The 142,815-nt window shown below is 43.0% G+C and overlaps 6 protein-coding genes across 8 annotated transcripts in view; all 6 read right to left on the reverse strand.

Annotated features, from left to right (window-relative positions):
• Positions 1-9,874: 9,874 nt before the first annotated feature.
• LOC102923399 (glutathione S-transferase A2-like) lies at positions 9,875-22,342 on the reverse strand. Of its 2 annotated transcripts, none has more exons than XM_076576798.1 (7): positions 22,198-22,342; positions 19,174-19,283; positions 16,035-16,176; positions 15,072-15,204; positions 13,022-13,163; positions 10,866-10,997; positions 9,875-10,073 (listed from the first exon to the last, which is right to left on the reverse strand). In XM_076576798.1, the coding sequence occupies exons 2-7, from the start codon at positions 19,258-19,260 to the stop codon at positions 9,951-9,953; spliced, it is 759 nt and encodes a 252-aa protein (XP_076432913.1). In that variant the 5' UTR covers positions 19,261-19,283; positions 22,198-22,342; the 3' UTR covers positions 9,875-9,950. The 2 variants fall into 2 exon arrangements, with proteins under 2 accessions (XP_076432913.1, XP_076432914.1); XM_076576799.1 differs by having other exon boundaries at positions 16,035-16,086; positions 22,198-22,341.
• Positions 22,343-31,207: 8,865 nt separating this feature from the next.
• On the reverse strand, positions 31,208-44,194 carry LOC121831173 (glutathione S-transferase A2-like). The gene is made up of 8 exons (XM_076576802.1): positions 44,112-44,194; positions 41,046-41,155; positions 37,553-37,604; positions 36,591-36,723; positions 34,564-34,685; positions 34,391-34,428; positions 32,233-32,364; positions 31,208-31,439 (listed from the first exon to the last, which is right to left on the reverse strand). The coding sequence occupies exons 2-8, from the start codon at positions 41,130-41,132 to the stop codon at positions 31,314-31,316; spliced, it is 690 nt and encodes a 229-aa protein (XP_076432917.1). The 5' UTR covers positions 41,133-41,155; positions 44,112-44,194; the 3' UTR covers positions 31,208-31,313.
• Positions 44,195-54,857: 10,663 nt separating this feature from the next.
• On the reverse strand, positions 54,858-82,729 carry LOC107400450 (glutathione S-transferase A2-like). Its single transcript, XM_076576803.1, has 7 exons — positions 82,705-82,729; positions 65,708-65,817; positions 62,805-62,856; positions 60,029-60,161; positions 58,084-58,225; positions 55,885-56,016; positions 54,858-55,093 (listed from the first exon to the last, which is right to left on the reverse strand). Exons 2-7 carry the CDS (start codon positions 65,792-65,794, stop codon positions 54,971-54,973), a joined length of 669 nt encoding a protein of 222 aa, XP_076432918.1. The 5' UTR covers positions 65,795-65,817; positions 82,705-82,729; the 3' UTR covers positions 54,858-54,970.
• Positions 69,155-80,041, reverse strand: LOC102908144 (glutathione S-transferase alpha-1-like). Its single transcript, XM_076576804.1, has 8 exons — positions 79,899-80,041; positions 79,628-79,737; positions 76,324-76,375; positions 75,362-75,494; positions 73,369-73,490; positions 73,201-73,238; positions 71,044-71,175; positions 69,155-70,255 (listed from the first exon to the last, which is right to left on the reverse strand). The coding sequence occupies exons 2-8, from the start codon at positions 79,712-79,714 to the stop codon at positions 70,133-70,135; spliced, it is 687 nt and encodes a 228-aa protein (XP_076432919.1). The 5' UTR covers positions 79,715-79,737; positions 79,899-80,041; the 3' UTR covers positions 69,155-70,132.
• A 10,713-nt stretch (positions 82,730-93,442) lies between the features above and the next one.
• Positions 93,443-106,397, reverse strand: LOC102925247 (glutathione S-transferase A2-like). Of its 2 annotated transcripts, none has more exons than XM_076576805.1 (7): positions 106,249-106,397; positions 103,362-103,471; positions 100,111-100,162; positions 99,142-99,274; positions 97,196-97,337; positions 94,468-94,599; positions 93,443-93,676 (listed from the first exon to the last, which is right to left on the reverse strand). In XM_076576805.1, the coding sequence occupies exons 2-7, from the start codon at positions 103,446-103,448 to the stop codon at positions 93,554-93,556; spliced, it is 669 nt and encodes a 222-aa protein (XP_076432920.1). In that variant the 5' UTR covers positions 103,449-103,471; positions 106,249-106,397; the 3' UTR covers positions 93,443-93,553. The 2 variants fall into 2 exon arrangements, with proteins under 2 accessions (XP_076432920.1, XP_076432921.1); XM_076576806.1 differs by lacking the exon at positions 106,249-106,397 and adding an exon at positions 103,632-103,654.
• A 22,080-nt stretch (positions 106,398-128,477) lies between these two features.
• LOC102924936 (glutathione S-transferase A2) overlaps positions 128,478-142,815 on the reverse strand; it is a 15,730-nt gene continuing 1,392 nt past the window's right edge. Inside the window, exons 2-7 of the mRNA XM_006996889.4 lie at positions 141,490-141,599; positions 138,243-138,294; positions 137,067-137,199; positions 133,061-133,202; positions 130,379-130,510; positions 128,478-129,591 (exon numbers count right to left, since the gene is read on the reverse strand). Coding sequence (XP_006996951.1) covers positions 129,469-129,591; positions 130,379-130,510; positions 133,061-133,202; positions 137,067-137,199; positions 138,243-138,294; positions 141,490-141,576 — 669 coding nt within the window. The 5' untranslated portion in view covers positions 141,577-141,599 and the 3' untranslated portion in view covers positions 128,478-129,468. The remainder of the gene's footprint in view (positions 129,592-130,378; positions 130,511-133,060; positions 133,203-137,066; positions 137,200-138,242; positions 138,295-141,489; positions 141,600-142,815) is intronic.

Raw genomic sequence — 142,815 nt, forward strand, 5'->3', positions numbered from 1 at the left:
ATCAAATTGGCTTTGAATTGACTCCTCCTGATTCTGATTGCAAAGGGCTGAGATTACATGCATGTGCCACTGTTCTGCATCAGTTTTCTTCATCTGGAGACAGCTCAGTAGTTAAGGGCACTTGTTCTAGAAGAGGACTCAAGTTCATCTTCTATTATTCACATGATGTAATTCAATTTCAGGCATGGTGACACACACCCTTAATCCCAGAAAGCGAGCCTTTAATCCCAGGGAGTGGTGGGAGAAAGCAGAAAGGTATATAAGGTGTGAGGACCAGAAACTAGAAGCATTTGGTTTGGTTAAGCATTTGGCTGGTTAAGCTTTCATGCTTTGGAGCAACACAGTTCAGCTGAGATTCATTTTGGATGAGGACTCACAGGCTTCCAGCCTGAGGAAAGAGGACCAGCTGAGGAATTGGCAATGTGAGACAGGTGTGGCTTGTTCTGCATCTGAGCTACCAGCAATCACCCTGATAACTGGCCTCAGGTTTGATTTTATTAATAAGAACTTTTAAGATTCATGCTACATCTGGTGCCCAACGTTCGTGGTACGAATTCATGAAAAAGCTGTTTGTCTGTGGCCTTGTGGGCCCCTGCTCAGACTCGAGCTACCCTCAGCCAGTTGTGGTGAAGCACATTGGTTGCATTTGCTGAAGGAGACAGAGGCAGGAGGATCCCAAATTTGAGGATGGCCTAGGAGGCTTGCTAAGGAGAAGCTTCAGCTAGGGCCCAAGCACAAACAGCAGTGGGACCATGGAGGCAGTGGCTGCTGCTCCAAGTTGCGGGCTACTTCTTATCGTGTATCTTCTTTCGCCTTATATACCTTTCTGCTTTCTACCACCACTCCCTGGGATTAAAGGCTCGCTTTCTGGGATTAAAGGCGTGTGTCACAGTGCCTGAAATTGAATTACACCATATGAATGATAGAAGATGAACATGAGTCCTCTTCTAGTAACAGACTGCAATGATGCTGCTACCTTGGACAAAGGGTTTACTGCTGCTGGTTCAGAGAAGGATTGCCAGGACCATCGTGTTACAAGAAAGCATCAGCAAAGGGCAGTTTGGAAAAGTTTTGCAAGACAAATGATGGGGAGAAATTGCTGTGAAGATTTTCTCTTCTAGGGAAGAATGTTCATGGTTTCTAGAGACAGACATTTATCAGACTGTGATCGCTACAAACCAAGGCGCGCGCACACACACACACACACACACACACACACGTCTGCAGGGAACCATGACCACGCCTGATAGCAACTTTGAAATCTTCAAAAGGATGACAGGACCCTACAAAGATGATTCTATATGGACTATGGTAAAGCCATTAAGCTGGTTAACACCAAGGAAAGATCGACTTTGGATAACAAACTTGTCAGGACAATTTTGAGATGACTAGCTGAGGTGATCCAGCCTGAAAGACTACTCGACCAAGGACTTGTGACAAGCCCTTGAAGTTACTTTTTATGCAGAGACTGGACCAATGATACAAGACTTGATAATTAACCCAAAATTTTTCTTTTCAAGATTCCCTAAAGATATCTTCAATCCTAGAAAGCAAAAAGAAAAAGAGAATAAGATATGAGATAGATCATTGAATCTACTCCGAGAAAAACATAAATAATAGGATAAATAGGTAGATCACTGAATCTACACTGAAGAAAAATGGGAAGATATAAAAATGACAAAAGGTAGACTACTGAATGTATTATGAAAAGAAAAAAGAGATAATATGGATATGATAAGATAAAAAGGGAGATTATGGAATCTACTTTTAAAACGGAACTACTTGTTTAAATAAGATAAGTAATGAAAATTTTTTGGTCTGAGTTTATCAGATGTTACTGGACTGGACATTGTTAATATATATAATGGAGATTTTTTTGTCTGAATCTGTCAAATCTTAATGGACTAGATATTGTTAATGTAATTTTTGACTGTATATATTGTATATACTTATTAGTTTTTCTTGTATTAGTTATAAGCTTTTTTTTTTTTTTTAGACAAAAAGGGAGGAAATGTGGTGGTATTGTGTTCTCCAAAATATTGTGTACCCTAATAAACTTATCTGGGGTCAGGAACAGACAGCCACTAGATACAGAGGCTAGAAAAATGTGACACTCATGCCTTTAATCCTAGCATTCCAGAGACAGAACTCCCTCTGGATCTCTGTGAGTTCAAGGCCATGTTGGAAACGGCCAGGCATTGGTGACACATGACTTGAATCCCAGAAAGCAAGCCTTTAATCCCAGGGAGTGGTGGGAGAAAGCAGAAAGGTATATAAGGTGTGAGGACCAGAAACTAGAAGCAGTTGGCCTGGTTAAGTTTTCAGGATTAGGAGCAACACAGTTCAGCTGAGATTCATTTTGGATGAGGACTCAGAGCCTTCCAGCCTGAGGAAACAGGACCAGCTGAGGAATTGGCAAGGTAAGATAGCTGTGGCTTGTTCTGCATCTGATCTACCAGCATTCACCCTGATAACTGGCTTCAGGTTTGATTTTATTAATAAGAACTTTTAAGATTCATGCTACATTCAACTGCTCACTAACCCATGCTCACTGACTTGTATTTGAGTCCATTATCTCAGAGGGAAAGCTGAGCTCCTAACACTGATAGTGTGAGATGTAAATGTGCATCATGGAGCACAATTCCCCAGGGCAGCTAGGGTTAGGACACACTGTGTAGAATTTGCATAGACAGAGAGAAGTTGCACATGCCCACAGATCCTAAGAATCCCAGCTCCTGGACCCATAAGGTGAGAGTGAGCAGGTCATGGAGTCAAGGGAGTGCTTAATGTTCTGGAGGAGACTGGCCAGGTAGCATTTCACCAAAGAGGTAGCTGAGTCAAGATAGATTAGTCAAAAGGCATTCCAAATATAACAGTGTGTTAAATTTTAAAAGACATTGAAACTCAAAGTCCTAGGTCATCAGCATCTGGGCTCCTTGAAGTTCAATGAATGAGCCCAGTGGAAAGTGGCCAATGCTATGAGGTGAGAGGTCAAAGTAGCAGTGTTAATGTGGGGCCTTAAAAGGACAGGCTGAGCCAGGCTTGGGAAACTCAGGATGTGTGGTGTAAAGTACTCCTAGAAGTTATCTTGTTTTATAGCACATTTAACAGGTTAGAGAATCTTTGCACATTTCTGATTTTTTTTTTTTGAGACAGGGTTTTACTACATAGTCCTGGCTGTGTGACGTTTATTCCTTATCAAAGGCTGTCATACAATGTCACCAAAAGACAGATGCAGCAGCTAAAGAGAAAATGTGGACACCCAGGTTCTGTTTGGGTGTTTGAGATGGCTAAGCAGGTAAAGGCCAAATTCACAAATCTTGGCACTAGAAAAAGAAGAATACATTAAAGGCATAAATGATATATTCAATAGAATCATAGGAGAAAAATTCCCCAAACTCAAAGAAAGACATGATAATCTGGACTCAAGAGACACAAAGAAAACCAAATGGACAAAACTAGGAAAGAATTTCCATGTCGATTTAGTTAAAACACTCAACATAGAAAACAAGGAAAAAATTCACTGTTGCATGAATGAAGTATTAAGTCACAATACAAAGGCAAATACGTGAGAATCACAACAGATTTTCAACCTTACAAGAAAGAATATCATGAAATTTAGAAAACCTTAAGAACATACTTTAAAAACCTCTGTGCCAGTAAATGGGAAAATTTAAAATAAATGGATGAATTTCTAAATGCATATGATGTGGCACAATTAAGCTGAGAAGGAAAGTACTTAAACTGATTCATAACCAGCAACAAGATTGAAGCAGTATTAAAATAAAGTCTCCTACCTAAAATATGCCCAGAAGCAGATGGATTCACAGCAGAAGTCTACCAGAACTTATAGGAGAACTGACACTTGCATTACCCAAACTGTTCCATGAAATAGCAGGAAGAAAGGTTTCCAAGCTCATATTATGATGCAGTATTACCCTGACACCAAAACCCAGATGAAGACACCAGCAGTCAACAAGGGCTCCTCTCTCCTCACACTGTCACCAGACATTTTCTCACATTTATTTATGGACATCTAAGTATTGAGAGCCGAGAGGAACTAAGTAAGAGAGCAGAAAAGAAACAGTGCAGATAGAATCGCCATAGAAGAATAAAGTGAATGGACTAAAGAATGCAGTGTGCTTAGATTCATTGAATATCCCTCAGATAAGAATCCTCACCTGGTTGGTAGAAGCTTCCGCGTACCCTGGGAGCAAACAATATAGCCTGGACCTAATATTGTTTGCTTTATCTAAGTGTGCACTCGTGTGTGTGTTTGTGTGTGTGTGTGTGTGTGTGTGTGTGTCACAGTGTATCAATAAAGATCAGAGGACAGCTTAGTGGAGTTGATTCTCTCCTTCCACTGTGTGGAATGAAGGAATTAAATTCAGGTGGTAGGTTTGGCAGATGGTGCCTTTCCCCAGTGAGTCATCTTGTGACACCCTCACCAGTCCTTGTTGTGATTTTTTTAAATTTAATAAAAATATAATTACATCATTCTCCACTCTTTCCCCCTTACTGTTCCTCCAGTGTCCACCCCTCCCAACCTCTCTCCCAAATTCACAGCCTCCTTTTCTTTAATCACTGTTACATACACATAAAAACAAACAAACAGGAATACAGCCTGCTGAATCTGTTTAGTGTTGCCCACATGTATGTGTCTAGGGTTGACCACTTGGTATTGGATCCAATCAAGGGATTCATCCCCGAGAAAGATTAGTCTCTCTCTCCCAACAGTTGCTAATTGCTTGTGGCTCTTTATTTATGGGTGTGGCCCATAACATTTCCTCCATCTCTATCTGGATGACAACTTGTGTTAGATTGCTCATGTCCCAGGATGTGGTCTATTTTAGAGAAATTTCCATGACCTAGAATTTATATTGTATGGTGTGTGTCTGGAATATTTTGTAGACTTCTGTGAAGTCCGTTTGATGCATGTCATTCATTTCTCGTTTTCAGTTTATTTTTGTCAAGAAGACTTGTCTATTGGAGCAAATAGAGTCTGGAAAGCCCCTTCTATTGGTGGATTGTCATTGCGCTGTGTCTTTAATTAAGTAGTACCATTTTGTGTGAAAATTTGTCCATCAGAGTTTGGGGTCCCCACAACATGAGGAACTGTGTTAAATGATCACAGCACTGGGAAGTTTGAGGATCACTCTTTTATGATCTTGTTGAAGATCTTATCTATGCCATTGACTGGGATTCTTCTCTGTCACTTGTGCCTATAATTAAGAGTTAGAATTTTCATGGTGTCCCACATTTCCTGGATGTTTCTTTATATATTTTTAATTTCATATTCTTTGTGTGATCTCTCCCCTCTACTTTATCTTTGAGGACTAATACAGTTTCTTATTCTTGACCCATTCTATATGTAAGACATTCCCCTGAGTTTTCTAATTGGATCATTAAGTTTTTCAATTCTGCCTTCATTTCAGCTTGAGTTCTCTAAATATTTCTCTCTACTGAATCTGTTTTTCAAATCCTGGTTTGTCTTCATTATTTCCATCATGTCTGTGTTTTCTTGGACATCACCCAAGCATTTATTTTCTTCTTTGATTTCATTGAGCTGTTTCTTTGTTTCTTCTCTAACCACTCAGAATCCTTTAAAGAAATTTGTGATTTCTCTTTCAGATCTGTATTCTGGGGTTCATTCTCACTGGAGAGCATGTTGTAGTTTTGCTGGATTTGGCTTGGGAAAGATACTGCCTTTATCATTCTTATTGCTTGTATTGTTCTCCATGAGAACTGGGTATGTAGACTTTTGTTGGTTCTGTGTCTGATGTGGACACAGCAGTCTGGCATAAAGCACAGGATTTTAGGAATGGCTGGGATTGGGAGTTGGGTACAGTCAGAAGTGATGGATTCAGGTTGTAGTGGGATTTTGGGTATGGGAGTCTCTGTAAACACCACAGCCAGAAGAACAACAATCCATGGAAGGGAAGAAGGTAGTCTGACTCTGAGTAGTTTATGTAAGCACAGAAAATTTGTTGAAAAATTCCTGTCCATAAACTATATCCTATATGCGCAATAAAACTTAAGACATGACTACACCAGAATTCTTTTTTTTCTTTTTAGAACTTTATTTCAATGTAACTATATGCATAAGAAATACACTCCTATTGGTTAATAGAATGCAATTATGTTTAACTTATCCTACACAATCTTGACCAGAAACTTTGTACATGGTTTAAATTTTCAAAAAAAAGAAAAACAAAAACTGCAATCTGGTTTATTTCTATCTATTACAAATGTATAAAAAATCCTTCATCAACACTGCTGATAGCAGCGGAACCTTGAGAAATATACCTTTGGTTTGCCTTAGAAAAGGAACACATATTGCACTGTAAAGTTTATAAAATTGGCGCAGAACATTGTGGTAATGTTACAATACCAGTTTTTTTTCTTTTTCTTTTCCCATCACAGGCAATTTATTTTGTTCTATTCATTCACAGTTAATACAGAAAATACTTGGAAACATTTCCATATAATGTTTGACACAGAAATCATCAAATAGAAGTATACAATGTTGACAGGAGGCAGTACATTTATAATTTACAACCCCAAATGTATTTATAAATTAGAAATGGAAAGATCTACAAATGAAATTATGAAGGTTCACCAAAGTCATTTAATCTGTCAGTTTCTCATTCATTTTTATGTCTTATAATATTCTATTGTATGAATAAGCCACATTTTATTTTTCTCCAGTATTTGATAGCTATTTGAGTTGTTTTAACTTTTTTACTATTAGCAACACACTGCTGTAAACCTTCATGTACATGTTTCATAGGTGCACATTTTCAGTAGTTTGAAGATATATTCCTAAGGGTAGAAGTGTTGAGTAACAGAGTAACAATGTTTTGCATTTTGATCAACCACCAAACTGTTTTGCCAAAGTGGCGTACCATTTTACAATCTCACCAAATCCTTGTTTTTAAGACTCTGATTTTTGTACAAAAGCATTCAATCATTTTGTCAGACCAAACCAGGAAAAGTAAGCTATAGTTCAGAGCTGTTCTATTCCATTTACTATGCAAAACCATTCTTGGCATTTGCAACTCTCAGCCCTTTTGAGTATTCTTGCTGTGTTCACCTTTTCCTCCACCACTTTTTTTCTTCTTCTTTTTTTCTGGTTTATTTCTATCTATTACAAATGAAAAAAAAATCCTCCATCAACGCTGCTGATAGCAGCAGAACCTTGAGAAATATACCTTTGGTTTGCCTCAGAAAAGGAACACATATTGCACTGTAAAGTTTATAAAATTGGCGCAGAACATTGTGATAATGTTACAATACCAGTTTTAAGAGTTCAGTGACTAATGGGGAGCCGATGGGATACATGCAGAACTGTGAAAGCGACCTCACTTAGCCAGCTGTACACGTAGACTGTGAATCTACATTCAGATCATTTCTGAACTAAGACTATCATCTTAGTTTATCTGTTGAGGTCAACCAGGAAACCCTAGAATATACCTTGATTTTTGCAAAAAACAAAAAAGGGGGAGGGGTTTCTTCAGCATTTCAGTCCACGAGTAACAGTATCCTAACAGGCAAAGTGTTCTCTCACTGTCAACATAGAATGAACACAATACCAGTTTTAAGAGTTCAGTAACTAATGGGGAGCCGATGGGATACATGCAGAACTGTGAAAGCAATCTCACTTAGCCAGCTATACACGTAGACTGTAAATCTACATTCAGATCATTTCTGAACTAAAACTATCATCTCAGTTTATCTGTTGAGGTCAACCAGGAAACCCTAGAATACACCTTGATTTTTGCAAAAAACAAAATAGGGGGAGGGGTTTCTTCAGCATTTCAGTCCACGAGTAGCAGTATCCTAACAGGCAAAGTGTTCTCTCAAGGTCAACATAGAATGAACTGCTGCTGGAGGTCAACTTGGGCTTTAATTTGCATTAGCACTTACATGCATAGTAGTCCAAGTTGTTGACTTCATGACTTTAAAAAGTAACTCTAAAAAAGTAAAATGGCCCTTCTTGGAAGACTAAAGAAAGACATCCAGCCACAGTTGTAAAAAGTCTCATCAAAACAATGTACCCTTTTATGAATTACGCCTCAATTAGAAAAAAAAAAAAAAAAAGAAAGTAGCCCCAAATAAGAAGCAGCTCTGAAAAAGAAAATATAACTTAAGATATTTGAAAAAACAAGGTGAATACAGGTTCAAAAATAATTAAGATACATTTTCCTAAGGCTACCTAGAATTAGGCTTTAAAGAATTCTACCATATCCTATATGCGCAATAAAACTTAAGACATGACTACACCAGAATTCTTTATAAGGTACACATGACATCTTCCATAAAGATGGATTCTATAGATTGACAGCTCATGATGAAGATCTGGTAGAGGATCCAGTGTAGTCTTTGATACTAAGATAGCTCAAAGGTCACCAGGCTCTTAGCCATATTCATTCCCAGACCCCTGGAAGGGAAAGAGTTAATACATCACTCTCTTTGATAGGACAATCCTATGTGTTTAGCTTTCCTAGTCCCCCTAGTGCTTGTCTGTGACCACAAGAATCTCTGTGTCTCCCACAGTTGAGGGGAGAACCTGGACCTGTGTGTAAGATGTGCATCCTGGCCTGAGCTAGAGGTTGACGACAGTGTAAGTGGAGCTCAGCAGGGCAATGGGTGTGGAGCCCAGGCTGGATCAGAGGGAGGGGGAGGGTATGCAGAGAGTAGGATTAGGCAGACCCACCAGGCTAGACCTCAACACAAGATATTCAGGACAGGACTGGCTCTAGAGATTTGAGGTTGCAAGGAAAAGATGAAATCATCAGATTCCAGTGGGGCAAGGACTGAATTTATTTATCCTTTATTTTTTTCATTTGAGACAGGCATCACTATTCTGTAGCTCTAGCTGTCCTGGAACTCACTATGTAGATCAGGATGGCCTTGAACTCACAGAGATCCATGTAGCTCTGCTTCCCAAGTGCTGCGATTAAAGGCATGTGCCACCACATCCAGATAAAAACAAACATTTCAAAGATATTTTCTGTTATTGTTATTTTGCTTGAATGTGTATTTTGCTCTCTATTTTTACTATTAAAATATTTTTAAATATTTGTTTTACATGTTGAGATATTTTGACTATATATATGTATGTATCTCATGGGTGAACAATGACCACAAAGGTCTGAAGATGACATCAGGTGCTACGGAGCTGGAGTTACAGTTGGTTGTGAGATGTCATGGAGATGCTGGGCACCTAACCTGGTCCTTTCCAAGAAAAACCAGTGCGTGTAACTTGTGAGCCTGCGCTCCAGATTCACCCTCACTATTTTAAATATTTAATTTTGTTGTCTCTGGTATTTTGTCTTTCTTTAAAATATCTTTACACTAGTTATCCAATTCCTTCTCCTGTAATTGCACTCTTTTTTAGACCTCAAATTTTTTCTTTATTTTTTATTCTATTTTTTTCATTTTTATTTCTCTGTCTTGTAATTAATGTTACCTTTAAATGTGGCTCATTCTACAACGATGTTAGTCACTACAATGGGTGTTAGTCAGAGCTGAGAAAAGTGACTCCAGTTTTCAACCTGGAGATAAGGATGGGGTCACTGGGGGATGGAGGACAGCATGGTGGGGGTTGTGGAAAGGGAAGCACAGTGCTGAGAAGTCAGAGCTGAGAAAAGGGATCAGCATGACAGAGACCTGCTGAGACACTGAGTGTACAAAGTTAGTCTTTTCTCTTGTCAGTGTTCTTTTTACTTAGGTTTTCCTCATTTGTACAACGTTTGCTCTTATTTGTAATGATTATTAGTTGCCTTCTTGGAATGTGATCCTGCAATCCCAGGTCAACAACTTGAACACATGCCATGCATATATCCCTTGTTCATGTTCATTTTCTCAAATACCAGGATGAACAATTGCTGTTTATTATTTAAAAACCCCAGAGACTGGTGTCTGTGGGCTCTCTCAATGCAGCTATCCTAGAATTTGAAAATCTTCCTAGCCTCTTCGAGTTGCTTTGCATCAATGGGAAGCTTTCTCTGACTGCCAGGCTGTAGGAACTTCTTCACATTGGGCAGGCTGCTGAGTCTGCTCTTCAGGGCCTGTAATCCAGAAAACACAGCCTGAGAGTCAGAATGGCTTATGTGGACAATCCAAAAAACTCTGAGCCCCTCCCAGAACATGACCAACTGCATCCTTACAACAGCTCCAGTGTAGACATGAGAAAAATGATAAAACCATTAGCTGAATCCACAGTTCACAATAACCTGATGAAAGACCTCCTTTGACATCCACTTACCTTTTCCTCAGGTCCCTGACACACCCTGTAGTCTGGTTTTGTGGTGCAGAGCACAGAGCACTGTGTCTCTCAGGTGTGAAAGCAGAGACTACCAAAGAAAACTGAAGACATGAAAAATTGAGTTGGAAATGGAGGCAGAAAAGTTCAAAGTCTAACCAGGAGCAACTCACAGCCAGTTTTCAACCTGGAGATAAGGATGGGGTCCCTGGGGGTGAGGACAGCATGGTGGGGGCTGTGGAGAGGGAAGCACAGTGTTGAGAAGTCAGAGCTGAAAAAAGGGATCAGCATGACAGAGACCTACTCAGACACTGAATGTGCAAGGAGAGGACACTTGAGATGAAGATGAAGGCCAGAAGCATCCTGCAAAAAACAGGGGTCCAGGGAAACTCCTGCATCTTTCTCATGACAAAAGGCAAAATATTCTTCTTGGAGTACCAGCCTCCAATCTCCATACACAAAAAGATAATTTTCATGCCTGAAACCAGGGTCCAGTAGCTCAGTTTGGAGGCTTGAGGATGGGCCCTAGGAAGACTACAGGCCACCATTATATTCTCAGAGGCATGTGTGTGCGGCTGCCTCTCTGAGGTGATCTCACCTTCAGCAGGGGGAAAGGGGCCAGAAGACTGGAATCAAGTTCTTCAATATAGAGGAGAAGTTCCAGCAGGTGAATGTCCACCCTGGTCAGCCTGTTGCCAACAAGGTAGTCTTGTCCATGGCTCTTCAACACCTGCAGAATTAAAGGAGACAGATTATGAACATAGAGTTGGGCAGGGACCACTGACTTTTCCCAAGTCTCCCAAGGGGTGGCTCTGCCTTTGCCTGGCAGGGATAGAGGTGCAGACACTTCTCTAGGCCTAAGATACAAGAGGGAGAGGGAGAAGTCAGGCAGGCAACCTCCTCTTTAAAGTTCAGGTGACCTTTCTCTGCCATTGCCAGTTCCTATGGCCTTCACACCACCCACCCTTCTGTACATTTTCCACCTGTGATAAGGATTAGCCCTGACACATCTTGTTTCTTCCCCTTGTTTTAAGCTGATGGGACACTGGAATGTCAGGACTTTCCTCTCCCTGTCCCCTGTTCAATCTCTCTTGGGCAGAGGCTCCGCATGCAGGGAGCATCAGTCACAGAGAACATCCCGTGTCTGCATTCTCCTGACTGCTCTCCTTAGGTCTCTGGGATCTGAAGTACCCCCAACTGAACTACAGCACATCCTCCCCTTTACAGCATTGGCTCTGACTCCCATCCTTCACTGTGTCATGATTGACATGCTGAATTGCGCAAGGTGACCTGAGTTGGAGTCTGTAACATTGTACTGATAACATGTGAATGTTGACAGATGAGCAAACCGACATCATATGGTTTTAATCTTGTTATCTGATTGGTAGCTACATATTTATTTAACATTGATTTCAACATTTCTGGTTGTGTGAATATTGGACATTAATACTGTCTTAGTTACATTCATATGGCATTTACTTAAATATCCCAGCAATATGAAAATCACAGATAACCACAAGGAAAAGCCATTCTTACGTCATGAGCTACAAGTGAAGAACTATAAAGGCATTGTGATCACCTTCTCACACTGTACATGTCTACAGAGAAAAATATAATTAGCACATCCAAAAACAAAAGGAAACCAGGCACAGTGGCACACACACATAATCCCAGCACTCAAGAGGCTGAGGCAGGTGGATCTCTGTGAGCTCAAGGCCAGTCCACATAGACAGTTCCCGAAAAGCCAGAGCTACATAATAGAGAAACCCTGTTTAAAATTAAAAAAAAAAAAGGAAAAATGAAGAAAAACTTAAAATACAAAAGACAGCATCAAATGTTCTCAGTACATAGTTCATCGTGAACATGGAGGTTATGAATCTCATACGCCATGTGCAGTAAGCTGAGATGGCTGGACATTATGTTCTACGAGACAGGGCCTTGATTTTAGAGGGCTGTGTGAGGACTTGAAGGCTCTAAAACTCTCCCACAGAGCAGAGATAGCCATGAATGAACTTTCAGTGAAAGGATGAAAAAAAGGTGATGCTTTGTAACATGGGGGTCAAAGTCAGGTCTTTCAGGAATGTCCAGGATGCACTTATCCTCTAGGATCATAGCTCTGTTCTTATCTTTTACTTGACAGAAGATAAATAGTTCTGAAGTGTTCTTGATCTTCCTCCAAAGAGAAGCCCTGACTAAGAGAGGCACTCCATGTCACTGACACACCTTCATTTGCTGAGTGTGCATGGCTCTTCCTCCAAGCCTGGTATCTGTGACCCCAATTCAGCCAGATCAGTTTTTGTTAACATCACTTCATCAGCCTCCTTCTCTCCACCCTCCATCCCTGTCCTTGTTAGGCACTTCCCCTCTGTCTTTGAAGCACTATCATATTCTCCTGACAGCCAGTCACTCTCTGCCTCCCTGTGTGATGTGACAGAATATTTTCCCATCTGTGTTTTTCTGAGTTTGCTCTGGCATTGAAGCCTGTTGTGTTCTGCAGGATCTGGGTCCATCCTGGTGTGGCTCAGCTTTCCCAGATCAAGTTCTGGTTGAGGCCATGAACCCTGTTGCATACTGACCCCTAGACTGACCATGCAGGGCTCCTTCACAGGCTGTTTTCCACAGTGCCATGTGGAGTAGGGTGCTGCACAGAGAGGCTCATGGAAGGTCAGCACTGCAGCAACCTTTCTCTCCCAGACTCTACCTTTCTCCTGTCCTTGGAACTCAGTGTCCCCTGACTTCAAAGAGCCCACTTACCTTTTCAAAGGCAGGCAAGTACCGGTTTTTAGTCCTGTCTTTTATCATGGAAATCTTGGCTTCTTTTTGGTCCGGGGGACATTTAATCTGTTGCCAAATCATGTAAATCAGATCTATAATGCCCTCTGTATACATGTCAATCCTGAAAGACAAAATTGTCCAAATGGTCAGGGTTTTCTGGGATTCACTATTTTACATTTTAATCTAAAAACCTGAGAAATTTACACTGAAATGTGTTTGCAAGCTTATTCACCTCTAGTGGGTTATTATCTTTATATTTAACAGATTTAACTTTCCTTCTAGGATATCATGACAGTTCAGATACACTTTTAGAATTTTTTTTACACTCATGGCCCATCCCAAGGACAAAGAGCATCACTGGCATTCCAGAAGAAAACCATCAAATTCTATAGCTATCTCTCTGTCTCTCTGTCTCTCTCTGTCTCTCTGTCTCTGTCTCTGTCTCTGTCTCTGTCTCTCTCTCTCTCTCTCTCTCTCTCTCTCTGTCCTTCTCTCTCTCTTCCCTTGTTTTAAACTCTCTCTGACAAAATATGTTCTTAACAACCCTGTTGAGATTCTTAGAGCTAACACTCTGACTCCCATGTAAGCTCAACACAGAGCCCTGGTTGAAGCATCAGATGCATCTCTGTGCATCTCTCCTTCTGCTGCATGGTCCAGAGTCATTCTTGGTCAGTCTTAGAGGTTCTCCAGTCTTTTCTGATGAAGAACATCTGTATGTCTTCCACACACTGCTCCTAGACTCTGGCCTTGTTAACTTATGTCAAGACTGGTCTATTTCTTTATTCAGTTGACCCACAGCACAGCAAAGGACACATGTGTTCCCTTCTTTAAACTGTATTTCACACAGCTCTTTTGGAAAAGAGTTTTATTGTCACATTTTCACATGCTACCATTGCTGGCCCCCAGAAAGGTGGTATTCTGTGTTTCCATGAATCTGTAGCGGTCTAAGCATGTTAACATCCTCCAGTGTTAGAGGAGGTTGATCCTCACTCCCTTCAAACCTCTAATCCCGCCCCTGTGGCAGCTGCTCCAGAAGGTGCTGACCCACTTCCTTCTTTTCCATGGGGAGGACAGGAACGTTTCCTATGGAATGAACCATGGAGCATGTGCCCTGGTGTCTCCTTCTTTATATAATACAGTGTCCACACTTGACCTTTGTTCTGCGTCCCTCAGCACTTCAGATATTTTCATGGCTAAAATTATAAGTTTTGCTCCTCTTTCTTCTATTACTGAATATCTGGGCTGAGTCTACCATGAGAAAATTATAAATAATGTTGTTAGGTGTATTTCTATACAAGCACTATTAAAGTGCTTCTCTTTACTATTAAAGCCGAGTCTCTCTTTTCATGGACATATGTTTCCAACACTAGTGTTTCTGGCTAGCACCACATTTAGCTCTCTGAGCAACTCAAATCTCATAAACAGTGGGTTATGAATGAAGGATTTTGTCATATTACAATGAGTCCCAGCATGGGTGGTACATTCAGCCTGGTTGCTTTAGTTCTGAATTAAATGCTTCAGGTAATCTAGGTCCTTGAGAACCGGTCTGTCTAAGGCTCATTGAGTTGACCAGTCCATAGAACTGGCTGGCAATTCAGGTCTTGCTCTGCACTTTTACTACTCCTGGGATGTGGAAAGCAGCCTCTTCCTCCTTCCCTTCCTAGGACTCCTCCTCTAGCCTCAAGCCCTGTGTCCTTTGTCCTAAGCTGTTGGCTGAGGTCCAGTCTCTGAAACCTTGAGCACCTGGAGTCCTGATTCCACCATGCTCAGGGTCCATGGACCATCAACTTTGCAACTCTGTCCCCATGCTCTGATGGCAACATCATCCTCTGCTACAGTCACACTCACCTGAACCCACCCCAGCTGCTCCTCCCTCTCCTCCATGGACTCTTCCATACTTGGACTAAGTGTTTATATCAAGAGCCAGCCTGCTCCTAGAATCAAAGCCTGCCACCCTCTTGCTCATTGGTGGAGACACCAATTCCTTCCTTTGTTTCCCCTTGGAGTAATAACAGGAAATGTACCGTACAGGGCTCTCTCCTTCATGTCCTTGCCATAGAGGTCGTATTTGGTGGCAATGTAGTTGAGAATGGCTCTGGTCTGCACCAGTATCATTCCGTCAATCTCCACCATGGGCACCTGGTCAAACATCAGTTTCCCATCTTTGAAAGAAGAATGGAAAGAGGTCTATGAAGTGTTCAAGTCTCACTTCTCAGGAACAGAAAAGTTGTATTGAAATGTCCAATCATGCAAAGGAAAGATAAATGATTGATAGCCAGTCTTTAATTAAAATCCCATTTATTTTTATCTCCTACTTTCTCTTTGTTTCATAATCTTCTGTTGGCTTTTGAGCTTTGCTCATTCACTGTTATTTCCTATCCAGATTCATATTATATCTCTCATGCATGTTTTTATGTTCAGTTCTTGTCTCCGGATACATTTGAGAGTTAGGAGGGACAGCAGAGGGCCATCATGCAAATAGAGCTATGTAGGGAGTTTGGAAATCTAGTTATCTTCAAGACATAAGGTGTATGACAGTTTCCTGTGTAGTGAGCCACTGATTCCTCCAGGCTGTATTTATGGGGTGATAGTAACTCATCAGTAGGTATAATGAAAATGCTCAAGAAAATTATCCCTGCTCTTTGTCCACCCACGATTTAATCAATGGCCATGTACCTCTGTGGTTATTGGGCATTGTGGGTGAAGAAAACGAAGGTAGAATTGAATGAAAGTGAGCCTGAATGAAATAGCTCAGTCTGATGCAGAAATAGTAAGAAAACATTTATTTACCGGTCACCAGACAAATGTTTGCTGAAACTAATTTCCTCTCTCTTATCATTGTTTCCATTTTCAGAGCACTCAAGGAAACCCACCACCTACATCATATCACTCTGTCATTCTTGACTATTCCAACCCACCACCCACCACCATCACCATCTGTTAAACCTTTTACTAGGCACCACATTGAAAACATATGGATACTTAGTGTTACCTTTTCTTAACTTTTCCAAATCTTCTGGACTTTCTATAAACTTCTCTTCAAACTGAAGACAGAAAAATAAATGCATTTTCATTAGCTCATTCTGTGTTGTTGTAGACTTTTGAACTTGAGTGGTCTGTGTCTGGTAGTACATCTGCAGAAGTTAAAACTTGCTGTAGACACAAAAACATCTGAACCTGGCCACTTGCAAATTCAGATTAGATCCATCAACAACAGGGTGATGAACATAACGAAGCTGCTCATTCTTTTTTTTTTTTTTTTTTTTTTTGGTTTTTTTTTTTGTTTTGTTTTTGTTTTTTCTGAGACAGGGTTTTTCTGTGTAGCTTTGTGCCTTTCCTGGAGCTCACTTGGTAACCCAGGCTGGCCTTGAACTCACAGAGATCCTCCTGCCTCTGCCTCCCGAGAGTTGGGATTAAAGGCGTGCGCCACCAATGCCCAGCCAGCTGTTCATTCTTGTAGTGTTCCTCCTCCCTGACCCCACTATGTTCCTGCTTATGTCCTAAGAATAGAGTGATCTCACTGAAGGACCAGCACTGAGAAATGGACTGTTGAGTGTTTGAACTCTCAGCAAAGCCTGTTAACTTCAGTGATAACAGAATAGAACTTTCTGGGTCTTCATTATGGCACATGGTATGACCCACAATACCTGGTTGTTTTTTTTTTAATTCAGGATTTAGTTTTACAAATTTTAAAAGTGTGTTTGTGTGTGGGGGTATGCATGTGAAAACACCCATCTCAGAGTTTAGAGATGCTGGAAGCCAGAGGTTATGATTCAGTTTGATATGGGGTGGTAAACAGTTTTAACTGTCATATGTGGGTGCTGGGAATCATAGTACATTGTATGTGCAACAAGAATTCAAAACAACCAAACCATTACTCTAGGCCCACATCAAACTTGCTTATATTTTGGGGCTGTTATTATATTTTTTAGATAGTTATTTGTTTTATGTATACATATTAATTTATTTTTGTGTGAGGATACACATACCCAATGAAAACCCACTCTGGATCTGAACCCATGAGGCTTAGTTTTTAGTCACCTTGCCCTCTCTCCTGCCCTCTAGAGTAATAAGCCACTCTCTTCTTTTCTCAGTTTAAAGAAACTTTTCAATCATGAAAAGCTGAAAATCAGCTTTTTCCTTGCTTGGTGAAGCAGTTTGTGGATGATTCCATAACCGCCCGGACTGAACTGACAGGAATGAAATGTGAGTGTGGACAACTTCCACAGCTTTCAAGTGCTGCACAGAATGCTGACGTCATCAGGGAGGGCATCTGAACTTATATGGTGTTGATGGGTGTGAGGGTGATGAGGTCAATGGGCGGCCTGTGGGCACATTGAGTCTGGAAGGTGTGAGCCAGGGTCTCTAATAGCCCCTGCCCACTGCCTTCTCAGTCACTCTGGGACATGGAACAGGAAGGCTTCTATGCAAATGCCCCACCCCCTCCTCCTGTGCTGAATCAGCAGTCCAGTGGCTTAGAACATAACCCTGAACCGCAAAGCTGGCATAAGACACTGGCACCCAATTATTGAATTATTTAAAGCAATCCTCTTGGACTGGCACTAGTGTGTCTCGGTTCTTATGCACCGTTTCATTCAGAAAGGATCCAGCTGAAGCCCTCCCTATTCTTTTAGGAATGGATGTGTGATTCCATGGCTGAGGTAAACATGTTGCCTTGACACTGAGGGAAGACACCAAAGCAGCCTTCACTGGACACCACTTCATCCTTCAAGCCTCCTGAGGACAAGATCTCAGGAAGTGTCCCTGACTTCCTCTTAGGAAATGCCAACTACTGAGCTGCCCTATGTGAACTGGGAAGTGTTTTTCCCAGTGACACCTCTAGAGGACAGCACTAAAGCCTACCAGAACTTTCTGCTCTACAACTGGAAAGGAAAACATTGAACCTTAGAATGTTGCTTCCACACCTCACTGGGGCCACTCACACACTTAGCTGAAAGCTCATAGACATGGGGGCCACCTGAAGATGGGGCCTCTGTTTTATTCACCACCTCTACCCTCCCGACCAGGCCTCTTCCTGGCATTTGATGGTCTCTACAAACTGATTACTGAGTATTGATCAGTTTTGACAGGCAGGCTGTTACTGCCTTCTGTGTCAGGTTTCCCATTTGTGGTGCATATTTTTAATTTAATTCCATCAAGCTTCTCTTGTATAGTTTACCACTGTTAACATTTTTCTATTATTAGGAGTGTAGAGGGAGACAGTGTAAGTGCCCATGGAGACCAGAGGCACGGGAACCCTCTGAGGCTAGGGTAACAGGCGGTTGTGAGCATCCGGTGTTGGTCCTCTGCAAGAACAGTATTGGATTTTGACACTGAGCCATCACTTCAGTCTCCTGTCCCCTCTAAACAATTTTTATCATGGAAATTCCTGGGTCTGTGCTGTAAAACTGCGCACAAGGTGCAAAGAGCCTCCATCCATCATCACCATCTCCAACAACCACCAGCTAAAGTCACCCTGTTCACCTCTGTGCCCATCTTCTCTGTGACTCTGACCTTAATGTCAGAGCTGAGGTGTCACACGTCCCTGTCACAAATACCTCACCACGAATCTCCAAATGTAAGGACTCTTTTTCCCCCTCTGGTTTTTGGAGAAAGATTTCTCCTTGAAACAGCCCTGACTGTCCTGGAACTCATTCTGTAAAGCAGGCTGGCACAAACTCACAGAGGTCTGCCTGCCTCTGCCTCCTGAGTATTGAGATTAAGCAGGTGCCACCACAACCCTGCATAAGAACACTTTTTAAAAGTATTTAGGTGTCACACCTAAAATCACAATATCTTAACGTAATCTGTAATAATCAAGGAGTATGGCCTAATAGCCAATATTCACGTTTCTATTCCAATATCTCCTTTTCTACCTTGATTTAACTCAAATCAGCAAGTAACCAAATAATTATTTGTTTTTTTTCTATTGAAAACATCTTTTAATATGAATGTGTTCTTTGATAGAGAGCATAATAAGATTTTCATTTGTTCAAATCAATCCATCTCTTCTCATTATCATTTTTTGTGGGGTTGGTGTCCACATTCTATGATGAGAACCAGGGAAGGGAAGCTCTTTTATCAGTAAGAGTACAGCCGGTCTGGTTCCAGAAGCACAATGCACAACCTACCTCCACCCCTGCTGCAGCCAGCAGCCACCTGATATATTCCATTCGGCCCCGGGAATTGAAGTAGTGAAGTACAGGCTTCCCAGCCATGGCAGCAACTGTGGTTTCACTGACTGTGAAGGAAAAGCAAAGAGGTCAATGCCAGGGAGACTGTGCTTTGAGATGTGAGTAATAACACAACACTGGAGGAGGGAGGTCTGCCTTCTTCATGGGCAGCTTCCAGGGGGCGAAGAAGGGCCTTGTTGACTAATTTTTCATCCATCAGTGACCACAAACCTGCAATTGCACCAAACAGGTCTCAGCTGGCCATGTGCCTTTGTTGTGTCGATGTTGTGAGACCCCTGAGGAAGACCACCACAGAGCCAATATCCAATGCAAAACACAAAGGTGTTTATTGATAATAAACAAGCCAAGGCTTGGTCCATGTCCAACACTCAACACAGTGGGTGGAGGAGGATGGCCCTGAGCTCTCAGGATGAGGGGTTTTTAAAGGGAAAAATTGCAAACAGGATGGTACAAGCCTTGCCCTCATATGGTTGGTTGAGGGTTTGTAACCATTGAATTTACTGCACTTATTATTTTGAGGGAAGGCCTGGAGAAGTCCCCGGCATTGTCCTTGAGCTGCCATGGAATCTGGCTGGCTGAGCACATTCGCATTGACCCATGCAAGTAGCTCTAGGTTGTTGAGGGGTCCCAGACAGTAAACAAATGGCTGAACCTTGAACAGGTCAGAGTATGTACAGAAAGGGAGCTACTGCAAGGACTATGTATTTTGTTTATGGCCCTCCCAGAAACTGCTTGATTAAGTCTCGGGAAACTGAAATTGAGCCCGATCTCTGAGAGAACACTGAACAGCCTGTCAAGGGGTTGACTTGGTTCTTTCACCTTCTCTTTGAGGACATAAACGGAGCAGCCCTGATCCTCTAGTAATAAAGGACTGGGATTCTGTTGACCTTGGGTAGCAGAGCCATCACAGAGGGATGAGACAAAGTTCCTCCCCAGTCCTTTGGTCCCTGGGCTGCTCAGTTCAGAAGATGTCGATGGCTTTGTGTCACCCTGGCTGTGTCAAACCCTAGTTCTCCCAGAAGAATGGCTCGTCTCTAGGTTGCAGTTCTGTTTCCCACTGAACACTGGACCCTGCTCAGTGTTCACAAGAGAGCGGTTGATGCAGTAACACCATGTAATGAGCAGTTGTTCATTGGAACTTTACTTCATCTCCACAAAGTTATTGGTGAGGAGCTGTCCCTGTCACACATTTGCAGGAGAGAGGATGTCCATTCAGTTCCATGCTGAGGAGACCCTGAGAGTGCAGCTCAGTTCCTGCACAGTGAGCAGTGAGTAGATCATGGGTAGTGCTTTAACTTGTGATGTGATAGGAAATTTCAGAGTCTGCCTTTTAAAAAGTACTCTGTGTGTATGAGTGTGTGTGTGTGTGTGTGTGTGTGTGTGTGTGTGTGTGTCTGTCTGTCTGTCTGTCTGTCTCTCTGTCTGTCTGTTGGTGCACATGGGTGCAGTGGCTGCAAAGGCCAGAAGAAGACACCAGATCCTCTAGAGCTGGTGGGCTCCGTCTACTGGGTCAGTATCACCAGGCCTCAGCAACATTCTTACCCCTCAGATGTCGGCCACCCTGCCCTCAATTTACACTTGCTTCTCATGGGCACCTCACAGTGTTCTCAGGTACTTGATAGCAATCTGTTCTTTTCTGTGTGTGCTTTTCTTTGTTTATTCCATGAGCTGTAGTTTGCTCTGCACAGCTTCTGTCCTGGGGACCTCACAGGGACTTTGAGATTCTGAGGCTTTCAAAGACTTTCATCCTATCTTCCCTGGGTTGCAGCCTTTCCTCAGTATCACTTGCCTTGCAGCCATATGGTGACTTACACCTTAAAAACGACATCTCTGCTGAGCTGTGTGGCTCTCTCTCATTAACCTCCCTGTTTTAGAACTGCTAGCCTTCTCCATATTCATGAGGAATGCTCTGAACCTTAGCATAGGGTTGGCCACATAACTGCTTAGTGTCAGAGTTTGTATTTAACCTCCCTCTTCTACAGACTCATTTCTTCCTGCCATGTCTTCTTACAGGATTTTAAACTGTTTTCTGGTCTCCCATTCATTCCCTCCTATACACATCTGTGATCACAGAGAAAATAAGTAGACAACTTCTCCCTGGTATATGATGGAGTCCTCAGATCTCCCAGGGATCAATAGTCACACTTTTCTTTTCCATTTTCTTTCTTGGGCTTACCATTTAATAACAGAGGTTGTGTTGGGCAATTAAATATTCAGATAAAGTAACAAATCCTAAATGTGAAATAGCCATTCTGCTATTTAAAGAGAATCATCAAAGCAATTAGATTCCACAAGACAGAAACAAATGTGGTAGAAAACCCAACTGGGGAAGTGCTTTGGGAGCGTGACCTGGGTGAGTCTGGGTAAATATAAGTTCTCACCTGGGAGGAATCTGCAAGTTCTCTGTGAGATTAGCACATGCAATTCAAGAGAAGAATGCTATTGATCTTAGGTTTCCCTGAGAGGACAGTCCAGGTCTACTCCTCATTATCCTAATCCCATCATTTAGAGTCCCTTGCAAATACATTAAACCCCACCCTTTGGTTCAGTGATTCTGAAAGAGGAGGGGGAGGAAAGAGGGAACAGAGAGAGAAGCAGAAGGAGAAAAAGAAGGAGTAGGAGATGAGGGAAGTAGCAGAAGAAGAGAAGAATGAAGACCAGGATAAGGAAGGACGGGGAGGGGGAGGAGGGATGGAGGACAGGAGTGGTGGAATGGGGGATGACCAAAAGAGAGGAGGAAAAGAGAAGGAGAAAAGCTCCTTCATAAAATAATTCATATGAACTAGAAATCAAACACAGGTAAAAATTGAAGGTAGTGAGAAGTGAATATGATCAAAGTATATAACATACATGAGTGGAAATTACAAAATAAAACCAGCTGTTCTGTTTAATTAATACATAATAAATAAAGCACTGAAAAGCTATTTTCCACTGATGCAGACATGAGAACATAGAACTCACCTAGTGAGAGTCCAGGTTTCCTTTCCACTCAGCTCCCGAGCTGCAACTCCAGATGAGTGTGGACGCTGCTTTAATAAGGTGACCATTCTAACAAGGGGGTGGGGACCAATAGGGAACAGCCACTCCCATAGTCTCCCACAGAGTTCAAGATTCCAGAGTTTCATAACAGACTAGAAATGAGATAAATCAGGGGGAGGCTCACAAGCCACCAGCCTTACTGAAGAGCTAGAGTCCTTTAATGGATTCATGGTTTAATGCTTATGAGTCTCTAAATAACATGTCATCCATGCTCCTGTGAACAACCCTAATGAAACACATTGGTCAAGAAAAGAAGAAACAAAGGGATCAGACCATACTAGAAGCATAAATGGAATCACAGAGTCAACCCACAGAACCCTCAACTCTAACACTAAAATGTGACTTTACACTAGTGACTTTGGAGGATAGTGTGTTAAGTAGCCTTAAATTTCAGAATTAAGACATTGTCCCAAATTCAAGGCTAACTGAAGTACAGGTTACACTGGCCCCTGCTTATTGAATCTAATGATCAATCTAATATCATGTAAGAGCATATTTGTCTTAACCTTTGTCCTGTTTTAATCAGGAGCTGAAGGATAGAAAGGAATTTCACAATCCACACTTAACTTCACCTAGAGGACTATCAACAGTCTGGCCCAGCATGCTCTGGGTCTCAATGCAGACTGTATCCCTGCAGTTACTACTGTGGAAAAATTGCCTTGTCACCATTGGTAAAGCCATTTCCAAGTTAGTGAGAATTATTGATACTTCGTGCCAAGTTCAGACTCACAGCTCTTATCCACAAACAAGGACATCTACCACTGACTTTATGGACAGACTGACGTGCTCACTTGTGGTGTTAGTGATAATCTTTGGATCATACATCTTTATTAATCATTACCTGATGACCTGGTTGGCTTCAGAGATGCATGCCACTTGCCTGAGTCTGATACTCTACCAGGGCTGGCCTCTTTTATCTTGGTATACACTGCTAATTTCTTTTCAACTTTAGGATTTCAATCCTCTAGAGGCACTGCACTTCTCTAAAAACGGATGACAAATTGGCAGTGCTGCCCTTCAGGGTGATGCTCATGTGCACCAGCACAGGATCTCAGGTCCAGGCATCAGTCTCAGTTACAGGGATGAGTTTGAACACGGCCCATGATGAGTCCCTGTTCAGGCTGTGAACTTATGGCAGAGGAAGAAACAAACCTTGTGGGAAGGCGAGTGTCCCAGGAAAGCAATGGGAAGACTTGCTCAAGAAAATGGGGAGATCTCAAGTGCACAGCAAGGGCTGAATCAGGAGTGCCGCTGAGGACTGCTGTTGCCTTAAAACTGAGTCTAATGTCCCAGCCCTGAAAGGAAGGAAGCCCTCAGCTGCCTGCCTGTCCCAGGCCATTTCCCTGGGCTCATGTTGAGTCCCTGTTCTTCTAGCTCCTGTACTTTAGTCTTCCTCTGCAGCCCAGGCCCTGCACAAACCATTTCTTCAGCTGGGCCTACTCCTCTCCATCCTCTGGACATGTTGTGCTTCCTCCATCAGGGCCCTGTCCAGACAGTGTGGAGCCCTGAGCAAGGAGCTCTCCAGGGCTTGGTTCCAAGTTCCCATGCCTGGTCTAGAGTGCAGCTCAGGAGGCAGCCTTGAAGAGCATGTGACCAACTTTTCCTTCAGTGTTTGGGATGTGTCACCATGTACAGGTGTAAGAAGGACGTTCTGGTGGCTCATCATGTGTCCACCACCAAACTAACAGATGTAAAAGTTCTTTGATGGAGATCCTGAACTTTATCTTTAGTGAAAACAAATTATGTCCTGCAAATATGCTCTTTAAAAACTTGGTCTCAAGAAGAGTTTACAGGGCTGGGAGCAGAGCTGGGTGGTACAGTTTGTTTTCTCATGCTCCCAAGGCCTGGGGTAAAGCCCAACATGGAGAAGAGAAGTGCAAAGATAAGAACCCCCAAATCTCTTCCCCAGCATGACAGTGAATGTGGGCATCAACACCCCTTGGTGCCCTCACTCTAGGCTGTCTCTCTTTGCCTCTTAAGAGTTTGTGCCTTTGAAGAGTGCTAGCCATGTCTTTTGGAGCCTGTCTTTGATCTTTTTGAGAGTTGATCAAGCTAAAGTTTTCTTTGTCCTTGCTCAGGAGTTAACTTGGCAGGACCAGTCTGGGGTTGAGGCCTGGGCCTTGAAGAAGTTAAGGTTTTGGTTCCTGGGAACTTGGCTTTCCCTGATGAAGAGACTGGAGTTATCAGTGCCAAGGCCACTGTGCTCACCCTCTGAAATGCTCTGAGATACGCTGTGTTACCTTTGGGCAACATTGCTTGATTAGCCTCCTGCTGACTCTGTCCATATGTGACAGTCTCTGTGACTCTGTCCATATGTGACAGTGTCTACTGACTCTGTCTATATGTGACAGTCTCTGTGACTCTGTCCATATGTGACAGTCTCTGTGACTCTGTCCATATGTGACAGTCTGTGCTGACTCTGTTTCATATGTGACAGTCTCTGTGACTCTGTCCCATTGCTCCCCTAACAACAGTATATAGGATGCTGCACTTTTTAACAAGTTTCCTTGGCGTAGGACACAGCTTGTGTAAGACCTCCTCATTCCAACCTTACCTGTCTCTTTACCTTCTGATCCCCTCATCCTCTCTCTCAAGGACCCTGTCACTGAAGAATGACCTACTGGCCTAGGTCAGAATCTCCTTGTTATTTTCTGATAACTTGATTGAAGTTAAATATTGTTTGCATATTAATGCTGTTTCTCTCTCTACATATGATTTCCCTCAGTGTCATATGCAAGAAAATGTAGCTTGAGTCTTCCTAGAGACTTCTATAGTAAAACTCTTCTAGACTTGTATTTCTTTCTTCTCAAGCCAGGACCTCTGCTGTTCCTCCAGAGATTTTTGTTTTTGTTCTCTTTCTTTCTTTCTTTCTTTCTTTCTTTCTTTCTTTCTTTCTTTCTTTCTTTCTTTCTTTCTTTCTTTGTTTTAGTTCACATATGCTAGTGGTTTGCCTGCATGTATGCATGTGCATCTTGTGTGTGTATTATCCAAGGATGAGGGCTTCAGACACCCTGAAACTGGAGTAACACCATGTGAATGCTAGAAGATGAACATGAGTTCTCTTCTAGAACAAGTGCTCTTAACTACTGAGCTGTCTCTCCAGATGAAGAAAACTGATGCCCAACAGTGACACATGCCTGTAATCTCAGCCCATTGCAAACAGAATCAGGAGGGGTCGATTCAAGGCCATTCTGATATGTATAAGGAGTTCCAGGCCACCTAAGAGTGCAGAGTAAAACCCTGTCCCCAAAGTATAAATACAAAAGGAAGGAACGTTAAAATGGGGCCAGAGAGATTGCTGCTCTAGAAGAATGAGAGTTGGATCCCAGCAACCAGGAGGCTCACAGCTACCTATATCACCATCTCCAGGAGATCCAGTGCCCTCTTCTGCTTCCATGAGAACCTACATCCACAGTCATCACACATACACAGAGACACACACACACACAAGAAAATAATAATAATAATAATAATAATAATAATAATAATAATAATAATAATAAGCCAAGGGTGAAAAAGAGGACTTGAGATAGAGGATAGTGGTAGAGCATGTGTGAGGGTGGAGCTTCAACCTCCTGTTCTACAGAATGAAACATAAAGAATGACCAGTCTGGCACAGGATTAACACTGTTGTGCATCAGTTCAGTGGCTCTGGGTGTTATGCTGCATAAACTGTACTTGATGATCTTGAAACTCTGAGTTCAAGGCTCAACTGCTCACTAACTCATGCTCACTGACTTGTATTTGAGTCCATTATCTCAGAGGGAAAGCTGAGCTCCTAACACTGATAGTGTGAGATGTAAATGTGCATCATGGAGCACAATTCCCCAGGGCAGCTAGAGTTAGGACGCACTGTGTAGAATTTGCATGGACAGAGAGAAATTGCACATGCCCACAGATCCTAAGAATCCCAGCTCCTGGGCCCATAAGGTGGGAGTGAGCAGGTCATGGAGTCAAGGGAGTGCTTAATGTTCTGGAGGAGTCTGGCCAGGCAGCATTTCACCAAAGAGGTAGCTGAGTCAAGATAGATTTTATTAGTCAAAAGGCAATCCAAAACCAACAGTGTGTCAAATTTTAAAAGACATTGAAACTCAAAGTCCCAGGTCATCAGCATCTGGGCTCCTTGAAGTTCAATGAATGAGCCCAGTGGAGGGTGGCCAATGCTATGAGGCAAGAGGTCAAAGTAGCAGGGTTAATGTGGATTCTTAAAGGGACAGGCTGAGCCAGGCTTGGCTTGGGAAACTCAGGATGTGTGGTGGAAGGTAGTCCTAGAAGCTTTCTTGTTCTATAGCACATTTAACAAGTTTGTAGCAGGAATCCTAAAAGGCCTTATTAATAAAATCAAACCTGAAACCATTACTGTGTTTCACTGGAAGATCGTTGAGACGGAACAAGCCACAGCTACTAACCTCATCTGGCCAACTTCTCAGCTGATCATGTCTCCTCAGACTGGAAGCCTCTGAGTCCTCATATCCGAATGGCTCTCAGTTGAACTGTGCTGCTCAAAACCAAAAAGCTTAACCAGCCAAATGCTTAACCAGCCAAATGCTTCTAGTTTCTGGTCCTCACGTCTTATATACCTTTCTGCTTTCTACCATCACTCCCTGGGTTTAAAGGCTCGCTTTCTGGGATTATAGGCTTGAATCACCATGCTTGGCTGTATCCTTGAACAGATGGATTTCTGCCTGTGATATGTGAGGATCAAATGCATGTGCTAAAACTGCCTAACCTAAATATCTAGTGGCTTTTCTGCTCTCTGATATCCCCAGATAAATTTATTAGGGTGCTCATATTTTGGGGAACACAATATTACCATACAAGTTAGAGAAACTGCACAATTCTGACTTTTATTTTTATGTATTTTTTTGAGACAGAGCCTTACTACATAGACCTGGCTGTGTGACGTTTATTCCTTATCAGAGGCTAAGAGTCATAGAATGTCACCAAAAGACAGATGCAGCAGTTAAAGAGAAAACATGGACACCCAGGTTCTGTTTGGATCTTTGAGAGGGCTAAGCAGGTAAAGGCCAAATTCACAGATCTTGGCACGAGAAAAAGAAGAATACATTAAAGGCAAAATGATATATTCAATAGAATCATAGGAGAAAAGTTTGCCAAACTCAGAGAAAGACAGGATAATCTGGACTCAAGAGACACAAAGATCACCAAATGGACAAAACTAAGAAAGAATTTCCATGTCAATTAGTTAAAGAACTAAACATAGAGAACAAGGAAAACATTCACTGTTGCATGAATGAAGTATTAAGTCACAATACAAAGGCAAACACGAGAGAATCACAACAGATTTTCAACCATACAAGAAAGAATATCATGAAATTCAGAAAACCTTAAGCACATACTTTAAAACCTCTGTGCTAATAAAAGGGAAAATTTAAAATAAATGGAAGAATTTCTAAATGCATATGATGTGGCACAATTAAGCTGAGAAGAAAAGTACTTAAACTGATTCATAACCAGCAAGAAGATTGAAGCAGTATTAAAAAAAAAAGTCTCCTACCTAAAATATGCCCAGAAGCAGATGGATTCACAGCAGAAGTCTACCAGAACTTAGACAAGAATTGACACTTACATTACCCAAACTGTTCCACGAAATAGCAGGAAGAAAGGTTTCCAAGTTCATTGTATGATGCAGTATTACCCTGACACCAAAACCCAGATGAAGACACCAGCAGTCAACAAGGGCTCCTCTCTCCTCACAGTCACCAGACATTTTCTCACATTTATTAATGGTCATCTAAATGTGCACACATGTGTGTGTCACAGTGCATCTATAAAGATCAGAGGACAGCTTAGTGGAGTTGATTCTCTCCTTCCACTGTGTGGAACGAAGGAATTAAATTCAGGTGGTAGGTTTGGCAGACGGTGCCTTTCCCCAGTGAGTCATCTTGTGACACCCTCACCAGTCCTTGTTGTGGTTTTTTAAAATTTAATAAAAATATAATTACATCATTCTCCACTCTTTCCCCCTTAATGTCCCTCCAGTGTCCACCCCTCCCAACCTCTCTCCCAAATTCTCAGCCTCCTTTTCTTTAATCACTGTTACATACACATATAAACAAATAAACAGGAATACAGCCTGCTGAATCTGTTTAGTGTTGTCCTCATGGATGTGGATCCAATGAAGGGACTCATCCCGGAGAAAGCCGAATTCTCTCTCAATCTCTCTCTCTCTCTCTCTCTCTCTCTCTCTCTCTCTCTCTCTCTCTCTCTCTCTCTCTCAACAGTTCCTATTTATTATGGCTCTTTATTTATGGGTGTGGCCCATATGATTTCCTCCATCTATATTGGGATGACAGCTGGTGTTAGATTGCTATGTCCCAGGATGTGGTCTATTTTAGAGAAATTTCCATGACCTAGAATGTATAGTCTATGGTGTGTTGTGTGGAATATTTTGTAGATTTCTCTGAAGCCCGTTTGATGCATGTCATTCATTTCTCATTTTTAGTTTATTTTTGTCAAGAAGACTAGTCTATTGGAGCAAATAGAGTATGGAAAGCCCCGTCTATTGATGGTTTGTCATTGCTCTGTGTCTTTAATTAAGTAGTACCATTTTTGTGAAAATTTGTCCATCAGAGTTTGGGGTCCCCACAACATGAGGAACTGTGTTAAATGATCACAGCACTGGGAAGTTTGAGGACCACTCTTCTATGATCTTGTTGAAAATCTTGTCTATGCCATTGACCTGGGATTCTTCTCTGTCACCTGGGCCTATAATTAAGAATTAGAATGTTCATGGTGTCCCACATTTCCTGGATGTTTCTTTATATATTTTTAATTTCATATTTTTGTGTGATCTCTCCCCTCTACTTTATCTTTGAGGACTGATACAGTTTCTTCTTCTTGACCCATTCTATATGTAAGACATTCCCCTGAGTTTTCTAATTGGATCATTAAGTTTTTCAATTCTGCCTTCATCTCAGCTTGAGTTTACTAAATATTTCTATCTTTCTACTGAATCTGTTTTTCAAATCCTGGGTTGTCTTCATTATTTCCATCATGTCTGTGTTTTCTTGGACATCACCCAAGCATTTATTTTCTTCTTTGATTTCATTGAGCTGTTTCTTTGTTTCTTCTCTAACCACTCAGAATCCTTTAAAGAAATTTGTGATTTCTCTTTCAGATCTGTGTTCTGGGGTTCATTCTCACTGGAGAGCATGTTGTAGTTCTGCTGGATTTGGCTTGGGAAGGATACTGCCTTTATCATTCATATTGCTTGTATTGTTCTCCATGAGAACTGGGTATGTAGACTTTTGTTGGTTCTGTGTCTTATGTGGCCACAGCAGTCTGGCATAGAGCACAGGATTTTAGGAATGGCTGGGATGGGGAGTTGGGTACAGTCAGAAGTGATGGATTCAGGTTGTAGTGGGATTTTGGGTATGGGAGTCTCTGCAACCACCACAGCCAGAAGAACACAATCCATGGGAGGGAAGAAGGTAGTCTGACTCTGAGTAGTTTATGTAAGCACAGAAAATTTGTTGAAAAATTCCTGTTGATAAACTATACCCTGTAGGCACAATAAAGCTTAAGACATGACTACACCAGAATTTTTTATAAGGTACATGTTACATCTTCCATAAAGATGGATTCTATAGATTGACAGCTCATGATGAAGATCTGGTAGAGGATCCAGTGTAGTCTTTGATACTAAGATTGCTCAAAGGTCACCAGGCTCTTAGCCCTATTCATTCCCAGACCCCTGGAAGGGAAAGAGTTAATACATCATTCTCTTTGATAGGACAATCCTATGTGTTTAGCATTCCTAGTCCCCTAGTGCTTGTCTGTGACCACAAGGATCTCTGTGACTCCCACATAGAGGGGAGAACCTGGACCTGTGTGTAAGATGTGCATCCTGGCCTGGGCTGGAGGTTGACGACTGTGTAAGTGGAGCTCAGCAGGGTAATGGGTGTGGAGCCCAGGCTGGATCAGAGGAAGGGGGAGGGTGTGCAGAGAGTAGGCTTAGCCAGACGCACCAGGCTAGACCTCAACACAAGATATTCAGGACAGGACTGGCTCTAGAGATTTGAGGTTTACAAGGAAAAGATGAAATCATCAGATTCCAGTGGGGCAAGGACAGAATTTATTTATCCTTTATTTATTCATTTGACACAGGCATCACTATTCTGTAGCTCTAGCTGTCCTGGAACTCACTATGTAGATCAGGATGGCCTTGAGACTTCACAAAGATCCATGTAGCTCTGCTTCCCAAGTGCTGGGATTAAAGGCATGTGCCAACACACCCAGCTAAAGACAGAAACTTTTCAAAGATATTTTATGTTATTGTTATTTTGCTTGAATGTGTATTTTGCTCTCTATTTTTACTATTAAAGTATTTTTAATTTTTATTTTACATGTGGAGGTGTTTTGAGTAAATATATGTATGTATATCACAGGTGAACAGTGACCACAGAGGTCTGAAGATGACATCAGGTTCTATGGAGCTGAAGTTACACATGGTTGTGAGATGTCATGGAGATGCTGGGCACCTAACCTGGTCCTCTCCAAGAAAAACCAGTGCATGTCACTTGTGAGCCTGCTCTCCAGATTTGCCCTCACTATTTTAAATATTTAATTTTGTTGTCTCTGGTGTTTTTTCTTTCTTTAAAATATCTTTACACTAGTTATCCAATTCCTTCTCCCCTAATTGCACTCTTTTTTTTAGACCTCAATTTTTTTCTTTATTTTTTATTCTATTTTTTTCATTTTTATTTCTTTCTCTTGTAATTAATGTTACCTTTATTTTTTTGGCTAATTCTACAAATATTTTAGTCACTTCTTTTCTCTTGTTAGTGTCCTTTTTACTTAGTTTTTCCTTATTTTTACAAGCTTTGCTCTTATTTGTAATGACTATTATTTGCCTTCTTGGAATGTGATCCTGCAATCCCAGGTCAACAAGTTGAACACATTCCATACATATATCCCTTGTTCATGTTCATTTTCTCAAATACCAGGATGAACAATTGCTGTTTATTATTTAAAAACCCCAGAGACTGGTGTCTGTGGGCTCTCTCAATGCAGCTTTACTTAGTATTGAAAATCTTCTTCGCCTCTTCGAGTTGTTTTGCATCAATGGGAGGCTTTCTCTGGCTGCCAGGCTGTAGGAACTTCTTCACATTGGGCAGGCTGCTGAGTCTGCTCTTCAGGGCCTGTAATCCAGAAAACATAGCCTGAGAGTCAGAATGGCTTATGTGGACAATCCAAAAAACTCTGGGGCCCTCCCAGAACATGACCAACTGCATCCTTACAAAGCTCCAGTGTAGACATGAGTAGAATGATAAAACCATGAGCTGAAACCATAGCTCAGCATAATGTTCCTAAAGACCTCCTTTGACATCCACTTACCTTCTCCTCAGGTCCCTGACACACCCTATGGTCTGGTTTTGTGGTGCAGAGCACAGAGCACTGTGTCTCTCAGGTGTGAAAGCAGAGACTACCAAAGAAACCTGAAGGCTTGAAAAAACGGAGTTGGAAATGGACACAGAAAATCTCAAAGTCTAACCAGGAGCAACTCACAGCCAGTTTTCACACCTGGAGATAAGGATGGGGTCCCTAGGGGTGGAGGACAGCATGGTGGGGGCTGTGGAGAGGGAAGCACAGTGTTGAGAAGTCAGAGCTGAGGAAGGGGATCAGCATGACAGAGACCTGCTCAGACAAAAAGTATGCAAAGACAGGACACATGAATTGAAGATGAATGCCCGAAGCATCCTCCAAAAAACAGGGGTCCAGGGAAACTCTTGCATCTTTCTCATGACAAAAGGCAAAATATTCTTTCTGGGGTACCAGCCTCCAGTCTTCATACTCAAAAGACAATTTTCATGCCTGAACCCAGGGTCTAGAAGCTCAGTTTGGAGGCCCGAGGATGGGCCCTACGAAGACCACAGGCCACCATTATACTCTCAGCGGCATGTGTGTGCGGCTGCCTCTCTGAGGTGATCTCACCTTCAGCAGGGGGAAAGGGGCCAGAAGACTGGAGTCAAGTTCTTCAATATAGAGGAGAAGTTCCAGCAGGTGAATGTCCACCCTGGTCAGCCTGTTGCCAACAAGGTATTCTTGTCCATGGCTCTTCAACACCTGCAGAATTAAAGGAGACAGATTATGAACATAGAGTTGGGCAGGGACCACTGACTTTTCCCAAGTCCCCCAAGGGGTGGCTCTGCCTTTGCCTGGCAGGGATAGAGGTGCAGACACTTCTCTAGGCCTATCATGTAAGAGGGAGAGGGAGAAGTCAGGCAGGCAACCTCCTCTTTAAAGTTCATGTGAACTTTCTCTCTCATTGCCAGTTCCTATGGCCTTCACACCACGCACCCTTTTGTACATTTTCCACCTGAGGTCAGGATTAGCCCTGACACATCTTGTTTCTTCCTCTTATTTTAAGCTGATGGGACACTGGAATGTCAGGACTTTCCTCTCCCTGTCCTCTGTTCAATCTCTCTTGGGCAGAGGCTCTGCCTGCAGGGAGCTTCAGTCACAGAGAACATCCCCTGTCTGCATTCTCCTGTCTGCTCTCCTTAGGTCTCTGGAATCTGAAGTACACCCAACTGAACTACAGCACATCCTCTCCTTTACAGCATTGGCTCTGACTCCCATCCTTCACTGTGCCATGATTGACATGCTGAATTGCGCAAGGTGACCTGAGTTGGAGTCTGTAACATTGTACTGATAACACGTGAATGTTGACAGATGAGCAAACCGACATCATATGGTTTTAATCTTGTTATCTGATTGGTAGCTACATATTTATTTAACATTGATGTCAACATTTCTGGTTGTGTGAATATTGGACATTAATACTGTCTTAGTTACATTCATATGGCATTTACTTAAATATCCCAGCAATATGAAAATCACAGATAACCACAAGGAAAAGCCATTCTTACGTCATGAGCTACAAGTGAAGAACTATAAAGGCATTGTGATCACCTTCTCACACTGTACATGTCTACAGAGAAAAATATAATTAGCACATCCAAAAACAAAAGGAAGCCAGGCACAGTGGCACACACACATAATCCCAGCACTCAAGAGGCTGAGGCAGGTGGATCTCTGTGAGCTCAAGGCCAGTCCACATAGACAGTTCCCGAAAGCCAGAGCTACATAATAGAGAAACCCTGTTTAAAATTTAAAAAAAAAAAAAGGAAAAATGAAGAAAAACTTAAAATACAAAAGACAGCATCAAATGTTCTCAGTACATAGTTCATCGTGAACATGGAGGTTATGAATCTCATACGCCATGTGCAGTAAGCTGAGATGGCTGGACATTATGTTCTACGAGACAGGGCCTTGATTTTAGAGGGCTGTGTGAGGACTTGAAGGCTCTAAAACTCTCCCACAGAGCAGAGACAGCCATGAATGAACTTTCAGTTAAAGGATGAAAAAAAGGTAATGCTTTGTAACATGGGGGTCAAAGTCAGGTCTTTCAGGAATGTCCAGGATGCACTTATCCTCTAGGATCATAGCTCTGTTCTTATCTTTTACTTGACAGAAGATAAATAGTTCTGAAGTGTTCCTGATCTTTCTCCAAAGAGAAGCCTTGACTAAGAGAGGCACTCCATGTCACTGACACACCTTCATTTGCTGAGTGTGCATGGCTCTTCCTCCAAGCCTGGTATCTGTGACCCCAATTCAGCCAGATCAGTTTTTGTTAACATCACTTCATCAGCCTCCTCCTCTCCACCCTCCATCCCTGTCCTTGTTAGGCACTTCCCCTCTGTCTTTGAAGCACTATCATATTCTCCTGACAGCCAGTCACTCTCTGCCTCCCTGTGTGATGTGACAGAATATTTTCCCATCTGTGTTTTTCTTGAGTTTGCTCTGGCATTGAAGCCTGTTGTGTTCTGCAGGATCTGGGTCCATCCTGGTGTGGCTCAGCTTTCCCAGATCAAGTTCTGGTTGTGGCCATGAACCCTGTTGAATGCTGTCCCCTAGACTGGCCATGCAGGGCTCCTTCACAGGCTATTTTCCACAGTGCCCTGTGGGGCAGGGGGCTGCACAGAGAGGCTCATGGAAGGTCAGCACTGCAGCAACCATTCTCTCCCAGACTCTACCTTTCTCCTGTCCTTGGAACTCAGTGTCCCCTGACTTCAAAGAGCCCACTTACGTTTTCAAAGGCAGGCAAGTACCGGGTTTTGGTCCTGTCTTTTTTTTTTTTTTTTTTTTTTTTTGTTTGTTTGTTTCCTGGAACTCACTTGGTAGCCCAGGCTGGCCTCGAACTCACAGAGATGCGCCTGCCTCTGCCTCCCGAGTGCTGGGATTAAAGGCGTGCGCCACCACCGCCCAGCTTGGTCCTGTCTTTTATCATGGAAATCTTGGCTTCTTTTTGGTCCGGGGGACATGTAACCCATTGCCAAATCAGGTCAATCAGATCTACAATGCCCTCTGTATACATGTCAATCCTGAAAGACAAAATTGTCCAAATGGTCAGGGTTTTCTGGGATTCACTATTTTACATTTTAATCTAAAAACCTGAGAAATTTACACTGAAATGTGTTTGCAAGCTTATTCACCTCTAGTGGGTTATTATCTTTATATTTAACAGATTTAACTTTCCTTCTAGGATATCATGACAGTTCAGATACACTTTTAGAATTTTTTTTACACTCATGGCCCATCCCAAGGACAAAGAGCATCACTGGCATTCCAGAAGAAAACCATCAAATTCTATAGCTATCTCTCTGTCTCTCTGTCTCTCTCTGTCTCTCTGTCTCTGTCTCTGTCTCTGTCTCTCTCTCTCTCTGTCTCTCTCTCTCTTTCTGTCCTTCTCTCTCTCTTCCCTTGTTTTAAACTCTCTCTGACAAAATATGTTCTTAACAACCCTGTTGAGATTCTTAGAGCTAACACTCTGACTCCCATGTAAGCTCAACATAGAGCCCTGGTTGAAGCATCAGATGCATCTCTGTGCATCTCTCCTTCTGCTGCATGGTCCAGAGTCATTCTTGGTCAGTCTTAGAGGTTCTCCAGTCTTTTCTGATGAAGAACATCTGCATGTCCTACACACACTGCTCCTAGACTCTGGCCTTGTTAACTTTTGTCAAGACTGGTCTATTTCTTTATTCAGTTGACCCACAGCACAGCAAAGGACACATGTGTTCCCTTCTTTAAACTGTATTTCACACAGCTCTTTTGGAAAAGAGTTTTATTGTCACATTTTCACATGCTACCATTGCTGGCCCCCAGAAAGGTGGTATTCTGTGTTTCCATGAATCTGTAGCAGTCTAAGCATGTTAACATCCTCCAGTGTTAGAGGAGGTTGATCCTCACTCCCTTCAAACCTCTAATCCCGCCCCTGTGGCAGCTGCTCCAGAAGGTGCTGACCCACTTCCTTCTTTTCCATGGGGAGGACAGGAACGTTTCCTATGGAATGAACCATGGAGCATGTGCCCTGGTGTCTCCTTCTTTATATAATTCAGTGTCCATACTTGACCTTTGTTCTGCGCCCCTCAGCACTTCAGATATTTTCATCACTAAAATTATAAGTTTTGCTCCTCTTTCTTCTATTACTGAATATCTGGGCTGAGTCTACCATGAGAAAATTATAAATGATGTTGTTAGGTGTATTTCTATACAAGCACTATTAAAGTGCTTCTCTTTACTATTAAAGCCGAGTCTCTCTTTTCATGGACATATGTTTCCAACACTAGTGTTTCTGGCTAGCACCACATTTAGCTCTCTGAGCAACTCAAATACTCATAAACAGTGGGTTATGAATGAAGGATTTTGTCATATTACAATGAGTCCCAGCATGGGTGGTACATTCAGCCTGGTTGCTTTAGTTCTGAATTAAATGCTTCAGGTAATCTAGGTCCTTGAGAACCGGTCTGTCTAAGGCTCATTGAGTTGACCAGTCCATAGAACTGGCTGGCAATTCAGGTCTTGCTCTGCACTATTCCTACTCCTGGGATGTGGAAAGCAGCCTCTTCCTCCTTCCCTTCTTAGGACTCCTCCTCTATCCTCAAGTCCTGTGTCCTTTGTCCTAAGCTGTTGGCTGAGGTCCAGTCTCTGAAGACTTGAGCACCTGGAGTCCTGATTCCACCATGCTCAGGGTCCATGGACCATCAACTTTGCAACTCTGTCCCCATGCTCTGATGGCAACATCATCCTCTGCTGCAGTCACACTCACCTGAACCCACCCCAGCTGCTCCTCCCTCTCCTCCATGGACTCCTCCATACTTGGACTAAGTGTTTATATCAAGAGCCAGCCTGCTCCTAGAATCAAAGCCTGCCACCCTCTTGCTCATTGGTGGAGACACCAATTCCTTCCTTTGTTTCCCCTTGGAGTAATAACAGGAAATGTACCGTACAGGGCTCTCTCCTTCACGTCCTTGCCATAGAGGTCGTATTTGGTGGCAATGTAGTTGAGAATGGCTCTGGTGTGCACCAGTATCATTCCGTCAATCTCCACCATGGGCACCTGGTCAAACATCAGGTTCCCATCTTTGAAAGAAGAAAGGAAAGAGGTCTGTGAAGTGTTCAAGTCTCACTTCTCAGGAACAGAAAAGTTGTATTGAAATGTCCAATCATGCAAAGGAAATATAAATGATTGATAGCCAGTCTTTAATTAAAATCCCTTTTACTTTTATCTCCGGCTTTCTCTTTGTTCATAATCTTCTGTTGGCTTTTGAGCTTCGCTCATTCACTGTTATTTGCTATCCAGATTCATATCATATCTCTCATGCATGTTTTTATGTTCAGTTCTTGTCTCCGGATACATTTGAGAGTTAGGAGGGACAGCAGAGGGCCATCATGCAAATAGAGCTATGTAGGGAGTTTGGAAATCTAGTTATCTTCAAGACATAAGGTGTATGACAGTTTCCTGTGTAGTGAGCCACTGATTCCTCCAGGCTGTATTTATGGGGTGATAGTAACTCATCAGTAGGTATAATGAAAATGCTCAAGAAAATTATCCCTGCTCTTTGTCCACCCACGATTTAATCAATGGCCATGTACCTCTGTGGTTATTGGGCATTGTGGGTGAAGAAAACGAAGGTAGAATTGAATGAAAGTGAGCCTGAATGAAATAGCTCAGTCTGATGCAGAAATAGTAAGAAAACATTTATTTACCGGTCACCAGACAAATGTTTGCTGAAACTAACTTCCTCTCTCTTATCATTGTTTCCATTTTCAGAGCACTCAAGGAAACCCACCACCTACATCGTATCACTCTGCCATTCTTGACTATTCCAACCCACCACCCACCACCATCACCATCTGGTAAACCTTTTACTAGGCACCTCATTGAAGACATATGGATACTTAGTGTTACCTTTTCTTAACTTTTCCAAGTCTTCTGGACATTCTATAAACTTCTCTTCAAACTGAAGACAGAAAAAGTAAATGCATTTTCATTATCTCATTCTGTATTGTTGTAGACTTTTGAACTTGAGTGGTCTGTGTCTGGCAGTACATCTGCAGAAGTTAAAACTTGCTGTAGACACGAAAACATCTGAACCTGGCCAGTTGCAAATTCAGATTAGATCCATCAACAACAGGGTGATGAACATAACGAAGCTGCTCATTCTTTTTTTTTTTTTTTTTGGTTTTTTGTTTTTTGTTTTGTTTTTTTCAAGACAGGGTTTTTCTGTGTAGCTTTGCGCCTTTCCTGGAGCTCACTTGGTAACCCAGGCTGGCCTCGAACTCACAGAGATCCGCCTGCCTCTGCCTCCCAAGAGCTGGGATTAAAGGCGTGTGCCACCAAATCCCAACCAGATGTTCATTCTTGTAGTGTTCCTCCTCCCTGACCCCACTATGTTCCTGCTTATGTCCTAAGAATAGAGTGATCTCATGGAAGGACCAGCACTGAGAAATGGACTGTTGAGTGTTTGAACTCTCAGCAAAGCCTGTTAACTTCAGTGATAACAGAATAGAACTTTCTGGGTCTTCATTATGGCACATGGTATGACCAACAATACCTGGTTGTTTTTTTTTTTATTCAGGATTTAGTTTTACAAATTTTAAATGTGTGTTTGTGTGTGGGGGTATGCATGTGAAAACACCCATCTCAGAGGTTAGAGATGCTGGAAGCCAGAGGTTATGATTCAGTTTGATATGGGGTGGTAAACAGTTTTAACTGTCATATGTGGATGCTGGGAATCATAGTACATTGTATGTGCAACAAGAATTCAAAACAACCAAACCATTACTCTAAGCCCACATCAAACTTGCTTATATTTTGGGGCTGTTATTATATTTTTTAGATAGTTATTTGTTTTATGTATACATATTAATTTATTTTTGTGTGAGGATACACATACCCAATGAAAACCCACTCTGGATCTGAACCCATGAGGCTTAGTTTTTAGTCACCTTGCCCTCTCTCCTGCCCTCTAGAGTAATAAGCCACTCTCTTCTTTTCTCAGTTTAAAGAAACTTTTCAATCATGAAAAGCTGAAAATCAGCTTCTTCCTTGCTTGACGAAGCAGTTTGTGGATGATTCCATAACCGCCCGGACTGAACTGACGGGAATGAAATGTGAGTGTGGACAACTTCCACAGCTTTCAAGTGCTGCACAGAATGCTGACGTCATCAGGGAGGGCATCTGAACTTATATGGTGTTGGTGGGTGTGAGGGTGATGAGGTCAATGGGCGGCCTGTGGGCACATTGAGTCTGGAAGGTGTGAGCCAGGGTCTCTAATAGCCTCTGCCCACTGCCTTCTCAGTCACTCTGGGACATGGAACAGGAAGGCTTCTATGCAAATGCCCCACCCCCTCCTCCTCCTGTGATGAATCAGCAGTCCAGTGGCTTAGAACATAACCCTGAGCCGCAAAGCTGGCATAAGACACTGGCACCCAATTATTGAATTATTTAAAGCAATCCTCTTGGACTGGCACTAGTGTGTCTCAGTTCTTTTTTTTTTTTTTTTTTTTTGGGTTTTTCGAGACAGGGTTTCTCTGTGTAGCTTTGCGCCTTTCCTGGAGCTCACTTGGTAGCCCAGGCTGGCCTCGAACTCACAGAGATCCGCCTGGCTCTGCCTCCCGAGTGCTGGGATTAAAGGCGTGCGCCACCACCGCCCGGCAGTGTGTCTCGGTTCTTATGCACCCCTTCATTCAGAAAGGATCCAGCTGAAGCCCTCCCTATTCTTTTAGGAATGGATGTGTGATTCCATGGCTGAGGTAAACATGTTGCCTTGACACTGAGGGAAGACACCAAAGCAGCCTTCACTGGACACCACTTCATCCTTCAAGCCTCCTGAGGACAAGATCTCAGGAAGTGTCCTTGACTTCCTCTCAGGAAATGCCAACTTCTGAGCTGCCCTATGTGAACTGGGAAGGGTTTTTCCCAGTGACACCTCTAGAGGACAGCACTAAAGCCTACCAGAACTTTCTGCTCTACAACTGGAAAGGAAAACATTGAACCTCAGAATGTTGCTTCCACCCCTCACTGGGGCCACTCACACACTTAGCTGAAAGCTCATAGACATGGGGGCCACCTGAGGATGGGGCCTCTGTTTTATTCACCACCTTTACCCTCCCGACCAGGCCTCTTCCTGGCATTTGATGGTCTCTACAAACTGATTACTGAGTATTGATCAGTTTTGACAGGCAGGCTGTTACTGCCTTCTGTGTCAGGTTTCCCATTTGTGGTGCATATTTTTAATTTAATTCCATCAAGCTTCTCTTGTATAGTTTACCACTGTTAACATTTTTCTATTATTAGGAGTGTAGAGGGAGACAGTGTAAGTGCCCATGGAGACCAGAGGCACGGGAACCCTCTGAGGCTAGGGTAACAGGCGGTTGTGAGCATCCGGTGTGGGTCCTCTGCAAGAACAGTATTGGATTTTGACACTGAGCCATCACTTCAGTCTCCTGTCCCCTCTAAACCATTTTTATCATGGAAATTCCTGCATCTGTGATGTAAAACTGCGCACAAGGTGCAAAGAGCCTCCATCCGTCAATCACCAGCTCCAACAACCACCAGCTAAAGTCACCCTGTTCCCCTCTGTGCCCATCTTCTCTGTGACTCTGACCTTAATGTCAGAGCTGAGGTGTCACACGTCCCTGTCACAAACACCTCACCAGGAATCTCCCAATGTAAGGACTCTTTTTCCCCCTTTGGTTTTTGGAGAAAGGATTTCTCCTTGAAACAGCCCTGACTGTCCTGGAACTCATTCCGTAAAGTAGGCTGGCACAAACTCACAGAGATCTGTCTGTCTCTGCCTCCTGAGTACTGAGATTAAGCAGGTGCCACCACCACCCTGCATAAGAACACTTTTTAAAAGATTTTAGGTGTTAGCCGGGCGGTGGTGGCGCATGCCTTTAGTCCCAGCACTCGGGAGGCAGAGCCAGGCAGATCTCTATGAGTTCGAGGCCAGCCTGCGCTACCAAGTGAGTTCCAGGAAAGGCACAAAGCTACACAGAGAAACCCTGCCTCAAAAAACCAAAAGAAAAAAAAAAAGATTTTAGGTGTCACACTTAAAATCACAATATCTTAACGTAATCTGTAATAATCAAGTAGTAAGGCCTAATAGCCAATATTCACGTTTCTATTCCAATATCTCCTTTTCTACCTTGATTTAACTCAAATCAGCAAGTAACCAAATAATTATTATTTTTTGTATTGAAAACATCTTTTAATATGAATGTGTTCTTTGATAGAGAGCATAATAAGATTTTCATTTGTTCAAATCAATCCATCTCTTCTCATTATCATTTTTTGTGGGGTTGGTGTCCACATTCTATGATGAGAACCAGGGAAGGGAAGCTCTTTTATCAGTAAGAGTACAGCCGGTCTGGTTCCAGAAGCACAATGCACAACCTACCTCCACCCCTGCTGCAGCCAGCAGCCACCTGATGCATTCCATTCGGCCCCGGGAATTGAAGTAGTGAAGTACAGGCTTCCCGGCCATGGCAGCAACTGTGGTTTCACTGACTGTGAAGGAAAAGCAAAGAGGTCAATGCCAGGGAGACTGTGCTTTGAGATGTGAGTAATAACACAACACTGGAGGAGGGAAGTCTGCCTTCTTCATGGGCAGCTTCCAGGGGGCGCAGGAGGGTTGTTGACTAATTTCTCACCATCAGTGACCACAAACCTGCAATTGCACCAAACAGGTCTCAGCTGGCCATGTGCCTTTGTTGTGGCGATGTTGTGAGACCCCTGAGGAAGACCACCACAGAGCCAATATCCGATGCAAAACACAAAGGTGTTTATTGATAACAAACAAGCCAAGGCTTGATCCATGTCCAACACTCAACACAGCAGGTGGAGGAGGATGGCCCTGAGCTCTCAGGATGAGGGGTTTTTAAAGGGAAAAATTGCAAACAGGATGGTACAAGCTTTGCCCTCATATGGTTGGTTGAGGGTTTGTAACCTTTGAATTTACTGCACTTATTATTTTGAGGGAAGGCCTGGAGAAGTCCCCGGCATTGTCCTTGAGCTGCCATGGAGGCTTGCTGGCCAAGCACATTCGCATTGACCCATGCAAGTAGCTCTAGGTTGTTGAGGGGTCCCAGACAGTAAACAAATGGCTGAACCTTGAACAGGTCAGAGTATGTACAGAAAGGGAGCTACTGCAAGGACTATGTATTTTGTTTATGGCCCTACCAGAAACTGCTTGATTAAGTCTCGGGAAACTGGAATTGACCCCGATCTCTGAGAGAACACTGAACGGCCTGTCAAGGGGTTGGCTTGGTTCTTTCACCTTCTCTTTGAGGACATAAACGGAGCAGCCCTGATCCTCTAGTAATAAAGGACTGGGATTCTGTTGACCTTGGGTAGCAGAGCCATCACAGAGGGATGAGACAAAGTTCCTCCCCAGTCCTTTGGTCCCTGGGCTGCTCAGTTCAGAAGATGTCGATGGCTTTGTGTCAACTTGGCTGTGTCAAACCCTAGTTCTCCCAGAAGAATGGCTCGTCTCTAGGTTGCAGTTCTGTTTCCCACTGAACACTGGACCCTGCTCTGTGTTCACAAGAGAACCATTGATGCAGTAACACCATGTAATGAGCAGTTGTTCATTGGACCTTCACTTCATCACCACAAAGTTATTGGTGAGGAGCTGTCCCTGTCACACGTTTGCAGGAGAGAGGATTTCCATATAGTTCCATGCTGAGGAGACCCTGAGAGTGCAGCTCAGTTCCTGCACAGTGAGCAGATGTGCTTAGTCCCTGCTGCTCAGGGGCTGGAAAGTCAACATCATGGGTCATGGGTAGTGTCTTTAACTTGTGATATAATAGGAAATTTCAGTGTCTGCCTTTAACTAGGTACTGTGTGTGTGTGTGTGTGTGTGTGTGTCTGTCTGTCTGTCTGTCTGTCTGTCTGTTGGTGCACATGGGTGCAGTGACTGCAAAGGCCAGAAGAAGACACCAGATCCTCTAGAGCTGGTGGGCTCCGTCTACTGGGTCAGTATCACAAGGCCTCAGCAACATTCTTACCCCTCAGATGTCGGCCTCCCTGCTCTCAGTTTACACTTGCTTCTCATGGGCACCTAACAGTGTTCTCAGGTACTTGATAGCAATCTGTTCTTTTCTGTGTGTGCTTTTCTTTGTTTATTCCATGAGCTGTAGTTTGCTCTGCACAGGTTCTGTACTGAGGACCTCACAGGGACCCTGAGATTCTGAGGCTTTCAAAGACTTTCATCCTATCTTCCCTGGGTTGCAGCCTTTCCTCAGCATCACTTGCCTTGCAGCCATATGGTGACTTACACCTTAAAAACGACATCTCTGCTGAGCTGTGTGGCTCTCTCTCATTAACCTCCCAGTTTTAGAACTGCACGTGCTAAGATTCTGCTAGCCTTCTCCATATTCATGAGGAATGCTTTGAACCTTAGCATAGGATTGGCCACATAAGTGCTTAGTGTCAGAGTTTGTATTTAACCTCTTTCTTCTACAGACTCATTTTTTCCTGCCATGTCTTCTTACAGAATTTTAAACTGTTTTCTGGTCTCCCATTCATTCCCTCCTACACACATCTGTGATCACAGAGAAAATAAGTAGACAACTTCTCCCTGGTATATGATGGAGTCCTCAGATCTCCCAGGGATCAATAGTTAGTCACACTTTTCTTTTCCATTTGCTTTCTTTTTCTTACCATTTAATAACAGAGGTTGTGTTGGGCAATTAAATATTCAGATAAAGTAACAAATCCTAAGTATGAAACCTTCTATTCTGCTATTTAAACAGAATTATCAAAGCAATTAGAATCCACACGAGAGAAACAAATGTGGTAGAAAACCCAACTGGGGAAGTGCTTTGGGAGGGTGGCTGGGAGAGTCTGGGTAAATAAAAATTCTCACCTGGGAGGAATCTGCAAGTTCTCTGTGAGATTGGCACATGCAATTCAAGAGAAGAACGCTATTGATCTTAGGTTTCCCTGAGAGGACAATCCAGGTCTACTCCTCACTATCCTGAATCCCATAATTTAGAGGCCCTTGCAAATACATTAAACCCCACCCTTTGGCTCAGTGACTGAAGGGGAGAAGGAGGGAGAAGGAAACAGACAAAGAAGCAGAAGGAGAAAAAGGAGGAGTAGGAGATGAGGGAAGGAACAGAATGAGAAGAATGAAGACCACCATGAAGAAGGAAGGAGAAGAAGGAGGAGCAATGGAGGAGGGTAGGGGTGGAGGGTGATGGACAAAGGAAGAGGAGGAAAAGAGAAGGAGAAATAGCTCCTCAACAAAATAATTCATATGAACTAGAAATCAAACACAGGTAAAAATTGAGGAGGTGAGAAGTGAATATGATCAAAGTATATAACATACATGAGTGGAAATTACAAAATAAAACCAGCTGTTCTATACAATTAATGCATAATAAATAACCCCCTGAAAAGCTGTTTTCCAGTGATGCAGACATGAGAACATTTCACACAGGTTATAAAAGAGCGAACTGACCTATTGAGAGTCCAGGCTTCCTCTCCACTCACCTTAGCAACTCCTGCTCCAGATGAATGTGGAGGCTACTTTAATAAGGTGACGATTCTAACAAGGGGGTAGGGACCAATAGGAAACAGCCACTCCCATGGACTCCCCCAGAGTTCAACATTCCAGAGTTTCATAACAGACTAAAATGGGACAAATCAGGGGGAGGCTCACAGGCCATGACCCTTTCCTGAAGACCTAGAGTCCTTTAATGAATTCCTTGGTTTAATGCTTATGTGTCTCTAAATAACGTGTCATCCATGTTCCTTTGAACAACCTAATGAAACACATTGGTCAAGAAAAGAAGAAACAAAGGAAGCAGACCGCACTAGAAGCATAAATGGAATCACAGAGTCAACCCACAGAACCCTCAACTATAACCATAAAATATGACTTTACACTAGTAACTTTGGGGGATAGTTTGTTAAGTACCCTTAAATTACAGAATTAAGACATTGTCCCAAATTCAAGGCTAACTGAAGTACAGGTTACACTGGCCCCTGCTTGTTGTATCTAATGATCAAGCTAATATCCTGTAAGAGCATAATTGTCTTAACCTTTGTCCTGTTTTAATCAGGAGCTGAAGGGCAGAAAGGAATTTCTTCACTTAACTTCACCTGGATGACTATCAACAGTCTGTCCCAGCATGCTCTGGGCCTCAATGCTTCTGTGCAACCCTGCAGTTACTTCTGTGGGAAATTGCCTTGTCACCATTAGTAATGCCATTTCCAAGCTAGTGAGAATTACTGTTACTTCGTGCCAAGTTCAAGCTCCCACCCCTATCCACAAACAAGGACAACATCTACCACTGACTTTATGCACACACTCACATGCTCACTTGTGGTTTTTGTTATAATTGTTGGTTCATAGGTCTTTATTAATCATTACCCGATGATGTGGTTGGCTTCAGTGATGCATGTCACTTGCCTGAGTCTGATACTCTACTAGTGTCCAGGGCTGGCCTCTTTTATCTTGGTATACACTGCTAATTTCTCTCCAACTATATAATTCCCCCCCCTCAAGGGGCGCTGCACTTCTCTAAAAACAGATTACAAACTGCCACTGCTGCCCTTCAGGGTGATGCTCATGTGCACCAGCACAGGATCTCAGGTCCAGGCATCAGTTTCAGTTACATGGATGAGTTTGAACATGGCCCATGAAGAGTCCCTGCCACAGGCTGTGAACTTATGGCAGAGGAAGAACAAACCCTGGAGGAAGGTGAGTGTCCCAGGAGAGCAATGGGAAGACTTGCTCCAGAGAACTGGGAGATCTCCAGTGCACAACAAGGGGTGAATCAGGAATGCTGCTGTGCTGTGGGATGGTCTGTATGTCAAATTACTGTGACTGGTCAATAAAACACTGAATGGCCAGTGGCTAGGCAGGAAGTATAGGCAGGACTAACAGAGAGGAGAAAAAAAAAGAACAGGAAGGAGGAAGGAGTCACTGGCAGCCTCTGCCATGACAAGAAGCATGTGCAGATGCTGGTAAGCCACGAGCCACGTGGCAAGGTATAGGTTTATGGAATTGGATTAATTTAAGCTATCAGAACAGTTAGCAAGAAGCTGCCACGCTCATACAAGGCAAGGCAAGGAAAACTCTAGCTACAAATGGCATCCAACGTCTTGGCAAGAGTTTCCACCTAAAACCTGAGAAAAAATGTTCTAAATTGGATCTAAAAACAGTTCTTAGTTGTTTCTCTCAAGTTAGTGGCAGCCTGAGTGTTTGAGCAACTATGGCGGGTTCCTGGAGTGTGCACTTGCATGCAGTATGGAGGGAATGAGGCCTCTGAAAATGGCACATTAAGCTGGGCCTCTGCAAGTGGCACATTAAGCTGTGTGGTGGATTTATTCTTTGCTAATACAAAACAGAAAAGGAGGTCTCTGGGCAACATGCTGCTTTGATAAAAGCATAGACCCAGGATGGCTCCCAGAGCTGGTGGGAAATGTACCACTGCCATGTTGGGAAGCTGAAGTGGACAGAGCCAGCAGCCACAGTGCTGTTTCAGTCTTAGAATGCTGTTTAAAGCAATAGGCTCAAGGTAATATAAAAAATAAGCCACGTAAAGATGGCTACCACACAGAGAATCTGGATTATGTTCTCTATGATATTCGTAACTGAAGAAAAACATTTGATTGCAAAAGCTGTTGAATTATGTCAAAATGTATTTTTTTTTTTTTTTGGTTTTTCGAGACAGGGTTTCTCTGTGTAGTTTTGCGCCTTTCCTGGAGCTCACTTGGTAGCCCAGGCTGGCCTCGAACTCACAGCGATCCACCTGGCTCTGCCTCCCGCGTGCTGGGATTAAAGGCGTGCGCCACCACCGCCCGGCCAAAATGTATATTTTAAAGGTACATTGACTTCAAAATTTGGATATAAGGATATGTTGTTTTGGAAAGGAGGCTCTGTTTTTGTTTCCACAGAAGGCCAGAGGCTATGGATTTGTTCCAGATTAAGATACATCAGGTTTGACCAGCCAAGACCCCCTGAAAGGTCTCTGATGACACGAAGGCACAGATGATCCAACATCCAGAACTGTTTTAAGGCAACTGGTTCAGACCATATACCCTCACAGGCTACTCCATAATCCTAAAATTTTCTTTATGTCCCCATAAGATACCGCGCCCCCTCCAGCAGGATGTAGTAAGAGAAGCTACGCCCAAATTCCCAAATATACCAAGCTGGCTTTGGAGATGTGTAAAAGTTAAAACCTTCCTCTTAAAAAAAAAGAAAGAAGAAAAGAAAAGGGGAAGTGCTGTAGGATGTTCTGTATGTCAAATTGCTGTGATTGGTCAATAAATAATACACTGATTGGCCAGTGTCTAGGTGGGACTAACAGAGATGTAAAGTATAGGCGGGACTAACAGAGAGGAAAAAAGAAAGAACAGAGAGGGGAGGAGTCACTGCCAGCCGCCGCCATGACAAGCTCCTGTACTTTAGTCTTCCTCTGAAGCCCAGGCCCTGCACAGACCATTTCTTCAGCTGAGCCTACTCCTCTCCATCCTCTGGACATGCTGTGCTTCCTCCATCAGGGCCCTGTCCAGACAGTGTGGAGCCCTGAGCAAGGAGCTCTCCAGGGCTTGGTTCCAAGTTCCCACGCCTGGTCTAGAGTTCAGCTCAGGGGGCAGCCTTGAGGAGCATGTGACCAACTTTCCTTTAGTGTTTGGGATGTGTCACCATGTGCAGGTGTAAGAAGGACATTCTGGTGGCTCATCATGTGTCCACCACCAAACTAACAGATGTAAAATTGTTTGATGCAGATCCTGGACTTTATCTTTAGTGAAAACGAAATATGTCCTGTAAATATGCTCTTTAAAAACTTGGTCTCAAGAAGAGTTTACAGGGCTGGGAGCACAGCTGGGTGGTACAGTTTGTTTTCTCATGCTCCCAAGGCCTGGGGTAAAGCCCAAAATGCAAAAGAAAGTTAAAGGTAAGAATCCCCAAATCTCTTCCCCAGCATGACAGTGAATGTGGGCATCAACACCCCTGGGTGCCCTCACTCTAGGCTGTCTCTCTTTGCCTCTTAAGAGTTTGTGCCTTTGAAGAGTGCTAGCCATGTCTTTTGGAGCATGCCTTGGATCATTTTAGGAGTTGATCAAACTAAAGTTTTTTGTCCTTGTTCAGGAGTGAACTTGGCAGGACCAGTCTGGGGATGAGCCTGGGGCTTGAAGGAGTTAAGGTTTTGGTTCCTGGGAACTTGATTTTTCTCTAGAAGAGACTATCAGTCCCAAGGCAGCTGTGCTCACCCTCTGAAATGCTCTGAGATGCCCTGTGTTGCCTTTGGGCAACATTGCTTGATTAGCCTCCTGCTGACTCTGTCCATATGTGACAGTCTCTGTGACTGTCCATATGTGACAGTCTCTGTGACTCTGTCCATATGTGATGGTCTCTGCTGACTCTGTCCATATGTGACAGTCTCTGTGACTCTGTCCTTATGTGACAGTCTCTGTGACTCTGTCCATATGTGACAGTCTCTGTGACTCTGTCCATATGTGACAGTCTCTGCTGATTCTGTCCATATGTGATGGTCACTGTGACTCTGTCCCATTCCTCTCCTAACAATAGTATATAGGATAATGCACTTTTTAACAAGCTTCCTTGGAATAGGACACAGCTTGTGTAAGACCTCCTCATTCCAACCTTACCTGTCTCTTTACCTTCTGATCCCCTCATCCTCTCTCTCAAGGACCCTGTTACTCAAGAATGACCTACTGGCCTAGGTCATAATCTCATTGTTATTTTTTGAAAACTTGATTGAAGTTAAATATTAGTTGCAAGTTAATGCTGTTTGTCTATCAACATATGATTTCCCTCAGTGTCATATGCAAGAAAATGTAGCTTGAGTCTTCCTAGACTTCTATAGTAAAGCTCTTCTAGACTTGTATTTCTTTCTTCTCAAGCCAGGACCTCTGCTGTTCCTCCAGAGATTTTTGTTTCTGTTCATTTTCTTTCTTGGTTTTAGTTCACATATGCTAGTGGTGTGCCTGCATGTATGCATGTGTACCATTGTGTGTGTATTGTCCAAGGATGAGGGCTTCAGACACTCTGAAACTGGAGTAACACCATGTGAATGTTAGAAGATGAACATGAGTTCTCTTCTAGAACATGTGCCCTTAACTGAGCTGTCTCTCCAGATGAATAAAACTGATGCCCAACAGTGGCACATGCCTGTAATATCAGCCCATTGCAAACAGAAGCAGGAGGGGTCAATTCAAGGCCAATCTGATCTGTATAAGGAGTTTCAGGCCACCTAAGAGTACAGAGTAAAACCCTGTCTCCAAAGTATAAATACAAAAGGAAGGAACATTAAAATGGGGCCAGAGAGATTGCTGCTCTAGAAGAATGAGAGTTGGATCCCAGCACCCAGGAGGCTCACAGCTACCTATATCACCATCTCCAGGAGATCCAGTGCCCTCTTTTGCTTCCATGAGAACCTGCATCCACATGTATCAGACATACCCAGACACACACACACACAAGAAAATAAAATAATAATAATGATGATGATGATAAGCCAAGTGTGAAAAAGAGGACTTGAGATAGATAGTGATAGAGCATGTGTGAGGGTGGAGTTTCACCTTCCTGTTTCACAGAATGAAATATAAAGAATGGCCAGTCTGGCACAGGATTAACACTGTTGTGCTTCAGTTCAGTGGCTCTCTGTGTTATGCTGCATAAACTGTACTTGATGAACTTGGAACTCTGAGTTCAAGGCTCAACTGCTCACTAACCCATGCTCACTGACTTGTATTTGAGTCCATTATCCCAGAGGGAAAGCTGAGCTCCTAACACTGATAGTGTGAGATGTAAATATGCATCATGGAGCACAATTCCCCAGGGCAGCTAGGGTTAGGATACATTGTGTGTAGAATTTATGTGGACAGAGAAGAGTGGCACATGCCCACAGACCGAAGAAATGTCAATACCTGGACCCATAAGGTGGGAGTGAGCAGGTCATGGAGTCAAGGGAGTGCTTAATGTTCTGGAGGAGACTGGCCAGGCAGCATTTCACCAAAGAGGTAGCTGAGTCAAGATAGATTTTATTAGTCAAAAGGCAATCCAAAACTAACAGTGTGTCAAATTTTAAAAGACATTGAGACTCAAAGTCCTAGGTCATCAGGATCTAGGCTCCTTGAAGTTCAATGAATGAGCCCAGTGAAGGGTGGCCAATGCTATTTAGCAGGAAGTCAAAGTACCAGTGTTAATGTGGGGCCTTAAAGGGACAGGCTGAGCCAGGCTTGGGAAACTCAGGATGTGTGGTGGAAGGTACTCCTAGAAGCTTTCTTGTTTTACTGCACATTTAACAAGTTTGTAGCAGGAATCTAAAAAGTCCTTATTAATAAAATCATACCTGAGGCCAGTTATTGGGGTGATCACTGGAAGATCAGTGAGACAGAACAAGCCACAGCTAACCTCTCCTGGCCAACTTCTCAGCTGATCTTGTTTCCTCAGACTGGAAGCCTCTGTGTCCTTCTATCGGAATGGCTCTCAGCTGAACTGTGCTGCTCAAAACCTAAAAGCTTAACAAGCCAAAAGCTTCTAGATTCTGGTCCTCACGCCTTATATACCTTTCTGCTTTCTACCACCTCCCTCTGGGATTAAAGGCTCACCTCTTGGGATTAAAGGCATGAGTCACCATGCCTGGCTGTACCTTGAACAGAAGGAATTCTGCCTCTGGAATGCTAGGATTAAATGCGTGTGCTACCACTGCCTAACCTAAGTATCTAGTGGCTTTTCTGTTCTCTGGCACTAGATAAATTTATTAGGGTACACAATATTTTGGGGAATACAATACCACAACACAAGTTAGAGAATCTTTGCACATTTCTGACTTTTATTTTTATGTATTTTTTTGGAGACAGGGCCTTACTACATAGTTCTGGCTGTGTGACCTTTATTCCTTATCAGAGGCTAAGAGTCATAGAATGTCACCAAAAGACAGATGCAGCAGCTAAAGAGAAAACATGGACACCCAGGTTCTCTTTGGATCTTTGAGATGGCTAAGCAAGTAAAGGCCAAATTCACAGATCTAGGCACTAGAAAAAGAAGAATACATTTAAGGCATAATGATATATTCAATAGAATCATAGGAGAAAAGTTCCCCAAACTCAGAGAAAGATATCATAATCTGGACTCAAGAGACACAAAGATCACCAAATGGACAAAACTAAGAAAGAATTTCCATGTTGATTAGTTAAAGAACTACACATAGAGAACAAGGAAAACGTTCTCGGTTGTATGAATCAAGTATTAAGTCACAATACAAAGGTAAACACGTGAGAATCACAACAGATTTTCAACCTTACAAGAAAGAATATCATGAAATTCAGAAAACCTTAAGCACATACTTTAAAACCTCTGTGCCAATAAATGGGAAAATTTAAAATAAATGGATGAGTTTCTAAATGCATATGATGTGTCACAATTAAGCTGAGAAGAAAAGTACTTAAACTGATTCATAACTATTGGGGAAAATTATAAAGGCCACTCCACATAGTTAAAAGGAAGATTTATTTAGTGGATGACTTACAAATGAAGGAATAGATAGGTTGCGGGGGTCTGGGGAAGGTGTATCACAATCCAGCGGTGTTCTCTGGAGCTCTGCTCAGTCAACCTCCACCGTCCAGAGTCCAGGGGAGAGAGAACGCTTGCCCACCCAGGTCTTGGTTCTCCAGATGCCTCCCTTTGCCCCCGCCTCGTAGTCGTGATAGTTGCCAGAGTCTCAATGGGGGTTGGAACTTCCAGAACCAAGCTGGAATAGTTACCCACTACACATAACCAGCAACAAGATTAAAGCAGTATTTAAAAAAGTCTCCTACCTAAAATATGCCCAGAAGCAGATGGATTCACAGCAGAAGTCTACCAAAACTTAGAGAAGAATTGACACTTACATTACCCAAACTGTTCCATGAAATAGCAGGAAGAAAGGTTTCCAAGTTCATTTCATGATGCAGTATTACCCTGACACCAAAACCCAGATGAAGACACCAGCAGTCAACAAGGGCTCCTCTCTCCTCACACTGTCACCAGACATTTTCTCACATTTATTAATGGACATCTAAGTGTGCACGTGTGTGTGTGTGTGTGTGTGTGTGTGTGTGTGTGTGTGTGTGTGTGACAGTGCATCTATAAAGGTCAGAGGACAGCTTAGTGGAGTTGATTCTCTCCTTCCACTGTGTGGAATGAAGGAATTAAATTCAGGTGGTAGGTTTGGCAGACAGTGCCTTTCCCCAGTGAGTCATCTTGAGACACCCTCACCAGTCCTTGTTGTGATTTTTTAAAATTTAATTAAAATATAATTACATCATTCTACACTCTTTCCCCCTTAATGTCCCTCCAGTGTCCACCCCTCCCAACCTCTCTCCCAAATTCACAGCCTCCTTTTCTTTAATCACTGTTACATACACATATAAACAAATAAACAGGAATACAGCCTGCTGAATCTGTTTAGTGTTGCCCGCACTGATGTGTCCAATGTTGACCACTTGGTATTGGATCCAATCAAGGGACTCATCCTCAAGAAAGCCTAATTCTCTCTCTCTCAACAGCTGCTAATTGCTTATGGCTCTTTATTTATGGGTGTGGCCCATATGATTTCCTCCATCTATATTGGGATGACAGCTGGTGTTAGGATTGCTCATGTCCCAGGATGTGGTCTATTTTAGAGAAATTTCCATGACCTAGAATGTATATTCTATGGTGTGTGTGTGGAATATTTTGTAGACTTCTGTGAAGCCCGTTTGATGCATGTCATTCATTTCTCATTTTTAGTTTATTTTTGTCAAGAAGACTAGTCTATTGGAGCAATAGAGTATGGAAAGCCCCTTCTATTGGTGGATTGTCATTGCTCTGGGTCCTAAATTAAGTAGTAGCATTTTTGTGAAAATTTGTCCATCAGAGTTTGGGGTCCCCACAAAATGAAGAACTGTGTTAAATGACCACAGCGATGGGAAGTTTGAGGACCATTCTTCTATGATCTTGTTGAAGCTATTGTCTATGCCATTGGCCTGGGATTCTTCTCTGTCACCTGTGCCTATATTTAAGAGTTAGAATGTTCATGGTGTCCTACATTTCCTGGATGTTTCTTTATATATTTTTAATTTCATATTCTTTGTGTGATCTCTTCCCTCCACTTTATCTTTGAGGACTGATACAGTTTCTTCTTCTTGACCCATCCTCTATGTAAAACATTTTCCTGATTTTCTAATTGGATCATTAAGTTTTTCAATTCTTCCTTCAACTCAGCTTGAGTTCTCTAAATATTTCTATATTTCTACTGAATCTGTTTCTCAAATCCTGGGTTGTCTTCATTATGGCCATCATGTCTGTGTTTTCTTGGACATCACCAAGCATTTATTTTCTTCTTTTGATTTCATTGAGCTGTTTCTTTGTTTCTTCTCTAACTACTCAGAATCCTTTGATGAAATTTGTGATTTCTCTTTCAGATCTGTGTTCTGGGGTTCATTCTCACTGGAGAGCATGTTGTAGTTCTGCTGGATTTGGCTTGGGAAAGATAGTGCCTTTATCATTCATATTGCTTGTATTGTTCTCCATGAGAACTGGGTATGTAGACTTTTGTTGGTTCTGTGTCTGATGTGGACACAGCAGTCTGGCATAAAGCACAGGATTTTAGGAATGGCTGGGATTGGGAGTTGGGTACAGTCAGAAGGGATGGATTCAGGTTGTAGTGGGGTTTTGGCTATGGGAGTCTCTGCAACCACCACAGCCAGAAGAACACAATCCATGGGAGGGAAGAAGGTAGCCTGACTCTGAGTAGTTTATGTAAGCACAGAAAATTCGTTGAAAAATTCCTGTCCATAAACTATATCCTGTAGGCACAAGAAAACTTAAGACATGACTACACCAGAATTCTGTATAAGGTACACGTGACATCTTCCATAAAGATGGATTCTATAGATTGACAGCTCATGATGAAGATCTGGTAGAGGATCCAGTGTAGTCTTTGATACTAAAATAGCTCAAAGGTCACCAGGCTCTTAGCCCTATTCATTCCCAGACCCCTGGAAGGGAAAGAGTTAATACATCACTCTCTTTGATAAGACAATTTTATATGTTTAGCATTCCTAGTTCCCCTAGTGCTTGTCTGTGACCACAAGGATCTCTGTGTCTCCCACAGTTGAGGGGAGAACCTGGACTTGTGTGTAAGATGTGCATCCTGGCCTGAGGTAGAGGTTGATGACAGTGTAAGTGGAGCTCAGCAGGACAATGGGTGTGGAGCCCAGGCTGGATCAGAGGAAGGGGAGGGTGTGCAGAGAGTGGGATTAGTCAGGCCCACCAGGCTAGACCTCAACACAAGATATTCAGGACAGGACTGGCTCTAGAGATTTGAGGTTGCAAAGAAAAGATGAAATCATCAGATTCCAGTGGGGAAAGCCAGAATTTATTTATCATTTATTTATTCATTTGAGACAGGCATCACTATTCTGTAGCTCTAGCTGTCCTGGAAGTTACTATGTAGACCAGGCTGGCCTTGAACTCACAGAGATGCATGTAGCTCTGCTTCCCAAGTGCTGGGATTAAAGGCATGTGCTACCATACCCGGATAAAGACAGAAATTTTTCAAAGATATTTTCTGTAATTGTTATTTTGCTTGAATGTATATTTTCTGCTCTGTTTTTACGAATAAAATATTTTTTAAATTTTTACTTGTCGCGGTGTTTTGACTACATATATGTATGTATATCATGGGTGAACAGTGACCACAGAGGTCTGAAGATGACATCAGGTTCTATGGAGCTGGAGTAACACTTGGTTGTGAGATGTCATGGAGATGCTGGGCACCTAACCTGGGCCTCTCCAAGAAAAACCAGTGCTTGTCACTTGTGAGCCTGCCCTCCAGATTCACCCTCACTATTTTAAATATTTAGTTTTATTTTCTCTGGTAGTTTTTCTTTCTTTAAAATATCTTTACACTAGTTATCCAATTCCTTGTCCTGTAATTGCACTCTTTTTTTAGACCTTCAATTTTTTCTTTATTTTTTATTCTATTTTTTCATTTTTATTTCTTTGTCTTATAATTAATGTTACCTTTAAATTTTGTGACTCATTCTACAACAATGTTAGTCACTTCTTTTCTATTGACAGTGTTCTTTTTACTTAGGTTTTCCTCATTTGTACAACCTTTGCTCGTATTTGAAGTGATTATTATTTGCCTTCTTGAAATGTGATCCTGCAATCCCAGGTCAACAATTTGAACACATGCCATACATATATCCATTGTTTATGTTCATTTTCTCAAACACCAGGATGAACAATTGCTGTTTATTATTTCAAAACCCCAGAGACTGGTGTCTGTGGGCTCTCTCAATGCAGCTTTCCTAGAACTTGAAAATCTTCCTAGCCTCTTCGATTTGTTTGGCATCAAGGGGAGGCTTTCTCTGGCTGCCAGGCTGTAGGAACTTCTTCACATTGGGCAGGCTGCTGAGTCTGCTCTTCAGGGCCTGTAATCCAGAAAACACAGCCTGAGAGTCAGAATGGCTTATGTGGACAATCCAAAAAACTCTGAGCCCCTCCCAGAACGTGACCAACTGCATCCTTACAACAGCTCCAGTGTAGACATGAGAAAAATGATAAAACCATTAGCTGAATCCACAGTTCACAATAACCCAACTAAAGACCTCCTTTGACATCCACTTACCTCCTCCTCTGGTCCCTGACACACCCTATGGTCTGGTTTTGTGGTGCAGAGCACAGAGCACTGTGTCTCTCAGGCGTGAAAACAGAGACTACCAAAGACAACTGAAGACATGAAAAACTGAGTTGGAAATGGACACAGAAAATCTCAGTCTAACTAGGAGCAAGTAACAGCCAGTTTTCACCCCTGGAGATAAGGTTGGGATAACTGGGGGATGGAAGATGTCATGGTGGGTGTTGTAGAGAGGGAAGCACAGTGTTGAGTAGTCAGAGCTGAGGAAGGCGATCAGCATGACAGAGACCTGCTGAGACACTGAGTGTGCAAAGACAGGACACTTGAGATGAAGATGAAGGCCAGAAGCATCCTGCAAAAAACAGGGGTCCAGGGAAACTCTTGCATCTTTCTCATGACAAAAGGCAAAATATTCTTCTTGGGGTACCAGCCTTCAGTCTCCATACACAAAAGATAATTTTCTTGCCTGAAACCAGGGTCTAGTAACTCAGTTTGGAGGCCAAGGATGGGGCCTCAGTAGCCCCCAGGCCACCATTATATTCTCATAGGCATGTGTGTGCGGCTGCCTCTCTGAGGTGATCTCACCTTCAGCAGGGGGAAAGGGGCCAGAAGGCTGGAGTCAAGCTCTTCAATATAGAGGAGAAGTTCCAGCAGGTGAATGTCCACCCTGGTCAGCCTGTTGCCAACAAGGTAGTCTTGTCCATGGCTCTTCAACACCTGCAGAATTAAAGGAGACAGGTTATGAACATAGAGTTGGGCAGGGACCACTGACTTTTCCCAAGTCCCCCATGGGATGCTCTGCCTTTGCCTGGCAGGGATAGAGGTGCAGACACTTCTCTAGGCCTGTGATGTAAGAGGGAGAGGGAGAAGTCAGGCAGGCAACCTCCTCTTTAAAGTTCAGGTCACCTTTCTCTCTCATTGCCAGTTCCTATGGCCTTCACACCACCCACCCTTCTGTACATTTTCCACCTGTGGTAAGGATTAGCCCTGGCACATCTTGTTTCTTCCTTTTATTTTAAGCTGACAGGACACTGGAATGTCAGGACTTTCCTCTCCCTGTCCTCTGTTCAATCTCTCTTGGGCAGAGACTCCACCTGCAGGGAGCATCAGTCACAGAGAACATCCCTTGTCTGCATTCTCCTGTCTGCTCTCCTTGGGTCTCTGGAATCTGAAGTACACCTGACTGAACTACAGCACATCCTCCCCTTTACAGCATTGGCTCTGACTCCCATCCTTCACTGGACTCCCATCCTTCACTGTGCCATGATTGATATGCTGAATTGCACAGGGTGAACTGAGTTGGAGTCTGTAAGTAACATTGTACTGATAACACATGAATGTTGACAGATGAGCATGCCAACACCATGCGGTGCTAATCTTGCTATCTGAGTGGCAGCTATGTATTTATTTATCATTGATGTCAACATTTCTGGTTGTGTGAAGACTGGATAATAATACTATCTTAGTTACATTCATATGGCATTTACTTAAATATCCCAGCAATATGAAAATCACAGATAACTGCAAGGAAAATCACTTCTTAAATCATGATCTACAAGTAAAGAACTATAAACGGTTTTGTGGTCAACTTATCACTCTGTACATGTCTACAGAGAAAAATATAATTAGCACATCCAAAAACAAAAGGAAGCCAGGCACAGTGGCACACACATATAAACCCAGCACTCAAGAGGCTGAGGCAGGTGGATCTTTGTGAGCTCAAGGCCAGTCCACATAGAGAGTTCCCGAAGAGCCAGAGCTGCATAATAGAGAGATCCTGTTTTGTTTTGTTTTGTTTTGTTTTAAAAAGGAAAAATGAAGAAAAACTTAAAATACAAAAGGCAGCATCAAATGTTCTCAGGAACATCAAATGTGCTCATTGTGTGCATGGAGGTTATGAATCTCGTACGCCATGTGCTGTAAGCTGTGATGGCTGGACATTATATTCTAGGAGACAGTGCCTTGACTCTAGAGGGCTGTGTGAGGACCTGATGGTCCTAAAACTCTCCCACAGAGCAGAGACATCAGTTACTGAACTTTCAGTGAAAGGATGAAAATTAAGGTGATGCTTTGTAACATGGGGGTCACAGTCAAGTCTCTCCTGAATGTGCAGGATGCCCATATCCTCTAGGATCATAGCTCTGTTCTTACCTTTTACTTGACAGAAAATCAAGCATTATGAAGTGTTCTTGATCTTCCTCCAAAGAGAAGCCCTGACTAAGGGAGGCACTCCATGTCACTGACACACCTTCATTTGCTGAGTGTGCATGGCTCTTCCTCCAAGCCTGGCACTGAGACCCCAATTCTGGCAGGTCAATTTTCCTTAAATCACTTCATCAGCCTTCTCCTTTCAACCCTCCATCCCTGTCCTTGTTCAGGCACTTCCCCTCTGTCTTTGAAGTACTATCATATTCTCCTGACAGCCAGTCACTCTCTGCCTCCCTGTGTGATGTGACAGAATATTTTTCCATCTGTGTGTTTCTTGAGTTTGCTCTGACATTGAAGCCTGTTGTGTTCTGCAGGATCTGGGTCCATCCTGGTGTGGCTCAGCTTTTCCAGATCAAGTTCTGGTTGTGGCCATGAACCCTGTTGCATACTGCCCCCTAGACTGGCATGACCATGCAGGGCTCCTTCACAGGCCGTTTTCCACAGTGCCCTGTGGGGCAGGGGGCTGCACAGAGAGGCTCATGGAAGGTCAGCACTGCAGCAACCTTTCTCTCCCAGACTCTACCTTTCTCCTGTCCTTGGAACTCAGTGTCCCCTGACTTCAAAGAGCCCACTTACTTTTTCAAAGGCAGGCAAGTACCGGTTTTTGGTCCTGTCTTTTATCATGGAAATCTTGGCATCTTTCTGGTCCGGGGGACATATTATCAGTTGCATGATCATTTCAGTCAGATCTACAATACCCTCTGTGTACATGTCAATCCTGAAAGACAAAATTATCCAAATGGTCAAGGGTTTTCAGGGATTCACTATTTTACATTTTAATCTAAAACCCTGAGAAATTTACACTGAAATGTGTTTGCAAGCTTATTCGCCTCTAGTGGGTTATTATCTTTTATATTTAACAGATTTAACTTTCCTTCTAGGATATCCTGTCAGTTCAGATACATTTTTAGAATTTTTTTTCCACACATGGCCCATCCCAAGGACAAAGAGCATCACTAGCATTCCAGAAGATAACCATCAAAGCCTACAGCTCTCTCTCTCTCTCTCTCTCTCTCTCTCTCTCTCTCTCTCTCTCTCTCTCTCTCTGACATAATTTGTTCCAAACAACCCTGCTGAGATTCTCAGAGCTAACAAGCTGCCTCCCATGTAAGCTCAACACAGAGCCCTGGTTCAAGCACCAGATGCATCTCTGTGCATCTCTCCTTCTGCTGCACGGTCCAGAGTCATTCTTGGTCACTGTTAGAATTTCTCCATGTAGAACATCTGTATGTCCTCCACACAGTGCTGCTGGATTCTGGCCTTGTTACCTTTTGTCAATACTTGTCTATTTCTTTATTCAGTTGACTCACAGCACAGCACAGGACACGTGTGTTCTCTTGTTTATACTGTATTTCACAAGGTGCTTTTGGAAAAGAGTTTCACTGTCACATTTTCACATACTACCGTTGCTGGCCCCCAGAAAGGTGGTATTCTGTGTTTCCATGCATCTGTAGCGGTTTAAGCATGTTAACATCCTCCAGTGTTAGAGGAGGTTGATCCTCACTCCCTTCAAACCTCTAATCCCGCCCCTTTGGCAGCTGCTCCAGAAGGTGCTGACCTACTTCCTTCTTTTCCACGGGGAGGACAGGAACGTTTCCTATGGAATGAACCATGGAGCATGTGCCCTGGTGTCTGCCTACTTTACATAATGCAGTGTCCACACTTGACCTTTGTTCTCCTCCTCTTAGCACTTCAGGTATTTTCATTGCAAAATTATGTTTTGCTCCTCTTTCCTCTATTATTGAATATCTGGGCTGAGTCCACCATGAGAAAATTATAAATAATGTTGAAGGTTTATTTCTATACAAGCACTATTGAAGCCCAGTCTCTCTATCCATGGACATATGTTTCCCACACTAGTGTTGCTGGCTAGGACCACATTTAGCTCTCTGAGCAACTGCAATACTCATACACAGTGGTTTATGAATGAATGAATATGTCACAGCATCATGGGTCCCATAATGGGTGGTATAGTCAGCCTGGTTGCTTTAGTTCTGAATTAAATGCTTCAGGTAATCTTGGTCCATGGGAACTGGTCTATCTAAGGCTCATTGAGTTGACCAGTCCATAGAACTGGTTGGCAATTCAGGTCTTGCTCTGCACTTTTCCTACTCCTGGGATGTGGGAAGCAGCTCCTTCCCCCTTCCTTGCCTAGGACTCCTCCTCTAGCCTCAAGTCCTGAGTCCTTTGTCCTAAGCTGTTGGCTGAGGTCCAGTCACTGAAGCCTGGAGCACCTGGAGTCCTGATTCCACCATGTTCAGGGTCCTTGGAACATCATGTTTGCAACTCTGTCCCCCAAGCTGAGCTGGCATCATCATCCTCTGCTGCAGTCACACTCACCTGAACCCACACCAGCTGCTCTTCCCTCTCTTCTGTCTACTCTTATATACTTGGACTAAGTGTTTATATCAAGAGCCAGCCTGCTAAAAGACTCAAAGCCTGACACATTTTTGCTCATTGATGGAGACACCAATTTCTTCCTTTGTTTCCCTTTGGAGTAACAACAGAAAATGTACCGTACAGGGCCCTCTCCTTCACGTCCTTGCCATAGAGGTTGTATTTGGTGGCAATGTAGTTGAGAATTGCTCTGGTCTGCACCATTATCATCCCGTCAATCTCCACCATGGGCACTTGCTCAAACATCAATTTCCCATCTTTGAAAAAAGAAAGGAAAGAGGTCTATGAAGTGTTCAAGTCTCACTTCTCAGGAATAGAAAAGTTGTATTGAAATGTCTTATCATGTAAAGGAAAGATAAATGATTGGCAGCCAGTCTTTAATTAAAATCCCATTTACTTTAGCTCCTGCTTCCTCTTTGTCTCATAATCTTCTATTGGCTTTTGAGCTTTGCTCATTCACCGTTATTTACTATCCAGATACATATTATATCTCTCATGCATGTTTTTATGTTCAGTTCTTGTCTCCGGATACATTTGAGAAGTTAGGAGGGACAGCAGAGGGCCACTCTTGCGGGCCGCAGAAATATATCATAAGAACTCAGCTGGTTATGGCAAAGTCACTACCTGGAGGGATCAGGGAATTCCTCCAGAGGAAGCCAAATCCCAAGGAGTTTTTGGTGTTACTTGGCTTGTTATATATCAGCTGTATTCTGTTATGAAAATCATGTGTGCCTTCATAGTTTTCCCAGTTGACTTTCCCCTAAGAAGGACTAACAGTGTAGACTGATCACTCTCTGGACATACACATTCCAGGTATTTGGAGAACAGCCTCAGGAAAGGCTTTCTCTGGAACCAGTTATATCCCTTAGCCACTTTCAAGGACTACAGGAAACACCACCCAGGTGGACGCCCAACTGCCAAAGACTAACAATGATAACAGCCCACCTGAAAGTCTCCTGACTTAAATTCCACAAGGAGACACCACCCAGGGGGGCGCCCAACTTCCAAGGACTAACAAGTGATAGCAGCCCATGTACAAGTCTCCTGACTTACAGTAAATTCACAAGAGGACGCTGCCTAGGCCAGGTGGACACTAAGTAATAGTTTTACACAATTTAGCTTAGGCCCTCCTTTCTTACAGCCTTACTAACTTTATAGACCTCTAACTACTTACCTAACCACTTCTAGGAATATTTAGATAAACTTCTGTGCTAACAGCTATGCTCAGCCAGAACTCCCAGTTCAAGCCTCCCTGTAATTATCATTATTGGTAGCATCTGGCCAGGTCCATCACCGGATGGAGGAAAGTACCTTATCAGAGATACCTCTGTACTCTCTAAGAACAGACTTAAGCATCCAGGCTACCTGTTTGAGAAGGCCTGGTGGATGTGCAAATTAAGCCTTACTTCCTCTTTTCCCAAACCTTACCTCCAGTTCCAGATCTCCCTTTAACTATCACCAGAGGCATCTAGCTGTACACAGGTTGCCTAGAGATTGAGCACACTTTTCCCCACCCTGCAGTAAACGGCAGACAGCTTGAACAGATAGGAGCCACAGGAAAAAAGAAGACAGTTTTATTTTCTCCCATTGACCTAGCAACTTATAGATTTTTAACATCCTTTACCAAACACATTTAAGGTTATAGTTGTGCACGTAAGATCCCTCTTCTTAGATGTTACCCATATTTAGCCTTATTCATTAGTCACTTCCCCTTTGGGTCACAAATGGTAATTAACAACTAGTGCCCCTCTTTGTAATTCTTATCAACCCTCCATTTGATCCTGATATCGGACAATCACTGCCTGAGGAAGTTCAGGCTGAGTGTCCTGGGTGGAGGGGAAGATTGTGATTTTGGGGAGATATATAACTGTAAAGCAGAGGACAGGGGAAGAGAGAAGAGAGAAGAGAATGGAAGAACGAGATGGGTAAGAACTTGAGAGGAACAAACTGAGATGGGGAAGAAGTAGATTGAAGGGCTACAGGAGAGTACTAGAGGAACGAGATGGAAGATGAGGAAGAGCCAGATGAGAGAGAAGGAGACGGGAGAGGAGATGATATGGGAAGGAACAAGATGGATGAGAACCTAGAAGGGGCAGAACTAGATGAAGGAATTAAGATAGAACATAGAGGGGACAGTAGATAAATATAGAGAAATCAGGCAAGAAAGGAGCTAGGCATGAGAACAGAACTGAAGCTGTGTATAAAGGATGTTATGCCAGAGGAATTAAAGCAAGTGGACTATAGAACTCGGTGTGCTGAGATTATATTTCCTGAAAATAGTTCTCGCCGTTAGTAGTTCTCTCTCCTGAGCCCCTGGGATGTATAATATTAAGGCTGGTCCCTCTAATATTATACAAGAGGCCACCATGCAAATAGAGCTATGTAGGGAGTTTGGAAGTCTAGTTATCTTCAAGACATAAGGTGTACGACAGTTTCCTGTGTAGTGAGCTACTGATTCCTCCAGGCTGTATTTGTGGGGTGATAGCAACTCATCAGTAACCTGAATGAAAATGCTCAAGAAAATTATCCCACCTGTTTGTCCACCCATGATTTAATCAATGGCCATGTTCCTCTGTAGTTATTGGGCAACATGGGTGAAGAAAATGATGGTAGAAGTGAATGAAAGTGAGCCTGAATGAAATAGCTCAGTCTGATGCAGAAATAGTAAGAAAACATTTATTTACCTGTCACCAGACACATGTTTGCAGAAACTAACTTCCTCTCTCTTATCATTGTTTCCATTTTCAGAGCACTCAAGGAAACCCGCCACCTACATCTTATCACTCTGCCATTTTTGACTATTCCTACCCACCACCCACTACCCACCACCCACCACCATCACCATCTGGTAAACCTTCAACTAGGGACCACATTGAAGACATATGGATACTTGGTGTTACCTTTTCTTAACTTTTCCAAGTCTTCTGGACGTTCTATAAACTTCTCTTCAAACTGAAGACAGAAAAAGTAAAAGTAAATGCAGTTTCATTAGCTGATTCTGTGTTGTTGTAGACTTTTGAACTTGAGTGGTCTGTGTCTGGTAATATATCTGCAGAAGTTAAAACTTGGAGTAGACATGAAGGCGTCTGGACCTGGCCACTTGCAAATTCAGATTAGATCCATCAACAACAGGGTGTTGACCATGACAAAGCTGTTCATTCTTGTAGTGTTCCTCCTCCCTGACCCCACCATGTCCCTGCTTACGTCCTAAGAAGAGAGTGATCTCATGGGAGGACCAGCACTTGGAAATGGACTGTTGAGGTTTTGAACTCTCAGGAAAGCCTGTTAACTTCAGTGATAACAGAATAGAACTTTCCGTGTCTTCATTATGGCACATGGTATGGTCCGGAATACATAGTTTTTTTTTTTTTTTTTTTTATTTTCGTCAGGATTTAGTTTTACAAATTTTGAATGTATGTGTGTGTGTGTGTTGGGGGGGAGCGGTCTTATGCATGTGAAAACACCCATCTCAGTGGTCAGAGATCATGGAAGCCAGAGATTATGATTCAGTTGGATATGGGGTAATAAACAGTTTTAACTGTCATATATGGATGCTGGGAACCATAGTACATTGTATGTGCAATAAGAACTCAAAACAACCAAGCTATTACTCTAGGCCCACATCAAACTTGCTTACATTGTGGGGCTGTTATTGTATTTTTTAAATAGTTATTTGTTTTATGTATACGTATTAATATATTTTTGTGTGAGGATACACATACGCAATGAAAACCCACTCTGGATCCAAACCCGTGTGGCTTAATCTTTAGTCACCCAGCCCCCTCTCCAGCCCTCTAGAGTAATAAACCACTCCCTTCCTTTCACAGTTTAAAGAAACTTTTCAATCATGAAGGTTGAAAATCAGCTTCTACCTTGCTTGGCGAGGCAGTTTGCTGATGACTCCATAACCGCCCGGACTGAACTGATGGAATGAAATGTGAGTGTCAAGAACGTGCACAGCTTTCAGAGAGCTGCACAGAGTGCTGACGTCATCACAGAGGGCGGCTGAAATGTGAGGGGGTTGGTGGGTGTGAGGGTGATGAGGTCAATGGGCGGCCTGTAGGCACATTGAGTCTGGAAAATGTGAGCCAGGGTCTCTAATAGCCCCTGCCCACTGGCTTCTCAGTCACTCTGGGACATTGAACAGGAAGGGTTCTATGCAGATGCCCCACCCCCTCCTCCTGTGCTGAATCAGCAGTCCAGTGGCTTAGAACATATCCCTGAGCTGCCAAGCTGGCATAAGACACTGGCACACAATTATTGAATTATTTAAAGCAATCCTCTTGGACTGGCACTAGTGTGTCTCGGTTCTTATGGAACCCTTCATTCAGAAAGGATCCAGCTGAATCCCTATTCCTTTAGGAATGGATGTGTGATTCCATGGCTGAGGTAAACATGTTGCCTTGACACTGAGGGAAGACACAAAAGCAGCCTTCACTGGATACCACTTCATCCTTCTAGCCTCCTGAGGACAAGATCTCAGGAAGTGCCCCTGACTTCCTCTCAGGAAATGCCAACTTCTGAGCTGCCCTGATGTGAACTGGGAAGTGTTTTTCCCAGTGACACCTCTAGAGGGCAGCACTAAAGCCTACCAGAACTTTCTGCTCTACAACTGGAAAGGAAAACATTGAACCTCAGAATGTTGCTTCCACACCTCACTTGGGCCACTCACACACTTATCTGAAAGCTCATAGACATGGGGGCCACCTGAGGATGGGGCCTCTGTTTTATTCACCACCTCTACCCTCTCGACCAGGCCTGTGCATGGCATTTGATGGTCTCTACAAACTGATTACTGAGTATTGATCAGTTTTGACAGGCAGGCTGTTACTGCCTTCTGTGTCAGGTTTCCCATTTGTGGTGCATATTTTTAATTTATTTCTATCAAGCTTCTCTTGTATAGTTTACCACTATTAACATGTTTTTCTATTATAGGAGAGTAAAGGGAGGCAGTGTAAGTGCCCATGGAGACCAGAGGCACGGGAACCCTCTGAGGCTAGGGTAACAGGCGGTTGTGAGCAGCCCGTGTGGGTCCTCTGCAAGAACAGTATTGGATTTTGACACTGAGCCATCACTTCAGTCTCCTGTGCAAAGAGCCTTCATCCATCATCACCATCTCCAACAACCACCAGCTAAAGTCACCCTGTTCCCCTCTGTGCCCATCTTCTCTGTGACTCTGACCTTAATGTCAGAGCTGAGGTGTCACACGTCCCTGTCACAAACACCTCACCAGGAATCTCCAAATGTAAGGACTCTTTTTCCCCCTTTGGTTTTTTGGAGAAAGGATTTCTCCTTGAAACAGCCCTGACTGTCCTGGAACTCATTCTGTAAAGCAGGCTGGCACAAACTCACAGAGGTCTGCCTGCCTCTGCCTCCTGAGTATTGAGATTAAGCAGGTGCCACCACCACCCTGCATAAGAACACTTTTTAAAAGTATTTAGGTGTCACACCTAAAATCACAATATCTTAACGTAATCTGTAATAATCAAGTAGTATGGCCTAATAGCCAATATTCAAGTTTCTATTTCTATATCTCCTTTTCCACCTTGATTCAACTCAAATAAGCAAGTAACCAAATAATTATTTGTTTTTTTTCTATTGAAAACATCTTTTAATGTGAATGTGTTCTTTGATAGAGACAATAATAAGATTTTCATTTGTTCAAATCAATCTATTTTCTTCTCATTACCATTTTTTTTGTGGCTTTGGTGTCCACATTCTATGATGAGAACCAGGGAAGGGAAGCTCTTTTATCAGTAAGAGTACAGCCGGTCTGGTTCCAGAAGCATAATGCACAACCTACCTCCACCCCTGCTGCAGCCAGCAGCCACCTGATGCATTCCATTCGGCCCCGGCCATTGAAGTAGTGAAGTACAGGCTTCCCGGCCATGGCAGCAACTGTGGTGTCACTGACTGTGAAGGAAAAGCAAAGAGGTCAATGCCAGGGAGACTGTGCTTTGAGATGTGAGTAATAACACAACACTGGAGGAGGGAAGTCTGCCTTCTTCATGGGCAGCTTCCAGGGGACCCAGGGTTGTTGACTAATTTTTCACCAACAGTGACCACAAACCTGAATGTCACCAAAAGACAGATGAAGCAGCTAAAGAGAAAACGTGGACACCGAAGTTCTGTTTGGATCTTTGAGATGACTAAGCAGATAAAAACCAAATTCACAGATCTTGGCACTAGAAAAAGAAGAATACATTAAAGGTATAATAATATATTCAATAGAATCATAGGAGAAAAGTTTGCCAAACTCAGAGATACATAATCTGGACTCAAGAGACACAGAGAACACCAAATGGACAAAATTAGAAAAGAATTTCCAAGTCGATTAGTTAAAGAACTAAACATAGAGAACAAGGAAAACATTCGACATTGCATGAATCAAGTATTAACTCACAATACAAAGGTAACCATGTGAGAATCACAACAGATTTTCAATCTTACAAGAAAGAATATCATGAAATTCAGAAAACCTTAAGAACATACTTTAAAATCTCTGTACCAATAAATGGAAAAATTTAAAATAAATGGATGAATTTCTAAATGCATGTGATGTGGCACAATTAAGCTAAGAAGAAAAGTATTTAAACTGATTCAGAACCATTAACAAGATTGAAGCAGTATTAAAAAAAGTCTCCTACCTAAAATATGCCCAGAAGCAGATGGATTCACAGCAGAAGTCTACCAGAACTTAGAGAAGAATTGACACTTACATTACCCAAACTGTTCCATGAAATGGAAGGAAGAAAGGTTTCCAAGCTCATTTTATGATGCAGTATTACCCTGACACCAAAACCCAGATGAAGACACCAGCAGTCAACAAGGGCTCCTCTCTCCTCACACTGTCACCAGACATTTTCTTACGTTTATTAATGGACATCTAAGTGTGCACACGTGTGTGTGTCACAGTGCATCTATAAAGGTCAGAGGACAGCTTAGTGGAGTTGATTCTCTCCTTCCACTGTGTGGAAAGAAGGATTTAAATTGGTAGGTTTGGCAGACGGTGCCTTTCCCCAGTGAGTCATCTTGTGACACCCTCACCAGTCCTTGTTGTGGTTTTTTAAAATTTAATTAAAATATAATTACATCATTCTCCACTCTTTCCCCCTTACTGTCCGTCCAGTGTCCACCCCTCCCAACTTCTCTCCCAAATTCACAGCCTCCTTTTCTTTAATCACTGTTACATACACATATAAACAAATAAACAGGAATACAGCCTGCTGAATCTGTTTAGTGTTGCCCACATGTATGTGGATCCAATCAAGGGACTCATCCCCGAGAAAGCCAAATTCTCTCTCTCTCAACAGTTGTTAATTGCTTATGGCTCTTTATTTATGGGTGTCGCCCATAAGATTTCCTCCATCTATATTGGGATGACAGCTGGTGTTAGGATTGCTCATGTCCCAGGATGTGGTCTATTTAGAGAAATTTCCATGACCTAGAATGTATAGTCTATGGTGTGTATGTGGAATATTTTGTAGATTTCTGAGAAGCCCGTTTGATGCATGACATTCATTTCTCATTTTTAGTTTATTTTTGTCAAGAAGATCTGTCTATTGGAGCAAATAGAGTATAGAAAGCCCCTTCTATTGGTGGACCGTCATTGTTCTGTGTCTTTAATTAAGTAGTACCTTTTTTGTAAAAATTTGTCCATCAGAGTTTGGGGTCCCCACAACATGAAGAAATGTGTTAAATGACCACAGCGATGGGAAGTTTGAGGACCATTCTTCTATGATCTTGTTGAAGCTATTGTCTATGCTATTGGCCTGGGATTCTTCTCTGTCACCTGTGCCTATATTTAAGAGTTAGAATGTTCATGGTGTCCTACATTTCCTGGATGTTTCTTTATATATTTTTAATTTCATATTCTTTGTGTGATCTCTCCCCTCTACTTTATCTTTGAGGACTAATACAGTTTCTTTTTTTTTTCTTTTTTTCTTTTTTTTGGTTTTTCGAGATAGGGTTTCTCTACTTAGCTTTGCGCCTTTCCTGAAGCTTACTTGGTAGCCCAGGCTGGCCTCGAACTCTTATTCTTGACCCATCCTCTATGTAAGACATTCCCCTGAGTTTTCTAATTGGATCATTAAGTTTTTCAATTCTGCCTTCATTTCAGCTTGAGTTCTCTAAATATTTCTCTCTACTGAATCTGTTTTCCAAATCCTGGGTTGTTTTCATTATGGCCATCATGTCTGTGATTTGTTGGACATCACCAAGCATTTATTTTCTTCTTTTGATTTCATTAAGCTGTTTCTTTGATTCTTCTCTAACCACTCAGAATCCTTTGATGAAATTTGTGAGTTCTCTTTCAGATCTGTGTTCTGGGGTTCATTCTCACTGGAGAGCATGTTGTAGTTCTGCTGGATTTGGCTTGGGAAAGATAGTGCCTTTATCATTCATATTGCTTGTATTGTTCTCCATGAGAACTGGGTATGTAGACTTTTGTTGGTTCTGTGTCTGATGTGGACACAGCAGTCTGGCATAGAGCACAGGATTTTAGGAATGGCTGGGATTGGGAGTTGGGTACAGTCAGAAGGGATGGATTCAGGTTGTAGTGGGGTTTTGGGTATGGGAGTCTCTGCAACCACCACAGACAAAACAACAACAATCCATGGGAGGGAAGAAAGTAGTCTGACTCTGAGTAGTTTATTTAAGCACAGCAAAATTAGTTGAAAAATTCCTGTCCATAAACTATATCCTGTAGACACAATAAAACTTAAGACATGACTATACCAGAATTATTTATAAGGTACATGTTACATCTTCCATAAAGATGGATTCTATAGATTGACAGCTCATGATGAAGATCTGGTAGAGGATCTAGTGTAGTCTTTGATACTAAGATAGCTCAAAGGTCACCAGGCTCTTAGCCCTATTCATTCCCAGACCCTTGGAAGGGAAAGAGTTAATACATCATTCTCTTTGATAGGACAATCCTATGTGTTTAGCATTCCTAGTTCCCCTAGTGCTTTTCTGTGACCACAAGGATCTCTGTGTCTCCCACAGTTGAGGGGAGAACCTGGACTTGTGTGTAAGATGTGCATCCTGGCCTGAGCTAGAGGTTGACGACAGTGTAAGTGGAGCTCAGCAGGGCAATGGGTGTGGAGCCCAGGCTGGATCAGAGGAAGGGAGGGTATGCCGAGAGTAGGATTAGACAGATCCACCAGGCTAGACCTCAACACAAGATATTCAGGACAGGACTGGACCTAAAGATTTGAGGTTGCAATGAAAAGATGAAATCATCAGATTCCAGTGGGGAAAGCCAGAATTTATTTATCATTTATTTATTCATTTGACACAGGCATCACTATTCTGTAGCTCTAGCTGTCCTGGAAGTTACTATGTAGACCAGGCTGGCCTTGAACTCACAGAGATGCATGTAGCTCTGCTTCCCAAGTGCTGGGATTAAACGCATGTGCCCCCACACCTGGATAAAGACAGAAACTTTTCAAAGATATTTTCTGTTATTGTTATTGTGCTTGAATGTATATTTTCTGCTCTGTTTTTACTTATAAAATAATTTTTTAATTTTTATTTTACATGTCGAGGTGTTTTGACTACATATATGTATGTATCTCACAGGTGAACAGTGACCCCAGAGGTCTGAAGATGACATCAGGTTCTTTGGAGCTGAAGAGTTATGAGATGTGAGAGCTATGGTTGTTAGATGTCATGGAGATGCTGGGCACCTAACCTGGTCCTCTCCAAGAAAAACCAGTGCGTGTAACTTGTGAGCCTGTGCTCCAGATTCACCCTCACTATTTTAAATATTTAATTTTGTTGTCTCTGGTATTTTGTCTTTCTTTAAAATATCTTTACACTAGTTATCCAATTCCTTCTCCCGTAATTGCACTCTTTTTTTAGACCTTAAATTTTGTCTTTATTTTTTATTCTATTTTTTCATTTTTATTTCTTTGTCTTGTAATTAATGTTACCTTTAAATTTTGTGGCACATTCTACAACAATGTTAGTCACTTCTTTTCTATTGACAGTGTTCTTTTTAGTTAGTTTTACCTCATTTGTACAACCTTTGCTCTTATTTGTAATGATTATTATTTGCCTTCTTAGAATGTGATCCTGCAATCCCAGGTCAACAATTTGAACACATGCCATACATATATCCCTTGTTCATGTTCATTTTCTCAAATACCAGGATGAACAATTGCTGTTTATCATTTAAAAACCCCAGAGACTGGTGTCTGTGGGCTCTCTCAATGCAGCTATCCTAGAACTTGAAAATCTTCCTAGCCTCTTCGATTTGTTTGGCATCAATGGGAAGATTTCTCTGGCTGCCAGGCTGTAGGAACTTCTTCACATTGGGCAGGCTGCTGAGTCTGCTCTTCAGGGCCTGTAATCCAGAAAACACAGCCTGAGACTCAGAATGGCTTATGTGGACAATCCAAAAAACTCTGAGCCCCTCCCAGAATATGACCAACTGCATCCTTACAACAGCTCCAGTGTAGACAGGAGAAATATGATACGACCATGAGCTGAAAACACAGTTCACAATAACCTGCCTAAGACCTCCTTTGACACCCACTTACCTTCTCCCCTGGTCTCTGACACACCCTATGATCTGGTTTTGTGGTGCAGAGCACAGAACACCTTGTCTCTCAGGTGTGAAAGCAGAGACTACCAAAGAAAACTGAAGACATGAAAAAACTGAGTTGGAAATGGACACAGAAAATCTCAGTCTAACCAGGAACAAGCAACAGCCAGTTTTCACACCTGGAGATAAGGATGGGGTCACTAGGGGATGGAGGACGGCATGGTGGGGGTTGTGGAGAGGGAAGCACAGTGTTGAGTAGTCAGAGCTGAGAAAAGGGATCAGCATGACAGAGACCTACTCAGACACTGAGTGTACAAAGACAGGACACTTGAGATGAAGATGAAGGCCAGAAGCATCCTCCAAAAAACAGGGGTCCAGGGAAACTCTTGCATCTTTCTCATGAAAAAGGCAAAATATTCTGGGGTTACCAGCCTCCAATCTCCATACACAAAAGATAATTTTCATGCCTGAAACCAGGGTCTAGAAGCTCAGTTTGAAGGCCTGAGGATGGGCCCTAGGAAGACCACAGGCCATTATTATCTTCTCAGAGGCATGTGTGTGTGGCTGCCTCTCTGAGGTGATCTCACCTTCAGCAGGGGGAAAGGGACCAGAAGGCTGGAGTCAAGTTCTTCAATATAGAGGAGAAGTTCCAGCAGGTGAATGTCCACCCTGGTCAGCCTGTTGCCAACAAGGTAGTCTTGTCCATGGCTCTTCAACACCTGCAGAATTAAAGGAGACAGATTATGAACATAGAGTTGGGCAGGGACCACTGACTTTTCCCAAGTCCCCCATGGGATGCTCTGCCTTTGCCTGGCAGGGATAGATGTGCAGACACTTCTCTAGGCCTGTGATGTAAGAGGGAGAGGGAGAAGTCAGGCAGGCAACCTCCTCCTTAAAGTTCAGGTGACCTTTCTCTGCCATTGCCAGTTCCTATGGCCTTCACACCACCCACCCTTCTGTACATTTTCCACCTGTGGTAAGGATTAGCCCTGACACATCTTGTTCTTCCTCTTATTTTAAGCTGACAGGACACTGGAATGTCAGGACTTTCCTCTGCCTGTCCTCTGTTCAATCTCTCTTGGGCAGAGGCTCCGCCTGCAGGGAGCATCAGTCACAGAGAACATCCCGTGTCTGCATTCTCCTGTCTGCTCTCCTCAGGTCTCTGGGATCTGAAGTACACCCAACTGAACTACAGCACATCCTCCCCTTTACAGCATTGGCTCTGACTCCCATCCTTCACTGTGTCATGATTGACATGCTGAATTGCGCAAGGTGACCTGAGTTGGAGTCTGTAACATTGTACTGATAACACGTGAATGTTGACAGATGAGCAAACCGACATCATATGGTTTTAATCTTGTTATCTGATTGGTAGCTACATATTTATTTAACATTGATTTCAACATTTCTGGTTGTGTGAATATTGGACATTAATACTGTCTTAGTTACATTCATATGGCATTTACTTAAATATCCCAGCAATATGAAAATCACAGATAACCACAAGGAAAAGCCATTCTTTCGTCATGAGCTACAAGTGAAGAACTATAAAGGCATTGTGATCACCTTCTCACACTGTACATGTCTACAGAGAAAAATATAATTAGCACATCCAAAAACAAAAGGAAGCCAGGCACAGTGGCACACACACATAATCCCAGCACTCAAGGGGCTGAGGCAGGTGGATCTCTGTGAGCTCAAGGCCAGTCCACATAGACAGTTCCCGAAAAGCCAGAGCTACATAATAGAGAAACCCTGTTTAAAATTTAAAAAAAAAAAAGGAAAAATGAAGAAAAACTTAAAATACAAAAGGCAGCATCAAATGTTCTCAGTACATAGTTCATCGTGAACATGGAGGTTATGAATCGCATATGCCATGTGCAGTAAGCTGTGATGGCTGGACATTATGTTCTATGAGACAGGGCCTTGATTTTAGAGGGCTGTGTGAGGACTTGAAGGCTCTAAAACTCTCCCACAGAGCAGAGACAGCCATGAATGGACTTTCAGTTAAAGGATGAAAAAAAGGTGATGCTTTGTAACATGGGGGTCAAAGTCAGGTCTTTCAGGAATGTCCAGGATGCACTTATCCTCTAGGATCATAGCTCTGTTCTTATCTTTTACTTGACAGAAGATAAATAGTTCTGAGGTGTTCTTGATCTTTCTCCAAAGAGAAGCCTTGACTAAGAGAGGCACTCCATGTCACTGACACACCTTCATTTGCTGAGTGTGCATGGCTCTTCCTCCAAGCCTGGTATCTGTGACCCCAATTCAGCCAGATCAGTTTTTGTTAACATCACTTCATCAGCCTCCTCCTCTCCACCCTCCATCCCTGTCCTTGTTAGGCACTTCCCCTCTGTCTTTGAAGCACTATCATATTCTCCTGACAGCCAGTCACTCTCTGTCTCCCTGTGTGATGTGACAGAATATTTTCCCATCTGTGTTTTTCTTGAGTTTGCTCTGGCATTGAAGCCTGTTGTGTTCTGCAGGATCTGGGTCCATCCTGGTGTGGCTCAGCTTTCCCAGATCAAGTTCTGGTTGTGGCCACGAACCCTGTTGAATACTGACCCCTAGACTGACCATGCAGGGCTCCTTCACAGGCCATTTTTCCACAGTGCCCTGTGGGGCAGGGGGCTGCACAGAGAGGCTCATGGAAGGTCAGCACTGCAGCAACCTTTCTCTCCCAGACTCTACCTTTCTCCTGTCCTTGAATCTCAGTGTCCCCTGACTTCAAAGAGCCCACTTACGTTTTCAAAGGCAGGCAAGTACCGGTTTTTGGTCCTGTCTTTTTTTTGTTGTTGTTGTTGTTTGTTTGTTTCCTGGAACTCACTTGGTAGCCCAGGCTGGCCTCGAACTCACAGAGATCCGCCTGCCTCTGCCTCCCGAGTGCTGGGATTAAAGGCGTGCGCCACCACCGCCCGGCTTGGTCCTGTCTTTTATCATGGAAATCTTGGCTTCCTTTTGGTCCGGGGGACATGTAACCCGTTGCCAAATCATGTCAATCAGATCTACAATGCCCTCTGTATACATGTCAATCCTGAAAGACAAAATTGTCCAAATGGTCAGGGTTTTCTGGGATTCACTATTTTACATTTTAATCTAAAAACCTGAGAAATTTACACTGAAATGTGTTTGCAAGCTTATTCACCTCTAGTGGGTTATTATCTTTATATTTAACACATTTAACTTTCCTTCTAGGATATCCTGTCAGTTCAGATACACTTTTAGAATTTTTTTTTTACACTCATGGCCCATCCCAAGGACAAAGAGCATCACTGGCATTCCAGAAGATAACCATCAAATTCTACAGCTATCTCTCTGTCTCTCTGTCTCTGTCTCTGTCTCTCTCTCTCTTTCACTCTGTCCTTCTCTCTCTCTTCCCTTGTTTTAAACTCTCTCTGACAAAATATGTTCTTAACAACCCTGTTGAGATTCTTAGAGCTAACACTCTGACTCCCATGTAAGCTCAACATAGAGCCCTGGTTGAAGCACCAGATGCATCTCTGTGCATCTCTCCTTCTGCTGCATGGTCCAGAGTCATTCTTGGTCAGTCTTAGAGGTTCTCCAGTCTTTTCTGATGAAGAACATCTGCATGTCCTCCACACACTGCTCCTAGACTCTGGCCTTGTTAACTTTTGTCAAGACTGGTCTATTTCTTTATTCAGTTGACCCACAGCACAGCAAAGGACACATGTGTTCCCTTCTTTAAACTGTATTTCACACAGCTCTTTTGGAAAAGAGTTTCATTGTCACATTTTCACATGCTACCATTGCTGGCCCCCAGAAAGGTGGTATTCTGTGTTTCCATGAATCTGTAGCGGTCTAAGCATGTTAACATCCTCCAGTGTTAGAGGAGGTTGATCCTCACTCCCTTCAAACCTCTAATCCCGCCCCTGTGGCAGCTGCTCCAGAAGGTGCTGACCCACTTCCTTCTTTTCCATGGGGAGGACAGGAACGTTTCCTATGGAATGAACCATGGAGCATGTGCCCTGGTGTCTCCTTCTTTATATAATACAGTGTCCACACTTGACCTTTGTTCTGCGTCCCTCAGCACTTCAGATATTTTCATGGCTAAAATTATAAGTTTTGCTCCTCTTTCTTCTATTACTGAATATCTGGGCTGAGTCTACCATGAGAAAATTACAAATAATGTTGTTAGGTGTATTTCTATACAAGCACTATTAAAGTGCTTCTCTTTACTATTAAAGCCGAGTCTCTCTTTTCATGGACATATGTTTCCAACACTAGTGTTTCTGGCTAGCACCACATTTAGCTCTCTGAGCAACTCAAATACTCATACACAGTGGTTTATGAATGAAGGATTTTGTCATATTACAATGAGTCCCAGCATGGGTGGTACATTCAGCCTGGTTGCTTTAGTTCTGAATTAAATGCTTCAGGTAATCTAGGTCCTTGAGAACCGGTCTGTCTAAGGCTCATTGAGTTGACCAGTCCATAGAACTGGCTGGCAATTCAGGTCTTGCTCTGCACTATTCCTACTCCTGGGATGTGGAAAGCAGCCTCTTCCTCCTTCCCTTCCTAGGACTCCTCCTCTAGCCTCAAGTCCTGTGTCCTTTGTCCTAAGCTGTTGGCTGAGGTCCAGTCTCTGAAGACTTGAGCACCTGGAATCCTGATTCCACCATGCTCAGGGTCCATGGACCATCAACTTTGCAACTCTGTCCCCATGCTCTGATGGCAACATCATCCTCTGCTGCAGTCACACTCACCTGAACCCACCCCAGCTGCTCCTCCCTCTCCTCCATGGACTCCTCCATACTTGGACTAAGTGTTTATATCAAGAGCCAGCCTGCTCCTAGAATCAAAGCCTGCCACCCTCTTGCTCATTGGTGGAGACACCAATTCCTTCCTTTGTTTCCCCTTGGAGTAATAACAGGAAATGTACCGTACAGGGCTCTCTCCTTCACGTCCTTGCCATAGAGGTCGTATTTGGTGGCAATGTAGTTGAGAATGGCTCTGGTCTGCACCAGTATCATTCCGTCAATCTCCACCATGGGCACCTGGTCAAACATCAGGTTCCCATCTTTGAAAGAAGAAAGGAAAGAGGTCTGTGAAGTGTTCAAGTCTCACTTCTCAGGAACAGAAAAGTTGTATTGAAATGTCCAATCATGCAAAGGAAAGATAAATGATTGGCAGCCAGTCTTTAATTAAAATCCCTTTTACTTTTATCTCCGGCTTTCTCTTTGTTCATAATCTTCTGTTGGCTTTTGAGCTTCGCTCATTCACTGTTATTTCCTATCCAGATTCATATTATATCTCTCATGCATGTTTTTATGTTCAGTTCTTGTCTCCGGATACATTTGAGAGTTAGGAGGGACAGCAGAGGGCCATCATGCAAATAGAGCTATGTAGGGAGTTTGGAAATCTAGTTATCTTCAAGACATAAGGTGTATGACAGTTTCCTTTGTAGTGAGCCACTGATTCCTCCAGGCTGTATTTATGGGGTGATAGTAACTCATCAGTAGGTATAATGAAAATGCTCAAGAAAATTATCCCTGCTCTTTGTCCACCCACGATTTAATCAATGGCCATGTACCTCTGTGGTTATTGGGCATTGTGGGTGAAGAAAACGAAGGTAGAATTGAATGAAAGTGAGCCTGAATGAAATAGCTCAGTCTGATGCAGAAATAGTAAGAAAACATTTATTTACCGGTCACCAGACAAATGTTTGCTGTAACTAACTTCCTCTCTCTTATCATTGTTTCCATTTTCAGAGCACTCAAGGAAACCCACCACCTACATCATATCACTCTGCCATTCTTGACTATTCCAACCCACCACCCACCACCATCACCATCTGGTAAACCTTTTACTAGGCACCACATTGAAGACATATGGATACTTAGTGTTACCTTTTCTTAACTTTTCCAAGTCTTCTGGACATTCTATAAACTTCTCTTCAAACTGAAGACAGAAAAAGTAAATGCATTTTCATTAGCTCATTCTGTGTTGTTGTAGACTTTTGAACTTGAGTGGTCTGTGCCTGGTAGTACATCTGCAGAAGTTAAAACTTGCTGTAGACACGAAAACATCTGAACCTGGCCACTTGCAAATTCAGATTAGATCCATCAACAACAGGGTGATGAACATAACGAAACTGCTCATTCTTTTTTTTTTTGTTTTTTTTTTTTGTTTTTTGTTTTGTTTTTTTCAAGACAGGGTTTTTCTGTGTAGCTTTGTGCCTTTCCTGGAGCTCACTTGGTAACCCAGGCTGGCCTCGAACTCACAGAGATCCGCCTGCCTCTGCCTCCCAAGAGCTGGGATTAAAGGCGTGCGCCACCAATGCCCAACCAGCTGTTCATTCTTGTAGTGTTCCTCCTCCCTGACCCCACTATGTTCCTGCTTATGTCCTAAGAGTAGAGTGATCTCACTGAAGGACCAGCACTGAGAAATGGACTGTTGAGTGTTTGAACTCTCAGCAAAGCCTGTTAACTTCAGTGATAACAGAATAGAACTTTCTGGGTCTTCATTATGGAACATGGTATGACCCACAATACCTGGTTGTTTTTTTTTTTATTCAGGATTTAGTTTTACAAATTTTAAATGTGTGTTTGTGTGTGGGGGGTATGCATGTGAAAACACCCATCTCAGAGGTTAGAGATGCTGGAAGCCAGAGGTTATGATTCAGTTTGATATGGGGTGGTAAACAGTTTTAACTGTCATATGTGGATGCTGGGAATCCTAGTACATTGTATGTGCAACAAGAATTCAAAACAACCAAACCATTACTCTAGGCCCACATCAAACTTGCTTATATTTTGGGGCTGTTATTATATTTTTTAGATAGTTATTTGTTTTATGTATACATATTAATTTATTTTTGTGTGAGGATACACATACCCAATGAAAACCCACTCTGGATCTGAACCCATGAGGCTTAGTTTTTAGTCACCTTGCCCTCTCTCCTGCCCTCTAGAGTAATAAGCCACTCTCTTCTTTTCTCAGTTTAAAGAAACTTTTCAATCATGAAAAGCTGAAAATCAGCTTTTTCCTTGCTTGGTGAAGCAGTTTGTGGATGATTCCATAACCGCCCGGACTGAACTGACGGGAATGAAATGTGAGTGTGGACAACTTCCACAGCTTTCAAGTGCTGCACAGAATGCTGACGTCATCAGGGAGGGCATCTGAACTTATATGGTGTTGGTAGGTGTGAGGGTGATGAGGTCAATGGGCGGCCTGTGGGCACATTGAGTCTGGAAGGTGTGAGCCAGGGTCTCTAATAGCCTCTGCCCACTGCCTTCTCAGTCACTCTGGGACACAGAACAGGAAGGCTTCTATGCAAATGCCCCACCCCCTCCTCCTGTGATGAATCAGCAGTCCAGTGGCTTAGAACATAACCCTGAGCCGCAAAGCTGGCATAAGACACTGGCACCCAATTATTGAATTATTTAAAGCAATCCTCTTGGACTGGCACTAGTGTGTCTCGGTTCTTATGCACCGTTTCATTCAGAAAGGATCCAGCTGAAGCCCTCCCTATTCTTTTAGGAATGGATGTGTGATTCCATGGCTGAGGTAAACATGTTGCCTTGACACTGAGGGAAGACACCAAAGCAGCCTTCACTGGACACCACTTCATCCTTCAAGCCTCCTGAGGACAAGATCTCAGGAAGTGTCCTTGACTTCCTCTCAGGAAATGCCAACTTCTGAGCTGCCCTATGTGAACTGGGAAGGGTTTTTCCCAGTGACACCTCTAGAGGGCAGCACTAAAGCCTACCAGAACTTTCTGCTCTACAACTGGAAAGGAAAACATTGAACCTCAGAATGTTGCTTCCACACCTCACTGGGGCCACTCACACACTTAGCTGAAAGCTCATAGACATGGGGGCCACCTGAGGATGGGGCCTCTGTTTTATTCACCACCTTTACCCTCCCGACCAGGCCTCTTCCTGGCATTTGATGGTCTCTACAAACTGATTACTGAGTATTGATCAGTTTTGACAGGCAGGCTGTTACTGCCTTCTGTGTCAGGTTTCCCATTTGTGGTGCATATTTTTAATTTAATTCCATCAAGCTTCTCTTGTATAGTTTACCACTGTTAACATTTTTCTATTATTAGGAGTGTAGAGGGAGACAGTGTAGGTGCCCATGGAGACCAGAGGCACGGGAACCCTCTGAGGCTAGGGTAACAGGCGGTTGTGAGCAGCCCGTGTGGGTCCTCTGCAAGAACAGTATTGGATTTTGACACTGAGCCATCACTTCAGTCTCCTGTCCCCTCTAAACCATTTTTATCATGGAAATTCCTGGGTCTCTGCTGTAAAACTGCACACAAGGTGCAAAGAGCCTCCATCTGTCAATCACCATCTCCAACAACCACCAGCTAAAGTCACCCCGTTCCCCTCTGTGCCCATCTTCTCTGTGACTCTGACCTTAATGTCAGAGCTGAGGTGTCACATGTCCCTGTCACAAACACCTCACCAGGAATCTCCAAATGTAAGGACTCTTTTTCCCCCTTTGGTTTTTGGAGAAAGGATTTCTCCTTGAAACAGCCCTGACTGTCCTGGAACTCATTCTGTAAAGTAGGCTGGCACAAACTCACAGAGGTCTGTCTGTCTCTGCCTCCTGAGTACTGAGATTAAGCAGGTGCCACCACCACCCTGCATAAGAACACTTTTTAAAAGATTTTAGGTGTTAGCCGGGCGGTGGTGGCGCATGCCTTTAGTCCCTGCACTCGGGAGGCAGAGCCAGGCAGATCTCTGTGAGTTCGAGGCCAGCCTGGGCTACCAAGTGAGTTCCAGGAAAGGTGCAAAGCTACACAGAGAAACCCTGTCTCCAAAAACCAAAAGAAAAAAAAAAGAATTTAGGTGTCACACTTAAAATCACAATATCTTAACGTAATCTGTAATAATCAAGTAGTATGGCCTAATAGCCAATATTCACGTTTCTATTCCAATATCTCCTTTTCTACCTTGATTTAACTCAAATAAGCAAGTAACCAAATAATTATTATTTTTTGTATTGAAAACATCTTTTAATATGAGTGTGTTCTTTGATAGAGAGCATAATAAGATTTTCATTTGTTCAAATCAATCCATCTCTTCTCATTATCATTTTTGTGGGGTTGGTGTCCACATTCTATGATGAGAACCAGGGAAGGGAAGCTCTTTTATCAGTAAGAGTACAGCCGGTCTGGTTCCAGAAGCACAATGCACAACCTACCTCCACCCCTGCTGCAGCCAGCAGCCACCTGATATATTCCATTCGGCCCCGGGAATTGAAGTAGTGGAGCACTGGCTTCCCAGCCATGGCAGCAACTGTGGTTTCACTGACTGTGAAGGAAAAGCAAAGAGGTCAATGCCAGGGAGACTGTGCTCTGGGATGTGAGTAATAACACAACACTGGAGGAGGGAAGTCTGCCTTCTTCATGGGCAGCTTCCAGGGGGCGCAGGAGGGCCTTGTTGACTAATTTCTCACCATCAGTGACTACAACCTGCAATTGCACCAAACAGGTCTCAGCTGGCCATGTGCCTTTGTTGTGGCGATGTTGTGAGACCCCTGAGGAAGACCACCACAGAGCCAATATCCGATGCAAAACACAAAGGTGTTTATTGATAACAAACAAGCCAAGGCTTGGTCCATGTCCAACACTCAACACAGCAGGTGGAGGAGGATGGCCCTGAGCTCTCAGGATGAGGGGTTTTTAAAGGGAAAAACTGCAAACAGGATGGTACAAGCCTTGCCCTCATATGGTTGGTTGAGGGTTTGTAACCTTTGAATTTACTGCACTTATTATTTTGAGGGAAGGCCTGGAGAAGTCCCCGGCATTGTCCTTGAGCTGCCATGGAGGCTGGCTGGCCAAGCACATTCGCATTGACCCATGCAAGTAGCTCTAGGTTGTTGAGGGGTCCCAGACAGTAAACAAATGGCTGAACCTTGAACAAGTCAGAGTATGTACAGAAAGGGAGCTACTGCAAGGACTATGTATTTTGTTTATGGCCCTCCCAGAAACTGCTTGATTAAGTCTCGGGAAACTGAAATTGACCCCAATCTCTGAGAGAACACTGAACGGCCTGTCAAGGGGTTGGCTTGGTTCTTTCACCTTCTCTTTGAGGACATAAACGGAGCAGCCCTGATCCTCTAGTAATAAAGGACTGGGATTCTGTTGACCTTGGGTAGCAGAGCCATCACAGAGGGATGAGACAAAGTTCCTCCCCAGTCCTTTGGTCCCTGGGCTGCTCAGTTCAGAAGATGTCGATGGCTTTGTGTCAACTTGGCTGTGTCAAACCCTAGTTCTCCCAGAAGAATGGCTCGTCTCTAGGTTGCAGTTCTGTTTCCCACTGAACACTGGACCCTGCTCTGTGTTCACAAGAGAACCATTGATGCAGTAACACCATGTAATGAGCAGTTGTTCATTGGACCTTCACTTCATCACCACAAAGTTATTGGTGAGGAGCTGTCCCTGTCACACGTTTGCAGGAGAGAGGATTTCCATATAGTTCCATGCTGAGGAGACCCTGAGAGTGCAGCTCAGTTCCTGCACAGTGAGCAGATGTGCTTAGTCCCTGCTGCTCAGGGGCTGGAAAGTCAACATCATGGGTCATGGGTAGTGTCTTTAACTTGTGATATAATAGGAAATTTCAGTGTCTGCCTTTAACTAGGTACTGTGTGTGTGTGTGTGTGTGTGTGTGTGTGTGTGTGTGTGTGTGTGTCTGTCTGTCTGTCTGTCTGTTGGTGCACATGGGTGCAGTGACTGCAAAGGCCAGAAGAAGACACCATATCCTCTAGAGCTGGTGGGCTCCGTCTACTGGGTCAGTATCACAAGGCCTCAGCAACATTCTTACCCCTCAGATGTCGGCCTCCCTGCTCTCAGTTTACACTCGCTTCTCATGGGCACCTAACAGTGTTCTCAGGTACTTGATAGCAATCTGTTCTTTTCTGTGTGTGCTTTTCTTTGTTTATTCCATGAGCTGTAGTTTGCTCTGCACAGGTTCTGTACTGGGGACCTCACAGGGACCCTGAGATTCTGACGCTTTCAAAGACTTTCATCCTATCTTCCTTGGGTTGCAGCCTTTCCTCAGCATCACTTGCCTTGCAGCCATATGGTGACTTACACCTTAAAAACGACATCTCTGCTGAGCTGTGTGGCTCTCTCTCATTAACCTCCCAGTTTTAGAACTGCACGTGCTAAGATTCTGCTAGCCTTCTCCATATTCATGAGGAATGCTTTGAACCTTAGCATAGGATTGGCCACATAAGTGCTTAGTGTCAGAGTTTGTATTTAACCTCATTCTTCTACAGACTCATTTTTTCCTGCCATGTGTTCTTACAGAATTTTAAACTGTTTTCTGGTCTCCCATTCATTCCCTCTACAGACATCTGTGATCACAGAGAAAATAAGTAGACAACTTCTCCCTGGTATATGATGGAGTCCTCAGATCTCCCAGGGATCAATAGTTAGTCACACTTTTCTTTTCCATTTGCTTTCTTTTTCTTACCATTTAATAACAGAGGTTGTGTTGGTCAATTAAATATTCAGATAAAGTAACAAATCCTAAGTATGAAACCTTCTATTCTGCTATTTAAACAGAATTATCAATGCAATTAGAATCCACACGAGAGAAACAAATGTGGTAGAAACCCAACTGGGGAAGTGCTTTGGGAGGGTGGCTGGGAGAGTCTGGGTAAATAAAAATTCTCACCTGGGAGGAATCTGCAAGTTCTCTGTGAGATTGGCACATGCAATTCAAGAGAAGAACGCTATTGATCTTAGGTTTCCCTGAGAGGACAATCCAGGTCTACTCCTCACTATCCTGAATCCCATAATTTAGAGGCCCTTGCAAATACATTAAACCCCACCCTTTGGCTCAGTGACTGAAGGGGAGGAGGAGAGAGAAGGAAACAGACAAAGAAGCAGAAGGAGAAAAAGGAGGAGTAGGAGATGAGGGAAGGAACAGAATGAGAAGAATGAAGACCACCATGAAGAAGGAAGGAGAAGAAGGAGGAGCAATGGAGGAGGGTAGGGGTGGAGGGTGATGGACAAAGGAAGAGGAGGAAAAGAGAAGGAGAAATAGCTCCTCAACAAAATAATTCATATGAACTAGAAATCAAACACAGGTAAAAATTGAGGAGGTGAGAAGTGAATATGATCAAAGTATATAACATACATGAGTGGAAATTACAAAATAAAACCAGCTGTTCTATACAATTAATGCATAATAAATAACCCCCTGAAAAGCTATTTTCCAGTGATGTAGACATGAGAACATTTCACACAGGTTATAAAAGAGCGAACTGACCTATTGAGAGTCCAGGCTTCCTCTCCACTCACCTTAGCAACTCCTGCTCCAGATGAATGTGGAGGCTACTTTAATAAGGTGACGATTCTAACAAGGGGGTAGGGACCAATAGGAAACAGCCACTTCCGTGGATTCCCCCAGAGTTCAACATTCCAGAGTTTCATAACAGACTAAAATGGGACAAATCAGGGGGAGGCTCACAGGCCATGACCCTTTCCTGAAGACCTAGAGTCCTTTAATGAATTCCTTGGTTTAATGCTTATGTGTCTCTAAATAACGTGTCATCCATGTTCCTTTGAACAACCTAATGAAACACATTGGTCAAGAAAAGAAGAAACAAAGGAAGCAGACCGCACTAGAAGCATAAATGGAATCACAGAGTCAACCCACAGAACCCTCAACTATAACCATAAAATATGACTTTACACTAGTAACTTTGGGGGATCGTTTGTTAAGTACCCTTAAATTACAGAATTAAGACATTGTCCCAAATTCAAGGCTAACTGAAGTACAGGTTACACTGGCCCCTGCTTGTTGTATCTAATGATCAAGCTAATATCCTGTAAGAGCATAATTGTCTTAAACTTTGTCCTCTTTTAATCAGGAGCTGAAGGGCAGAAAGGAATTTCTTCACTTAACTTCACCTGGATGACTATCAACAGTCTGTCCCAACATGCTCTGGGCCTCAATGCTTCTGTGCAACCCTGCAGTTACTTCTGTGGGAAATTGCCTTGTCACCATTAGTAATGCCATTTCCAAGCTAGTGAGAATTACTGTTACTTCGTGCCAAGTTCAAACTCCCAGCTCTTATCCACAAACAAGGACAACATCTACCACTGACTTTATGCACAGACTCACATGCTCACTTGTGGTTTTTGTTATAATTGTTGGTTCATAGGTCTTTATTAATCATTACCCGATGATGTGGTTGGCTTCAGTGATGCATGTCACTTGCCTGAGTCTGATACTCTACTAGTGTCCAGGGCTGGCCTCTTTTATCTTGGTATACACTGCTAATTTCTCTTCAACTATATAATTTCCCCCCCTCAAGGGGTGCTGCACTTCTCTAAAAACAGATTACAAACTGCCACTGCTGCCCTTCAGGGTGATGCTCATGTGCACCAGCACAGGATCTCAGGTCCAGGCATCAGTTTCAGTTACATGGATGAGTTTGAACACCGCCCATGAAGAGTCCCTGCCACAGGCTGTGAACTTATGGCAGAGGAAGAACAAACCCTGGAGGAAGGCGAGTGTCCCAGGAGAGCAATGGGAAGACTTGCTCCAGAGAACTGGGAGATCTCCAGTGCACAACAAGGGGTGAATCAGGAATGCTGCTGTGCTGTGGGATGGTCTGTATTTCAAATTACTGTGACTGGTCAATAAAACACTGAATGGCCAGTGGCTAGGCAGGAAGTATAGGCAGGACTAACAGAGAGGAGAAAAAAAAAGAACAGGAAGGAGGAAGGAGTCACTGGCAGCCTCTGCCATGACAAGAAGCATGTGCAGATGCTGGTAAGCCACGAGCCACGTGGCAAGGTATAGGTTTATGGAATTGGATTAATTTAAGCTATCAGAACAGTTAGCAAGAAGCTGCCACGCTCATACAAGGCAAGGCAAGGAAAACTCTAGCTACAAATGGCATCCAACGTCTTGGCAAGAGTTTCCACCTAAAACCTGAGAAAAAATGTTCTAAATTGGATCTAAAAACAGTTCTTAGTTGTTTCTCTCAAGTTAGTGGCAGCCTGAGTGTTTGAGCAACTATGGCGGGTTCCTGGAGTGTGCACTTGCATGCAGTATGGAGGGAATGAGGCCTCTGAAAATGGCACATTAAGCTGGGCCTCTGCAAGTGGCACATTAAGCTGTGTGGTGGATTTATTCTTTGCTAATACAAAACAGAAAAGGAGGTCTCTGGGCAACATGCTGCTTTGATAAGAGCATAGACCCAGGATGGCTCCCAGAGCTGGTGGAAAATGTACCACTGCCATGTTGGGAAGCTGAAGTGGACAGAGCCAGCAGCCACAGTGCTGTTTCAGTCTTAGAATGCTGTTTAAAGCAATAGGCTCAAGGTAATATAAAAAATAAGCCACGTAAAGATGGCTACCACACAGAGAATCTGGATTATGTTCTCTTTGATATTCGTAACTGAAGAAAAACATTTGATTGCAAAAGCTGTTGAATTATGTCAAAATGTATATTTTAAAGGTACATTGACTTCAAAATTTGGATATAAGGATATGTTGTTTTGGAAAGGAGGCTCTGTTTTTGTTTCCACAGAAGGCCAGAGGCTATGGATTTGTTCCAGATTAAGATACATCAGGTTTGACCAGCCAAGACCCCGTGAAAGGTCTCTGATGACACGAAGGCACAGATGATCCAACATCCAGAACTGTTTTAAAGCAACTGGTTCAGACCATATACCCTCACAGGCTACTCCATAATCCTAAAATTTTCTTTATGTCCCCATAAGATACCGCGCCCCCTCCAGCAGGATGTAGTAAGAGAAGCTACGCCCAAATTCCCAAATATACCAAGCTGGCTTTGGAGATGTGTAAAAGTTAAAACCTTCCTCTTAAAAAAAGAAGAAAGAAAGAAAAGAAAAGGGGAAGTGCTGTAGGATGTTCTGTATGTCAAATTGCTCTGATTGGTCAATAAATAAAACACTGATTGGCCAGTGGCTAGGTGGGACTAACAGAGATGTAAAGTATAGGCGGGACTAACAGAGAGGAAAAAAGAAAGAACAGAGAGGGGAGGAGTCACTGCCAGCCGCTGCCATGACAAGCTCCTGTACTTTAGTCTTCCTCTGAAGCCCAGGTCCTGCACAAACCATTTCTTCAGCTGGGCCTACTTCTCTCCATCCTCTGGACATGCTGTGCTTCCTCCATCAGGGCCCTGTCCAGACAGTGTGGAGCCCTGAGCAAGGAGCGCTCCAGGGCTTGGTTCCAAGTTCCCACGCCTGGTCTAGAGTGCAGCTCAGGGGGCAGCCTTGAGGAGCATGTGACCAACTTTCCTTTAGTGTTTGGGATGTGTCACCATGTGCAGGTGTAAGAAGGACATTCTGGTGGCTCATCATGTGTCCACCACCAAACTAACAGATGTAAAATTGTTTGATGCAGATCCTGGACTTTATCTTTAGTGAAAACGAAATATGTCCTGTAAATACGCTCTTTAAAAACTTGGTCTCAAGAAGAGTTTACAGGGCTGGGAGCACAGCTGGGTGGTACAGTTTGTTTTCTCATGCTCCCAAGGCAAGGGGTAAAGCCCAAAATGCAAAAGAAAGTTAAAGGTAAGAATCCCCAAATCTCTTCCCCAGGATGACAGTGAATGTGGGCATCAACACCCCTTGGTGCCCTCACTCTAGGCTGTCTCTCTTTGCCTCTTAAGAGTTTGTGCCTTTGAAGAGTGCTAGCCATGTCTTTTGGAGCATGCCTTGGATCATTTTAGGAGTTGATCAAACTAAAGTTTTTTGTCCTTGTTCAGGAGTGAACTTGGCAGGACCAGTCTGGGGATGAGCCTGGGGCTTGAAGGAGTTAAGGTTTTGGTTCCTGGGAACTTGATTTTTCTCTAGAAGAGACTATCAGTCCCAAGGCAGCTGTGCTCACCCTCTGAAATGCTCTGAGATGCCCTGTGTTGCCTTTGGGCAACATTGCTTGATTAGCCTCCTGCTGACTCTGTCCATATGTGACAGTCTCTGTGACTGTCCATATGTGACAGTCTCTGCTGACTCTGTCCATATGAGATGGTCTCTGCTGACTCTGTCCATATGTGACAGTCTCTGTGACTCTGTCCTTATGTGACAGTCTCTGTGACTCTGTCCATATGTGACAGTCTCTGCTGACTCTGTCCATATGTGATGGTCACTGTGACTCTGTCCCATTCCTCTCCTAACAATAGTATATAGGATAATGCACTTTTTAACAAGCTTCCTTGGAATAGGACACAGCTTGTGTAAGACCTCCTCATTCCAAACTTACCTGTCTCTTTACCTTCTGATCCCCTCATCCTCTCTCTCAAGGACCCTGTTACTCAAGAATGACCTACTGGCCTAGGTCATAATCTCATTGTTATTTTTTGATAACTTGATTGAAGTTAAATATTAGTTGCAAGTTAATGCTGTTTGTCTATCAACATATGATTTCCCTCAGTGTCATATGCAAGAAAATGTAGCTTGAGTCTTCCTAGACTTCTATAGTAAAGCTCTTCTAGACTTGTATTTCTTTCTTCTCAAGCCAGGACCTCTGCTGTTCCTCCAGAGATTTTTGTTTCTGTTCATTTTCTTTCTTGGTTTTAGTTCACATATGCTAGTGGTGTGCCTGCATGTATGCATGTGTACCAGTGTGTGTGTATTCTCCAAGGATGAGGGCTTCAGACACCCTGAAACTGGAGTATCACCATGTGAATGCTAGAAGATAAACATGAGTTCTCTTCTAGAACAAGTGCCCTTAACTACTGAGCTGTCTCTCCAGATGAAGGAAACTGATGCCCAACAGTGGCACATGCCTGTAATCTCAGCCCATGGCAAGCAGAAGCAGGAGGGGTCAATTCAAGGCCAATCTGATCTGTATAAGGAGTTTCAGGCCACCTAAGAGTACAGAGTAAGCCGGGCGGTGGTGGCGCACGCCTTTAATCCCAGCACTCGGGAGGCAGAGGCAGTCGGATCTCTGTGAGTTCGAGGCCAGCCTGGGCTACCAAGTGAGTTCCAGGAAAGGCGCAAAGCTACACAGAGAAACCCTGTCTCGAAAAACCAAAAAAAAAAAAATAAAAAGAGTACAGAGTAAAACCCTGTCCCCAAAGTATAAATACAAAAGGAAGGAACATTACAATGGGGCCAGAGAGATTGCTGCTCTAGAAGAATGAGTGTTGGATCCCAGCACCCAGGAGGCTCACAGCTACCTATACCACCATCTCCAGGAGATCCAGTGCCCTCTTCTGCTTCCATGAGAACCTGTATCCACATGCATCAGACATACCCAGACACACACACACAAGAAAATAAAATAATAATAATGATGATGATGATGATGATAAGCCAAGTGTGAAAAAGAGGACTTGAGATAGATAGTGATAGAGCATGTGTGAGGGTGGAGTTTCACCTTCCTGTTTCACAGAATGAAATATAAAGAATGGCCAGTCTGGCACAGGATTAACACTGTTGTGCTTCAGTTCAGTGGCTCTCTGTGTTATGCTGCATAAACTGTACTTGATGAACTTGGAACTCTGAGTTCAAGGCTCAACTGCTCACTAACCCATGCTCACTGACTTGTATTTGAGTCCATTATCCCAGAGGGAAAGCTGAGCTCCTAACACTGATAGTGTGAGATGTAAATATGCATCATGGAGCACAATTCCCCAGGGCAGCTAGGGTTAGGATACATTGTGTGTAGAATTTATGTGGACAGAGAAGAGTGGCACATGCCCACAGACCGGAGAAATGTCAATACCTGGGCCCATAAGGTGGGAGTGAGCAGGTCATGGAGTCAAGGGAGTGCTTAATGTTCTGGAGGAGACTGGCCAGGCAGCATTTCACCAAAGAGGTAGCTGAGTCAAGATAGATTTTATTAGTCAAAAGGCAATCCAAAACTAACAGTGTGTCAAATTTTAAAAGACATTGAGACTCAAAGTCCTAGGTCATCAGGATCTAGGCTCCTTGAAGTTCAATGAATGAGCCCAGTGAAGGGTGGCCAATGCTATTTAGCAGGAAGTCAAAGTACCAGTGTTAATGTGGGGCCTTAAAGGGACAGGCTGAGCCAGGCTTGGGAAACTCAGGATGTGTGGTGGAAGGTACTCCTAGAAGCTTTCTTGTTTTACTGCACATTTAACAAGTTTGTAGCAGGAATCTAAAAAGTCCTTATTAATAAAATCATACCTGAGGCCAGTTATTGGGGTGAACACTGGAAAATCAGTGAGACAGAACAAGCCACAGCTAACCTCTCCTGGCCAACTTCTCAGCTGATCTTGTTTCCTCAGACTGGAAGCCTCTGTGTCCTTCTATCGGAATGGCTCTCAGCTGAACTGTGCTGCTCAAAACCTAAAAGCTTAACAAGCCAAAAGCTTCTAGATTCTGGTCCTCACGCCTTATATACCTTTCTGCTTTCTACCACCTCTCCCTGGGATTAAAGGCTCACCTCTTGGGATTAAAGGCATGAGTCACCATGCCTGGCTGTACCTTGAACAGAAGGAATTCTGCCTCTGGAATGCTAGGATTAAATGCGTGTGCTACCACTGCCTAACCTAAGTATCTAGTGGCTTTTCTGTTCTCTGGCACTAGATAAATTTATTAGGGTACACAATATTTTGGGGAATACAATACCACAACACAAGTTAGAGAATCTTTGCACATTTCTGACTTTTATTTTTATGTATTTTTTTGGAGACAGGGCCTTACTACATAGTTCTGGCTGTGTGACCTTTATTCCTTATCAGAGGCTAAGAGTCATAGAATGTCACCAAAAGACAGATGCAGCAGCTAAAGAGAAAACATGGACACCCAGGTTCTCTTTGGATCTTTGAGATGGCTAAGCAAGTAAAGGCCAAATTCACAGATCTAGGCACTAGAAAAAGAAGAATACATTTAAGGCATAATGATATATTCAATAGAATCATAGGAGAAAAGTTCCCCAAACTCAGAGAAAGACAGGATAATCTGGACTCAAGAGACACAAAGATCACCAAATGGACAAAACTAAGAAAGAATTTCCATGTTGATTAGTTAAAGAACTAAACATAGGGAACAAGGAAAACGTTCTCGGTTGTATGAATCAAGTATTAAGTCACAATACAAAGGTAAACACGTGAGAATCACAACAGATTTTCAACCTTACAAGAAAGAATATCATGAAATTCAGAAAACCTTAAGCACATACTTTAAAACCTCTGTGCCAATAAATGGGAAAATTTAAAATAAATGGATGAGTTTCTAAATGCATATGATGTGTCACAATTAAGCTGAGAAGAAAAGTACTTAAACTGATTCATAACTATTGGGGAAAATTATAAAGGCCACTCCACATAGTTAAAAGGAAGATTTATTTAGTGGATGACTTACAAATGAAGGAATAGAGAGGTTGCGGGGGTCTGGGGAAGGTGTATCACAATCCAGCGGTGTTCTCTGGAGCTCTGCTCAGTCAACCTCCACCGTCCAGGGTCCAGGAAGAGAGAGAACGCTTGCCCACCCAGGTCTCGGTTCTCCAGATGCCTCCCTTTGTCCCCGCCTCGTAGTCGTGATAGTTGCCAGAGTCTCAATGGGGGTTGGAACTTCCAGAACCAAGCTGGAATAGCTACCCACTACACATAACCAGCAACAAGATTAAAGCAGTATTTAAAAAAGTCTCCTACCTAAAATATGCCCAGAAGCAGATGGATTCACAGCAGAAGTCTACCAGAACTTAGAGAAGAATTGACACTTGCATTACCCAAACTGTTCCATGAAATAGCAGGAAGAAAGGTTTCCAAGTTCATTTCATGATGCAGTATTACCCTGACACCAAAACCCAGATGAAGACACCAGCAGTCAACAAGGGCTCCTCTCTCCTCACACTGTCACCAGACATTTTCTCACATTTATTAATGGACATCTAAGTGTGCACACGTGTGTGTGTGTGTGTGTGTGTGTGTGTGTGTGTGTGTGTCACAGTGCATCTATAAAGGTCAGAGGACAGCTTAGTGGAGTTGATTCTCTCCTTCCACTGTGTGGAATGAAGGAATTAAATTCAGGTGGTAGGTTTGGCAGACAGTGCCTTTCCCCAGTGAGTCATCTTGAGACACCCTCACCAGTCCTTGTTGTGATTTTTTAAAATTTAATTAAAATATAATTACATCATTCTACACTCTTTCCCCCTTAATGTCCCTCCAGTGTCCACCCCTCCCAACCTCTCTCCCAAATTCACAGCCTCCTTTTCTTTAATCACTGTTACATACACATATAAACAAATAAACAGGAATACAGCCTGCTGAATCTGTTTAGTGTTGCCCGCACTTATGTGTCCAATGTTGACCACTTGGTATTGGATCCAATCAAGGGACTCATCCTCAAGAAAGCCTAATTCTCTCTCTCTCAACAGCTGCTAATTGCTTATGGCTCTTTATTTATGGGTGTGGCCCATATGATTTCCTCCATCTATATTGGGATGACAGCTGGTGTTAGGATTGCTCATGTCCCAGGATGTGGTCTATTTTAGAGAAATTTCCATGACCTAGAATGTATATTCTATGATGTGTGTGTGGAATATTTTGTAGACTTCTGTGAAGCCCGTTTGATGCATGTCATTCATTTCTCATTTTTAGTTTATTTTTGTCAAGAAGATCTGTCTATTGGAGCAATAGAGTATGGAAAGCCCCTTCTATTGGTGGATTGTCATTGCTCTGGGTCCTAAATTAAGTAGTAGCATTTTTGTGAAAATTTGTCCATCAGAGTTTGGGGTCCCCACAAAATGAAGAACTGTGTTAAATGACCACAGCGATGGGATGTTTGAGGACCATTCTTCTATGATCTTGTTGAAGCTATTGTCTATGCCATTGGCCTGGGATTCTTCTCTGTCACCTGTGCCTATATTTAAGAGTTAGAATGTTCATGGTGTCCTACATTTCCTGGATGTTTCTTTATATATTTTTAATTTCATATTCTTTGTGTGATCTCTTCCCTCCACTTTATCTTTGAGGACTGATACAGTTTCTTCTTCTTGACCCATCCTCTATGTAAAACATTTTCCTGATTTTCTAATTGGATCATTAAGTTTTTCAATTCTTCCTTCAACTCAGCTTGAGTTCTCTAAATATTTCTATATTTCTACTGAATCTGTTTTTCAAATCCTGGGTTGTCTTCATTATTTCCATCATGTCTGTGTTTTCTTGGACATCACCCAAGCATTTATTTTCTTCTTTTGATTTCATTGAGCTGTTTCTTTGTTTCTTCTCTAACTACTCAGAATCCTTTGATGAAATTTGTGATTTCTCTTTCAGATCTGTGTTCTGGGGTTCATTCTCACTGGAGAGCATGTTGTAGTTCTGCTGGATTTGGCTTGGGAAAGATACTGCCTTTATCATTCATATTGCTTGTATTGTTCTCCATGAGAACTGGGTATGTAGACTTTTGTTGGTTCTGTGTCTGATGTGGACACAGCAGTCTGGCATAAAGCACAGGATTTTAGGAATGGCTGGGATTGGGAGTTGGGTACAGTCAGAAGGGATGGATTCAGGTTGTAGTGGGGTTTTGGGTATGGGAGTCTCTGCAACCACCACAGCCAGAAGAACACAATCCATGGGAGGGAAGAAGGTAGCCTGACTCTGAGTAGTTTATGTAAGCACAGAAAATTCGTTGAAAAATTCCTGTCCATAAACTATATCCTGTAGGTACAATAAAACTTAAGACATGACTACACCAGAATTCTGTATAAGGTACACGTGACATCTTCCATAAAGATGGATTCTATAGATTGACAGCTCATGATGAAGATCTGGTAGAGGATCCAGTGTAGTCTTTGATACTAAGATAGCTCAAAGGTCACCAGGCTCTTAGCCCTATTCATTCCCAGACCCCTGTAAGGGAAAGAGTTAATACATCACTCTCTTTGATAAGACAATTTTATATGTTTAGCATTCCTAGTTCCCCTAGTGTTTGTCTGTGACCACAAGGATCTCTGTGTCTCCCACAGTTGAGGGGAGAACCTGGACTTGTGTGTAAGATGTGCATCCTGGCCTGAGGTAGAGGTTGATGACAGTGTAAGTGGAGCTCAGCAGGGCAATGGGTGTGGAGCCCAGGCTGGATCAGAGGAAGGGGGAGGGTGTGCAGAGAGTGGGATTAGTCAGGCCCACCAGGCTAGACCTCAACACAAGATATTCAGGACAGGACTGGCTCTAGAGATTTGAGGTTGCAAGGAAAAGATGAAATCATCAGATTCCAGTGGGGAAAGCCAGAATTTATTTATCATTTATTTATTCATTTGAGACAGGCATCACTATTCTGTAGCTCTAGCTGTCCTGGAATTCACTATGTAGACCAGGCTGGCCTTGAACTCACAGAGATGCATGTAGCTCTGCTTCCCAAGTGCTGGGATTAAAGGCATGTGCTACCATACCCGGATAAAGACAGAAATTTTTCAAAGATATTTTCTGTTATTGTTATTTTGCTTGAATGTATATTTTCTGCTCTGTTTTTACGAATAAAATATTTTTTAAATTTTTATATTACTTGTCGCGGAGTTTTGACTACATATATGTATGTATATCACGGGTGAACAGTGACCACAGAGGTCTGAAGATGACATCAGGTTCTATGGAGCTGGAGTAACACTTGGTTGTGAGATGTCATGGAGATGCTGGGCACCTAACCTGGGCCTCTCCAAGAAAAACCAGTGCTTGTCACTTGTGAGCCTGCCCTCCAGATTCACCCTCACTATTTTAAATATTTAGTTTTATTTTCTCTGGTAGTTTTTCTTTCTTTAAAATATCTTTAGTTATCCAAATCCTTGTCCTGTAATTGCACTCTTTTTTTAGACCTTCAATTTTTTCTTTATTTTTTATTCTATTTTTTCATTTTTATTTCTTTGTCTTATAACTAATGTTACCTTTAAATTTTGTGACTCATTCTACAACAATGTTAGTCACTTCTTTTCTATTGACAGTGTTCTTTTTACTTAGGTTTTCCTCATTTGTACAACCTTTGCTCGTATTTGAAGTGATTATTATTTGCCTTCTTGAAATGTGATCCTGCAATCCCAGGTCAACAATTTGAACACATGCCAAACATATATCCATTGTTTATGTTCATTTTCTCAAACACCAGGATGAACAATTGCTGTTTATTATTTCAAAACCCCAGAGACTGGTGTCTGTGGGCTCTCTCAATGCAGCTTTCCTAGAACTTGAAAATCTTCCTAGCCTCTTCGATTTGTTTGGCATCAAGGGGAGGCTTTCTCTGGCTGCCAGGCTGTAGGAACTTCTTCACATTGGGCAGGCTGCTGAGTCTGCTCTTCAGGGCCTGTAATCCAGAAAACACAGCCTGAGAGTCAGAATGGCTTATGTGGACAATCCAAAAAACTCTGAGCCCCTCCCAGAACATGACCAACTGCATCCTTACAACAGCTCCAGTGTAGACATGAGAAAAATGATAAAACCATTAGCTGCATCCACAGTTCACAATAACCCAACTAAAGACCTCCTTTGACATCCACTTACCTCCTCCTCTGGTCCCTGACACACCCTATGGTCTGGTTTTGTGGTGCAGAGCACAGAGCACTCTATCTCTCAGGTGTGAAAACAGAGACTACCAAAGAAAACTGAAGACATGAAAAATTGAGTTGGAAATGGACACAGAAAATCTCAGTCTAACTAGGAGCAAGAGGCAGCCAGTTTTCACCCCTGGAGATAAGGTTGGGATAACTGGGGGATGGAAGATGTCATGGTGGGTGTTGTAGAGAGGGAAGCACAGTGTTGAGTAGTCAGAGCTGAGGAAGGGGATCAGCATGACAGAGACCTGCTGAGACACTGAGTGTGCAAAGACAGGACACTTGAGATGAAGATGAAGGCCAGAAGCATCCTGCAAAAAACAGGGGTCCAGGGAAACTCTTGCATCTTTCTCATGACAAAAGGCAAAATATTCTTCTTGGGGTACCAGCCTTCAGTCTCCATACTCAAAAGATAATTTTCTTGCCTGAAACCAGGGTCTAGTAGCTCAGTTTGGAGGCCAAGGATGGGGCCTCAGTAGCCCCAAGGCCACCATTATATTGTCAGAGGCATGTGTGTGCGGCTGCCTCTCTGAGGTGATCTCACCTTCAGCAGGGGGAAAGGGGCCAGAAGGCTGGAATCAAGCTCTTCAATATAGAGGAGAAGTTCCAGCAGGTGAATGTCCACCCTGGTCAGCCTGTTGCCAACAAGGTAGTCTTGTCCATGGCTCTTCAACACCTGCAGAATTAAAGGAGACAGATTATGAACATAGAGTTGGGCAGGGACCACTGACTTTTCCCAAGTCTCCCAAGGGGTGGCTCTGCCTTTGCCTGGCAGGGATAGAGGTGCGGACACTTCTCTAGGCCTATGATACAAGAGGGAGAGGGAGAAGTCAGGCAGGCAGCCTCCTCTTTAAAGTTCACATGACCTTTCTCTCTCATTGCCAGTTCCTATGGCCTTCACACCACCCACCTTCTGTACATTTTCCACCTGTGGTAAGGATTAGCCCTGACACATCTTGTTCTTCCTCTTATTTTAAGCTGACAGGACACTGGAATGTCAGGACTTTCCTCTGCCTGTGCTCTGTTCAATCTCTCTTGGGCAGATGCTCCGCCTGCAGGGAGCATCAGTCACAGAGAACATCCCCTGTCTGCATTCTCCTGTCTGCTCTCCTCAGGTCTCTGGAATCTGAAGTACACCCAACTGAACTACAGCACATCCTCCCCTTTACAGCATTGGCTCTGACTTCCATCCTTCACTGGACTCCCATCCTTCACTCTGCCATGATTGACATGCTGAATTGCACAGGGTGAACTGAGTTGGAGTCTGTAAGTAACAATGTACTGATAACACATGAATGTTGAGAGATGAGCATGCCAACACCATATGGTGCTAATCTTGCTATTGATTGGCAGCTATGTATTTATTTATCATTGATGTCAACATTTCTGGTTGTGTGAAGACTGGATAATAATACTGTGGTGGTATTGTGTTCCCCAAAATATTGTGTACTCTAATAAATTTATCTGGGGTCAGAGAACAGACAGCCACTAGATACAAAGGCTAGAAAATGGTGGCACTCACACCTTTAATCCTAGCATTCCAGAGATAGAAACCCCTCTGGATCTCTGTGAGTTCAAGGCCACATTGGAAATAGCCAAGCATGGTGACATATGCCTTTAATCCCAAAAAGCCAGCCTTTAATCCTAGGGAGTGGTGGTAAAAAGCAGAAAGATATATAAGGCGTGAGGACCAAAAACTAGAAGATTTTGGCTGGTTAAGCATTTGGCTGGTTAAGCATGTGGCTGGTTAAGCTTCAGGCTTTCCAGCAGCAGTTCAGCTGAGAGCCATTGGGATGAGGACACAGAAGCTTCCAGTCGGAGGAAACAGGACCAGCTGAGGATCCGGCGAGGTGAGATAGCTGTGGCTTGTTCTGTCTCTCTGATCTACCAGCATGGACCCCAATAACTCACCTCAGGTTTGATTTTATTAATAAGAACTTTTAAGATTCCTGCTACATAATACTATCTTAGTTACATTCATATGGCATTTACTTAAATATCCCAGCAATATGAAAATCACAGATAACTGCAAGGAAAATCACTTCTTAAATCATGAACTACAAGTAAAGAACTATAAACGGCTTTGTGGTCACCTTATCACTCTATACATGTCTAGAGAGAAAAATATAATTAGCACATCCAAAAACAAACGGAAGCCAGGCACAGTGGCACACACATAATTCCAGCACTCAGGAGGCTGAGGCAGGTGGATCTTTGTGAGCTCAAGGCCAGTCCACATAGAGAGTTCCCGAAGAGCCAGAGCTGCATAATAGAGAGATCCTGTTTTGTTTTGTTTTGTTTTAAAAAGGAAAAATGAAGAAAAACTAAAAATACAAAAAGCAGCATCAAATGTTCTCAGGACATAGCTCATTGTGTGCATGGAGGTTATGAATCTCATACGCCATGTGCAGTAAGCTGTGATGGCTGGACATTATATTCTAGGAGACAGTGCCTTGACTCTAGAGGGCTGTGTGAGGACCCGATGGTCCTAAAACCCTCCCACAGAGCAGAGACATCAGTGAGTGAACTTTCAGTGAAAGGATGAAATATAAGGTGATGCTTTGTAACATGGGGGTCACAGTCAAATCTCTCCTGAATGTGTAGGATGCCCATATCCTCTAGGATCATAGCTCTGTTCTTACCTTTTACTTGACAGAAAATCAAGTATTTATGAAGTGTTCTTGATATTCCTCCAAAGAGAAGCCCTGACTAAGAGAGGCACTCCATGTCACTGACACACTTTCATTTGCTGAGTGTGCATGGCTCTTCCTCCAAGCCTGGCATTGAGACCCCAATTCTGGCAGGTCAGTTTTCCTTAAATCACTTCATCAGCCTTCTCCTTTCAACCCTCCATCCCTATCCTTGTCAGGCACTTCCCCTCTGTCTTTGAAGCACTATCATATTATGACATCCAGTCACTCTCTGCCTCGCTGTGTTTTCTGACAGAATATTTTCCCATCTGTGTTTTTCTTGAGTTTACTCTGGCATTGAAGCCTGTTGTGTTCTGCAGGATCTGGGTCCATCCTGGTGTGGCTCAACTTTCACAGATCAAGTTCTGGTTGTGGCCACGAACCCTGTTGAATGCTGACCCCTAGACTGGCTTGACCATGCAGGGCTCCTTCACAGGCCATTTTCCACAGTGCCCTGTGGGGCAGGGGGCTGCACAGAGAGGCTCATGGAAGGTCAGTACTGCAGCAACCTTTCTCTCCCAGACTCTACCTTTCTCCTGTCCTTGGAACTCAGTGTCCCCTGACTTCAAAGAGCCCACTTACTTTTTCAAAGGCAGGCAAGTACCGGTTTTTGGTCCTGTCTTTTATCATGGAAATCTTGGCTTCTTTCTGGTCCGGGGGACATGTTATCAGTTGCATGATCATTTCAGTCAGATCTACAATACCCTCTGTGTACATGTCAATCCTGAAAGACAAAATTATCCAAATGGTCAAGGGTTTTCAGGGATTCACTATTTTACATTTTAATCTAAAACCCTGAGAAATTTACACTGAAATGTGTTTGCAAGCTTATTCGCCTCTAGTGGGTTATTATCTTTTATATTTAACAGATTTAACTTTCCTTCTAGGATATCCTGTCAGTTCAGATACATTTTTAGAATTTTTTTACACACATGGCCCATCCCAAGGACAAAGAGCATCACTAGCATTCCAGAAGATAGCCATCAAAGGCTATAGCTCTCTGTCTCTCTCTCTCTCTCTCTCTCTCTCTCTCTCTCTCTCTCTCTCTCTCTCTGACATAATTTGTTCCAAACAACCCTGCTGAGATTCTCAGAGCTAACAAGCTGCCTCCCATGTAAGCTCAACACAGAGCCCTGGTTCAAGCACCAGATGCATCTCTGTGTATGTCTCCTTCTGCTGCCTGGTCCAGAGTCATTCTTGGTCACTGTTAGAATTTCTCCATGTAGAACATCTGTATGTCCTCCACACAGTGCTGCTGGATTCTGGCCTTGTTAACTTTTGTCAAGAATTGACTATTTCTTTATTCAGTTGACTCACAGCACAGCACAGGACACGTGTGTTCCCTTGTTTAAACTGTATTTCCCAAGGTGCTTTTGGAAAAGAGTTTCACTGTCACATTTTCACATACTACCGTTGCTGGCTCCCAGAAAGGTGGTATTCTGTGTTTCCATGAATCTGTAGCGGTCTAAGCATGTTAACATCCTCCAATGTTAGAAGAGTTTGATCCTCACTCCCTTCAAACCTCTAATCCCGCCTCTGTGGCAGCTGCTCCAGAAGGTGCTGACACACTTCCTTTCTTATCCACGGGGAGGACAGGAACATTTCCTATGGAATGAACCATGGAGCATGTGCCCTGGTGTCTGCTTACTTTACATAATGCAGTGTCCACACTTGACCTTTGTTCTGTGCCCCTCAGCACTTCAGGTATTTTCATTGCAAAATTATGTTTTGCTCCTCTTTCCTCTATTATTGAATATCTGGGCTGAGTCCACCATGAGAAAATTATAAATAATGTTGAAGCTTTATTTCTATACAAGCACTATTGAAGCCCAGTCTCTCTATCCATGGACATATGTTTCCCACACTAGTGTTGCTGGCTAGGACCACATTTAGCTCTCTGAGCAACTGCAATACTCATACACAGTGGTTTATGAATGAATGAATATGTCACAGCATCATGGGTCCCCTAATGGGTGGTATAGTCAGCCTGGTTGCTTTAGTTCTGAATTAAATGCTTCAGGTAATCTTGGTCCATGGGAACCGGTCTATCTAAGGCTCATTGAGTTGACCAGTCCATAGAACTGGTTGGCAATTCAGGTCTTGCTCTGCACTTTTCCTACTCCTGGGATGTGGGAAGCAGCTCCTTCCCCCTTCCTTGCCTAGGACTCCTCCTCTAGCCTCAAGTCCTGAGTCCTTTGTCCTAAGCTGTGGCTGAGGTCCAGTCACTGAAGCCTGGAGCACCTGGAGTCCTGATTCCACCATACTCAGGGTCCTTGGACCATCGTGTTTGCAACTCTGTCCCCCAAGCTGAGCTCGCAACATCATCCTCTGCTGTAGTCACACTCACCTGAACCCACACCAGCTGCTCTTCCCTCTCTTCTGTCTACTCTTATATACTTGGACTAAGTGTTTATATCAAGACCCAGCCTGCTAAAAGACTCAAAGCCTGACACATTTTTGCTCATTGATGGAGACACCAATTTCTTCCTTTGTTTCCCTTTGGAGTAACAACAGAAAATGTACCGTACAGGGCCCTCTCCTTCACGTCCTTGCCATAGAGGTTGTATTTGGTGGCAATGTAGTTGAGAATAGCTCTGGTCTGCACCATTATCATCCCGTCAATCTCCACCATGGGCACTTGCTCAAACATCAATTTCCCATCTTTGAAAAAAGAAAGGAAAGAGGTCTATGAAGTGTTCAAGTCTAACTTCTCAGGAACATAAAAGTTGTATTGAAATATCTGATCATGCAAAGGAAAGATAAATGATTGATAGCCAGTCTTTAATTAAATCCCATTTACTCTTAGCTCCGGCTTCCTCTTTGTCTCATAATCTTCTGTTGGCTTTTGAGCTTTGCTCATTCACTGTTATTTCCTATCCAGATTCATATTATATCTCTCATGCATGTTTTTATGTTCAGTTCTTGTCTCCGGATACATTTGAGAGTTAGGAGGGACAGCAGAGGATCACCATGCAAATAGAGCTATGTAGGGAGTTTGAAAGTCTAGTTATCCTCAAGACATAAGGTGTACGACAGTTTCCTGTGTAGTGAGCCACTGATTCCTCCAGACTGTATTTGTGGGGTGATAGCAACTCATCAGTAACCTGAATGAAAATGCTCAAGAAAATTATCCCAGCTGTTTGTCCACCCATGAGTTAATCAATGGCCATGTACCTCTGTAGTTATTGGGCAACATGGGTGAAGAAAATGATGGTAGAAGTGAATGAAAGTGAGCCTGAATGAAATAGCTCACTCTGATGCAGAAATAGTAAGAAAACATTTATTTACCTGTCACCAGACACATGTTTGCAGAAACTAACTTCCTCTCTCTAATCATTGTTTCCATTTTCAGAGCACTCAAGGAAACCCACCACCTACATCTTATCACTCTGCCATTCTTGACTATTCCTACCCACCACCCACCACGCACCACCATCACCATCTGGTAAACCTTCAACTAGGGACCACATTGAAGACATATGGACACTTGGTGTTACCTTTTCTTAACTTTTCCAAGTCTTCTGGACATTCTATAAACTTCTCTTCAAACTGAAGACAGAAAAAGTAAAAGTAAATGCATTTTCATTAGCTGATTCTGTGTTGTTGTAGACTTTTGAACTTGAGTGGTCTGTGTCTGGTAATACATCTGCAGAAGTTAAAACTTGGAGTAGACATGAAGGTGTCTGGACCTGGCCACTTGCAAATTCAGATTAGATCCATCAACAACAGGGTGTTGACCATGACAAAGCTGTTCATTCTTGTAGTGTTCCTCCTCCCTGACCCCACCATGTCCCTGCTTACGTCCTAAGAAGAAAGTGAGCTCATGGGAGGACCAGCACTGGGAAATGGACTGTTGAGGTTTTGAACTCTCAGGAAAGCCTGTTAACTTCAGTGATAACAGAATAGAACTTTCTGTGTCTTCATTATGGCACATGGTATGGCCCGGAATACATAGTTTTTTTTTTCTTTTTTTTTAAATTTTCGTCAGGATTTAGTTTTACAAATTTTGAATGTATGTGTGTGTGTGTGTGTGTGTGTGTTGGGGGGGGGAGCGGTCTTATGTATGTGAAAACACCCATCTCAGTGGTCAGAGATCATGGAAGCCAGAGATTATGATTCAGTTGGATATGGGGTAATAAACAGTTTTAACTGTCATATGTGGATGCTGGGAACCATAATACATTGTATGTGCAATAAGAACTCAAAACAACCAAGCTATTACTCTAGGCCCACATCAAACTTGCTTACATTGTGGGGCTGTTATTGTATTTTTTAAATAGTTATTTGTTTTATGTATACGTATTAATTTATTGTTGTGTGAGGATACACATACCCAATGAAAACCCACTCTGGATCCGAACTGATGTGGCTTAATCTTTAGTCACCCTGCTCTCTCCAGCGCTCTAGAGTAATAAACCACTCTCTTCCTTTCAGAGTTTAAAGAAACTTTTCTTTCACAAAAGGCTGAAAATCAGCTTCTACCTTGCTTGGCGAGGCAGTTTGCGGATGACTCCATAACCGCCCGGACTGAACTGATGGAATGAAATTTGAGTGTGGACAACGTGCACAGCTTTCATAGAGCTGCACAGAGTGCTGACGTCATCACAGAGGGCGGCTGAACTGTGATGAGGTTGGTGGGTGTGAGGGTGATGAGGTCAAAGGGCGGCCTGTGGGCACATTGAGTCTGGAAGGTGTGAGCCAGGGTCTCTAATAGCCCCTGCCCACTGGCTTCTCAGTCACTCTGGGACATGGAACAGGAAAGTTTCTATGCAGATGCCCCACCCCCCTCCTCCTGTGCTGAATCAGCAGTCCAGTGGCTTAGAACATATCCCTGAGCCACAAAGCAGGCATAAGTAACTGGCACCCAATTATTGAATTATTTAAAGCAATCCTCCCAGGCTGGCACTAGTGTGTCTCAGTTCGAATGCACCCCTTCATTCAGAGGGATCCAGCTGAAGCCCTCCCTATTCTTTTAGGAATGGATGTGTGATTCCATGGCTGAGGTAAACATGTTGCCATGACACTGAGGGAAGACACCAAAGCAGCCTTCACTGGACACCACTTCATCCTTCAAGCCTCCTGAGGTCAAGATCTCAGGAAGTGCCCCTGACTTCCTCTCAGGAAATGCCAACTTCTGAGCTGCCCTGATGTGAACTGGGAAGGGTTTTTCCCAGTGACACCTCTAGAGGGCAGCACTAAAGCCTACCAGAACTTTCTGCTCTACAACTGGAAAGGAAAACATTTAACCTCAGAATGTTGCTTCCACACCTCACTGGGGCCACTCACACACTTAGCTGAAAGCTCATAGACATGGGGGCCACCTGAAGATGTGGCCTCTGTTTTATTCACCACCTATACCCTCCCAACCAGGCCTGTGCCTGGCATTTGATGGTCTCTAAAACCTGATTACTGAGTATTGATCACTTTTGACAGGAGGGCTGTTACTGCCTTCTGTGTCAGGTTTCCCATTTGTGGTTCATATTTTTAATTTAATTCCATCAAGCTTCTCTTGTATAGTTTACCACTATTAACATGTTTTTCTATTATAGGAGTGTAAGGGGAGGCAGTGTAAGTGCCCATGGAGACCAGAGGCACGGGAACCCTCTGAGGCTAGGGTAACAGGGGGTTGTGAGCATCCGGTGTGGGTCCTCTGCAAGAACAGTATTGGATTTTGACACTGAGCCATCACTTCAGTCTCCTGTCCCCTCTAAACCATTTTTATCATGGAAATTCCTGGGTCTGTGCTGTAAAACTGCACACAAGGTGCAAAGAGCCTCCATCCATCAATCACCATCTCAAACAACCACCAGCTAAAGTCACCCTGTTCACTTCTGTGCCCATCTTCTCTGTGACTCTGACCTTAAAGTCAGAGCTGAGGTGTCACACGTCCCTGTCACAAACACCTCACCAGGAATCTCCAAATGTAAGGACTCTTTTTCCCCTTTTGGTTTTTGCACAAAGTTCTCTGTGAAACAGCCCTGACTGTCCTGGAACTCATTCTGTAGACCAGGCTGGCCTCAAACTCACAGAGATCTGTCTGTCTCTGCCTCCTGAGTATTGAGATTAAGCAGGAGCCACCACCACCCTGCATAAGAACACTTTTTAAAAGAACAGGGTCACACCTAAAGTCACAGTATCTTACCATAATCTGTAATAATCAATTAGTATGGTCTAATAGCCAATATTCTAGTTTCTATTTCTATGTCTTTTTTTCTAACTGATTCAACTCAAATAAGCAAGCAACCAAAAAATTAAGTATCTGATTTTTTCTATTGAAAACATCTTTTAATGTGAATGTGTTCTTTGATAGAGAGCATAGTAAGATTTTCATTTGTTCAAATCAATCTATCTTCTTCTCATTACCATTTTTGTGGAGTTGGTGTTCACATTTTATGGGGAGTATCAGGAAAATGGGGCTCTTCCATCAACAAGAGTACAGCAATTCTAGGCTTGGGCCCGAAGGTCATGGTGGTGGCTGGGCACACTGGGCATGCTTCCATTATCTCCCACAGGCACTGGGTAAGTTGTAGTGTGTGGTCTGGTAGTTCAAGTTGGCATACTTCTTTTAGGGGCTGACTGTGGACATAATTATAGTCCTGCATTCTTAGTCCGGCAGGGCCATCGAGCCAAGACAACTACTATTTAGGGCATATCTGTTTACAGTTTTCCTGGTGTGAAGACTCTCAGCTTACAGAAGTATTTTAAACTTATCTTAGGTCCGGTTCCAGAAGCACAATGCACAACCTACCTCCACCCCTGCTGCCGCCAGCAGCCACCTGATGCATTCCATTCGGCCCCGGGCTTTGAAGTAGTGAAGTACAGGCTTCCCGGCCATGGCAGCAACTGTGGTTTCACTGACTGTGAAGGAAAAGCAAAGAGGTCAATGCCAGGGCGACTGTGCTTTGGGACATGAGTAATAACACAACACCGGAGGAGGGAAGTCTGCCTTCTTCATGGGCAGCTTCCAGGGGACCCAGGAGGGTTGTTGACTAATTTTTCACCATCAGTGACCACAAACCTGCAATTGCACCAAACAGGTCTCAGCTGGCCATGTGTCTTTGTTGTGGCGATGTTGTGAGACCCCTGAGGAAGACCACCACAGAGCCAATATCCGATGCAAAACACAAAGGTGTTTATTGATAACAAACAAGCCAAGGCTTGGTCCATGTCCAACACTCAACACAGCGGGTGGAGGAAGATGGCCCTGAGCTCTCAGGATGAGAGGGTTTAAAGGGAAAAACCGCAAACAGGATGGCATAAGTAAAGAACTAGCTGAACCTTGAGCAGTCACAGTACATGCAAAAGGGAGCTACTGCAAGGACTATGTCTTTGTTCGTGGCCTTCGCAGAAACTGCTTGATTAAGTCTCGGGAAACTAAAATTGAGCCTGATCTCTGAAAGAAGACTGAACGGCCTGTCAAGGCATCGACTTGGTTCTTTCACCTTCTGAGGACATAAACAGAGCAGCCCTGATCCTCTAGTGATGAAGGACTGGAAGCTGTTGAACTTGGACAGCTGAGCCATCACAGAGGGATGAGACAAAGTCCCTCCCCAGTCCTTTGGACCCTGGGCTGCTCAGTTCAGAAGCTGTCAATGGCTTGGTGTCACCCTGGCTGTGTCAAACCCTAGTTCTCCCAGGAGAAGAGCTCGTCCCTTGGCTTCAGTTCTGTTTCCCACTGAACACTGGACCCTGTTCTGTGTTCACAGCAGAGCGGTTGATGCAGTAACACCACGTATCGGGCAGTTGTTCATTGGAACTTTACTTCATCTCCACAAAGTTATTGGTGAGAATCTGTCCCTGTCACACGTTTGCAGGAGAGAGGATGTCCATACAGTTCCATGCTGAGGAGACCCTGAGAGTGCAGCTCAGTTCCTGCACAGTGAGCAGATGTGCTGAGTCCCTGCTGCTCAGGGGCTGGAAAGTCAACATCATGGGTCATGGGTAGTGCTTTAACTTGTGATGTGATAGGAAATTTCAGTGTCTGCCTTTAACTAGGGACTCTGTTTGTGTGTGTGTGTGTGTGTGTGTGTGTGTGTGTGTGTGTGTGTGTGTGTCTGTCTGTCTGTCTGTCTGTCGGTCTGTCTGTAGGTGCTCATGGGTACAGTGGCTGCAAAGGCCAGAAGAAGACACCAGATCCTCTAGAGCTGGTGGGCTCCGTCTACTGGGTCAGTATCACCAGGCCTCAGCAACATTCTTACCCCTCAGATATTGGCCTCCCTGCCCTCAGTTTGCACTTGCTTCTCATGGGCACCTCACAGTTTTCTCAGGCACTTTCTAACACTCTCTTCTTTTCTGCCTGTGCTTTTCTTTGTTTATTCCATGAACTCTAGTTTGCTCTGCACAGCTTCTGTCCTGGGGACCTCACAGGGACTCTGAGATTCTGAGGCTTTCAAAGACTTTCATCCTGTCTTCCCTGGGTTGCAGCCTTTCCTCAGCATCACTTGCCTTGCAGCCATATGGTGACTTACACCTTAAAAACGACATCTCTGCTGAGCTGTGTGGCTCTCTCTCTTTAACTCCCTGTTTTAGAGCTGCACGTGTTAAGATTCTGCTAGCCTTCTCCATATTCATGAGGAATGTTTTGAACCTTAGCCTAGGGTTGGCCACATAAGTGCTTAGTGTCAGAGTTTGTATTTAACCTTGTTCTTCTACAGACTCATTTCTTCCTGCCATGTCTTCTTACAGGATTTTAAACTGTTTCCTGGTCTCCCATTCATTCCCTCCTATACACATCTGTGATCACAGAGAAAATAAGTAGACAACTTCTCCCTGGTATATGATGGAGTCCTCAGATCTCCCAGGGATCAATAGTTAGTCACACTTTTCTTTTCCATTTGCTTTCTTGGGCTTACCATTTAATAACAGAGGTTGTGTTGGGCAATTAAATATTCAGATAAAGTAACAAATCCTAAATGTGAAATAGCCATTCTGCTATTTAAACAGAATTATCAAAGCAATTAGATTCCACAAGACAGAAACAAATGTGGGAGAAAACCCAACTGGGGAAGTGCTTTGGGAGGGTGGCTGGGAGAGTCTGGGTAAATATAAGTTCTCACCTGGGAGGAATCTGCAAGTTCTCTGTGAGATTGGCACATGCAATTCAAGAGAAGAATGCTATTGATCTTAGGTTTTCCTGAGAGGACAGTCCATGTCTACTCCTCATTATCCTGAATCCCATCATTTAGAGTCCCTTGCATATACATTAAACCCCACCCTTTGGTTCAGTGATTCTGAAAGAGAAGGGGGAGGAAAGAGGGAACAGAGAGAGAAGCAGAAGGAGAAAAAGGAGTAAGAGACGAGGGAAGGAGCAGAAGAAGAGCAGAATGAAGACCAGGATAAGGAAGGAGGGGGAAGGGGAAGGAGGAATAGAGGACGGGAGGGGTGGAGTGGGGGATGACCAAAAGAGAGGAGGAAAAGAGAAGGAGAAATAGCTCCTTCATAAAATAATTTATATGAACTATAAATCACACACAGGTAAAAATTGAAGGTAGTGAGAAGTGAATATGATCAATGTATACAACACACATAGTGGAAATTACATAATAAAACCAGCTGTTCTGTACAATTAATATATAATAAATAAAGCACTGAAAAGCTATTTTCCAGTGATGCAGACATGAGAACATAGAACTCACCTAGTGAGAGTCCAGGCTTCCTCTCCACTCAGCGCCCCAACTGCAGCTCCAGATGAGTGTGGAGGCTACTTTAAAAAGGTAACGATTCTAATAAGGGGGTGGGGACCAATAGGGAACAGCCACTCCCATAGACTCCCACAGAGTTCAAGATTCCAGAGTTTCATAACAGACTAGAAATGAGATAAATCAGGGGGAGGCTCACAAGCCACCAGCCTTACTAAAGAGCTAGAGTCCTTTAATGGATTCATGGTTTAATGCTTATGTGTCTCTAAATAACATGTCATCCATGCTCCTGTGAACAACCCTAATGAAACACATTGGTCAAGAAAAGAAGAAACAAAGGGATCAGACCGTACTAGAAACATAAATGGAATCACAGAGTCAACCCACAGAACCCTCAACTCTAACAATAAAATGTGACTTTACACTAGTGACTTTGGGGGATACTGTGTTAAGTAGCCTTATATTTCAGAATTAAGACATTGTCCCAAATACAACGCTAACTGAAGTACAGGTTACACTGGCCCCTGCTTATTGTATCTAATGATCAAGCTAATATCATGTAAGAGCATATTTGTCTTAACCTTTGTCCTGTTTTAATCAGGAGCTGAAGGACAGAAAGGAATTTCACAATCCACACTTAACTTCACCTGGATGACTATCAACAGTCTGTCCCAGCATGCTCTGGGCCTCAATGCAGACTGTGTATCCCTGCAGTAACTACTGTGGAAAAATTGCCTTGTCACCATTAGTAATGTCATTTCCAAGCTAGTGAGTATTATTGATACTTCGTGCCAAGTTCAGACTCACAGCTCTTATCCACAAACAAGGACATCTACCACTGACTTTATGCACAGACTGACGTGCTCACTTGTGGTTTTAGTGATAATCTTTGGTTCATACATCTTTATTAATCATTGCCTGATGACCTGGTTGGCTTCAGAGATGCGTGCCATTTGCCTGAGACTGATACTCTACCAGGGCTGGCCTCTTTTATCTTGGTATACACTGCTAATTTCTTTTCAACTTTAGGATTTCAATCCTCTAGAGGCACTGCATTTATCTAAAAACTGATGACAAATTGGCAGTGCTGCCCTTCAGGGTGATGCTCTTGTGCACTAGCACAGGATCTCAGGTCCAGGCATCTGTCTCAGTTACAGAGATTGCTGTGGGCCGCATGAATATATCATAAGAACTCAGCTGGTTATGGCAAAGTCACTACCTGGGGGGATCAGGGAATTCCTCCAGAGGAAGCCAAATCCCAAGGAGTTTTTGGTGTTACTTGGCTTGTTATATATCAGCTGTATTCTGTTATGAAAATCATGTGTGCCTTCATGGCTTTCCCAATTGACTTTTCCCTAAGAAGGGCTAACAGTGTAGACTGATCACTCTCTGGACATACACATTCCAGGTATTTGGAGAACAGCCTCAGGAAAGGCTTTCTCTGGAATCAGATTATCCCTTGGCCACTTTCAAGAACTACAGGAAACACCACCCAGGTGGGCGCCCATTGTTAGTCCCAGGTGGACTAACAATGATAACAGCCCACATGCAAGTCTCCTGATTTACAGTAAATTCCACAAGGAGACACCGCCTAGGAGAGGTGGACATTAAGTAATAGCTTTACACAATTTAGCTCAGACCCTCCCTTTATATACCGAGACTTCCAGGAGGCAGGGGAGAAGAGAAAAGAGAATGGAAGAACTAGATGGGTAAAAACCTGAATGGAGGGCTAAAAGAGAGGACAAGAGGAATGAGATGGAAGATGAGGAAGAGCCAGATGGGGAAGAACAAGATGAGGAAGAGCCAGATGAGAGAGGAGATGTGAGAGGAGCTGATAGGGGAAAGAACTAGATAGATGAGAACCTAGAAGGGACAGAACTAGATGAAGGAATTAAGATAGAACCTAGAGGGGACAGTAGATAAATATAGAGAAATCAGGCAAGAAAGGAGCTAGACATGAGAACAGAACTGAAGCTGTGTATAAAGGATGTTATGCCAGAGGAATTAAAGCAAGTGGACTATAGAACTTGGTGTGCTGAGATTATATTTCCTGAAAATAGTCCTCGCCGTTAGTAGTTCTCTCTCCTGAGCCCCTGGGATGTATAATATTAAGGCTGGTCCCTCTAATATTATACAAGACCTGGCACCCTTGGGTACCCAGTCTCAGGAAGAGTAATCTACCAAGCACACTCAAAAAGCAGTGGTGTGCTTGGCGGAGGCTGTCCAGAGATGAGGCAGTCTCTCTGAGGAGTCGTAAAGGTGACCCCTGAAGTGCCGGCTACCGACAGACCTCACCAAAGGTGCTGCAGACCGGGAGGAACCCCAGGCCTCTTTGTGGTGAGTAGTTGAATATCTCCTTTCCCTATTAAGAATCCTCATTGTGGACGGGCGGTGGTGGCGCACGCCTTTAATCCTAGCACTCGGGAGGCAGAGCCACAGGATCTGTGAGGATCTCTGTGAGTTCGAGGCTAGCCTGGTCTACAGAGTGCGATCCAGGAAAGGCGCAAAGCTACACAGAGAAACCCTGTCTCAAGAAAAAAAAAAAAAAAAAAGAAAAGAAAAGAAAAAAAAGAAAAGAAGAAAAAAAAAAGAAAAGAAAAAAAAATCCTTTTTGCACCGTGAGTCAGAACGAGTCAAAAGACAATCAGTTTTTGATAGAAATTACAGGACACAGGCTTAAGACGAAAGGCATTTCAGTCAGCTCTAGTCTGTTTACAGGCTTAGATAAGGAAGCAAAGACTATCTTAATTTCATAAAGCCCCCTAAAAAATGTAAGGAAAGATTTAGGAGACCCCTAAAAGCCACCAACCTTATGAGATTGATTTACCATCAGAATATGATAAGTGGCAGAGATTCTAACCCCTCCCTTTTAGGGAGAAACCTGCCGTTACTTCATTCAGGGTCTTACAAGGAGGTAACACAATATTCTCACACTACCAGACCTCCTGAGAGCATAAACCAGAGCTAATGAAGTTCACTATGTTCTCCATAGTAGCAGCAGCGTCCTGCTACAAACAGCCTTTTTTGCTAAAACTACTGGAATCTACGGGTTATCTTGAGCCCTAAACTTGCCCTACAGCTAACTAGGAGCTCTGCTCCAGCAGCCTTCATTTAAATTAATGCAAGCCTCACAGCCAGTGCCGATTTAATGCAGGGACACTTGGCTCGGTCTGGGAGGGGGGAATGGACCTGCCTGGACTGAGTCTACCAGGTCAACCCCGGTCCTCGGGGGAGACCTTGATCTGGAGGAGGTGGGAATGGGGGGTGGGCTAGGGGGAGGGGTGGGCGAGAGGGGGAGAACAGGGAATTCTGTGGCTATTATGTTGAACTGAATGGTGTTGTAAAATAATAATAATAATAATAAAAAAAAAAAAAGAAAAAAAAAAAAAACTAATGGCAACTCCCAGCTCTCCTAAAAAAGTGTCTCTTTCTCTCTCTTTCCTTTTTCTGGGTTGACTATTAAGTTCTTGGTAATTTACAAAAATCTTGGCCAAGTACAAGAACTTCAGTTAACCCATTTCAAAAAAACAGGTCCTGGTTAGGGGACGCCCTACTACGACCTGTATGGATTCATCAGACCCCTGAAGACGTTTGGGGGTCGGAATCCTAAACATCTGCCTTCTTCTCTCTGAACCTAGCTATCTGCTATGTGCATCTCAGCTCACTTGGGCTTCTGAGTCGTCTCCACCCTTCTCCTCACCTTGCCATTCCCGGTGGCTATCTGGCTTGATACAGACTGAACCAACAGGCTGCAGCTGCTACAAAATTAAAAAAAAAAAAAAAAAAAAAATTCCTCCTCCTTTGTTTTAGTTTGGGCCTGTAAATTTACTGTGCTTATCTCATTTCATGATACACCTTAAAGGATTTATTAAATTGTTACTCTCCTCATATACTATATTTTTGAATAAGAGTTCCTGTTTCTATATTAAAAAAATTTCAGTACAAACTTAATATTTTTAAGGCTAAACTGACGGGTATAAAACCAAAGTTCTAAGCTTATAAGGGCAACTAACATAAATTGTTAAGAATAAGTTTACTTTAATTAAAAATAATTAAGAAATAAACCTTATTGATTGATTGGCCGACCTAAACTGTAAACTGTTAAGGATAAGTTGTACTTAAGCTATAAGCTATTAGAGATAATTTTCAGGATACAAATTAAAACTTGATCATCATAAATGATCAAATTCTCTAATGTATACAAAATCATATTTATATACATGCTATGTATGCTAAATTTCATATAATCAATTCATTACTTATCCCCTAACATTTAAAAAGTTTACACTTTGGACAAAACTGCCATACCCCTCATTGCCAGGGTTTTGTCCAAACTATGCTTTGAGATAATTTAGATTATATTTCCATTTACCAGGTTTAAAGACAATTTGCCTTACTATCCAATTTCAAGTAAAAGATAGCTCACCTAACAGATTTCAAAATGACCCTTTACCATTCCTTTATTAAAAGAAATTCACTTTACATTGGCTATTTTTAATAATCAATCACTTATTTCTCCTGACAAGTTTAATACATAGATGCTTTTGGATATAAAGTTTTTATAGGGATATAAAGGTTTAGATATAGAGAATGTTTAGTTAAAAAATTCAGTTAAATTAGTTAAAATTTAGTTAAAAAAGTTAAAAAATAACATGATATATGAATTTGCTGTGGGACGGTCTGTATGTCAAATCTGTTGCTCTGATTGGTCAATAAATAAAACACTGATTGGCCAGTGGCCAGGCAGGAAGTAGGTGGGACAAGGAGAATTGTGGGAAGCAGAAGGCTGAGGCAGAGAGACACTGCAGCCGCCGCCATGACCAGCAGCATGTGAAGACGCTGGTAGGCCACCAGCCACGTGGCAAGGTATAGATTTATAAAAATGGGTTAATTTAAGATATAAGAACAGTTAGCAAGAAGCCTGCCATGGCCATACAGTTTGTAAGCAATATAAGTCTCTGTGTTTACTTGGTTGGGTCTGAGCGGCTGTGGGACTGGCGGGTGACAGAGATTTGTCCTGACTGTGGGCAAGGCAGGAAAACTCTAGCTACAAATGGCACCCAACGTGTTGGCAAGAGTTTCCACCTAAAACCTGAGAAAAGATTCTAAAACGGAACTAAAAACAGCTTCCTAATTGTCTCTCTCAAATGAGTGGCAGCCTGCCGGTTTGAGCTACTGGCGGGTTCCTGGCGTGTGTGCTCGACCTGCAGTATGGCAGGAATGAGGCCTCTGCAAGTGGCACATTAAGCTGCATGGTGGATTTAGCCTTTGCTAGTACAAAACAAAAAGAGGTTTCTGGGCTACACGCTGCTTCGATAAAAGCATAGACCCACGATGGCTCCCAGAGCTGGTGGAAAATGTACCACTGCCATGTTGGGAAGCTGAAGTGGGAGGAGCCAGCAGCCACAGCGCCTTTTCAGGCTTAGAAGGCTGCAGTTTAAATCAATAGGCTCAAGGTAATATAAAAAATAAGCCACGTAAAGATGGCTACCACACAGAGAATCTGGATTATGTTCTCTTTGATATTCGTAACTGAAGAGAAACATTTGATTGCAAAAGCTGTTGAGTTATGCCAAAATGTGTATTTTAAAGATACCTTAACTTCAAAATTTGGCTATAAGGATATGTTGCTTTGGAAAGGAGGCTCTGCTTTTGTTTCTACAGAAAGCCAGAGGCTATGGATTTGTTCCAGATTAAGATACATCAGGTTTGACCAGCCAAGACCACCTGAAAGGTCTCCGATGAAAGCATGGCCCAGATGATCCAACATCCAGAATCGTTTCAAGGCAACTGGCTCAGACGATATGGTCTCACGGACTACTCCAGGATCCTAAAATTTTCTTTGCGTCCCCATAAGATACAGCGCCCCCCTCCAGCAGGAAGTAGTAAGAGAAGCTACGCCCAAATTCCCAAATATACCAAGCTGACTTTGGAGATGTGTAAAAGTTAAAACCTTCCTTTTAAAAAAAAAGAAAGGGGAAGTGCTGTGGGACGGTCTGTATGTCAAATCTGTTGCTCTGATTGGTCAATAAATAAAACACTGATTGGCCAGTGGCCAGGCAGGAAGTAGGTGGGACAAGGAGAATTGTGGGAAGCAGAAGGCTGAGGCAGAGAGACACTGCAGCCGCCGCCATGACCAGCAGCATGTGAAGACGCTGGTAGGCCACCAGCCACGTGGCAAGGTATAGATTTATAAAAATGGGTTAATTTAAGATATAAGAACAGTTAGCAAGAAGCCTGCCATGGCCATACAGTTTGTAAGCAATATAAGTCTCTGTGTTTACTTGGTTGGGTCTGAGCGGCTGTGGGACTGGCGGGTGACAGAGATTTGTCCTGACTGTGGGCAAGGCCGGAAAACTCTAGCAACATGAATTGCCAGTTATTAGGATAGATCATTGTAACACATAAACATCTAGATGTGTTATTAATGATACATGAATCTCAGTAATAACCTAGAGATACTGAGGATGTATGCCTAAGTTAGATCTATGGATAATTTTTTATTGAGGTATGAGAGATATAAGCTTTATGAATGGACTTATATTCCTTAACACAAGAGTCTGGACCTCCCCAGAAGGGACACTGGGGCTAAATATAGGCTGTAGTTCCTCTGCTATACAAGGTATAAAAATTGTCCCAGTAAAAGTTGATCCTGACTTTACTAAAGAAATTAAGATTATTGTACAACCCTCTACAAAAACAATTCAGATTCATGCAGGGCAGAGCCTAAGGGAGCTACTGGTGTGAATTCCAGTGATATGGCCTTCTGGATTCAGGAAATTAAATATTCCAAACCAACTAAACACTTAAAATACAGGGGGAAAAATAATCGGCTTGCTAGACATAAGCATGGTTGTTTCTTATATTTCAGGAAAAGATTTGCCAAGTACTTAAGATGACTATTACTCCTTTGTCTCTTATAGGCCTAGGTCAACCTAATATTATTGCCAGCAACTCAAAAATATTAAGATGGTCAGAGAGATAAAATTATGACATATTCTGACCATATGTCATCTGCCATACATAACACACTATGGGAAAGAGACATACTGTAACAAATGGATGTACCATTAATTTCTGCTATGAACTAATATCATCTCAAATGCATTAGATGGGTTTTAAACTTAAAGGAACTTGAGTAAACAAGCTCAAGGCATAATTGGGCCCTTTATTCCAGAAATCATACATGACAGACATAGCCTAAGGTATCAAAATTTATCCTAGGGGCCACTGTCCACTGTTGACTCTGTTACTTGTAAATCTGATGCTCCTATCTGGGTTAAGCAATGACCTTTAAATGCTGAGAGAATTGTAATTGCTACCTGTCTGGTGGAAGAAAAACTTAAATATTGGGCATATAAAGCCCCCCACCAGTCTTTAAATCACCCAAATATCTTTTTATTTAGGAATATCAGGATTATAGACTGTTACAAGACCTTAAGAAATTAAATATAATTTATTAAAGTCAAGGGGAACCTCACAGCCTGGCTTCCCATCTCCCACGGCCATCCCCAGAAACCAAAAAATAATTGCCATAAATGTACAAGATTGCTTCTTTACCATGCCTCCTCACCCTAAAGATTGTCAGCATTTCAAATACTTTGTTTGCCTACTCACCCTGCCATGATGGAGGCCAAAGCCAACATACTGAGCAGGAAATGGGAGGTCTGTTTATCCAGGACTCATTCTTTGAACAGAGTTCCTCATTTTATCCATACAGATTAACTTTCAGAACTAACTGTCAGTTATAGCTTCCTCACGGTCCCCCAACCTAATAATTGTGTGTGTGTGTGTGTGTGTGTGTGTGTGTGTGTGTGTGTATGTATCTTACAATAATTTTATTGCACAGATGATACCAAACTATGAAACTTATGAGTCTATAGAATGGCAAATAACTACAGGATATACTGGCACCTTTTCTTATGTCTGTCCAACAATTACAAATTCTTTCCCTATGGAAGCTCACCATGAGGCTTACTTATGATTTATGGTTATGAAATAAGAAGTAATATACCATTTATTTTTACTGCTTTTCAATTTTAGGGATGCCTAGAACTCATATATAGACAACAGCCTTACATACACTTCAAGAACTCTTAAGAATTAGTGCTTAGGGCCGGGCGGTGGTGGCGCACGCCTTTAATCCCAGCACTCGGGAGGCAGAGCCAGGCGGATCTCTGTGAGTTCGAGGCCAGCCTGGGCTACCAAGTGAGCTCCAGGAAAGGCGCAAAGCTACACAAAGAAACCCTGTCTCGAAAAAAAAAAAAAAAAAAAAAAAAAAGAATTAGTGCTTAATTTTTCATATCTCCCACTACAGGCATTCCTTATTCCCCCCAGACCAAAACAGAAAGTTACACCTAAGCCTCTATGATCTCCTCACTGGTATTTGAAAAGGTCCTGATGTTTTCATACTGTCAGGAGGAGGATATGCTTACATGTCTTCACAGGACATTGCCCTGCCTTTATGAATCCTGGATCGCCTGGTCACACCATATACTAGGCCACTGCAGGACAAAGGCGCTCTAAAGCTGCCAGTCTGAATACAGGCTGTTATTTGCCTCTAGATTCTTAAACATTGAGCGTTGAATATAAATTAATTGATACAATTCCAGGTCCTTTTGATGAATTGTTCATCAATGATATAAAACTTATGGAAATATGATTAGAAGTAACAATTCTGTTCTAAATACATTTTATTAATTTTTGTCAAAAGATAAATGAAACTTGAAAGATATATAAATGACACATTTCAGAGTTCATTCTCTGGCTATCCTGAAGTTTTTTTTGAGGCTCCAAGGATTCATAATTTTGCTCTGACAAAATTTACCACTGTTATATTGCTAACGTGTCTAAGATTTTTGTCCATTAAAAAGGTTCTTACAAGCTTCAGGAGATCAAAATTTGCCAACACTCACAAGCCAAGAAGGACTGGGAGGAATACAACCTAACTACAGTTCTTATCTCCCACTTACAAAATTTCCTTTTCTTCTCTGGGTGGGGGAGGAGCCTTCCCTCTCCCTGGCCTGGTATCCCCTTCTCTTATCTGCTAACCATGCATTTAATATCCCATAGGTACACCTAAGAGAAAAAGTTTCCTCTTTAAAACTCATCTTTAAAACTCCTTGGCTGCATGTTCTACCATTAATACACATATTTGTTTCCAGCAGAAATCCTAACCATTTAAAGAGTTACAGGTTGTCATTCTCTGGACCATGGACATGCTGTCTAGCTGCAGGTCTGCACCCCACCCTCCAGCCCACACCGATGTGCTGTACAGCCCAGCCCTGCCTCATGCACTCCAGCCCATGAGACAGAAAATGCTGCTACACTGCATGTCTCACAGAGCCTGAAACAGCCTGCGCTTCCTGGGTTTCCACTGCATCCCAGGCCTCAAGACCCCCAGCTTCGCCCCCATATCCGCAGGAAGTAACCATGAGAGATTTCTACAGCCCCCTTTGTCATGTACCCCTTTTTCTGAACTGAACTCTCCAGCCCAGGGGCTGGACTGCCCTTAAAAAATGCTCTGTTATTAATTGTATGAGTTCTGCCCATGATCCTGAAATGTATGTACTATCAGATATTCTCCTCATGTACTTATGACAATTGTTCTGTATGTAAGTCTTGCCATTTATATCCTGACACAGGTTATTACTGTTTTCTCATAACTAGTGGTTTAACATTGCATCGATTACAAATTTAAACTAGGTAAGCTTCAGCTGCAGCCTTAGTCCCACAGGTGCCCATGACTCAGGTAACTTGTTAACTATGCCTCCTTAAAATACAGGTTAGCCAAATTAATACCACTAACCAAAGAATAATAGATAGAGTTAATGTTCCAAACTAACCATTTCCTTTTCATAAGTCACAATCATAGTATTCAGACACTTTTGACCATATTATGCCATACTAGCTAGGGATAGATTTTTATGATTAATCATCTGCTCCCTTTTGGAGACAGAGATATTCTAACTATATACAGCTATACCTATTAGATGGTTAAACTAATCCTCAACCTGCCATCTATATAGAGAGTATTGATTATAAATATATATTATAGGTACAATGTTGATTAAATATCAATGTTAATTAATCATTACTTAATCATTTTTCAGAAATCTCCAAACTTAACTTTATCTACATATTCACTGTCCTAGAAAAAAAAATTTTTTTAACTAAACAAAAAAAGGGGAACTGCTGCGGGCCACAGGAATATATCATAAGAACTCAGCTGGTTATGGCAAAGTCACTACCTGGAGGGATCAGGGAATTCCTCCAGAGGAAGCCAAATCCCAAGGAGTTTTTGGTGTTACTTGGCTTGTTATATATCAGCTGTATTCTGTTATGAAAATCATGTGTGCCTTCATAGCTTTCCCAATTGACTTTTCCCTAAGAAGGGCTAACAGTGTAGACTGATCACTCTCTGGACATACACATTCCAGGTATTTGGAGAACAGCCTCAGGAAAGGCTTTCTCTGGAATCAGATTATCTCCCTTGGCCACTTTCAAGGACTACAGGAAACACAACCCAGGTGGGCGCCCATTGTTAGTCCCAGGTGGACTAACAATGATAACAGCCCACATGCAAGTCTCCTGATTTACAGTAAATTCCACAAGGAGACACCGCCTAGGAGAGGTGGACATTAAGTAATAGCTTTACACAATTTAGCTCGGACCCTCCCTTTATATACCGAGACTTCCAGGAGGCAGGGGAGAAGAGAAAAGAGAATGGAAGAACTAGATGGGTAAGAACTTGAATGGAGGGCTAAAAGAGAGGACTAGAGGAATGAGATGGAAGATGAGGAAGAGCCAGATGGAGAAGAACAAGATGAGGAAGAGCCAGATGAGAGAGGAGATGTGAGAGGAGCTGATAGGGGAAAGAACTAGATAGATGAGAACCTAGAAGGGACAGAACTAGATGAAGGAATTAAGATAGAACCTAGAGGGGACAGTAGATAAATATAGAGAAATCAGGCAAGAAAGGAGCTAGACATGAGAACAGAACTGAAGCTGTGTATAAAGGATGTTATGCCAGAGGAATTAAAGCAAGTAGACTATAGAACTTGGTGTGCTGAGATTATATTTCCTGAAAATAGTCCTCGCCGTTAGTAGTTCTCTCTCCTGAGCCCCTGGGATGTATAATATTAAGGCTGGTCCCTCTAATATTATACAAGAAGGGATGAGTTTGAACACGGCCCATGTCATCCCTGTTCAGGCTGTGAACTTACGGCAGAGGAAGAAACAAACCCTGTGGGAAGGCGAGTGTCCCAGGAGAGCAATAGGAAGACTTGCTCCAGAGAACAGGGAGATCTCAAGTGCACAGCCAGGGCTGAATCAGGAGTGCCGCTGAGGACTGCTGTTGCCTTAAAACTGAGTCTATTGTCCCAGCCCTGAAAGGAAGGAAGCCCTCAGCTGCCTGCCTGTCCCAGGCCATTTCTCTGGGTTCATGTTGAGTCCCTGTTCTTCTAGCTTCTGGACTTTAGTTTGTTCTTCTAGCTCCTGTACTTTAGTCTTCCTGTGCAGCCCAGGCCATGCACAGACCATTTCTTCACCTGAGCCTACTCCCCTCCATCCTCTGGACATGCTGTGCTTCCTCCATCACTGTCCTTCCAGGCAGTGTGAAGAACTGAGCAAGGAGCTCTCCAGGGCTTGGTTCCAAGTTCCCATGGCTGGTCTAGAGTGCAGCTCAGAGGGGAGCCTTGAGGAGCATGTGACCAACTTTCCTTTAGTGTTTGGGATGTGTCACCATGTACAGGTGTAAGAAGGACATTCTGGTGGCTCATCATGTGTCCACCACCAAACTAACAGATGTAAAAGTTCTTTGATGGAGATCCTGGACTTTATCTTCAGTGAAGATGAAATATGTCCTGCAAATATGCTCTTTAAAAACTTCGTCTCAAGAAGAGTTTACAGGGCTGGGAGCACAGCTGGGTGGTACAGTTTATTTCTCATGCTCCCAAGAGCCTGGGGTAAAGCCCAACATGGAAAAGAGAAGTTCAAGATAAGAACCCCCAAAATCTCTTCCCCAGCATGACAGTGAATGTGGACATCAACACCCCTTGGTGCCCTCACTCTAGGCTGTCTCTCTTTGCCTCTTAAGAGTTTGTGCCTTTGAAGAGTGCAAGCCATGTGTTTGGAGCCTGTCTTTGATCTTTTTGAGAGTTGATCAAGCTAAAGTTTTCTTTGTCCTTGCTCAGGAGTGAACTTGGCAGGACCAGTCTGGGGATGAGCCTAGGCCTTGAAGAAGTTAAGGTTTTGGTTCCTGGGAACTTGGCTTTCCCTGATGAAGAGACTGGAGTTATCAGTCCCAAGGCCACTGTGCTCACCCTCTGAAATGCTCTGAGATACGCTGTGTTACCTTTGGGCAACATTGCTTGATTAGCCTCCTGCTGACTCTGTCCATATGTGACAGTCTCTGCTGATTCTGCCCCCTATGTGACAGTCTCTGCTGACTCTGTCCATATGTGACAGTCTCTGTGACTCTGTCCATATGTGACAGTCTCTGTGACTCTGTCCATATGTGACAATCTCTATGACTCTGTCCCATTCCTCCCCTAACAACATTATATAGGATGCTGCACTTTTTAAAAGCTTCCTTGGCATAGGACACAGCTTGTGTAAGACCTCCTCATTCCAACCTTACCTGTCTCTTTACCTCTGATCCCCTCATCCTCTCTCTCAAGGACCCTGTCACTGAAGAATGACCTGCTGGTCTAGGTCAGAATCTCATTGTTATTTTCTGATAACCTGATTGAAGTTAAATATTAGTTGCAAGTTAATGCTGTTTCTGTCTCAACATATGATTTCCCTCAGTGTCATATGCAAGAAAATGTAGCTTGAGTCTTCCTAGAGACTTCTATAGTAAATCTCTTCTAGACTTGTATTTCTTCCTTCTCAAGCCAGGACCTCTGCTGTTCCTCCAGAGATTTTTGTTTCTGTTCTTTTTCTTTCTTTGTTTTAGTTCACATATGCTAGTGGTTTGCCTGCATGTATGCATGTGTACCAGTGTGTGTGTATTGTGCAAGGATGAGGGCTTCAGACACCCTGAAACTGGAGTTACACCATGTGAATGCTGGAAGATGAACATGAGTTCTCTTCTAGAACAAGTGCCCTTATCTACTGAGCTGTCTCTCCAGATGAAGAAAACTGATGCCCAACAGTGGCACATGCCTGTAATCTTAGCCCATTGCAAACAGAAGCAGGAGGGGTCGATTCAAGGCCAATCTGATCTGTATAAGGAGTTCCAGGCCACCTAAGAGTGCAGAGTAAAACCCTGTCCCCAAAGTATAAATACAAAAGGAAAGAACGTTAAAATGGGGCCAGAGAGATTGCTGCTCTAGAAGAATGAGAGTTGGATCCCAGCACCCAGGAGGCTCACAGCTACCTATACCAACATCCCCAGGAGATCCAGTGCCCTCTTCTGCTTCCATGAGAACCTGCATCCACAGGCATCACACATACCCAGAGACACACAAAGAAAATAAAATAATAATAATGATGATGATGATGATGATGATGATGATAAGCCAAGTGTGAAAAAGAGGACTTGAGATAGAGGATAGTGGTAGAGCATGTGCGAGGGTGGAGTTTCATCTTCCTGTTTCACAGAATGAAATATAAAGAATGGCCAGTCTGGCACAGGATTAACACTGTTGTGCATCAGTTCAGTGGCTCTGTGTGTTATGCTGCATAAACTGTACTTGATGAACTTGGAACTCTGAGTTCAAGGCTCAACTGCTCACTAACCCATGCTCACTGACTTGTATTTGAGTCCATTATCCCAGAGGGAAAGCTGAGCTCCTAACACTGATTGTGCATCGTGGAGCACAATTCCCCAGGGCAGCTAGGGTTAGGATACATTGTGTGTAGAATTTACATGGAGAGAGAGAAGTTGCACGTGCCCACAGATCCTAAGAATCCCAGCTCCTGGGCCCATAAGGTGGGAGTGAGCAGGTCATGGAGTCAAGGGAGTGCTTAATGTTCTGGAGGAGACTGGCCAGGCAGCATTTCACCAAAGAGGTAGCTGAGTCAAGATAGATTTTATTAGTCAAAAGGCAATCCAAAACTAAGTGTGTCAAATTTTAAAAGACATTGAAACTCAAAGTCCCAGGCTATCAGCATCTGGGGTCCTTGAAGTTCAATGAATGAGCCCAGTGGAGGGTGGCCAATGCTGTGAGGCAAGAGGTCAAAGTAGCAGTGTTAATGTGGAATCTCAAAGGGACAGGCTGAGCCAGGCTTGGCTTGGGAAACTCAGGATGTGTGGTGGAAGGTAGTCCTAGAAGCTTTCTTGTTCTATAGCACATTTAATAAGTTTGTAGCAGGAATCCTAAAAGGCCTTATTAATAAAATCAAACCTGGAGCCAAGTATTGGGGTGAACACTGGAAGATCAGTGAGACAGAACAAGCCACAGCTAACCTCATCTGGCCAACTTCTCAGCTGATCTCATCTCCTCAGACTGGAAGCCTCTGAGTCCTCATATCTGAATGGCTCTCAGCTGAACTGTGCTGCTCAAAACCAAAAAGCTTAACTAGCCAAATGCTTAACCAGGCAAATGCTTAACCAGGCAAATGCTTCTAGTTTCTGGTCATCACGCCTTATATACCTTTCTGCTTTCTACCATTACTCTTTGGGTTTAAAGGCTCACTTTCTGGGATGATAGGCTTGAATCACCATACTTGGCTGTATCCTTGAACAGATGGATTTCTGCCTCTGGAATGCTAGGATCAAATGCTTGTGCTACCACTGCTTAACCTAAGTATCTAGTGGCTTTTCTGTTCTCTGACACCAGATAAATTTATTAGGGTACCCATATTTTGGGGAACACAATACCACCACACAAGTTAGCCAAACTTTGCACAATTCTGACTTTTATTTTTATGTATTTTTTTTTTTTTTTGGAGACAGGGCCTTACTACGTAGTTCTGGCTGTGTGACGTGTATTCTTTTTTTGGGGGAGGGTCGGGGGTCCATGCTGGTAGATAAGAGAGACAGAACAAGCCACAGCTATCTCACCTTGCCGGATCCTCAGCTGGTTTTGTCTCCTCAGACTGGAGGCCTCTGAGTCCTCATCCGGAATGGGTCTCAGCTGAACTGCTGCTCAAAAGCCAAAATCTTCTAGTTTCTGGTCCTCACGCCTTATATATCTTTCTGCTTTCTACCACCACTCCCTGGGATTAAAGGCTGGCTTTCTGGGATTAAAGGTGTGGTGTCACCATGCTTGGCTATTTCCAATATGGCCTTGAACTCACAGAGATCCAGAGGGATTTCTATCTCTGGAATGCTAGGATTAAAAGTGTGAGTGCCACCATTTTCTAGCCTTTGTATCTAGTGGCTGTCTGTTCTCTGACCCCAGATAAATTTATTAGAGTACACAATATTTTGGGGAACACAATACCACATTTCCTCTCTTTTTGTCTAAAATTTAAAAAGCTTATAACTAATACAAGAAAAACTATCTTCAATAAGTATATGCAATATACAGTCAAGATTACATTAACAATGTCTAGTCCATTAACATTTGACAGATCCAGACAAAAACTCCATTATATATATTAACAATGTCCAGTCCAGTAACATCTGATAAACGCAGACCAAAAAAATCTTCATTACTTATCTTATTTAAAGCAAGTAGTTTCTTTTTAAAAGTAGATTCCATAATCTCCCTTTTTATCTTATCATATCCATATTTTCTCTTTTTTCTTTTCATAATAGATTCAGCAGTCTACCTTTTGTCATTTTTATATCTTCCCCTTTTTCTTCAGTGTAGATTCAGTGATCTACCTATTTATCCTATTATTTCTTTATCTTTTTTCTCAGAGTAGATTCGATGATCTATCTCATATCTATATTCTCTTTTTCTTTTTGCTTTCTAGGGGTGAAGATATCTTTAGGGAATCTTGAAAAGAAAATTTTGGGGTTAATCATCAAGTCCTGTATCGTTTGTCCAGTCTTTGCATAATAGGAAAGTTCAGGGCTTGTTTCAAGTCCTTGTTTGAATAGTCTGTCAGGCTGGATCATCTCAACTAGTCCTCTTGAAATTGTCCTGACCAGTTTGTAGTCCAAAGTCGATTTTTCCATGGTGTTAATCGGCTTAATGGCTTTATCATAGTCCATGTGGAATCATCATTGTAGGATCCTGTCATCTTTTTGAAGATTTCAAAGTCACTGTTAGGCATGGTCATGGTTTCCTGCAGACTTTTCTTTTTCTTTCTTTCTTTCTTTCTTTCTTTCTTTCTTTCTTTCTTTCTTTCTTTCTTTCTTTCTTTCTTTCTTTCTTTCTTTCTTTCTTTCTTTCTTTCTTTCTTTCTTTCTTTCTTTCTTTTTTATGCCTCCTCTGTGGTTTGGAGCAATCACAGTCTTGATAAATGTCTTTCTCTCGGAACCATGAACATTCTTCCCTAGAACAGCAAATCTTCACAGGAATTTTTCCCCACCATTTGTTTTGCCAAACTTTTCCAAACTGACCTTTGCCGATGTAACACGATGGTCCTGGCAATTCTTCTCTGAACCAGCAGCAGTAAACCCTTTGTTCCAGGTAGCAGCGTCACTGCAGTCATCAACACGATAAGGAGCTGGCAACGTGGAGCAGCAGCCACTGCGTCCATGGTTCCACAACTGTTTATGGCTCAGTCCAGGCCAAAGCTTCTCCCAAGCCTCCTAGGCCGGCCTCAAACTCGGGATCCTCCTGCCTCTGTCTCCTTCAGCAAATCCTACTGGCGTGTGCCACCACAACCGGCAGAGTGTAACGTGGGGCTGAGCTGGGGCTCACAAGGCCACAGGCAAACAGCTTTTTCATGAATTCATAACACGAACAAGCCACAGCTATCTTACCTCGCCGGATCCTCAGCTGGTCTTGTCTCCTCAGACTGGAGGCCTCTGAGTCCTCATCCAGAATTGGTCTCAGCTGAACTGCTGCTCGAAAGCCTGAAGCTTAAGCAGCCACATGTGACGTTTATTCTTTATCAGAGGCTAAGAGTCATAGAATGTCACCAAAAGACAGATGCAGCAGCTAAAGAGAAAACATGGACACCCAGGTTCTCTTTGGATCTTTGAGATGGCTAAGCAGGTAAAGGCCAAATTCACAAATCTTGGCACTAGAAAAAGAAGAATACATTAAAGGCAAAATGATATATTCAATAGAATCATAGGAGAAAAGTTCCCCAAACTCAGAGAAAGATATGATAATCAGGACTCAAGAGACACAAAGATCACCAAATGGACAAAACTAAGAAAGAATTTCCATGTCAATTAGTTAAAAAACTAAACATAGAGAAGGAAAACATTCACTGTTGTATGAATGAAGTATTAAGTCACAATACAAAGGCAAACACGTGAGAGTCACAACAGATTTTCAACCTTACAAGAACGAACACCATGAAATTCAGAAAACCTTAAGCACATACTTTAAAACCTCTGTGCCAGTAAATGGGAAAATTTAAAATAAATGGATGAATTTCTTTTTTTATTTTATTTTATTTTACAATACCATTCAGTTCTACATATCAGCCACAGGTTCCCCTATTCTCCCCCCTCCCACCCCCTCCCCTTACCTCCAGCCCACCCCCCATTCCCACCTCCTCCAGGGCAAATTCTTCCCCAAGGACTGCGATCAACCTGGTAGACTCAGTCCAGGCAGGTCCAGTCCCTTCCTCCCAGACTGAGCCAAGTGTCCCTGCATAAGCTCCAGGTTTCAAACAGCCAACTCATGCAATGAGCACAGGACTTGGTCCCACTGCCTAGTTGCCTCCCAAACTGATCCAGCCAATCAACTGTCTCACCTATTCAGAGGGCCTGATCCAGCTGGGGGCCCCTCAGCCTTTGGTTCATAGTTCATGTGTTTCCATTTATTTGGCTATTTTTTTTCAATAATTGAGTAAAACCGAAATTTATTATAAGCCACAGTCATCCTAGGGGCCTCCATGCTATATATATAGCCTCCATGGTTCTATGGGTTGTGGTCTGATTGTTCTTTATTTTATATCTACAATCCACTTATGAGTGAGTACATACCATGACTGTCTTTCTGGGTTTAGGTTACCTCACACAGGATGATTTTTTCTAGTTCCATCCATTTGCCTGCAAATTTCATGCTTTCATTGCTTTTCTCTGCTGAGTAGTACTCCATTGTGTATATGTACCACATTTTTTCCATTCATTCTTCCGTTGATGGGCATCTAGGTTGTTTCCAGGTTCTGGCTATTACAAATAGTGCTGCTATGAACATAGCTGAGCATGTATCTTTATGGTATAAATCAGCATTCCTTGGGTAGATTCCCAAGAGTGGGATGGCTGGGTCTTGAGGTCGTTCAATTCCTAATTTTCTGAGAAATTGCCATATTGATTTCCACAGTGGTTGTACAAGTTTACATTCCCACCAACAGTGGAGGAGTGTTCCCTTTGCTCCACATCCTCTCCAACATTGACTGTCATTGGTGTTTTTGATCTTAGCCATTCTGACAGGTGTAAAGTGGTATCTCAGAGTCGTTTTGATTTGCATTTCTCTGATGATTAAAGATGTTGAGCATTTCTTTAAATGTCTTTCAGCCATTTGTAGTTCTTGTTTTGTGAATTCTCTGTTTAGCTCTTTAGCCCATTTTTTTTTTAATTGGACTGTTCAGTACTTTGATGTCTAGTTTCTTGAGTTCTTTATATACTGTGGAGATCAATCCTCTGTCAGATGTGGGGTTGGTGAAGATCTTTTCCCATTCTGTTGGCTGTCTTTTTTGTCTTATTGACTGTGTCTTCTGCCCTGCAAAAGCTTCTCAGTCTCGAGAGGTCCCATTTATTAATTGTTGTGCTCAGGGTCTGTGCTGTTGGTGTTTTATTTAGGAAATGGTCTGCGGTGCCAATGTGTTCAAGAGTGCTTCCTACTTTCTTTTCTATTAAGTTTAGTGTAACTGGATTTATGTTCAGGTCTTTGATCCACTTGGACTTGAGTTTTGTGCATGGTGACAGATATGGATCTATTTGTAATCTTTTACATATTGACATCCAGTTATGCAAGCACCATTTGTTGAGATACTTTCTATTTTCCATTGTATCGTTTTGGCTCCTTTGTAAAAAACCAGGTGTTCATATGTGCATGGATTAATGTCAGGGTCTTCAATTCAATTCCATTGGTCTGTATGTCCGTTTTTATACCAGTACCAAGCTGTTTTTATTACTATATCTCTATAGTAGAGTTAGAGGTCAGGGATGGTGATGCCTCCAAAGGTTGCTTTATCATATAGGATTCTTTTAGCTATCCTGGGTCTTTTGCTTTTCCATATAAAGTTGAGTATTTTTCTCTCCAAGTCTGTGAAGAATTGTGTTGGGATTTTGATGGGGATTGCATTGAATCTGTAGATTGCTTTTGGTAAGATTGCCATTTTTACTATGTTAATCCTACCTATCCATGAGCATGGGAGATCCTTCCATTTTCTGATATCTTCAATTTCTTTCTTTAGAGATTTAAAGTTCTTATCAAAAAGGTCCTTCACTTGTTTAGTTAGTGTTATCCCAAGGTAATGGATGAATTTCTAAATGTATATGATGTAGCACAAGCTGAGAAGAAAAGTACTTAAACTGATTCATAACCAGCAACAAGCTTGAAGCAGTATTTAAAAAAAAGTCTCCTACCTAAAATATGCCCAGAACAAGATGGATTCACAGCAGAAGTCTACCAGAATTTAGAGAAGAATTGACACTTGCATTACCCAAACTGTTCCATGAAATAGCAGGAAGAAAGGTTTCTAAGCTCATTTTATGATGCAGTATTACCCTGACACCAAAACCCAGATGAAGACACCAGCAGTCAACAAGGGCTCCTGCTCCTCTCTCCTCACTCTGTCACCAGACATTTTCTCACATTTATTAATGGACATTTAAGTGTGCACACGTGTGTGTGTGTGTGTGTGTGTGTGTGTGTGTGTGTGTGTGTGTGTGTGTCACAGTCCATCTTTAAAGATCAGAGGACAGCTTAGTGGAGTTGATTCTCTCCTTCCACTGTGTGGAATGAAGGAATTAAATTCAGGTGGTAGGTTTGGCAGACGGTGCCTTTCCCCAGTGAGTCATCTTGTGACACCCTCACCAGTCCTTGTTGTGATTTTTTTAAATTTAATTAAAATATAATTACATCATTCTCCACTCTTTCCCCTTACTATCCCTCCAGTGTCCACCCCTCCCAACCTCTCTCCCAAATTCACAGCCTCCTTTTCTTTAATCACTGTTACATACACATATAAACAAACAAACAGGAATACAGCCTGCTTAATCTGTTTAGTGTTGCCTGCATGTATGTGTCCAATGTTGACCACTTGGTATTGGATCCAATCAAGCGACTCATTCCCGAGAAAGCCGAATTCTCTCTCTCTCTCTCTCTCTCTCTCTCTCTCTCTCTCTCTCTCTCTCAGCAGTTGTTATTTGCTTATTGCTCTTTATTTATGGGTGTGGCCCATAAGATTTCCTCCATCTATATTGGGATGACAGCTGGTGTTAGGATTGCTCAAGTCCCAGGATGTGGTCTATTTTAGAGAAATTTCCATGACCTAGAATGTATATTCTATGGTGTGTGGGTGGAATATTTTGTAGACTTCTGTGAAGCCCGTTTGATGCATGTCATTCATTTCTCCTTTTCAGTTTTATTTTTGTCAGAAAGGTTTGTTTATTGGAGCAAATAGAGTATGGAAAGCCCCTTCTATTGGTGGATTGTCATTGCTCTGTGTCTTTAATTAAGTAGTACCATTTTTGTGAAAATTTGTCCATCAGAGTTTGGGGTCCCCACAACATGAGGAACTGTGTTAAATGATCACAGCACTGGGAAGTTTGAGGACCACTCTTCTATGATCTTGTTGAAGATCTTGTCTATGCCATTGGCCTGGGATTCTTCTCTGTCACCTGTGCCTATATTTAAGAGTTAGAATGTTCATGGTGTCCTACATTTCCTGGATGTTTCTTTATATATTTTTAATTTAATATTCTTTGTGTGATCTCTCCCCTCTACTTTATCTTTGAGGACTGATACAGTTTCTTATTCTTGACCCATTCTATATGTAAGACATTCCCCTGAGTTTTCTAATTGGATCATTAAGTTTTTCAATTCTGCCTTCATTTCAGCTTGAGTTTTCTAAATATTTCTATTTTCCAACTGAATCTGTTTTTCAAATCCTGGGTTGTCTTCATTATTTCCATCATATCTGTGTTTTCTTGGACATCACCCAAGCATTTATTTTCTTCTTTGATTTCATTGAGCTGTTTCTTTGATTCTTCTCTAACCACTCAGAATCCTTTGATGAAATTTGTGATTTCTCTTTCAGATCTGTGTTCTGGGGTTCATTCTCACTGGAGAGCATGTTGTAGTTCTGCTGGATTTGGCTTGGGAAAGATACTGCCTTTATCATTCATATTGCTTGTATTGTTCTCCATGAGAACTGGGTATGTAGACTTTTGTTGGTTCTGTGTCTGATGTGGACACAGCAGTCTGGCATAAAGCACAGGATTTTAGGAATGGCTGAGATTGGGAGTAGGATACACTCAGAAGGGATGGATTCAGGTTGTAGTGGGGTTTTGGCTATGGGAGTCTCTGCAACCACCACAGCCAGAAGAACACAATCCATGGGAGGGAAGAAGGTAGCCTGACTCTGAGTAGTTTATGTAAGCACAGAAAATTTGTTGAAAAATTCCTGTTGATAAACTATACCCTGTAGCCACAATAAAGCTTAAGCCATGACTACACCAGAATTCTTTATAAGGTACATGTGATTTCTTCCATAAAGATGGATTCTATAGATTGACAGCTCATGATGAAGATCTGGTAGAAGATCCAGTGTAGTCTTTGATACTAAGATAGCTCAAAGGTCACCAGGCTCTTAGCCCTATTCATTCCCAGACCCCTGGAAGGGAAAGAGTTAATACATCATTCTCTTTGATAGGACAATCCTATGTGTTTAGCATTCCTAGTTCCCCTAGTGCTTGTCTGTGACCACAAGGATCTCTGTGTCTCCCACAGTTGAGGGGAGAACCTGGACCTGTGTGTAAGATGTGAATCCTGGCCTGTGCTGGAGGTTGATGACAGTGTAAGTGGAGCTCAGCAGGGCAATGCGTGTGGAGCCCAGGCTGGATCAGAGCAAGGGGGAGGGTATGCAGAGAGTAGGATTAGGCAGACCCACCAGGCTAGACCTCAACACAAGATATTCAGGACAGGACTGGCTCTAGAGATTTGAGGTTGCAAGGAAAAGATGAAATCATCAGATTCCAGTGGGGCAAGGACAGAATTTATTTATCATTTATTTATTCATTTGAGATAGGGCATCACTATTCTGTAGCTCTAGCTGTCCTGGAAGTTACTATGTAGACCAGGTTGGCCTTGAGAGTTCACAGAGATGCATGTAGCTCTGCTTCCCAAGTGCTGGGATTAAAGGCATGTGCAAACACACCCGGATAAAGACAGAAACTTTTCAAAGATATTTTCTGTTATTGTTATTTTGCTTGAAAGTGTATTTTCCTCTCTATTTTTACTATTAAAGTATTTTTTAATTTTTATTTTACATGTCAAGGTGTTTTGACTACATATATGTATGTATCTCACCGGTGAACAGTGACCACAGAGGTCTGAAGATGACATCAGGTTCTATGGAGCTGAAGTTACAGATGGTTGTGAGATGTCATGGAGATGCTGGGCACCTAACCTGGGCCTCTCCAAGAAAAACCAGTGCTTGTCACTTGTGAGCCTGCTCTCCAGATTCGCCCTCACTATTTTAAATATTTAATTTTGTTTTCTCTGGTATTTTTTCTTTCTTTAAAATATCTTTACACTAGTTATCCAATTCCTTCTCCTGTAATTGCACTCTTTTTTTAGACCTTAAATTTTCTCCTCTATTTTTTATTCTATTTTTTCATTTTTATTTTTTTGTCTTGTAATTAATGTTACCTTTAAATTTTGTGGCTCATTGTACAAAGATGTTAGTCACTTCTTTTCTCTTGTTAGTGTTCTTTTTACTTAGCTTTTCCTTATTTTTACAAGCTTTGCTCTTATTTGTCATGATTATTGTTTGCCTTCTTGGAATGTGCTCCTGCAATCCAAGGAACACATGACTGACATATATATATATATATATATATATATATATATATATATATCCTTTATTCATGTTCATTTTCTCTACTACCAGTATAAACAATTGCTGTTCATTATTTAAAAACCCCAGATACTAGTGTCTGTGGGCTCTCTCAATGCAGCTTTCCTAGAACTTGAACATCTTCCTAGCCTCTTCGATTTGTTTTGCATCAACGGGAGGCTTTCTCTGGCTGCCAGGCTGTAGGAACTTCTTCACATTGGGCAGGCTGCTGAGTCTGCTCTTCAGGGCCTGTAATCCAGAAAACACAGCCTGAGAGTCAGAATGGCTTATGTGGACAATCCAAAAAACTCTGAGCCCTTTCCAGAACACAACTATCTGCATCCTTACTTAGCTCCAGTGTAGACATGAGTAGAATGATAAAACCATGAGCTGAAACCATAGCTCAGAATAATGTTCCTAAAGACCTCCTTTGACATCCTCTTACCTTCTTCTCTGGTCCCTGACATACTCTGTAGTCTGGGTTTGTGGTGCAGAGCACAGAGCACCGTGTCTCTCAGGTGTGAATGCAGAGACTACCAAAGAAAACTGAAGACATGAAAAACTGAGTTGCAAATGGACACAGAAAATCTCAAAGTCTAACCAGGAGCAACTCACAGCCAGTTTTCAACCTGGAGATAAGGATGGGGTCCCTAGGCGTGAGGACGGCATTGTGGGGGCTGTGGAGAGGGAAGCACAGTGTTGAGTAGTCAGAGCTGAGGACGGGGATCAGCATGACAGAGACCCGCTGAGACACTGAGTGTGCAAAGACAGGACACATGAGATGAAGATTAAGGCCCGAAGCATCCTCCAAAAAACAGGGGTCCAAGGAAACTCTTGCATCTTTCTCATGACAAAAGGCAAAATATTCTTGGAGTACCAGCCTCCAGACTCCATACACAAAAGATAATTTTCATGCCTGAACCCAGGGTCCAGTAGCTCAGTTTGGAGGCCCGAGGATGGGCCCTAGGAAGACCATAGGCCACCATTATACTCTCAGAGGCATGTGTGTGTGGCTGCCTCTCTGAGGCGATCTCACCTTCAGCAGGGGGAAAGGGGCCAGAAGGCTGGAGTCAAGCTCTTCAATATAGAGGAGAAGTTCCAGCAGGTGAATGTCTACCCTGGTCAGCCTGTTGCCAACAAGGTAGTCTTGTCCATGGCTCTTCAATACCTGCAGAATTAAGGGAGACTGATTATGAACATAGAGTTGGGCAGAAACCACTGACTTTTCCCAAGTCTCCCAAGGGGTGGCTCTGCCTCTGCCTGGCAGGGATAGACATGCAGACATTTCTCTAGGCCTAAGATACAAGAGGGAGAGGGAGAAGTCAGGCAGGCAACCTCCTCTTTAAAGTTCAGGTGACCTTTCTCAGTCATTGCCAGTTCCTATGGCCTTCACACCACCCACCCTTCTGTACATTTTCCACCTGAGGTCAGGATTAGCCCTGACACATCTTGTTCTTCCTCTTATTTTAAGCTGATGGGACACTGGAATGTCAGGACTTTCCTCTCCCTGTGCTCTGTTCAATCTCTCTTGGGCAGAGGCTCTGCCTGCAGGGAGCATCAGTCACAGAGAACATCCCATGTCTCCTGTCTGCTCTCCTCAGGTCTCTGGGATCTGAAGTACACCCAACTGAACTACAGCACATCCTCCCCTTTACAGCATTGGCTCTGACTCCCATCCTTCACTGTGTCATGATTGACATGCTGAATTGCACAGGGTGACCTGAGTTGGAGTCTGTAAGTAACATTGTACTGATAACATGTGAATGTTGACAGATGAGCATGCCGACACCATATGGTGCTAATCTTGCTATCTGATTGGCAGCTATGTATTTATTTAACATTGATGTCAACATTTCTGGTTGTGTGAAGATTGGATATTAATACTGTCTTAGTTACATTCATATGGCATTTACTTAAATATCCCAGCAATATGAAAATCACAGATAATCACAAAGAAAAACCATTCTTAAGTCATGAGCTACAAGTAAAGAACAATCAAAGGCTTTGTGATCACCTTCTCACACTGTACATGTCTACAGAGAAAAATATAATTAGCACATCCAGAAACAACAGGAAACCAGGTACGGTGGCACACAGATATAATCCTGGCACTCAAGAGGCTGAGGCAGGTGGATCTCTGTGAGCTCAAGGCCAGTTCACATAGAGTGTTCTGGAAGAGCCAGAGCTACATAATAGAGAGAACCTGTTAAAAAAAAAAAAAAGGAAAAATGAAGAAAAACTAAAAATACAAAAGGCAGCATCACACGTTCTCAGTACATAGATCATTGTATGAGTGCAGGTCATGAATCTCATACCAGAGATGCTGTAAGCTGTGATGGCTGGACATTATGTCCTAGGAGACAGGGCCTTAACTCCAGAGGGTTGTGTGAGGACCTGATGGCTCCTAAATCCCTTTCATCTTCCACAGAGCAGAACAGCATTGAGTGAACTTTCAGTGAAAGGATGAAAAAAAGGTGATGCTTTGTAACATGGGGGTCAAAGTCAGGTCTCTCAGGAATGTGTAGGATGCCCATATCCTCTAAGATTATAGCTCTGTTCTTATCTTTTACTTGACAGACGATCAAGTAGTTCTAAAGTGTTCTTGATCTTCCTCCAAAGAGAAGCTCTGACTAAGAAAGGTGTGGTGGTAATTATGTTCCCCAAAATATTGTGCACACTAACAAACATATCTGGGGTCAAAGAACAGAACAGCCACTAGATACAGAGGCTAGAAAATGGTTTCACTCACACTTTTAATCTTAGCATTCCAGAAGCAGAAATCCCTCTGGAATCTCTGTGAGTTCAAGGCCACATTGGAAACAGCCAGGCATGGTGACACATGCCTTTAATCCCAAGAAGTGAGCCTTTAATCCCAGGGAATGAAGGCAGAAAGCAGAAAGATATATAAGGTGTCAAGACCAAAGACAAGAAGTATTTGGCTGGTGAAGCTTTTAAGCTTTTGATCAACAGTTCTGCTGAGACCCATTCTGGATGAGGACTCGGAGGTTTCCCAGTCTTAGGAAACAGGATCAGCTGAGGAACTGGCAAGGTGAGGTAGCCGTGGCTTGTTCTGCTTGTCTCATCTCCCAACATTCACCCCAAAAACTGGCCTCAGGTTTGATTTTATTAAAAAGAACTTTTAAGACTCCAGCTACAGAGAGGCACTCCATATCACTGACACACCTTCATTTGAAGAGTGTACATGGCTCTCCTCCAAGCCCTGCATCTGTGACCCCAATCCAGGCAGATTAGTTTTCCTTAACATCACATCATCAACCTCCTCCTCTCCACCCTCCATCCCTGTCCTTGTTCAGGTACTACCCTCTGTCTTTGAAGCACTATCATATTCTCCTGACAGCCAGTCACTCTCTGCCTCCCTGTGTGATCTGACAGAATATTTTCCCATCTGTGTTTTTCTTGAGTTTGCTCTGACATTGAAGCCTGTTGTGTTCTGCAGGATCTGGGTCCATCCTGGTGTGGCTCAGCTTCCACAGATCAAGTTCTGGTTGTGGCCATGAACCCTGTTGCATACTGACCCCTAGACTGGCGTGACCATGCAGGGCTCCTTCACAGGCTGTTTTCCACAGTGCCCTGTGGGGTAGGGGCTGCACAGAGAGGCTCATGGAAGGTCAGTACTGGAGCAACCTTTCTCTCCCAGACTCTACCTTTCTCCTGTCCTTGGAACTCAGTGTCCCCTGACTTCAAAGAGCCCACTTACTTTTTCAAAGGCAGGCAAGTACCGGTTTTTGGTCTTGTCTTTTATCATGGAAATCTTGGCTTCTTTCTGGTCCGGGGGACATAGTATCAGTTGCAGGATCATTTCAGTCACATCTACAATACCCTCTGTATACATGTCAATTCTGAAAGATAAAATTATCCAAATGGTCAAGGGTTTTCAGGGATTCACTATTTTACATTTTAATCTAAAACCCTGAAAATTTTACACTGAAATGTGGTTGCAAGCTTACTCGCCTCTAGTGGGTTATTATTGTAGCTAGAGAATTTTTCTCTAGGTCCCGCCAAGTCACGCCAGTCCTGGCGCCCACTTATAAAATAAACACAGAGACTCTTACATTATTTAAACTGCTTGGCCATTAGCTCATTGTCTAGCCCTTACTCTTATATTTAGTGCTGCGGGCCGCAGGAATATATCATAAGAACTCAGCTGGTTATGGCAAAGTCACTACCTGGAGGAATCAGGGAATTCCTCCAGAGGAAGCCAAATCCTAAGGAGTTTATGGTGTTACTTGGCTTGTTAGATATCAGCTGTCTTCTGTTATGAAAATCATGTGAGCCTTCATAGTCTTCCCAATTGACTTTTCCCTAAGAAGGGCTAACAGTGTGGACTGATCACTCTCTGGACATACACATTCCAGGTCTTTGGAGAACTGCCTCAGGAAAGGCTTTCTCTGGAATCAGATATCTCCCTTGGCTTCTTTCAAGGACTAGCAGTAATAACAATCCACATGCAAGTCTCCTGATTTAAGACAAATTCCACAAGGAGATACCGCCTAGGTCAGGTGGATATTCAGTAATAGCTTTACATAATTTAGCTTGGACCTTCCTTTTTTACAGCCTTACTAACTTTATAGACCTCTAACTCCTTATCTAACCACTTCTAGGAATATTTGGATAACCTTCTGAACTGACAGCTATGCTCAGCCAGAACCCCAGTTCAAGCCTCCCTGTAATTATCATCATTGCCAGCATCTGGCCAGGTCCATCCCCAGATGGAGGAAAGTACTTTATCAGAGATAACTCCGTACTGTCTAAGAATAGACTTAAGCATCCGGGCCACCTGTTAGAGAAGGCCTAGCAGATGTGCCAATTAAGCCTTACTTCCTCTTTCCCAAACCTTACCTCTAGTTCCAGATCTCCCTTTAACTATCACCAGAGGCATCTAGCTGTACAGGTTGCCTAGCGTCCAAGCACACTTTCCCCCACCCTGCAGAAAAATGACAGGTAGCTTGGACAGATATGAGTTACAAGAAAAAAGAAGACAGTTTTATTTTCTCCCAATGATGTATAGAATCCTAACATTTTCTACCAATCTAGTTTAAGATTATAGTTGTGCACATAAGAGCACTCTTCTTAGATATTACCTGAATTTAGCCTTTAGTTAATTCATTTCCCCATTGGTCACTTCCCTTTGGAGCTGCAATGATAATTAACGGTTATTGCCTCCCTGTGTGATTCTTATCACCCCTCCGTTTGACCCTGGAAGCCTGGCTTTGCACTGTTAAGCAATTACTGCTTGTAAGTGTATATATACCAGGACTTCCAGGGCGCATGGAGGACAGAGAAGAGAAAAGAGAATGGAAGAACTAGATGGGTAAGAACTTGAGAGGAACAAACTGAGATGGGCAAGAAGTAGATTGAAGGGCTAGAAGTACTAGAGGAAGGAGATGGAAGAAGAGGAAGAGCCAGATGGGGAAGAACAAGATGAGGAAGAACGAGATCAGGAGAGAGGAGATGGGAGAGGAGATGATAAGGGAAGGAACAAGATGGATGAGAACCTGGAAGGGACAGAACTAGATGAAGGAATTAAGATAGAACCTAGAGGAGACCACAGACAAGTGTAGAGAGAAATCAGGCTAGAAATGAGCTAAATATGAGAGCAGAATATAAGCTTGTAACTGACACAGAATAATATGTATCTGGACTAAGGAGTTTCATGTACATAGATTCATTTCTTCTCATCAAAGATTAATTATCAGCTGGTTTAGATTCTTCCCGGACCCTGGGAGGGGACTATCGAGGGGCTGGACCCCCATTGTCCCTGATAATTTAGCCCATTTCTATTAATCTATGCTTTGCCATATGGCTCGTGGCTTATCGGTACCTTACATCTTCCTTGTACTGGCAGCGGCTCCAGCCGTCTCCCCCTCTGCCTTCCTGTTCCCTCAATTCTCCTCTCTGTTAGTCGCACCTATACTTCCTGTCTGGCTATCAGCCAATCAGTGTTTATTTATACAGAGCAATATCCACAGCATATTATCCTTTATATTTAACAGATTTAACTTTCCTTCTAGGATAGCCTGTTGGTTCAGATACACTTTTAGAATTTTTTTTACATACATGGCCCATCCCAAGGACAAAGAGCATCACTGGCATTCCAGAAGACAACCATCAAAGTCTACAGCTCTCTCTCTCTCTCTCTCTCTCTCTCCCTCCCTCCCTCTCTCTCTCTCTCTCTCTCTCTCTCTCTCTCTCTCTCTCTCTCTCTCTCTCTCCTCTCTCTCTCTGACATAATTTATTCTCAACAACCCTGCTGAGATTCTCAGAGATAACAAGCTGCCTCCCATGTAAGCTTAACACGGAGCCGGAGCCCTCGTTGAAGCACCAGATGCATCTCTGGGTATGTCTCCTTCTGCTGCCTGGTCCAGAGTCATTCTTGGTCAGTGTTAGAAGTTCTCCATGTAGAACATCTGTATGTCCTTCACACAGTGCTGCTGGATTCTGGCCTTCTTAACTTTTGTCAAGACTTGCCTATTTCTTTATTCAGTTGACCCACAGCACAGCAAAGGACACATGTGTTCCCTTCTTTAAACTGTATTTCACACAGTGCTTTTGGAACAGACTTTCATTGTCACATTTTCACATGCTACCATTGCTGGCCCCCAGAAAGGTGGTATTCTGTGTTTCCACGCATCTGTAGTAGTCTAAGCATGTTAACATCCTCCAGTGTTAGAGGAGGTTGATCCTCACTCCCTTCAAACCTCTAATCCCGCCCCTGTGGCAGCTGCTCCAGAAGGTGCTGACCCACTTCCTTTCTTATCCACGGGGAGGACAGGAATGTTTCCTATGGAATGAACCATGGAGCATGTGCCCTGGTGTCTGCCTACTTTACATAATGCAGTGTCCACACTTGACCTTTGTTCTGCGCCCCTCAGCACTTCAGATATTTTCATGGCTAAAATTATAAGTTGTGCTCCTCTTTCCTCTATTATTGAATATCTGGGCTGAGTCCACCATGAGAAAATTATAATGCCGTTAGGTTTATTTCTATACAAGCACTATTAACGCCGAGTCTCTCTTTCCATGGACATATGTTTCCCACACTAGTGTTGCTGGCTAGCACCACATTTAGCTCTCTAAGCAACTGCAATACTCATACACAGTGGTTTATGAATGAAGAACTTTGTCATATCACAGTGAGTCCCAGCATTGGTGGTGTAGGCAACCTGGATGCTTTAGTTCTGAATTAAATGCTTTGGGTAATCTTGGTCCATGGGAACGAGTTTATCTAAGGCTCATTGAGTTGACCAGTCCATAGGACTGGCTGACAATTCAGGTCTTGCTCTGTATTATTCTTACTCCTGGGATGTGGGAAGCAGCTCCTTCCTCCTTCCCACCCTAGGACTCCTCCTCTAGCCTCAAGCCCTGTGTCCTTTGTCCTAAGCTGTTGGCTGAGGTCCAGTCACTGAAGCCTTGAGCACCCGGAGTCCTGATTCCACCATGCTCAGGGCCCTTGGAACATCATATTTGCAACTCGGTTCCTGACCTGTGCTGGCAACATCATCCTCTGCTGCAGTCACACTCACCTGAACCCACCCCAGCTCCTCCTCCATCTCCTCCATGGACTCCTCCATACTCGGACTAAGTGTTCATATCCATAATCAGCCTGCTCCTAGACTCAAAGCCTCCACTCTCTTGCTCATTGATGGAGACACCAATTCCCTCCTTTGTTTCCCCTTGGAGTAATAACAGGAAATGTACCGTACAGGGCTCTCTCCTTCACGTCCTTGCCATAGAGGTCGTATTTGGTGGCAATGTAGTTGAGAATGGCTCTGGTCTGCACCAGTATCATTCCGTCAATCTCCACCATGGGCACTTGCTCAAACATCAGTTTCCCATCTTTGAAAGAAGAAAGGAAAGAGGTATGTGAAGTATTCAAGTCTCACTTCTGTTTTTTTGTTTGTTTGTTGGGTTGGTTGGTTTTTTTTTTGTTTTGTTTTGTTTTGTTTTTGGTGTTTTGAGACAAGGTTTCTCTGTAGCTTTGGAGCCTGTCCTGGACTAGCTCTGTAGACCAGGCTGGCCTCAAACTCACAGTGATCTGCCTGCCTCTGCCTCCCGAGTACTGGAATTACAGGCATGCGCCACCACAGCCTGGCTCAAGTCTCACTTCTCAGGAACAGAAAAGTTGTATTGAAATGTCTGATCATGCAAAGGAAAGATAAATGATTGGCAGCCAGTCTTTAATTAAATCCCATTTACTCTTAGCTCCTGCTTCCTCTTTGTCTCATAATCTTCTCTTGGCTTTTGAGCTTTGCTCATTCACTGTTATTTCCTATCCAGATTCATATTATATCTCTCATGCATGTTTTTATGTTCAGTTCTTGTCTCCAGATACATTTGAGAGTTAGGAGGGACAGCAGAGGGCCATCATGCAAATAGAGCTATGTAGGGAGTTTGGAAGTCTAGTTATCCTCAAGACATAAGGTGTACGACAGTTCCCTGTGTAGTGAGCCACTGATTCCTCCAGGCTGTATTTGTGGGGTGATAGCAACTCATCAGTAGCTAGAATCAAAATGCTCAAGAAAATTATCCCAGGTGTTTGTCCACCCATGATTTAATCAATGGCCATGTACCTGTGAGGTTATTGGGCATTGTGGGTGAAGAAAATGATGGTAGAAGTGAATAAAAGTGAGCCTGAAAGAAATAGCTCACTCTGATGCAGAAATAGTAAGAAAACATTTATTTACCAGTCACCAGACAAATGTTTGCAGAAACTAACTTCCTCTCTCTTATCATTGTTTCCATTTTCAGAGCACTCAAGGAAACCCACCACCTACATCTTATCACTCTGCCATTCTTGACTATTCTCACCCACCACCATCACCATCTGGTAAACCTTCAACTAGGCACCTCATTGAAGACATATGGATACTTGGTGTTACCTTTTCTTAACTTTTCCAAGTCTTCTGGACGTTCTATAAACTTCTCTTCAAACTGAAGACAGAAAAAGTAAATGCATTTTCATTAGCTCATTCTGTATTATTGTAGACTTTTGAACTTGAGTGGTCTGTGTCTGATAGTACATCTGCAGTAGACCCGAAGTGTCTGATCATGGCCACTTGATAATTCAAACTAGATCCATCAACAACAAGGTGATGAACATAACAAAGCTGCTCATTCTTGTGGTGTTCCTCCTCCCTGACCGCACTATGTCCATGCTTAGATCCTAAGAAGAGAGTGATCTTCCTGGAGGACCAGCACTGGGAAATGGACTGTTGAGGTTTTGAACTCTCAGCAAAGCCTGTTATTTTCAGTGATAACAGAATAGAACTTTCTGTGTGTCCATCATGGTGCATGGCATGAACCTGGAATACCTGTTTTTCTTTTTTTTAAATTTTCTTCAGGATTTAGTTTTACCAATTTTAAATGCGTGTGTATGTGTGTGTGGGGGTCTTATGCATGTTAAAACACCCATCTCAGAGGCCAGAGTTCATGGAGGCCAAAGGTTAGAGATTCAGTTGGATATGGGGTGATAAACACTTTTAACTGTCATATGTGGATGCTGGGAACCATAGTACATTGTATATGCAATAAGAACTCTAAACAACCAAGCATTTATTCTAGCCCCACATCAAAGTTGCTTACATTATGGAGCTGTTATTGTATTTTTTAAATAGTTATTTGTTTTATGTATATGTATTAATATATTTTTGTGTGAGGATACACATACCCAATGAAAACCCACTCTGGCCTTTTACATGGATTCCTGGGATTCAAAACCATGTGGCTTAATTTTTAGTCACCCAGCCCTCTCTCCAGCAATCTAGAGTAATAAACCACTCTCTTCCTTTCACGTTTTTAAAGAAAATTTCTTTCACAAAAGGCTGAAAATCATCTTCTACCTTGCTTGGCGAGGCAGTTTGTGGATGATTCCATAACTGCCTGGACTGAACTGATGGAATGAAATGTGAGTGTCGACAACATGCACAGCTTTCAGAGAGCTGCACAGAGTGCTGACGTCATCACAGAGGGCGGCTGAACTGCGATGAGGTTGGTGGGTGTGAGGGTGATGAGGTCAAAGGGCAGCCTGTGGGCACATTGAGTCTGGAAGGTTTGAGCCAGGGTCTCTAATAGCCCCTGCCCACTGGCTTCTCAGTCACTCTGGGACATGGAACAAGAAGGCTTCTGTGCAGATGCCCCACCCCCTCCTCCTGTGCTGAATCAGCAGTCCAGTGGCTTAGAACATATCCCTGAGCCACAAAGCTGGCATATAGACACTGCACCCAATTATAGAATTATTTAAAGCAATCCTCCCAGGCTGGCACTAGTGTGTCTCGGTTCTTATGCACCCCTTCATTCAGAAAGGACCCAGCTGAAGCCCTCCCTATTCTTTTAGGAATGGATGTGCGATTCCATGGCTGAGGTAAACATTTTGCCTTGACACTGAGGGAAGACACCAAAGCAACCTTCACAGGACACCACTTCATCCTTCAAGCCTCCTGAGTTCAAGATCTCAGGAAGTGCCCCTGACTTCCTCTCAGGAAATGCCAACTTCTGAGCTGCTCTGATGTGAACTGGGAAGTGTTTTTCCCAGTGACACCTCTAGAGGGCAGCACTAAAGCCTACCAGAACTTTCTGCTCTACAACTGGAAAGGAAAACATTGAACCTCAGAATGTTGCTTCCACACCTCACTTGGGCCACTCACACACTTAGCTGAAAGCTCATAGACATGGGGGCCACCTGAAGATGGGGCCTCTGTTTTATTCACCACCTATACCCTCCCGACCAGGCCTGTGCCTGGCATTTGATGGTCTCTAAAAACTGATCACTGAGTATTGATTGGTGTTGACAGGAGGGCTGTTACTGCCTTCTGTGTCAGGTTTCCCATTTGTGGTGCATATTTTTAATTTAATTCCATCAAGCTTCTCTTGTATAGTTTACCACTATTAATATGTTTTTCTATTATAGGAGTGTAGAGGGAGGCAGTGTAAGTGCCCATGGAGACCAGAGGCACGGGAACCCTCTGAGGCTAGGGTAACAGGTGGCTGTGAGCATCCGGTGTGGGTCCTCTGTAAGAACAGTATTGGATTTTGACACTGAGCCATCACTTCAGTCTCCTGTCCCCTCTAAACCATTTTTATCATGGAAATTCCTGGGTCTGTGTTGTAAAACTGCGCACAAGGTGCAAAGAGCCTCCATCCATCAGTCACCATCTCCAACAACCACCAGATAAAGTCACCCTGTTCACCTTTCACCTCTGTGCCCATCTTCTCTGTGACTCTGACCTTAATGTCAGAGCTGAGTTGTCACATGTCCCTGTCACAAATACCTCACTGTGAATTTCCAAATGTAAGTGCACTTTTTCTCCCCTTGAGTTTTTCGCAACAGCATTTTTCTTTGTAATAGACCTGGCTGTCCTGGAACTTGTTCTGTAGACCAGGATAGCCTTGAACTCACAGAGATGAGCCTACCTCTGCCTCCTGAGTGCAGAGACTAGGATGGAGTGCCACCACTGCCTGGAATAAGTACACTTTTTAGAAGGACAGTGTCACACCAAAATCACACTCTGTTATCATAAAATGCAATAATCTATTAATATTTCCTAATAGTCAATATTCAAGTTTTATTTCTATATGTCTCTTCCTGTAACTTGATTCAGCTCCAAAGAGCAACAAACCAGACAGGTATTTGATTGTTTTCTCCTGAAAACGTCTTTTAATGGGAATGTGTTCTTTGGTAGAGAGCATAGTAAGATTTTCATTTGTTCAAATCTATCTATCTCCTCCTCATTATCATTTTTTTGTGGGGTTGGTTTTCACATTCTATGGGGAGCACCAGGGAAGTGGGGCTCTTCCATTTCAAGAGTACAGGTTCTTCAGCCATGCCAGGTTTGGGCCCTGAGCATCGTCGTGGTGGCTGGGCACACTGGGCATGCTCCAATTATCTCCCACAGGCACTGGGTAGTTGTAGTGTGTGGCCTGGTTGATAAAGGGGTCATACTTGGTTAGGGGCTGACTGTGGACATAATTATAGTCCCAGCCTTCTTGTCTTGGCAGTGCCATGGGGCTAAGATGAATACCATTGATGGCAAATCTGTTTACAGTTTTCCTGGTGTGAAGATGCTCAGCTTACAGAAGTATTTTAATCTTGTCTTAGGTCTGGTTCCAGAAGCACAATGCACAACCTACCTCCACCCCTGCTGCAGCCAGCAGCCACCTGATGCATTCCATTCGGCCCCGGCCATTGAAGTAGTGAAGTACGGGCTTCCCGGCCATGGCAGCAACTGTGGTTTCACTGACTGTGAAGGAAAAGCAAAGAGGTCAATGCCAGGGAGACTGTGCTTTGGGATGTGAGTAATAACACACTAGAGGAGGGAAGTCTGCCTTCTTCATGGGCAGCTTCCAGGGGACGCAGGAGGTTGTTGACTAATTTTTCATCCATCAGTGACCACAAACCTGCAATTGCACCAAACAGGTCTCAGCTGGCCATGTGCCTTCTCTTTGAGGACATAAACGGAGCAGCCCTGATCCTCTAGTGATGAAGGACTGGAAGCTGTTGACCTTGGACAGCTGAGCCATCACAGAGGGATGAGACAAAGTCCCTCCCCAGTCCTTTGGACCCTGGGCTGCTCAGTTCAGAAGCTGTCAATGGCTTGGTGTCACCCTGGCTGTGTCAAACCCTAGTTCTCCCAGGAGAAGAGCTCATCTCTTTGCTGCAGTTCTGTTTCCCACTGAACACTGGACCCTGTTCTGTGTTCACAGCAGAGCGGTTGATGCAGTAACACCACGTATCGGGCAGTTGTTCATTGGAACTTTACTTCATCTCCACAAAGTTATTGGTGAGGAGCTGTTCCTGTCACACGTTTGCAGGAGAGAGGATGTCCATACAGTTCCATGCTGAGGAGACCCTGAGAGCACAGCTCAGTTCCTGCACAGTGAGCAGATGTGCTGGGTCCCTGCTGATCAGGGGCTGGAAAGTCAACATCATGGGTCATGGGTAGTGCTTTAACTTGTGATGAAATAGGAAATTTCAGTGTCTGCCTTTTACAAAGTACTGTGTGAGTGTGAGTTAGTGAGTGTGTGTGTGTGTGTGTGTGTGTGTGTGTGTGTGTGTGTGTCTGTCTGTCTGTCTGTCTGTCTGTCTGTACGGGCACATGGCTGCAGTGGCTGCAAAGGCCAGAAGAAGACACCAGATCCTCTAGAGCTGGTGGGCTCCGTCTACTGGGTCAGTATCACCAGGCCTCAGCAACATTCTTACCCCTCAGATGTCGGCCTCCCTGCCCTCAGTTTACACTTGCTTCTCATGGGCACCTCACAGTTTTCTCAGGCACTTTCTAACACTCTGTTCTTTTCTGCCTGTGCTTTTCTTTGTTTATTCCATGAACTCTAGTTTGCTCTGCACAGCTTCTGCACTGGGAACCTCACAGGGACTCTGAGATTCTGAGGCTTTCAAAGACTTTCATCCTGTGTTCCCTGGGATGCAGTCATTCCTCAGCATCACTCGCCTTGCAGCCA

This window comes from Peromyscus maniculatus, chromosome 7, assembly GCF_049852395.1.
Source record: "Peromyscus maniculatus bairdii isolate BWxNUB_F1_BW_parent chromosome 7, HU_Pman_BW_mat_3.1, whole genome shotgun sequence".
Lineage (NCBI taxonomy): Eukaryota > Metazoa > Chordata > Mammalia > Rodentia > Cricetidae > Peromyscus > Peromyscus maniculatus.

What these genes read in the sequence shown, in the direction of transcription:
- LOC102908144 (XM_076576804.1), bottom strand. Translation starts at nt 79,714, where the DNA reads ATGGCTGGGAAGCCAGTGCTCCACTACTTCAATTCCCGGGGCCGAATG. An exon ending in CTTGGAAAAGTTAAGAAAAG is followed by an intron (nt 75,495 to 76,323) that starts GTAACACTAAGT and finishes CTTCTTTCAAAG; the next exon opens with ATGGGAACCTGATGTTTGAC. An exon ending in GACGTGAAGGAGAGAGCCCT is followed by an intron (nt 73,491 to 75,361) that starts GTACGGTACATT and finishes TTTGTCTTTCAG; the next exon opens with GATTGACATGTATACAGAGG.
- LOC107400450 (XM_076576803.1), bottom strand. Translation starts at nt 65,794, where the DNA reads ATGGCCGGGAAGCCTGTACTTCACTACTTCAATGGCCGGGGCCGAATG. An exon ending in GACGTGAAGGAGAGGGCCCT is followed by an intron (nt 58,226 to 60,028) that starts GTACGGTACATT and finishes TTTGTCTTTCAG; the next exon opens with GATTGACATGTACACAGAGG. An exon ending in CCCCTTTCCCCCTGCTGAAG is followed by an intron (nt 55,094 to 55,884) that starts GTGAGATCACCT and finishes TCTGGATTACAG; the next exon opens with GCCCTGAAGAGCAGACTCAG.
- LOC102923399 (XM_076576798.1), bottom strand. Translation starts at nt 19,260, where the DNA reads ATGGCTGGGAAGCCTGTACTTCACTACTTCAATTCCCGGGGCCGAATG. An exon ending in TGGCTGCAGCAGGGGTGGAG is followed by an intron (nt 16,177 to 19,173) that starts GTAGGTTGTGCA and finishes TAACTTCTGCAG; the next exon opens with ATGTACTACCAGACACAGAC. An exon ending in TTTGGAAAAGTTAAGAAAAG is followed by an intron (nt 15,205 to 16,034) that starts GTAACACTAAGT and finishes CTTCTTTCAAAG; the next exon opens with ATGGGAAACTGATGTTTGAC.
- LOC102925247 (XM_076576805.1), bottom strand. Translation starts at nt 103,448, where the DNA reads ATGGCCGGGAAGCCTGTACTTCACTACTTCAAAGCCCGGGGCCGAATG. An exon ending in ACTTGCCTGCCTTTGAAAAA is followed by an intron (nt 94,600 to 97,195) that starts GTAAGTGGGCTC and finishes TTAATTCTGCAG; the next exon opens with GTGTTGAAGAGCCATGGACA. An exon ending in CCCCTTTCCCCCTGCTGAAG is followed by an intron (nt 93,677 to 94,467) that starts GTGAGATCACCT and finishes TCTGGATTACAG; the next exon opens with GCCCTGAAGAGCAGACTCAG.
- LOC121831173 (XM_076576802.1), bottom strand. Translation starts at nt 41,132, where the DNA reads ATGGCCGGGAAGCCTGTACTTCACTACTTCAATTCCCGGGGCCGAATG. An exon ending in AGACAGGACCAAGCTGGGCG is followed by an intron (nt 34,429 to 34,563) that starts GTGGTGGCGCAC and finishes AAAAAAAAAAAG; the next exon opens with ACAGGACCAAAACCCGGTAC. An exon ending in ACTTGCCTGCCTTTGAAAAC is followed by an intron (nt 32,365 to 34,390) that starts GTAAGTGGGCTC and finishes TTAATTCTGCAG; the next exon opens with GTGTTGAAGAGCCATGGACA.